We start from the raw sequence: 144,179 nt of genomic DNA on the forward strand, positions 1-144,179 counted from the left end.
TCACAGGAGAAAAGTAGGCTTGTAGAAAATGGGGATAGGACACTTTCACAAGACACCAAGGACCTTTCCACAGCCCACCCCTTCTGAGTCCCCTCTTTCGTTTTTTCTGGCTAAACATAATTAACATGTCTCAGAGTTGTTGGGGATTTTGGTTTGTTTATAAAGAACAGGCTTACTGGCACCCAGGGCCCAACAGAAAGGAACTTGCTCATTTGCCATATATATCTGAGTATCTGGGGCAAAAAATGTGAGTGTCAGCCCCCACCTTTGGCCCCCAGCTGAAAGGCTATCTAACAGTCGCCCGAAGCCTGTGGCACTTGTTCCCAGGGCTCCAAATGTGTTCTGTCTCCTCGCCACTGGGGAGCTGGGAGATGAGGACAGCTGGCCCGCCACACATACACCTCCTGGTGAGGTTGGGAAAATCTTAATTTTGTTTTATAGGTCACAGGTCAGCCCATCCATGCCGATTCTTGTAATTGGGCAAGACATGTTTTGTGTGGCCCCAGTTACATCTTTTCTTTCAGACCCAACGGGAGCCATCAATTAAGACCGTGCTGGTGCCTACAGCTAACTTGAACTGGGTGAAGACAGAGCGTCCATGAAACGCCCTGGACTCCTTTGTTCCCGAGGACCTTAATTACAAGGAGTCTTCATGGTAGAGAGATTAAATGGCTTCCTCCCCTTTAGGCCTGTAGCCCCTGGCCAGCCCTTCCTCACATGCTTGGTGTTCCCTTTCCACCTCAGTGTGACAATGCTCTGGAGGTTTTATGGCAAAGGAACAAAGGAACACTGAGGAGAGCATGTGCTTAGGAGCCGCTCACAAGCTGGGGACCTTTCCAGAAGTGCTTTCTCTCTGGCAAATCCTTTGCTGAACAGGTGGGAGGGCAAGGGCCCAACAGCGTTCTGAGCTTGCTTTATCTCCCCTCCTCCTGGTCCAACTCGACCTTGGACCCTCCTGGTCCAACGCGACCTTGGACGCAGTGTGACTCAGTTTCCCCAGCTGGAGAGGACGTAGCTGGGTGCTGGGCCTAACCCTGCAAGCACAATTTGAAATTGTTTCCAGAACTGCTGCTGAGTTCCCTGTAGGAGCCATTAGACAAGGTTGACCAGGACACTTTGCAGCGGATGCTCTTGGTCTTCGATGATCTCTCCTGTCAGTGCCTGATCAATGATAATCAGTATGTTAGTAAGGTTCCCTTCCTGGGGGAGGGGACCCAGGGCCCTTCTGGCATTTCACAGCTACCCCTCCCCAATAGCTTGCAGAGCCGGAGTTCTGGATAGAGGTGGTACATTTGCATAGGCGCCAAGGAGGCCCTTCTCTGGAAAGGGGTCAAGACCAGACCCTCTTCCCTTTTGTAGTTTGGTGAGGAACAGGCAGGGCACAGTGCTGACTTGGAGCTGTTGGCAGAGACAGGCACCATCGCTGCCAATGGAGAGCCGGCTCACCGTGAGAGAAATGCAGGGACAGTGTCCGTGGCCGTGTGGGATGATGGTTCGCTGCGGTGTGTGCTGGATGCAGTGGGGGGTGGGGGGCTCAGTAGGCATGATGGCCACTGGGGGGGATGAAACAAAGAAAGGTCTGATTCTTCAGTGTGTTAGTGGAGTGTTTTTGCAATCCCCCTACAGAATCTTCTTGTGGCTGTAACAGGCCAAAGCCTGTTAATAAGATAGACCTTCCTACAAGCACCCACTCTTGCCCCTGTGTTAGCCCAGTCATACTTGCTGTGTTTGTATGCTTGTGCCTGTGTGTGTGTTTCTGTGTGTAGTATGTGTGTGAACATATGTGTGTATGTGGTATGTGTGTATGTATATAGGTAGTATGTGTGTGTGCATGTATGTGTGTGTATGTAGTATGTTGTGCATGTGTGTGTATATATGTAGTATGTATGCGCTCGCATGTGTGAGTGTATGTGATGTATGTATGTATTATGTAGTATGTGTGTGTGCATGTGTGTATTTATGTGGGGTATGCATGTATGTAGTATGTATGTGTGCATGTGTGTATGCATGTGGGTATGTGTAGTATGAGTGTACATGTGTGTGTGTAGTATGTACATGCATGTGTGAGTGTATGTGGGGTGTGTATGTATGTAGTATGTGTGCACATGTGTGTATGTATGTGGGAGTATATGTAGTATGTGTGTGCATGCATGTGTGAGTGTATGTGGTATGTGCATGTATGTATGTAGTATGTGTGTGTGCATGAGTGTATGTATGTGTGTGTGCATGTATGTGTATATGTGTAGTATGTGTGTACATGCATGTGTGTGTATGTAGTCATTCACAGCCCAGCAGCTTCAGGAACCCTTTTCTTTACTGTTCTCTAACTGGCTCCTGAGCATTGGGGTGAAAAGCTGAGAAGATGCTCGTATCTGTATGGGAAGATGTGCCACTCCTGGTCTGAGAAAAGGTAGGTGATGAGAACCCAGCCATTCACATGTTTTGAGTACATATGTGGCCACAGGCCTGTTATACATGCTGGTTATTTGTAAGTCTCTGAGAGGCTAACACCACTTTCTCACACACAGTGGTGAAGGGAGCTGGTGTGGAACAAAGCGTCCCCAGTTTGCCTCTAGGGCAGGAAAGTGAACAGTAGAGCAGAGGGCTGTACTTTGGTTCAGTGTGCTGGTGAAACTCCCCCCCTCACTTCTGGGGCTTCAGAATGTGACCGGTTGGGTGTGGACAGTAGCACTATTGCATATGTGGCTAGTTAAGAGTAAGTCAAAGCAGTACTGAGTAGCTCTGTTCTGGGAGTGACTGTGTCCGTATCTAAGGAGAGACTTGGAGGCAAACATGTGACAGGAGAGTTCTGTGCCAGGCTGCAGATGGAGAGAGGCCTTCTGTCACCAGCCAAAGATGCCCAGAGATCGTGGGCAGGCAATGGAAGCCAGGAGAAGGGCCTGGCTATCCCTTCGGCCTCAGAAATCTGCTGTGCCATTCTTTGATCTCAGCTCTGGCTCCCAAAACACATGGCAGTGACTTGTGGGCCCCGCCTGTCTGTGGTGCTTTCTTTAGGCTTTCCCCGACACACCCTGAGCCCCAGCTGGACAATGGTGAGGTCACAGATGCTCCTTTCCAGGTGTCCTCATGTCCCATGCATGGCCAAGGCAAGTGGCTTCTCTGTTGACATCTCCTGATGCTAATGGTCCTCAGATAGTCACAGGCCAAAGCAGTGTCCTGTTCCCTTTTGCTTGCCTGGCCGCCTCTCACGGCCTCCTTCCGTGCCACCTCCTGAGCCAGAGGGATCTGGAAGCGCAATGTCCCTGTGGATGGTGGGTGGAGCCAGAACATTGTGAAAATCATCCAGCTCTAAGGAGCCTTGAAAACGTTTGTTTGGAGATCAGGGTGGTTCATTTTGATCCGAAACTTGACAGGCTCTAGAGCAGAGCTTCTCAACCTTCCTGAAGCTGTGACCCTTCAATACAGTTCTTTGTGTTGTGGTGACCCCCAATCATAAAATTATTTTTGTCACTACTCCATAACTGTAATCCTGCTACTGTTGTGGTTCATAATGTAAATATTTTTGGAGATAGAAGTTTGCCAAAGGGCTTGGAAACTGCTCATCTAGAATCATGGAGAAGACAAACTTCTGGGCATGTCTAGGAGGGGATTTGTAGATTACACGGAATGCTAAGACCCATTCTAACAAATCAGTGTGCAAGTCCCTGACTGAATTAAAGGGAGAGGATGAGCTGAACACAAGCAGTCTTCTCTCTCTGCTTCCTGACTGTGGGTGCCCGGTAAGCAGCTCCTTCAAGCTCCTGCCACCAACTTGCGACAATGAACTGTGAGCCAGAACAAGCCCATCCTTCTTTAAATCACTCACTCCAGTATTTTATCAAAGCATTGAGAAAGGTGGCTAACATGGGGATATTAGACTTTTTTCAAGAAATGTATCTCCTCCGGAACCAAACCAAAGGGAGTTACCCTTGGCCTCAGGCCTCCTGAACTCTCTGGAGACTCCCAGTGGGAGAAGGTGGCAGATGTTCTGGGAGTTGGCTCCCTAGGGCTCCTGAGGCCTGTGGGTTGGGCAGTACACAGGCTCTACATAGGTGACCCTTTTCAGTGCTGCTATCAGGTATGGCAGAGCCTACAGACCATGAAGGGGAGTATTTAGGAAATCAACTTGAGATCAAGCTTGCTGTCCAGGAAGGAGGATGCCATAGGTGACTGTGAAACTGAGATGGCCTTGAGGACTCTGTCTAGTTACTCATGACAACCTACCTCATGACAACCTACCTGCTCTGTGAATGTCTCAGTGTTTTGTGAAGTCAAGTGGGAAGCTTCCTGGCCAGCAATCTAGAATAACTTCATACTTTTCCTCCCTCCCATATCCTCAGAAATGCCTCATAAAGTGACCCCTGAGATCTTCTTCAGCTCCAGGAAGTCATGGAAGTACCTTCTAAAGAGGAAGGGGGTATTGTGACCTTTGGCCCGGACCTCTTTCACTCCCTGGTAACCTTAGTCTAAGCAGCAGACCCCTGGCAATGATGTGTGTGCATATGTGTGTGTGTACATGTATATGTGTGTATGTAGGTTCTTGATTTGTATGTGCATGTGTGTGTAGGTATGTAGGTATATGTATTCTCTGTATAGATGTGTACATGCATGTATGCATGTATCTGTCTGTGCAAATGTATGCATTTGTGTACATACTTCAGCATCATATGAAAAGATATTGGTCTCCATCTCCAATGGTTTATGGTGTGAAATTTGGAGAATTTATCCTGTAAGGTTTTTTTTTTTTGTTTTCTCTTTGACAGAGCATGTCAGGTTGGGTAAGGTGCTAAAAAATGCCAAGAGCGCCTGCACTGGTGAACTTCATCTCCAGTGGGGTACGCTGAACCTAGGATCAGCTTCTCGGGGTGATGTCAGATATGCTCTAAGTACATGATTATCAGTCCAATGCCACAATAACTGATGTGACCTCTGATGTGGGCTACGTTGGGTGATTTGACCTCTGAAGCCAGTGTCCCCACCCCTCTGTGGTTTGATTGCTATAATCACTAGCTTCTTACCATTGTGACAGGATGTCTGTCGGAACAACCTGTTGATCTGCATGGCAACCTCAGAGGGCTCAGTCCATCATGGAGGGGACAGCACGTCAGAACCCTTTATATCATGTTGGGCCATAAAAGGAAGGCCAGCATTTACTGGCTGTTTTTCTTTTATTTCTCTGGGCCCTCACATTTAGGGTAGGTGTCTCTCCTCAGGAAAAGCTATCACAAACATAGCCAGAAACATGCCTCTGTCTCCCATGTCATTCCACTTCCAGTCAAGCTGACAATGAAGGTTCCTGGCAATCAAAACTCCTTTTGCCCCAGACTGCCACACCAAAATGTGACACATTCCTGTGGGGCATGTCACATGCTCCTGGAATAGGTGACACACTCCTCAGACAGCTCTGAGTGTAGGGCCATGCAGTGACATTTTGTCTTTCCTTATCCTTCCTAATAGAATGGAAGACCACAGCCTGGCTTTCCACCTTCCTCACTTGAGTCCTGAAAGCCAATAGATAGTGAAGAGACAGGCATGGAACAAAGGCAGAGAGCTCTGGCCAAAGCCTGTTTTGGTGCCTGTGAATGAGTCCTGTCCAATCCACAGAGAGAATAGAACAATTTTCCAGTCTCATAAAGAAGGGGTTTGCAGTGGCCCTGTGCCACTCTGGGAATGGCATGGCCTGTCAGCACTGCAGACAAGCACATGAGTTAGGCATTTCTCAGCTACTTCCCTAACAACCACTCCGAGTCCACAGCCAGCCTTAGTGACATGCTGTCTCAGCCACTCAGTATAAAAGGACCAGAACTGTGGCCTTTGTCTCGTGGCAAGAAAGCTTCGGACAGGGTTTAGTGGCAGACCACGAGTGCCCTGAGTCACTGTGTGCTAAGGACTGTTTGATACTGGAGGGCATGGTAGGATGGGCTCTCTCTCTCTCTCTCTCTCTCTCTCTCTCTCTCTCTCTCTCTCTCTTCCCTAGCAAAAGTGTAATCTTGTGCCTTGACCTCCTGTCTCATCAGCTCCTTCACAGACTCTATGTCTTAAATGAAAGGCATGTGGATAGGCTCTGTTCATACAGGCAGGTAGGGTACAGAGGTCACTCTGACCATGCGCACAAGTTATTTTCTTCCGGAAGAGTGCTGCCCTCCTCTCATCTCTGTTTTAAAATACAAGGCCCATGCAGAATGTCCATGGGTTTGTGTGGCTTTCTGAATGTCCACAGACACCTTACCCAGCACTCATCGAGACTTGCACCCATCAAGTCTGACATTCTGCAGCTTCCTGTGCTCTCCTGCCCCCTGACTTCCCACCAAGGTAAGCCGCAAACTCCTCTTCAATGCAGCCCTGGTGTACATGCGCTTCCCTTTGGTGGAATTTCACCACAGGCCCACGCTCCTGTCTTGCCTCTCCTGTTCCAACACCCATGCGTGGGAGGTCTTCCCACATTCCTGCATGCTGATTTACAATTGTTCTCACGGCTACACTGCAGTCTGCTGTGTGCTGGGAGGGTGACTGATCTGGTCTACTGAACGAGAGCAGTTAATGGTTTCAAGCTTGGGTCCTGACAGTGATCCTGTGAATGTTCTAGCCGGTGAGACCTGTGGGATGTCTGTGAGAAACTGTGCCAGAGAGCACCTTGGAGAGAAACACAAAGGCAGGCGCTATTCAGCCTCAAGTGATCCAGCTGGAGGCACCACGTTTTCCCACCTTACCTCTAGGCTGTGAGCTGTGAGCTGACCAACGTCTGAGATTTTACCCTATATTTTTATTTTTTGATTTTTCTTCTTATCAAGAAATAAGGTCATTTGTTTTTGTAAAATTTACTATTATTGTTGTTATTATTAGTCTCTCTCTTCCTCTCCTCTCTCTCTCTCTCTCTCTCTCTCTCTCTCTCTCTCTCTCTCTGTGTGTGTGTGTGTGTGTGTGTGTGTGTGTTATGCGCACTATTGCACCTGTGTCACGGTGTGTGCATGAATGTCACAAGACAACTTTTGGGAATTTGTTCTCGCCTTCCACCTTGTTGAGGCAGGGGCTCTCTGGTTTCTACTATCGTGCTGTATTCCAGGCTAGCTGACCTGAGAGCTTCCAGATGATTCTACCCCTGCCTCCTGTCTTACCACAGGAGTGCTGGACTCATGGGTGCATATCACGGCATCTGGGTTTTTAATGTGGGTTCCAAGAATTGAATTCAGGTTTTCCGGAATACGCAGGAAGTGTCTTTACCTGCTGAGACATTGTTGGCCCTCGTTTGGATTTTGATCTATACAACAGTAGATCGGTGGAGACAGAGTTACCTCATAAATAGTATCATTGGACATGGATAAATATGCAAACACTGATTTCTAAGTTCTAGGCCTGTGGCTGCACAGTCCCTATAGGTTGAATGTATGTATGGGTTCCTCTCAAATACTCATGAAATGCTCATAAAAAGTATATTAGGAACCAAATCTCAGTAGAGTCACCAAATCAGAATGCTATTAAGGCAATTTCTCTTACTTTAAATGAGTAAGCTTATCTCAGAAACCAGTCAAAAAGAGCATTGGATCTGGGAGACAGAGATGTTTTGTTGGTCTTGGCGGAATCCCTAGAGTCTAGAAGAGTGGCCCGCACCAGTCCTTGACTAAATGCAGATTGTAGTGAGGCCCACAGAAGGCCTCCAGTGAGCACTTATTTAGTTCTTGAGCTCAGTGAGGATCGTGAGTGATCCCTTAGTATCTAGAGTGAGTTGCCAAGGTTTGCTTGACACCATCATGAGGCCTCAGCTCTCCCCCTCCTCAGCATCTGTCACTACCCTCACCTCCAAAGTGACTGTGACAATAGCAGGTAGAGGTCAGTGTTGTTTGGACTTCTACCATTGCAACTAATGAGATAAGCCAACCTCAGTGGAGGTAAGGTTGGCTCCAGTCATAATTTCAGGGATATCTGTTCATGGTCCTTTTGGTGCTGCATTGTTTTCTGGGCCTGTGGTTGCACAGAGTGCAGTGGGATTGTGATGGCACCATGGAGGGATTGCATGGTGGTGGTATGGGAGAGGTATTTGTATTTTGTATCCAGGAAGCAGGGAGAAAAACAGAATGGGGCCAAGATCCCAATATCTCCTTCACAAGCATCCTTACTGAGAGGCCTCACATATCACAGGCTCTACCATTTTCCAGTAAAACCATAGGCTGGGACAAAGCACTCAGCATGTGAGCCTTTGAGGGGTCATCAAGACCAAAACTAAAGGAGAATTTATTAACTAATTTATTTATTTATTGGTATTACTATTCTAAGGATACATTGTATCAGGCATTGTTCTAAGCCCTTTACACATTTCAATCACTACAGGCACTGTGACATGCTACTATTATCCCTTACTTGCATATAGGGAAACTGAGGCAGACAGCAAGTCAGTAACATATTCAGTGCTCTACACCTACTAATCGGCATGCTGGTACTAATGCTGGCACAGCCTGTCACCTCTACTGATCTTTGAAGATATAAGGTTCCTTCAGGTAATTCTCAATCCCAGCTAGAAAAAGAGTCTAGATACTGTTACATGACTATACTGGTCACAGGGAGGTTGGGAAAGTGAGGTGCGGGGGTTCTAGAATCACTTTGGACAAACCATGATCCAGGTCTTAAAGTCAGAGCTGAATCTGCATTCCAAAAGTGGGGAAACAGAGAGGGACATCACAGTCAGTGCTGAGAAACTACACGGTTGTCTCATTAGAAAGGAATCCATCCCTTTGCAAATTAAGAAGCTGTTTTCTATATTACTTGGATTCAAAGAAAATTAGCAACAATACAAAGATAACTTAGACCTCATAGACTAAAGTGTATCTCCAAAGAGGGAGATAAGCCTTAAAAATCTCAAAAAAAAAAAAGGAGGTCAGAGGGACCCACCCGGGCTAGATCAAGAAGCTCTGGAGCCATGACGTTCTTCTATGGCTAGAAAAGACAGTGTCAGGCTCTCCAATGAAGCTACCTTGACCCCGAGACTGAACCCCAGGAGGGTAAAGACACACACACACACACACAGAGATAGATCACCTTGCTTGGGAAAATAGGACAGAAGATCCCAACAAAAAAATGATTGCAAGTAAAATATCGTGGTCTACGAGAAAATCGTGTTTCCTAGAAGTAAAGGTTCAAGTTTGGGGAATCTGCTGAGAAAATTCTCCACACTGCCTGCTAACTGAGAAAGGTCCTATCACACATGCCGGATGCTGTGTCCATGCTCAGCCCTCTGCCATCCCCAGGTCTCTCCCGGACACTCCTGCAACAGGTTCGAACTTTCTGTCCACTCATGAGAGGAGCTCACTAGTTTGGTGACAGGTGTAGAAGGCTGGATGGAGCATCAAGTCCTCCTGAGTGGGGAGTTAACTGCCTGGCCCCTGGTGTCCCACTTCTTTGAGACTATAATGAGCATGTTTCCCTTGAAATTGTGTGACACAGACATCCCACCTAGGAGGCTCTGCGACAACAGTGGAGAGGCAAGTGGTCATCATCTGTTCAAAGGGAAGACCTCTGAACTCTTCTTCCTAGGGGACAAAGGAAGATGTGGAGAGAAGTTTTTCGTTCTTTTCAAAGTTTTAAAATGTATCCTCTCTCTGTATGTGTGTGTGTGTGTGTGTGTGTGTGTGTGTGTGTGTGTGTTCAGGTGTGTGGTACATGTGTGCCATGGCATGTATATAGACAAGGACTACCTCAATGGTCAGGTGTTATCTTCTACTTTGCTTAAGACAGTGTCTCTTGTTTACCTCTGCTTGAGATAGCTGATGTGGCCTGTGAATGCCCAAGGATTCTCCACTCCTCACCTTCCACCTTCCCACAGAGGTGCTCAGATTACAGATGTGCACTATATATCCAGCTGTTATGTGGCCTTTGGGGATTTGAACTTATGTCCTCACTCTTATGTACCAACATTTTGCTGCTGAAGCATCTCCCCAGTCTAGGACATCCTTTTCAAAGAATTCTAGTTCAGATACTGGAGTGTGTGTGTGTGTGTGTGTGTGTGTGTGTGTGTGTGTCTGTCTGTGGTGTGTAAAACAATCCTTGTATTGTTTTGTACCACAGTGGATATAATCTATACAGGCTCACTGGTGACATCTTTGAAGAGGAATTTCACTTGCCTAACGACATTAGTGACTGGCTGGAGCCCTTAGCTGTCATCGTTGCTCCTGGGTTAGCTCGCTGAAGCACAGAGACAGAGAGATAGCGGCTCCAACATTCTGCAGGGAATAGCAGGCACCATTGTTCACCAGTCTGGAGCATGTTTCTGACAAGCATTGCTCAGGTTGCTTATAAACAACGTCTAATTTAGTCTTCACTGTTTATTGATTTAGTCAATAAAATCTCAAGGAGGAACTGACATACAAAAATGCTGAGTTCAGTTAGGGGCACAAGTGTCCAAGAACCCAGACCCCAGCTGTGCCCTCCTAGAGAGCCAGTTGTTGAAGGATCAATGAGTTTATTTTTTCTTCTTAGCATCCAACGCCTCCCAGTTTGGGATTCCACAGCCGATGAGAGCTGAGGTGACACTCAACTCTGTTCCCTGTCCCTTTTCTTGGTCTGTTTTCTGTTACTGTGATAAACACTAGGTGGTTTGCAAAGAACAGGGCTTCATTCAGCTCATGGTGAAGGGCTCCATGCTACTTTGTTATGCACAGGCCAACAGGGTCAACTGACAAGACATAGCAAGCTGCCTTTGGATTTCCCTCCTTTTCTTTTTAATTAAGATATTATCATTTTGTACATAATACACGCAGGTATACAGGTATGTGGGGGGCACACATGTGCCACGGTTCACATGTAAAGGTCATAGGACAACTTTGTGGAGTTGATTCTCTCATTCTAAGCTCACATGGGTTCTGTGGGTTTGAACTTGGGTCATCAGGCTTGGTGGCAAGTGCTTTTAAGCTCTGAGCCATCTCAGTGACCTCATCAAGAATCTATATTACCTCCCATAGGTCCGACCCCAAATGTCATTAACTTATGGCTTTGAGGATGAAGTTCTCTGTTTGGGGGCCACATTTGTGTCATGCCAGCTCCTTCTTTTGCCCTTGTGAACAGTTATTCTGGCTGTAGGTTTGTCTCACAGAAACAACTGGAGGTAGCGTCAGCAGAATAATCTTTAGTCCCTGGCAGTAGAGAACTGTCTGCTAGATACCTCAGGTATGCAAAACATGTCATTCTTTGTGGTATGACAAACTTTTTTGGGGGGGAGGGGAGACATAATGCTTGCATCTACTCACCCCAGCTAGGGAGCCCATGACAGGGAGCCCATGACAGACGAAAGTAAGAATACCACCGAAGTCTAACTTGCTGAACCAACGAGTTTTATGAGGGTCACTTATAGGAGCAGAAATAATCTGAAGACAGCTACGTCACCAAAGCCCACCCCAGCATGAGTGACAGACAGATCACAAGGCTGGGAACCTGGGGCACACTGTACAGCTCAACAGGTTGGAGAGCACGCCCTTTCCAGGTGCCTCAGTTAGTCTAAATCTCTCCTAGGCAGCTTGGCTGGTTTTTGTTTCTTCTAGGCAGCTGGTTTGGTCTCGGAATCTTTTTGTGGCTTGTCATGTGTGAGAGAATTTTCTTTGCAGCTTAGCTTTCTTCTCTTATAGGGGAGACTCTCGGGTTTTATTTCTTATTCTGGCAGGGAGGGGCCTAGAGAATCTGGTCAGTTTCAGGGACTTCCTGTGGGTATTTAAAATTCTTTACTTTCCTGTTTAAAGAGTTTCCCTAAGGATAGAATATATCCATCTCGAAGAGAAACTGTCACACAATATTCGCAAACAGAAGAAAACCTGTGGTAGCCTTCACCACAGACAGGCTCCCACTGCTCTCTTTAACCTCTGTCAGCAAAAACTGTTCCTGCTGAGTCAAGGCAGCTTCTGACTTCACTTGTGCTGTTAGAATACAGCGTTTAACACCTCTGAGGCTCGGAAGTATGAGGTAGCCTAGACACACCAGCCTGAGGCTATACAACCAGTAGGTCACAGGGTCTGGTGGGAACTTGAATGTTCAAGCTTAACTCATCAGAGACTCTCCCCTACAGATGGTGCAAGTGCCAGCCCAGCCTACCTCACTTCTTTTCCGACAGATCCTTTTATCATCTGTAGGATTGATTCCAAACTATTGTAGTAGGTTGTACTTTTGGCTGCTTGCAAAACTTGACTCTCTTCTAAGACATTCCACGTGACAGGTACCCATGCAAACATAATTATCTCTACATTTTAGGAGCGAGGTTATTTTCTCACTAAAGGGACAATGTCCTTTTCCAGCCAACCACCTGCGATGTATACATTAAAGTGTTTTTTTTAAATGAACTTAATTGACATAGTTTGAAGAAGCTTAACAAATGTAACCTGTGCAGCCCACCACTATAATTACGGGGACGCATTTGTCTCTATACACTGTCTCCTACGCCCTAGGTCAACCCCTCTGCCCACAGACACAGCAGCCACAGGCTGGGGCTTTTGTGTGAGGGGAGAAACACATGCTTGTGTTCTGCCCAGCAGATTGGCAGGACCGGGTCCTGCTGCTCACCCACGTTGCTGTGATAGGACTTTGCTACGCAGCCAGTCTCTCATTCTGTATCCACTTGCCTGGCAGCGGGTGCTTGCTGAGCTCCACGGGGCTATATGAACATTTGTGTAAGTGCCGTGACCATGTGCTTTTCTATACGTAGGATCCGTGGCACAGAGGACAAGCATATGTTTAACTGTTAGGGAGTTATCAATTTCATCACTGGCTAAACCCTGTCACGCTTCAACCAGCAACCCTACACCGAGCCTTCTACACCCTACACTAGAACAGCTATGAGGCTGTGTACGTTCACTGGGGTGCAACACATGCTTTACACAGGCCTCTTTGCCATATGTTTATCTGTTTTATAACTATTTTTAAAATGAGGCTACTGTCTCTTTTTTTTTTTTTAAGCTAATGGAGGACATAGAGATAAGACCCAGTGTGGTCAGCCGACTTAAGCCACAGGTGCACCCAGGGATGCAGGATACAGAGAAGGAGCCACATACGAGGTGCATGGCCCTCACATATGTAGACTCACAGAATGCATGTTACAAGTTCAGACAACCTTCAAGTCCACGCAGCCATGTAGGGAAAGAACTTCCAGTTATATACCCTTTGTTGCTGGGAGAATGTCCCTCTCCTCCACCCCCGTTTCCCACAACCTGGATAGATGTGTGAAGGATAAAGAGATCCCACCATCTATACCTGCAAGCAAGGTTCCCCTCTGCTGCCACTGGATGATCAGAGAGAAGTAAGGAGACTAGACAGTCGTAGGAAGCATCAAGTCCAGCTCCTAACAGTTTGTGAAAGTGTCACCAAAGAACATCCTCTGCCCTGTGGTTTGTCATTGGGATATGGAAACCCCTGTGCAGTTGGAGAAGGGGGTGGCCAGGGAGGGAGTGGTAGAGAGCAGAGCCAGAAGAAGCTCAGTCCTGAGATCTGTCAGGGAGGAGGGAGTGAGGGAGGAGGGATGATGGATGAAGTGCGAGGGAGGAGGAATAAGGGAGAAGGGAGTTGGTGTCCTGAGAGAGCAGAAGCTTTGGTGGTGCAGAGCATAGCATGGACAGTGGTTTTCAGGCTGAGAGTTCCTTTTTATGGTCGACAGTGATGAGAATTCTGCTTTGCCCAGACATGTAGTACAAAATGGCAGCTGTGTGTTTAGGGCCATATCAAACACTTCTGGAGATTTCATCTTAATCCCAAGCCAGAATTCATTTAACTATTTTGATTTAAATAAAAAAAAAAAAAAATGAAACTCATCTCGGCAAACTCAAACAGTAATTTTAAAAATCAAACATTCTAACCCAGTCCAATCCAAAGACAGTCTAATTTGATTCACTCTGAGGAATGAGGGTAGGAAAATACTAGAAGGTCAGGTTTTCCAGCACTGAAATATTGTGTTCCTCAAATAGAAAAACCTCTGTGTGCACAGCGAAGACCTCACAGCCCATACAGACTATACCCTCAAGCAGGGGTTCTCAACTTCCTAATGCTGCGACCCTTTAATACAGCTCCTCCTGTTGTGGTGACCCCAACCATAAAATCATTTTCATTGCTACTTCATAACTGGGATTTAGCTACCATTAGAAATCATAATGTAAACATCTGTTTTCTGACAGCCTTATGTGACCTCAGTGAAAGGGCCATTTGACCCCACCCCATGCCCAAAGAATCATGACCCATAGGTTGAGAACCACTGGTTCAGAGTCTGAGCGGAGTTCTTTGACATGACTTTCGTTGGTGTGGGGTGGGGGCGGGGGGAGGTGTTAATGGTATGTCCTGTGCAAAATGCATCTGGTGTGTGTTCAGACCAAGCCTACAATGAAATCACAGCATGCAACACAGGTAGGCACTGCCAGGGTGACCTCAGATTTGTGTTTTGTGCACTTGATTTTGAATTGATTCTGGGTGTTTATTTTCCATAATTAACCCATGTGCTTCTGTAAGGGCAGAAAACCATATGAACAATGAAAACAGTGTGAGTCATCACGTGCAACACTGGAATCCAAGCCAGAGTGTGCCCCTGGCATTTAGTCAGCACTGTGGGGCGTGGTTATGCACAATGCAAAGTGTACAAGCTATGTGTTATGAAGAACCCATGGGCACAGGAAAAGACTTCAGATAGTGCAGGCATTAAGACCAATTGGAGCTTCAGGAAGTCACAGAGTTTCTGTACAGCAATTGATGGCACCACCATTTGAGCAAAGTGTCAGCCTACAAAAAGGAGAAAATCTTTAACAATTTTACATATATATATATATATATATATATATAATACATACATACACAGAGGGTTAGTATCTATCTATAATATACAAACAATGGCAACTTGACATTAGGAAAACAAATAACCCAGTTCAAAATGGGTTACAGAACTAAACAGAGAGTTCTCAAAAGATGAAGCACTTAAAAAAAATGTTCAGGGCTGGAGAGATGGCTCTGTGGTTAAGAGCACTGACTGCTCTTCCAGAGGTTCTGAGTTCAATTCCCAGCAACCACATGGTGGCTCACAACCATCTGTAATGGGGTCTGGCGCCCTCTTCTGGTGTGTCCGAAGAGAGCAATAGTGGTGTGTTCCTATGCATAATAAATAAATAGATAGAAATCTTTTAGAAAAGAAAAAATGTTCAACATCCTTAGCCATCCGGGGAAATGCAAATCAAAACTACTGTGAGATTTCCTTTGATCCCAGCCAGGTTGGCCAATATTAATAAAAAACAAATGACAGCTTGCAGTTTGGCAAGGGTATGGGGAAGGGGAGTACTCAGTCAGTTCTGGTAAGAGCTCAGCCACTATGGAAATCTGTGTGGAGTTTCTTCAGAAAGCTGAGAAAATCTACCACAAGACCCAGCTGTACCATTCTTTGGCATGGACCCACGGAGCTTCCTATCGCTCCAGAGATACCTGCTTGTCACTATTCACTGATGCTCTATTCATAAGAGCCAGAAATTTAAAACAGCCAACATGTCCATCAACTGACGAATGGATAATGAAAATATAATTCATGTACACAATGGGATATCATTCAGCTGTTAAGAAAAATGAAATTATAAACTCTTAAGATAAATGGTTGGAGCCAGGAAGAGCCATCCCTGCTGAGTCAACACAGCCTCAGAAAGGGAATGATCACGTTTTTCTCTTATAAGCGCGTATCATCTTTCAAGCCTTAGATACATATTTCATTTGATATGGCCATGCTATTTTTCTTCCTTGGTCTTTTGATGTGTTGGATTCCATGTATTGATCTTCAGATACCGAGCCATCCTTGTACTCTTGGGATGAGTCTGGGTTGCTCATGATGATAACTCTGTACAGGGTTGGGTTTTATTTGGCAGTATGTCCTTGGAGGCTTTTGATCCTGTGTTCATGGGGGACACGTTGGCTTGATGGTTTTCCTTTCTTGTATCTGTCTTTTGGGGTTTTAGTAGAATGCTTGCCTCGTAGCGTGCATCAGGGAGCACCTCCACTGCTCGGGTATCTGAGAGCGGTTGTAGCACGTTAGTGTCATATCGTCTCTGTTTGGAGGGACTTCTCAGTGAACTCTCTGGACCAGGTTCTTTACTTTGTTCCTTTGTTTTGCTTTCAGACTTCTTTAATGGGAGCACGCCTGCTGAGATGGATGACTTCCAGTGTAAGTTCTGTTACACCTGATTTCAACGAAGGCCATTTTCATCTATGTTATCCAGATGTGCAGCACAGCATAGCAAAGTCTAACGTTGTTTGAAGTATATTCCTTCATCTCCCATTTGTGCCCTAATGACACGGCAGTGTTAGTATTTCATTTCTGCTCTTAGTCCTCTGTCTCTATGAGAATCTAGACAAGTACATAGATATGAAATAGAAATTGAAGGGAGGGGGGCGCTCTGGGAAGAAGGGACTACTGGGAGTTAGAGACCAGGACAGAAGAGAGTAATGCATCTTAATCATATATGACAATGTCACAATGAAACCTACTACTTTTATAATAAACACAGACTAATAAAATTTTTAAAAATCAGATACTAGAGAAGTGGCTCAGTCAGTAAAATGTTTGCCTTGCAAACACAGAGATCTGAGCTTTATCTCCAGAACCTACATAAAACTGCTGCTCAGGGGGTGGGGGTGTGCCTCAGATCTTAGCACTGGGGAGGTAGAGACTGGAGGCTCCCTGAGGCTTGTGCCAGCCAGTCTAGCCTAACTGATGAGTTTCGAACCAATGGAAGATCTTGTCTTAAGGGAGATGGATGGTGTTCTGATGGCACCTTACGCTGCTCTTTGGCTAGTCTACTCTTTGTCTCTGTCTCTCTCTGTCTTTCTGTCTCTCTCTGTCTCTCTGTCTCTCTCTCTCTCTCTCTCTCTCTCTCTCACACACACACACACACATACACACACAAATAATAAGTATATTAATAAGTAAATATTTTCTATCTTTGAAGAAGAACAGAAAAAAAAAACCCTTTAACTGTAGCTGTGTTCAGATTTACAGTACACCTACTAATCTGCTGGCTCCACTCTCAAGTGACACCATGCTGTTACATGGAGCATGCTGGTCCTTTGTAAAAGCACACTCAGTTCCTCTCTGTTGTCCTGGCCACACAGACACCACTCATCCCGTGTACCGCTCAAGTTAATCACTAGAGATACTGCTCCAGCTGTTTTGAACCAACTATTATTTGTCAAATCACTGAAGAAATGAAAATATTTGAGATTGGAGAGATAGCTCTGTGGTTAAGAACATTGGCTGTTCTTCCAGAGGACTTGGGTTCAATTCCCAGTATGCATGTAGCAGCTCGCAAGTGTCTGTAACTCCAGCTCCAGGGGATCTGTTGCCCTCTTCTGGCCTCTTCAGGTACTGCATGGTTGTCATACATAGATGTAGGCAAACACTCATACACATAAAATAAAAAATACAAAGTTTCAGGCATTTTAAAGAAACACGAAAATACTGCATGTTATCATTTTGTATCTCTTCTCCAACATTCCTCCTGTGTATAGGTTTGAATCTTTCAACCTAATTGTTTTCCTTTCTCTGAAGAACTTTCCAGGCAAGTCTATTGATGGCAAATGTTTTCTTTCTTTCCTTTTTATTTGAGAAAAGATTTCCTCTTGGCTTTTGGATGATAACCTTCATGGATAAAAAAATTCTACACTGGTGGATTATTATTTTTCTCTTAACAGTTTGAAGATTCCAGTTTGCTGTCTTGTTGCTTTTATGGTTTCTCTGATCTTCTTAAAAAAAATTTTATTTAATTTTTTTCCGGTTTTGAGTATTGAACCCGGGGATCCCAAACACATCAGGCAAGTTACAGGGTGTTTTTTCCTGCTCATTCAGATGTGTGGCACCTTTTCACTGGATGCTGGATCTTACTCAGATTAGAATATCATCTTGTTTAGTTGGTTGTTTGTTTGTTTTTTTTTACCAAGTACTAAAGTTTATTTTAGCAGGCAGCTAAGTTTCTTTTTTAAGGTTAGGTGTTTTTCTGTCTTGTAAGCATGTTTAAATTTTCTGGTAGGGCATGGTAACATATATCTGTAATTCTAGCACTTAAGAAACTGAGGCAGGAGAGTCCTGAGTTTGAGGGCAGTCCGGGCTACATAAGAAAACCAAATCTCAAGAAGAAGTGGGAAGAAAGAAAGGAGGAAGAGGAAGAGGGGAAAGGGAGGAAGAGGAGGAAGGGAGGAAGAGGAGGAAGGGAGGAAGAGGAGGAAGGGAGGAAGGGAGGAAGGGAGGATGGGAGGAAGGAGGAAGGGAGGAAGGGAGGGAGGGAGGAAGGGAGGAAGAGGGAAAGAAGGGACATTGTTGTCTAAAGTTAGCTGAGCCTCACGTTCTGAGGATTCCTAAAAGTCCCAGGGTTCCTTAAGGTCCCTCTACTCTGACTGAAGTGAATTCAGCTTTATTCTATCCCTGAATGAGCCCTGGGAATTGTTTAGTTTGCAGCACTCCTGTGCTTTCTGCCCAGCTTTGTCACATCTGCCCCATGCATATGCAGCTGTGAGTGTTTAAAGGGAGTCCTGTGCTCATAGCTCCCTCCTTCCTTCCTGATACCCAGATCTGTAAGTACCAGCTACTTCAGCATCTCCCAACTTCAGCTGCTTCGTCAGTGGCAACCCCTGCTCCTCTCCTGTCCACTCCCCACAGTGCCTCTGTCAGGCAGCTGGACTCCTTGCTGCTCATTCTCCCAGAAATGGCCACCTCCTGTGCTCTGCCCCATTGTCCACTTGTTCCCCGAAAGAGCCAGTTCAGAACCAGTGGCTCCTTCAGAAGCAAAACACTCCAACATTCAGTGCACAGGGCAAATAGAACTGTTAGTTTTTATCTATTTACTTTAAATTTTAAGTTTATATGTATGTGTGTGTGCTTGCTTGTATGTATGTGCAACCACATGCATGAAGTTGACTGTGGATACCAGAAGAGGGGGTTAGAGACTAGAGTGACAGGCAGTTGTCGAGAGCCACAAGATGTGGGTTCAAAGGAATCAACTCTGGGTCTGATGTAAGAGCAGCAAGTGCTCTTAGCTATGGAGCCATCTTTCCGGCCCCAGCATTAGTTTTATTTAGAGAATCTAATAAATGAGAGGCTGGGGAAATGGTCTAGTTGGTAAAATGTTTGATGTGTAAGTATAAAGAAGTGAGTTCAGACAGAAACTGAAGGAGGGGCCATCTGCAGACTGTTCCACCTGGGTATCCATCCCATGTGCAGTCACCAAAGGTAGTCACTGATGTGAATATCAGGAAGTGCATGCTGACAGGAGCCTGATATAGCTGTCTGCTTAGAGGTCTGCCAGAGCCTGACATATACAGAGGTGGATGCTCACAGCTAACCATTGAACTGATCATGGGGTTCCCAATGGAGGAGTTAGAGAGAAGACTGAAGGAGCTGAAAGGGTTTGCGGCCCCATGAGGAGAGCAACAGTACCAACTAACCAGAGCTCCTCAGGGTCTAAATCATCATCCTGGGAGCACATGGGGAGGAACCCATGGCTCCAACTGTATATGTAGGGGAGGATGGCCTTGTTGAGCATAGGTGGATGAGGAGATCCTTGGTACCATGAAAGCTGGATGCCCCAGTGTGGGGGAATTCAAGGGTGGAGAGGTGGGAGTGGGGGATGGGTGTGGGCACATCCTCATAGATGCAGGAGGAGGGGGGCTAGGATAAGGGGGTTCCTGGGGGGAGGATGGGGTAAGGAGATAACATCTGAAATGTAAATAAAATATTCATTAAAAAAAAAAAAAAAAAACTGAGTTCAACCCCTGAAGCCACATGAAAAAGCCAGGCACAGTGTTCAAACCCATAATCCTGGAGAATTAGAGATGTGGAATTTGCAGGGCTCCCTGGCCAACCCCCCAACACCTAGCCTAATCAGCTAGTCCCAGGTTCTGTCTCAACAAACAAGGTGGGCATCTCCAATGACCTCCTCATACATATGTTGTACACACATGAACACGCACTCACCTGCTTGTGTGAACACATACTCTGAAGGTTGCTCCTTTCCCTACATAGGAAATACGCATTAGGCCATAGCATTGGGATGGTAGAAGCTTGTCGTGTCTGGACAACAGGAACAGGGTAGCTAACGAGGGAGGGAACCAGCTCAGAGAAACTGTCAGTGTCCAGAGCTTATGTCAGTACACAGAGAAGGAGCCAGCAGACCCTTTTCTGTCTAAAGTCACAGGGTCCCTATAGCAGACCCTGTGGTGCCTGTGACAATGGGAGACACAGTACTGTACCGCTATCTGAAGCTCCAGGGCTCTTTCCTGTGGAGCAGCAGTGGGGCTGAAAGATACTGACACCCGTGGAAAAGAATGCAGCAGAAGTCATCCTACAGCAGAGCGGACTTGGGTTTCCTCAGTAAAGATGGCAGGAAGCCTTAGTACATCCTTCTGATGAACACTGGCTTAAGAGGAAAGCAAGCACCAGGCTTCTCAAGTGGAGGGTCCTGTCAAAGTCCCTCAGCAATGGCTGTGCCTGTGCTCTCCTGACGCTCAGAGGGGACCATGAACAGCCGGGCTCAAGGATCACACAAAGTTTAAAGATTAAGTATGAACTGGTTTGTGTATTTGTCTTATCTTAAAGAATTTCCTTTTGTAAACGAGACTCTGAGGTGGTTTACAAGTGCCCTTTTCGGGTTTAGGGACGAGAGAGGTGGACTGGGAATCTGAAACCCAAAGGTCACCGAGGGTTTTGTTTTAGGGCTAGTTCTCTGTGGACGGTCTGCCCTGAGTGTGTCAGTAGTATCGAGGGGTTCCTGACTCTCGACCAATGAGACACGTAAATGAGGTCTCTGGGTAAGGGGCACTGCTCCCCGGAGACCTCAGTTTTCTCTGCTTCCCCCCTTGATAGAACTCTCACATCCTATGGTCTTTTCTTTTCTTTTCTTTTCTTTTCTTTTCTTTTCTTTTCTTTTCTTTTCTTTTCTTTTTAATTTATGACCCTTTGCAAACTTCTGTCTCACACAGCCCAACCCTTCAGGCCACATCTGGCCCGCAGGCTATCCCTCGCTAGCAGCAGAATAAGCAATTCACAGAGGAAAGTTAAAATTATCAGTGCACATAAGAAGAGTGCACAGCCGCCCTAATAATCAAATAAACACCATTTATGGCTCCTAGAAGTACATTTCACACCAATCTGATGCGTAAAAATTGAAAAGGCCCACGACATCGAGAGAGAAGGCGGGGGGGGGCGGGGGGAGCTACAGTTCACACCCGCTGCTGGTTAGGGTGTGTGAATTAATTCAGCCACTTTGGAAAGCAATTTGTCCATATCCAAAGCAGAATTGGAATTGGAAATGCGTGTTCACAGAGACTCCGTGATGCCACTTCCACGTCTATTATCCAGAGAGAATTGCTCGTAATTGCAGTATTGTTTGTAATAGGAAAGTAAATTGGAAACAACTTCCGTCTACAGGCACTCGCATGGGCATGGTTACATCTCGGGGAAAACATACTGTTGAGTGCAAAAGCAAGCCCTGGTGCAGGAGCATTTATGAAAATGTTTCACAACACACTGCTAACAACACTATGAATTATTCATGCCTACCTCTTTCTGTAGGTGTAAACATGCGAGAAGAAGAAGCTGGGGGGAAAGTAACCCCAATTTTAGAGGTGGGGGTGAATTAACATTTCCTGCAGTGACAAGAATGTCCTGGGGATGGGGACAGGATGGAAACCTCATCTTCCATCTTCTCTTTCTCTTAGGATATTAACACCTGTCACACATGGTGGCCGTATAAGGGGTCATGTCATGTCCTTCTCTTGTCTCTCAGAGTCCTATGAAAGAATGGTCTAGACAACACAGTGCCGCTTGCATCTGTAAGCATGTAGTTTAAGTAATTATTTTTTCCTTTTTAAGAGGGAGATGTGTCAGGAAAGTGGCCTTGCTACCCCAGTGCCCTTGGCTGTCTGATTATAGCCAGGAGGCTCCTTCTCTGGGGTTTGGCTTAGACAGCTGTGGAGTAACGGCCACAAAGTTTCAAAACACAGGTTCCTGTGGAGTGTCCCTGGCCTTTATTCAGTTTAATCCAGTGGAGGAGATTGGAAAACACAAGAGCGGGTCACCATGCAGGGGCCAGGTGCAGAGGGATGGCGGGCAACATTCCGCAGGTGTGTGACTTCTATTTGGGAGGACAGGGTTCTGGAGCCAGTGCAGATGCTTCAGAATGTGAGTGGGCGGAGTGAATTGACAGCCTGCTGAAAATCCGTGGTGACAGTAAATCCTCTGTTACATGCATTTTAGCCTAATTTTAAAAATGCATCTTGTTGAGGAAGACACCTCCCACTTCATCCTTTGTCACCTCGTGTTTAAGGTGCTGGGTGACACAGGGAACTATGGGATTACTTTGTGGTTGCATGGCTGTGGAGAGTTGAAGGCAGGCTCTCACAACTTTTGTCCTGATTACCTGACTTTTGTGTGTGTGTGTGTGTGTGTGTGTGTGTGTGTGCATGTGCATGTGCACACATGTGCATATATGTAGACTGACATTAGGTGTCCTCTTTAATCCCTGTCCACCTTGTTTTGTGAGACAGGGTCTGTCACTGAACCTGAAGCTTGCCTTTCTGGCTGGACTGGCTGACTGCCGAGGCCTGGGGGCCCTCCATACTCCCCTGCCGCAGTGCTGGTATTACAAGCATGTCGGATGCTTATATGGGTGCCGGGGATCCGAACTCAGGTCTTCAGGCTAGGATTCGGAACACTTTACATATGGAGTCATATCCCAACCAGTTTTAGCCTGCCCTCCAGTCACTGGGACCTGGACCTGCCAGGCTCTGGGTCCTGCTCAGGAAACCAGTAGGCCCTGGACCCTCTTTTCCTGAAGAGCCAGGTTCTGTTCTGGGCAGCAGCACCAGTGTTCAGCAAAGCCATTAGGCTACCAGGCTCTCAGCAGAGAAAGAGAGAAAAGGCAGCATACTATCCAATTTCAGTGGCACAGGCTGGGGGATGGTTGGCACCCTCTTGCCCCAGAAAGCAAAGATGCATTAATATAAATTAGAAGACTCTCTGGGGCAGAAGCGGAGGGGGTGGGAAGGCTCCCGGCAGGCTTCTCCATCTCAATTGCCACTTTGTCAGGGTCCATCAGAGAGAAAAATCAGCCCGGGGCTTTTAATGTGCAGTTTGGAGAATTAGTTTCAATTAGCAGAGGGACATTTTAAATCTCGGGAAATAGTCAGCCTTCATGGACTCCATTTAGCATGTAAAAGCCATTCTCAATATTAATAGAATCATAGCATGTAAAATGAGAAGGGACCTTAGAGATGACCCTGGGCCCGCCTCTATTGTGTACTGGGCACTGAGTGATTTTGTCTACATGCAGATCTGTTGAGAGGGAGGACAGGGACTCAGAAGTCAGCCACTGGGTCCTCATGCCTGGTCTTCTTTCCAGGCATGCTCCAGCCTTCTTTTTGTGCTGTGGGGTTGGGGTAGGGTGGCTCATATGTCTAGTTGTGTGTGTGATTGTGGATGTGTGTTTATCAGTGGCAGTGTAACAAAATGCAATGGGTTCATATACTGACGAAAAAAGAAAAAAAAAAAAAAAGAAAGAAAGAAAGAAAACATACAGCCAGGACACCAAAGTGCAGGAGGACAAAATACCTGCAGCAGGTAATGAGGACACAGGGGCCATTTTCACAACAATGTTCTTCTCAAACAAAGGATCATGGGACTGTGTGTGTGTGTGTGTGTGTGTGTGTGTATGTATGTGTGTATGAGTGTATATGTGAGTGTATGCATGTATATGTGTGTATGTATGTGTATGTGTGTATGTATGTATGTGTGTAATGTGTATGTATGTGTGTGTAAGTGTGTGAGTGTGTGTGTATGTATGTATGTGTGTATGTATGTATGTGTGTATGTGTGTGTATGTATGTGTGTATAAGTGTGTGAGTGTGTGTGTATGTGTGTGTGAGTGTGTGTGTATGTATGTGTGTATAAGTGTGTGTGTGTGTATGTGTATGTGAGTGTGAGTGTGTGTGTGAGTATGTGTGCATGTGTGTGTATGAGTGTATTGTGTGTATTGCATACACATGTGAGCATAAAATGTTTGTCTGTGTGTGTGTGTGCATGTAGAGGCCAGAGGTCAGCTTTAGGCACCTTCCTCTATGACCTTAATTTTTTGACACCTTAATTTTTGAGACAGAGTATTTCCCTAAACTTGGGGCTCCCTGTTTCACTGGATTGGCTGACTATGGAGACCTGCTCTATTTGTCCTCACCAGACCTGTCCTCAGCACCCAGGTTACAGGATGTGCCACCACACCCAACTTTTAAAAACAGGTCTGAGCGCAGATCCTGGTGTTTGGGTTGTACTGTCCCAGACACTGTTCACCCAGCCTGGGTGCACGAGTTCACTCTACTCCATAGCCCAGGAGCAAACCTGTGTGGACCCCTCTGGCCCTGTTCCAGGAGCTGTAAGACGGAGTTCACGCTACCACCTTGTGGGACATTTGTTCCAATGGGAAATTGGATAAACCGTCCACTTTTTTTGTAAGACGTCGACATCAAGGGCAGCTCAAGATGAGATGTGGTCCTGGCTTCCCCATGTTGCATCGTGTAGCACCTGGTCCTGCAGTAGAAAAGCTGGGGCTAGGAAGGTGGCTCCATCAGTAAAGTGCCTGCTGAGCAAGTAGGAGACCCAGAGTCCTGTCACCTTGTAGAGAGGATGGGCCCTGGTGGCACATGCTTGTCATCTAAAGCTGGAGGTGTGGGGACAGGACCAATCCCTGGTGCTCACTTAGCAGCCTGTGAGTTCCAGAGAGAGAGAGAGAGAGAGACAGAGAGAGATAGACAGAGAGAGAGAGAGAGACAGACAGAGAGAGAGAGAGACAGAGAGACAAAGACAGAGAGACAGAGAGAAAGACCCTACTTCATACAAGTTGGAGAGTAACTAAGGAAGACACCGAAGGCTAGAGTTTCCATGCATATGTACATATGCATTATACATTCATGTATACACACAGAGAGAGACCAGAGAGAAAGAAACAGAGAGACAGAGACAGGGACAGAGAGAGACAGAGACAGAGACAAAGAAATAGAGACAGGGACAGAGAGAGAGAGAGACGGAGGCAGAGAGACAAGAGACAGAGGCAGAGAGGGACAGAGACAAGGAAAGAGACAGAATCAGAGAGAGACAGAGACAGAGAGACAGAGAGGCAGTGAGACAGAGAGACGGAGACAGGGACAGAGAGAGACAGAGGCAAAGATAGAGACAGAGAGACAGAGACCAGGACAGAGACAGACAGAGAGAGAGAGAAGGCCCTGCATGCTCAGTCCCTCACACTGCCACCTCCTTTTGAGAAATGACCTCATAGTTTATCTTTTTCTCTGCTTAGAGGCAGGGACCCTTTGTCTTTAATCAACACAAGGTAATTTAGTACCCCCTCCTACCAGTCAGCCAGGAGAAACCGAGCCATTCATTTCTCGAAGGCGCCAAGGAAATGTTTTATTTGTTGTTCTACAGACATATTGAGAAGGCTGAACCAGGAAAAAAAACCCAACTATGCGCAACTATGCTAACTCCCTTGTTTACCACAGTGGCTTGGTAAAAATTAACTGCTGTGGTCAAGGTTATCTTTCCTTTGTGGCTCCACTGGTGAGCTGAGGTGTGATTGGTGGGAGAACAAAGTGCAAACATGTTTACCAGAGACATATCTGTCAGAGGATGTGTTTCAACTGTACGTTGATGGGGGTCAATTGTGCAACCAGAAGCCTGGGATCACATAGGTAAATAAAAAACAAGATTTGGTGGTGATTTGGGTTTTATTCTGCCTGTGGTTAGCTTCGGTACCCTTGTCCGAACTGCTGGGTGTGTATGTGCCTGTTCTTTAGTAGAATGATCTGGAAACAGGTGCCAATCATTCCTGTGATCTTTATTAAGCATCTATGCCCCTCCCTCCTTAAGGAAAGCATCCTGTGCATATCCCTGATTCCCATGACAACAGCTGTCCAGACTCTTTCCTTTAGAGGCATGCCAAGTGGCCCACGGTGGCCCACAGGTGGCCTGGAGCTGCTTTGTCACCAAGAATCACCAGTGCCAGAAGTTACCTTTGCTCCCTGGGAAGAACACCTGCCTTTTTGGAAAGTATATTTATTTTATAAGAAGAAAGAAGTGGGATGTCACTGTCCACTTCAGGTGGTGGCTGCTTGAATCTGGGAGTAGAGGGCACAAAAGTCCCAGGGAAGTTTGAGAGTCCTAAGCCTACCTTCTGCAGGAGTGATCTGGGGGCTGGACAGGAATTGGGTAATCACAGACACACTTTCCTGCCGCCGCCCGGGGTGACTTATCAGTTGGTAGTCATCAGCCAGCCATCCTCTGCCGGTTACTCTGGTCAGTGGGAGACCTGGGAAGGAGCAGGATCCAACAGCGAGTTGTTGTGCAGGTACTAGTGAACTTCGATCCCTATCAGTGGGGTCCTGGAGCACCCCACTGAGCACACTCAGGATAGAGGCTGCTCTGCTGCCTCCTGTTCACAGATCTGCAGCGATCTTTTAGAGGTGTGGGGCAGGGAGTGGTACTCTACCATCCTATTCGGGTAGTGGAAGCTGTAGTTGGGGCATTCTTCCAAGTCAGGTGCTCAGTAGTCATAGGAGACCCCTGAATTCTCCCACCAGTACTTCTGGGGTGGAGGTGCCATGTCCTCCACAGTGTTGAGAGAGGCCAGTGTGTAGAATCTCATTATTTTGCAATCCATTCCATTAGAGAAGTGAGCACAGGGCATGCATGCTGTTCATTAACTCATGGCTGAGGCTAATAGCATTGCAAGACCCCATTCCCACAGTATACACTGCAGGGTGTTGGCTCATTACAGGGCATGCTCCTGACACAGGCAACGGGACTCTGCAGACCTTCTGGGACCTCCTTTTGAGCTACCCGAAGAGACCTGAAGGTTGAGACTTAGATAATAGTCCTGGGGAAAATCAAGTCTACCTCAGGCATGCTCAGGAGACACTGGGAACAAGCAAGGCTTAGGGAAGGCTCTGCATAGCGGAACTGGGAATCGAAAGAAGCCGGTCACAAAGGGACAGTGTGTTAGGGAAAGAGGCCAAGAGACCAAGAGTTTGTCCATCAGGAAATTGATCAAGCAATCTCTTTGAAGACATTATTTTTGTTTAGAGGTGGTGGTGGTGGTTGTTATTGGTTCGGGGTTTATGAGTTGTTGCTTTGAGTAGTGTCTTAGATGGAATAGTGTCTTATGATGAAACACCATGACTAAAAGCAGCCTAGGGGGAGGGGGAAAGGTTTATTTGGCTTACAGATCCACCGTCACTGCTCATCATCAAAGGAAGTTGGGACAGGAATTCAGGGAAGGAACCGGAGGCAGGAGCTGATTCAGAGGCCGTGGAGGGGTGCTGCTAACTTTCTTCTAGAACCCAGAGATGGCACCTCTCACAATGGGCTGGGCCTTCCCCCCACCCCCACCCCCACCCCATCAATCACTCATCAAGAAAATGTCCCACAGGCTTGCCTACATCCTCATCTTATGAAAGCATTTTCTTAACTGAGATTCCTTCCTCTTTTCTGGGTCAACTTGACACAAAACTGCCCAGCACAGTTGTTTTGTTGTTGTTTATATGATTGGGGGTTTTGTTTGTTTGTTTGTTTGTTTTCGAGGCTGGGCCTCATACTCCTGGTTGACCTCCAACTGCTTATACACCCCTTTTCATCATCCTGTCTCTCCACCTTCAAGTGATGGGGTCTGACGTGCGGGATTGCAACCAGGAGGTTCATATCTGCCAAAAAGCACTCTATTAACTGAGCTATGGCCCTACTGGCCCTCCCCCACCCCATTGTGGGCATTATTTACTGATCCGATAGATTCATCCCCCATCATTAGGTACAATGTCCCCACTGTATGTGCTTGGTTCAGGTCTGGGAACACAGTGAGTGATCAGTCACCAGCCTTGACCTTGGCTAGTGGCCCCTTCTCCCATCCAGTGATGCTGGGCTCAGTCTCTTTTTCACTCCTACCTCAGTCTTTCCTGGTGAAGGGTCTCCGGATACTATAGAGACACGCCTCCTTATACCTCCCTTGCCGGGGCTGATCCAGAATAAGCTATGATAAGGCCAGCTGATGATTATGTCAACTTTGGGACACAGAAGCGGCGAATTGACAGATCCCAGAGATTCTGTAATGGACACTTTTAGAGCGGGTCATTAATCTCTCCACAGTGGCCTCCTCAGAACCCACACTTTCACCGAGTCTTGAAGGGCAGTCAGGATCTCTCTGGAATAGGGTGTCATCAGGGTATTCAGGCTTAACGAAACAGATCCTTTCAGCATCCCCTTGAAAGGGCAGGGAGACCGCTGCGGGTGGACTTGGAAATAAGGCTCCCTTTTGCAAAGAAGAGGAGACCTGGCTCCATCTGAAGAACGTCAGAGTGGAGGAAAGCAGTAACCAACCAGTTCCCACCATGCCTCAGAGTCAGGACAACACCAGTCAGAAGCATGACCCCAGGAAGGCTTTGTGGAGCAGGCTGCAGGAGCAAAGAGGACTCACGGCTGTCTTTGGGAGCAAGAGAGGATGCTGGGGGAAGCCTGCCAGACGTGGAACCGATGTGGACCTCGCACATAATAAAGCCGACAGGCCGGCCCAAAGGCACGCACTGTACTCTCAAGCCATCTTAAATTTTGCCAAAACCCCAGGGTTTGTGCCAGAAAGAAGACCTCGAGTCGGAGGTGGAGGCGGGGTGGGGTGAGGGCAGTGGGTATTGTTGTTTCATAACATGCTAAGCTAATTTATTTGTTTTGACTTGCGCCTTTTAAACAGGGTTTCATCATTTAATGTGTTTTCCATCTTATCCTGTTACACGGGCAGGAACCCTTGTATTTGTTTACTCGCGGAAGGCTTCCCAGTCCCAAAGTCCCATTTAGTGAGCCGGGCAGGGAGATGGTATTTTGATAGCATGTGCTTGCCCGTGCCTTGCTGCCTTCTCCATTTTCACTCCCCTTGGTGAGCGGGACCACCGCCATCACATTTCGGGTACTTCTGCCCTAGTGTGAATTCCAGGCAGGAGCATGGGCAGACCTTGTCGCTGCCGCTGCCACTCTAATGCATTGCCCTCTAGGTAGAACAGCTTCTCTGCGGGGGGAGGGGGGAGAGGGATGGAGGGGGGGTGTAGGATGGCCAGACCGGCTTTCTGCTCCTGCTGGACACTCCCAGCAAGATGCTAAACAGAGACGTGGGAGTGAATGAACTCAGCTAAGGAGATTTACTGTTGTCCAAGCCACCATCTTGGTATGGCCATGTCTTACCAAACTGAAAGCAAGCCTTCTGGCACAAACCCTGGGGTTTTGGCAAAATTTAAACAAGTAAAACTCCAAGTGATGCCTGTGTGATTCCAGGAAGGGGGATTGTGGGGGCTTTTGGACATGCTTAATCTTAAGTTTGTTAAGCACGACAGGACTGTCATCAAAACAAAAATAGTTTAACTTCTTTTTCTAAAGGTATATACAGTTTTACGTTTTATGTGTATGGCATTTTGCCCAGCTGCACAGCACTGTGTACATGCAGTGCCCGTTAAGGTCAAAAGAGGTGATTGGATCCCCTGAACTGGAGCTACAGAGGCTGAGAACTGACGTGAGATGCTGGGAAAGACCCAGGTCCTCTGCAAGAGCAGTCAGTGTTCCCAGTTCCCGGGTCTCCTCTCCAGCCCATGAGATGTGTAATGTTCAACCGGCTGAAAACAGCTCCCTTTCCTAATGGAGGCTTAAGAAAGAATAAAAACAAAAGTTAAAGAGAAAATAATGGCTCGGAACAGCTGAAGTAAATCTGATTGTAACAGCAATTACAAGGCATGTAAATTGGTTGAATCAATTAAAAGAAAGCCTTTCGCTTTAGATTAAAAAAGAAAAAGAGGACATTGCTAATAAATTGTTTCAGGAGAGGGGCTTAAAATAAAAGGATGAAAAACGCGGACATGTACAGCCAAAGTAAGTTTAAGGTACTGATCATTTGTGGGCCTATTGTTTTATTTTTTTACAGTACAATTACATTTTTTCACATTTCCCTTTCTTTCCTCAACCTCCCCAGTACCCCACAACCCCCAGTCCTTTCAAATTCATGACCTCTTTTTTAGTAGTTATTGTTTTACACACACACACACACACACACAGAGAGAGAGAGAGAGAGAGAGAGAGAGAGAGAGAAAGGAGAGACAGACAGACAGACAGACAGACACAGACACAAAGAGATACACAGAGACATACAGACAAACACACACACACAGAGACATACACACACAGATACACACATACCTACACACACACACACACACCTGCTGAGCCCCTTTGGTGTTGGATAACCAGTTAGGGAGCCCCTCCCTAGGGAAGACTAACCCTGCCCTCAGCATCCCTTAGTTGTCAGTAGTCATTTGTGTAGGAGTGGGGCCCTGCAAGATTCTCCCTCCTACAGTCTCATATCTATCCATGATGTCTTTGTTCAGGCCTGGTTTAGGCAGCTATATTGTTAAGTTACCCTGGGTGAAAAATTTCCACTATTTCTAGGACACACAGTCTCACAGCTGACTTCCTGGTCCTCTGTCCCTGACAAGCTTCCCGCTTCTGAGACGTTCCCTGAGCCTCAGGCATAGGAGTTATATCCGCCGAGGCTCGGCTCCCTGGGATCAGTTGCTCTCCCCGTTTTAATCAGTCTGTGTCTGCTGCAAAGAGAAGCTTCTTTAATGAGAGTAAGAGCTATACTTGTCGGTGACTAGAAGGACAAGTATTTAGAACACAGGAATTGCGCTGGCTTAGTGAAGTGCTGGTAGCAGATTCTCCTCTGGGATCCATGACCTCCTTACCCCTTAGTAGTAGGTTTCCAGTAGCTGGCTGTTGAGTGGGCCTTATATCCAATTAAACAGCTGCTGGTTACTGCCAAGATGTTCATACCACTATTACCCCTTTTAGTATATCTTGCTGGTCATTGTAGCCCATAGGCTTATCACAGCTGGGTATGGTTGTCCGTTGTTTGGCTGTCTTGGCAGCTTGCATAGTACTTTCTGGTACTGTGAAGGCTAGTCCTCAGGGAGGAGGCTTTCAGGTTAGAGCTGACTCAATCCATCTAAGTCCTGTGTCCAAAGTGCATGATGTCTTTAGCAATAACGACATTTCTCCAACTTCTGGAAGGCAACCAGGGGGAACAGCAATAACCCATATTGTTCTTGGGGTCTCTTGGAGTCCCCTGAACAACAGCTTATGAGGGGATTCCTCATGCTTGGTATTTGAGTTTCCTTAGATAGTAACTCTTAGGGGGAGCATTGTCAACCCAAGTATCATACATTTGTTTAATATGTGTTTGTGTGTGCTTGAACACATGTGCATATATGTGCACATGTGTGTACATATTCTATGTAATTTTAGGTAGATAAAAACAACACGATATTCCTTGTGATTTTTCAAATATCCTTAATGTTACTTGGTCCTCATCTCTCTTTCTGTCTCGATTGACCTCTGCCCTTTCTTCTCTCTCCCAACTAAAGCCATGCTCGCCTGTTTCCCTATTTCTTCTTCCTTTGTATCTATTGTATCTTGCCATCCCTTCCTCCAGACTCACTTCTTTCTCCATGGTTTCTTTTGACTCACCTGGTTTCTGCAGTTGCCCCAGGTTAGACACTCACCTTTGAAGATCTGGAGCTAGGAATCGCAGATGAGGGAGCATTTGTCTTTTCAGGTCTGAACTCTCTCGCTCAACGTAATTGTTTCTAGCTCCAATCATTTATCTGCAAGCCTTATTTTTTTTTCTTTGCAACTGAATAGTGTTGTTTTTGTGTATATGTACCACATTTTCGTTATTCATTTGTCTGTTGAAGGACATTTACTATATTATATTATAAATTTATATATTATAAATTATATATATATATATATATATATAATTTATATATTATAAAATAACAGGCTTTCGGGGCAGGAGAGACAGCTTAGCAGTAAAGAGCACTGACTGCTCTTCCAGAGGTTCTGAGTTCAATTCCTAGCAACCACATGTGGCTCACAACCATCTGTAATGGGATCCAATTGCCCTTTCTGGTGTGTCTGAAGAGACTGACAATGTACTCAGATACATAAAATAAATAAATCTTTTTTAAAAAATGTCTTTAAAGGTCTCCCAAAATAAACTTTAAAGTTGAAATGATACACTTTCTGGTAGTGAACAGAGACAGTCATACTGGAGAGTTAATTCTAGCCACGCACCCAAGGACAATGGCCTTCCTAACCAGCCTGGAACACGACCTGTGTGTTGTGTAGAACCAAGAAGAAAATCTACAGAGGGAAAAAAATGAAAGTGCCCCCACAACACCATACCCCCAAATCTAACTCTTTTCCAAGGAGTGTGTACCCCATTCCCACAGCACACATGGGGATATACTGCCAAAAAGAAAGCTAAACACTATTGGGCTGAAATTTTTAGTTGGAATTTAAGGCTACAAGAAGGTAGAAATTATTTTGTTGCCTATTTTGTGTCGTGTGTGTGTGTGTGTGTGTGTGTGTGTGTGTATACTCACAGAGGTCTTGTGTTATAATGGTGGAATTTTCCTCAATTGACCTTGGACCTTGTTCAGACATTGAATATGAGTCTCAATGAAATCCAGAGCTCTCAGATATGGGTAGTGTCTTTTTTTAGTTATATGCACCATGGAGGCCAGAGGTGATGGGTGCCCTGAAGGTGGAGTTATGGGTATTATAAGCTGCCTGCTTGTTTCCTGTCTTCTTCACCTTTGAGGCTGGGATTTCAAGTGGGCTGCATGACCACATGTGTTTCCCGGGCTCTGGGTATCTAGACTCAAGCTCCCATGTTGTCTAGACATGTGCTATAACCAAGGAGTGACCTCTCCAGTCCGAGCTGCCTCTCCACAGAACGACTGTGCTTGTGAAGAAGCTCCCTGTTTACAGAACTATCATCAGATGACTTTGGAAACATGTAAAGCCCTTTACAGTTCTGATAGAAGTTCACCGTTCATACCATCCACTCACTCCTACAGACAAGTCTATTCTAGAACGTCCTGGACCCTGGCCACTGGGCGGCTGCGTTTACTTGCATAGCTTTTGTAGAAATTCATGTGATTGGAATCATAAAGACTATGGTATTTTCTGTCTGGCTGCTTTCTCTTCACATACGGATTGTGAGCTTCACTGTTACATGCACTTAGGATGAGCTAAAAGATTAAAGAAAGCTGGGCAGTGGTGGCACACGTCTTTAATCCCAGCACTTGGGAGGCAGAGGCAGGCGAATTTCTGAGTTTGAGGCCAGCCTGGTCTACAGAGTGACTTCCAGGACAGCCAGGGCTACATAGAGAAACCCTGTCTCGAAAAACCAAAAAAAAAAAAAAAAAAAAAAAAAAAAGTTTAAAGAAGGCTGCTGGGAAGAGTCATATGACAGTCCTTGTGGGGACATAGATAAGAACCCAGGAGTGAGATCAATGGCACACAGTAAGTGTATATTTAACTGCCAGAACAGACCCACTTTCTGAACTGCCTCTGTGGCCTTGCACTGGATGGGGCCACACCTGCTCCCAAATGCCTTCACTGATGCTTAGTGTGGCCGATGTTTTGCATTGTCAAAAATGAAGCTATGGTTCTCTGGGGACTTGATCAGACCTTTCTAAGCAACAATGATGGTTAACAACTTGGCATATGCTTCCTGGCCACCTGTTCACCTTCTGGGATGTTTCTTTTCAAATGTTTAGTCTAGGGTTTTTGTTTTTCGGGGTTGTTGTTTAGTAGTTTCTTTGGTTTTGGTCAAGCAAGGAGATTGTCTTATAGTTGAACTATAACAATTGTTTATAAATTTTAGTTACAAGTCAATCTTTTTTCAAATATATGTTTTACAAGTAACTTTTCTCAGCCTATGGCTTCTGTTTTCATTTTCCACATGGTGATTCTCAATTTACCTTGTTCTTTATACATTTTTTGATAATGATAAAGAAATCTGTTTGAAGTAATTCTTTCTTTTTTATTTTAATACACTCTTCCTCAGTCTCAACACACACTGTTTTGTGTGTGTGTGTGTGTGTGTGTGTGTGTGTGTGTGTGTCCTGTTGAACAAATCAGTTTTTAACCTAAGGCTGTGGCAATCTACTTTCTTACTCATAGAACTTTTACAACATATACGTATGCACATATGTGTACATATGCAGTCAGTGTGGCACAGTTTGAAGTAACAAGGTATAGGTAAAAGTTAAGCATATCTTTCTTGCTGCATATAATTGTTATTTAAGCATTCATTAAAGATATTACCCCTGCCCCATGGAATTGCCATGGAAACTTCATTTAAAGTCAGTTGCCTGGTGAGATGGGTCAGTGGTTAAAAATACTTGCATTTGTAGAGGACCCAGATTCAATTCCCAGTACTCAAACTGGGCAGCCCATGACTGTCTACAACACTATAGGGGGTCTGATGCCCTCTTCTTGTTTCTGCGGGCATGTACAACCATGCAGTGCATAGACATATACTTAGGAGCACACACAAAATAAAATAAATAAGTCAATAAAATGTCAACTAGCCACATAAGCACAGATGTGTTTAATTCTTACCTTTGTCATACTGTTCCATCTGCCCACCTTCATGCCAATAGGATATGGTCTTGTTTATGTATCTCTACAATTACAGACTAATAAATTGGTGTATGTGTGTGTCTGTGTCTGTGTGTTTGTCTGTGTGTGTGTCTCTCTGTGTGTGTGCCTTTGTGTGTGTTTGTGCACATGAACGTGTATGCTTACAGAGGCAGAGTAGGATGCCAGACACCCTGAAGCTGTAGTTACAGGCAGTTGTGAGCCCCCAGTTTGGATTCTGGGTACCAGACCTAAGTCCTCTACAAAAGCAGGAAGTGCTTTTACCACTGAAGCATCTCTCTAGTTCTCATAACAACTGTTGGGATGAAATGCCACAGGTCAAAGAGTTTCTCCTTAGATATTACTTGAGCTATTTTCTAATAATGTTGTCAATTTCTACAAATAGAGCATTTTATATTTGCATCATGACTACACTGAATCTTCATGTCAACTGGGGAAGAGAAAAACATCTCTGTAACAGGGAGCCTTCTAATCCGCCAACACGACACATCATTCTGATGAGATCTGTTATAGTTGTTAGTGTGTGGATCTCAGAAACTTTGGCAAGTTCATCATTAGTTCTCCGAGCCTTTTGTGCTATTTTAAAAGATTTGTTCATTTTTATTTTATGTAGGTGAGTGTTTTGACTGCATGTATGTTTGTACACCAGTTGTAGGCGGTACCCACAGAGTCCAGAAGAGCATTGAATTCCCTGGAGTTATAGATGGTTGTGAGCCACCATGTGGATGCTGGGAACAAAACCTGGATCCTCTGCAAGAGCAGCCAGTGCTCTTAACTTTTTGAGCCATCTTTTCAGCTCCGGTATGTGCTATTTTAAGTAGTATTTTTGTTTTAATTAAAGAGGTCTTTTTAGCTCAGGTTGTTCTCCAACTTGCTATGTAGCTGATGTTGACTTTGGATCCTTCTTAATCTTCCTGTCTCCATATCCCTGGTGCTGAAAGTAAAGACCCACACCAGCACATTCATGATTTTAAACGGCATTTAAAATCTTAAGTTTTCCATTGTTGTTGCTGGTATGGACAGATACGTATAACTGATGTTGTAGCTTGTACCATCCATCCTGGATTTCTTATACTGGGGCTACTATAGTTTATAAAGTAGGCATGTTGAAACCCTCAGAGAAGAGAGGGAATTCTTGATTTAGTTCTGGGCTCCAGGGATAGCACTAGGTCGTGATGCAGTGTGACTCTAGCTGCTCTGAGGTAGTGATATCTCAGAGTGACTATGCTGGCTAGTTCCTCATTAGCTTGACACAGCTGGAGTCATGTGAGGAGAGGGAATCTCAACTGAGAAAATGCCCCCATCAGCGTGTGTGGGCATTTTCCATGGGGCATTTTCTTTGGTTCATGATTGATATAGGAGGGTTCATCTCTGTGTGTGATGCCACCCATAGGTGTGTGGTCATGGGCTGTATAAAAGAGGAGCTGGTGCGACTACAGAAGTGGCTCTGTGGTTAAGAGAACTGGATGCTCTTGCATAAACTTGATTCCCAGCACCCATTTGGCTGCTATGTGTAGTTCTAGTTCCAGGAGATCTGGCGCCCTCTTCTGGCCTGTATGAGAACCAGGCACACACATGGTGTGCAAACATAGACACAAGCAAAATGCCCAGCGTATAAAAGTTTAGAAGTTAAAAAAAACAATTTTTAAAGGAAGCTGAACAAGCCCTGGAGAAGAAGCCAGTAAGTAGCACTCCTCCGTGGTCTCTGCTTCACTTCCTGCCTCTAGGTAACTGCCTTGGCTTTCCTCACTGACGGACTGGGATCTGGAAGTGGAAGCCCAGTAAGTCCCTTTCTCCCTAAGATGCTTTTATTTGTTGTGTTTATCACAGCAACAGAAACAAAAAGTAGAACAGTTACTTTAACTGGATTTAAACGTAACGATCAGTGGTAAGGAGCATCTCCCATGTAACTAACCTTCCACATGCCTCCTAAGCACCTTCAAGTATGTAGTTACTTATTAAAAATTCTTTTTATAAGATTTACTCATCTATAAGGTATAGATACAAGTCCTATAGCAATTATATTATTTGCATAAGTAATTCATGGCGTTTTCCTTTAAAACGCATTATTTTATACTTTATACAATATTTTATGTTGTATGTGCGTGTGTGTATGTGTGCCTGTGTGCATGTGTGTTTGTGTATGTGTGTGTGCCAGTGTGTATGTGTGTGCATGCACGTGTGTGTGCACATGTGTGTATGTGTGTGCACGTGTGTGTGCCTGCTTGTGTGTGCATGTGTATAAGCACATGTATGTGTGTATGTGTGTGCATTCGTGTATATATATGTGTGTGCATGTGTATGTGTGTGTGCCTGTATGCATGTGTGCATGTATGTGTGAGTGTGCATGTGTGTGTGTGTTTGTGTGTACAACCTGCTCCATCTATTTAGTATTCTTCACGTATATATTTTTAGAGTTGACCACTGGTATTAGATAGCAATTAGGGAGTGCATCCCTGGGAAGACTAATTCTGACTCCCTGGGCAGTCATTAATTGCGTGTAGCTCTTCATGTAGGGGTGGGGTTCTATGAGACTTCCCCCATCCACACAGGGCTGTCAACTGGTGGCGTCATTGTTCACGTCTTGTTCAGGCATCATATTGTTGAGATTTCATGGATGCAGCTTCCTGTCATTTCCAGGAGACACAGTCTTACAACAGATTTGTTGGCCCTCTGGCTCCTGCAGTCTGTCTGCCCCTGTTCCGCAACGTTTCCCAGCCTTAGGCTTGCGTTGGACTGTAGATACACCAACTGGAGCCAGGCATCTGCTGTTCAGTTGCCCCCTGCATTTTGGCCACCATAGCTTTCTGCAATAGTCTCCAGCTACTGAAAAGAAAAAGCTTCTCTGATGAAGGGCGAGAGTTGTACTTCTCTGTGGGTAGAAAGGTAAGTATTTCGAATGCGGTTTGAGACTGCACTGGTTTAGGAATTTGACTGTATAAATTTCTCCTCCAGAACCTAGGACCTTACTAGCACCAGGTAGTCATCTAGGTTTATAGTGCCAAGCATGATCTTCCTCTTACTAAGTTGGCCTTATGTCCAATTAGACAGCTCTCTGTTACCTCCGAGATCAAAGGGACGCTGCTGCACCTTCAGGGCTATCTTGTCATGCTGGTCACTGTTGTGGTTCTCAGGGTCCACAGCTGGCAGGGCTATCGATCGCTTTCCTCCCTTGGCAGCTTGTATTGTAAAGCACTGTCTGGTACTGTGAAAGCACGGGGAGGAGACTTTCAGGTCAGATCTAGCTCAACTCATCTGAGTCCTAGGTCTGAAGGACATGGTGTTTTCAGCAGTAGAGACTTAACCTTCAACTTCTCTGTATTCTTCTTCTCAATTAATACACATATCAACAGATCAGAAGATTCTTTACCACTTCTAATTGGAGAGTAGGCATTTACATATTGAGTAAGTTGAATTTGTCAAGTTTTATTTTATACATTGTGGTCTGGGTAACATATTTAAGAAAGATTTTCTGCCTTCATATGACAGCACAGTTCTCTTATTATACCACCTTGGGACCCTTGTTAAACCAACTCGCCATTAGCATATAGGCAAACTTGTGGCTAATTCTTTTTGATGTGATTAAGACAATATCTAGCTGTTTGTCGTGGTAGATTGTGGTCTTTGTAATAAAACGATATGCTCTTGAATGAGGTTTGCGAGTATTTTGTTGAGAATTTTTGCCTCAAAGTTCATCAGGGAAACTGGTCTAAAATCTCCACTCCCATGGTTGGCTGTCTTTGTCTGCTTTTGATCAAGGCGGGTCTAACTTCGTACAAAGATTTTGGTGGTGTTTCTTTCTTTTTCTATTTTATGAAATAGTTTGTGAAGCATTGGTGTTAGTTCTTATAAATTCTGGCAAAATCCACCAGGGAACCGCTCTGGGCCTAGACTTTTTTGATTGGGAGTTGTTTTTTGTTGTTGTTGTTGTTTTTGTTTTTTTTTTTTTTTTTTACTTTTTATTGGTTCTTTTTGAGTTTCACATCCAACACTCCAATCCCACTCATCTCCCTCTTATCCATTCTCTGCCCTTGCAACTTCCCCCAGCAAAATACACACACACACACACACACACACAGAGAGAGAGAGAGAGAGAGAGAGAGAGAGAGAGAGAGAGAGAGAGAACAAACAAAAGCAAATTGAAGCATAGAAAACACCTCATTGTGGAAGCTGTAGAGTGTCACAGTGTGTCCACAGTATACCCCTCCGTCCACACATCGTCACCTGCAAATGCTCATTGCAATGAGTCATTGACTTGATTGGCGCTATCTGGCTTCTGTGGCATCATCAATATAGGATTCTCACCAGGACACCTACCAAGTATCTTGCTGTCCTGTGTCATGGAGATCCTGCAGATTTAGGTCGGCAAGACTGGCTCCTTCATACACCTTCCCCAACTGTTCACAGACACCGTAGGTTTTGAGATGGGCCAACTCAAAGCCCTGGATCTGGGCTTCAGTGGCAGCTGAGCTTCCCCTTACCAGTGTACCACCAGAGTGAGCTCTCCAGCACTGATCGGGCTAGGCCACCCAGTGCTGCCATCCACAAGAGACAGGGTCAGCTCTTCCACTGTCTTGCCCTAGGGGCCAGCACACTGGTACCCACGTCTCCAGAGGCAGCTCCACTGTGCTGCCCAGTCAACACACAAGGCCCACTACGTAGTTGGAAGATTTTTAAAGGGTTGCTTCAACCTCACTGCTTGTTAAATGTCTGCTTACGTTGCTTTTAAGTTTGGTAGGTCGTATGCGTCTAGACCTAGAACATGAACCCACGTCTCTAAGCTTTCCCAATAAGTAGAGTCTGTGTTCTCAAGTAAAACCCAATGGCTTCCTGAATGTCATCGGTGTCTGTTGTCATTTTCCCCTTATTTTGTTCTTTTGGGTCTTTTCTCTCTTTGATCATTTTCTTTGTTACATCAATCTCATTTATTTTTTCAACTTTCTATTTCATTGATTCTTTTGTAGGTTTTTGTTTGTTTGTTTATTTTGTTTGTTTCTTGGTCTCCACTTCATTAATTTTTGCCCGGATATTAATTATCATTCCATCTACTGATTTGGAATTTGGCTTTTCCCCCCACCCCAGAGTTTTAAGGTATATTGTTATTTATTTGAGAGCTCTCTGATTGTCTTTCTTTTTAATTGATAAATATTTTAATTAAAATCTGGGATTAGCCAGGCAGTGGTGGCGCAGGCCTTTAATCCCAGCACTTGAGAGGCAGAGGCAGGGGGATTTCTGAGTTCGAGGCCAGCCTGGTCTACAGAGTGAGTTCCAGGACAGCCAGGGCTACACAGAGAAACCTTGCCTCAAAAAAACCAAAGTAAATAAATAAATAAATAAATAAAATCTGGGACTAAAATTATTTTTAATTTTTTTATTTACATTTTACTTATTCACTTTACATCCCCTGCACTGCTGCTTCCCTCCCCCTCCCCCCATCACTCCCTCCCCTCCCACAGTCCTTTCCCCATTCCCCTCTTCTCTTCCCCAGAGCTCTCTGATTTATTTTTAAATGTAGACATTTAAGCTACAAACTTCCCTCTTAGGATGACAGCTTTCAGTGTATTTTGGTATGTTGTATTTTTATTTTCAATTGACTTAATAATTTTTTATTTCCTTCTTGATTTCTTCAAGGGCCCATTCTTCATTCCGCGGGCGTTGCCTGCTCTCTAAGAGTCTGCACGTGCTCTTGCTGTCGATCTGTTCCATTATGGTCAGATGGGAGGCAAGGGATTATTGCAGCTTTCTCGTATTTGTCGAGTCTTGTTGTGAGCCTTAACAAATGATCCATTTCATAGAGACTCTCATGGGCTGTTGAGACGAACGTGTGTTCTGCAGACCTCAAATGGAATGTTCTGTAAATGTCTGTTAAACACATTTAATCTATGGTGTTATTTGACTCACATATTTCTTTGATTTTTTTTTGTTATTGTTGAGAAGGCCTGCCAATTTCTGAGAATGGGGTATTGAAATCACCCACCATTGTGCTAGTGTTAATCTGTGACTGTACATAAAGTAGCATGTGTCTTATGAGGCTGGGCACGTGGGGATTTGGGGCATTTATGTTGACGAGCACAGTGCCCTCTTCATGAAGTGGGCTTCTTGAGTCCTGCTTTGTAAGTGCTACTCTTAGTGTGAAGTCTGTTGTGTCAGGCATTAGACACTGAATCCTGTCGGTTTCCCAGGCCCACTTGCTTTGAATGCCTCTCTCCGTCCTTGCACCCTGAGACAGTATCTGTCTCATGTGCTGAGGTGAATTTCTTGGAGGCAGCAAAGAGATGCCTTGCTTTGTGATCTAATCTGCTAGTTGCTACTTTTGACAGGGGAGCTGAGGGCGTTAATACTAACTTCCTGTTAAAATGCTCCTATCAATGGCTGCCTTTTGCTCCACTCTGTCTTATTTCTTCTTCATTCCTGCTTAACTATCACTCAGACACGGGCCTATTCTTTCCTGTGGCCTTGTGGACTCGTTTTTCTCTTTAGTCTGAAGGGTTCCTTCAAGTGTTTTCTGGAGAGCTGGCTGACGCTCATAAACTGCTTTTACCTTCTTTATCGTGGAAAGTTTTCAATTTTCCTTTGATTTTTTTTTCCTTTGATGATTATAGTACTCTGGGTTACCAATTGTTCTTGTTCAGAACTGGAAATACAGCTATCCAGACCCTACTGGCTTTTAAGGTTTCTATTGAACTATTTTCCGTTGTTCTTAAGGGCCTGCCTGTCTGTGTGACTCCTTATGTGTCTTGCTGTTTTCCCTGCATCTCCCTTGTTCTGTATGTCAGTGTTGAATTCAAGTCCTTTTCCAGTCTTGTCTGTGTGGTGTCCCAAATGCTTGCTCAGATCGGCCCCTCTCTTCCTAACTCTGGAAAGTTTTATATTTTATAGTCAGAACTTCACTGTTTTCTGCCTCTTACATTTAGCATAACAATTATTATGCTTGTGTTTGAGCAGTTGGCCAATCATATCTTATATTACCAGTGATAACATTGGTCTACTAAGTGGTGAGGTGGAACTGGGCCTGATGTTCAGATGACTCAAGATACTTACTGTTCTCCTTCTCCCTCCCTCCCTCCCTCCCTCCCTCCCTCCCTCCCTCCCTCCCTCCCTTCTGCTGTAAGCAATTTTCAACCCTGTCCCTTTTGCTCCTCTTATTTTTTTTCAACCAAATAATTTCTTGTGGTTGCTCAATAAACCACACTATTCACCAAATTCATCTTTAACGTATTGTCATTTCCTTCGCAACAACTCAATTCTTGTGAAGATATAACAGCTTGGGCAGGAGAGATGTCTCCATGCTTAAGAGCACAGGATGTTCTTCCAGAGGACCCGAGTTCAGTTCCCAGCACCCACACAGCTGTTCACATTCCTTTTTAACAGAAGCTCCAGGGGATCAAGTACCCTCTTCTGAGCTCTGCAGGCACAGGGCACACACATGGGGTACAGATATGCATGCAGGCCAAGTACTCATACACATAAAATAGAAATAAATACATCTTCCTTAAAAAATACCAGTCTTAATGAGTATAGCTCCATTTTTCATTTGTGCTATTATTTTCAAATACTATCTATCTATCTACAAATATGTATACATACGTGTGTGTGTGTGTGTGTGTGTGTGTACTAACAGAATATGGAATACCTGCCTAAGAGAGCTGCAAGCACCCAGTAAAAGCACCCCCAGAGAAAGGTCACACATGATGCAAGTGGTAGGTCTGTTGGGATGGACCTGTTCTGGCTCACTTTAGCTCACATGAGGCCACCATGTGCCCCACAGGTAATATCCATGTTATATTTTGGTCTTGCTTTGGTCCAGTCTTTCCTTAACTCCTTGTTCTCCCTTTGAAATGTAAATGCTTACTCCATGCCTTTGCATACTGGAATCATATAACTTAAAATTTGACTTTAGAGGGGTTCACAGTTAAAAGATACCCTCATTCTCAGGACTAACAAGAAACTGGACCCCAACCCTAACCCCTTTGAACAGAATTGGGAACTGTTAAGGCTATGGGGGCTTTTGAAGTTGCGCTAAGTTCATTTCGGATTATGAAATGGTCATGAACCTTCGTGGGCCAGATGTGGCTTGAATCTGCAATGTCCTCCCCAGGCTCCTGTTTAGAATGCTTGGTCTCACCACTGGGCTGCTCTTTTGAAGGCCGAGGAGCCTTTTGGAACCAGAGTGTGGTTGGCAGAAAGAGGAACACGGCGGTGAGCCTTTGGGGGTTATACGTTTCAGACAAGAACCTCTCTGCTGCTACCAAACACAGAAAAGAGACTGTAGCCCAGCTCCACCAGACGGGAGGCAGAGACTAGATGTCTATCCATGGGAGGCGGAGTCGTTACTTTTGTTACTTTGTAATCAAGTACTTAATTTAGCAACTCAAGGTTTCCTCACAGTGTCAGGATTTTCGGTTTCTCTGTGTTGGGCACAGCTCACATGTATACGTATGCCTAATTCTGGCTTCTGGCTTCTGGCTTCTGGCTTCTGCTCTCTGTTCCCGGATCTGCTGTCCTGTGAAGAACCACATGCTGCCACCACCAACACATGTGAGCTCACAACCATCTGTAATGGGATCTGATGCCCTCTTCTGGTGTGTGTCCAAAGATAGCAACAGTGTACTCACATACAATAAATAAAAATAAAAAATAAAACGGTCAGGTATCCTGAGGACACCCTGGCCTGCTGTGTGTGTGGAGGTGGGGGTGGGACCATGAGGAGTTATAGTGAAGACAGAGAGAGTCCCATAACAACCAATAAAAACCTTAAACAGTGAGAAGCTTATGTTGGGAGGGTGTGGTGGGTTGCTGCCTCACTCTGTGTGGGGAGCAGTAGGTCCTGACACCAGAGGCCCTGGATTGCTAAGCCTTCAGAGGTGCTTCATACTATGTGTTTTTCATACATACTGGGACTGCGAGCTCTGAACCCAGGTGTAGTAGAGTCCAGATCCCTCTATTTTCACAACCCCTCCCTCTTTCCAACCCAGCAGGTGGTAGGGTCCGAAGGCACCCATACCTGCTGGCAGGGTGATGATGGGTCATGTAAGTTTGTCCAGTGCTGAGTTCAGTGCCGCTTCTGCTTCTGCAATTCTCCAGAGATCCTCGGCTTAGAAATCTGCACCCCTGCTTGCAAATATTGTCGGGCATCTAAGGCAAGGGAGACACCGCGCAGCTTATAGGCTGCAAACCATATTGTCAATAGCAGCTCCTATTCTGCAAAGAGGGGAAGCTTCCAAACAGAGCTCAGACCTACGGTTCACAGCTGACCTTCGACCTGCTTGAGCCTCACTCATCCTGCTGAAGATTGATTTGTTTCTCTCTTATTGTTGCTGGAAACTGAGTCCTTAAGAAACAGCTGCTCGCTAAGAAGAGCCTTTAAGGAACCGGAAAAGATGACCAACCCAATAGCTGCAGAGCTCTTAGCTTAGAAAAACAAGAACATGAAAAAGCAGACAACATAGGACTCACCTAAGACGCCACATGGAGCCGGGCAGTGGTGCCGCAGGCCTTTAATCCCAGCACTTGGGAGGCAGAGGCAGGCGGATTTCTGAGTTCGAGGCCAGCCTGGTCTACAGGGTGAGTTCCAGGACAGCCAGGGCTATACAGAGAAACCCTGTCTTGAAAAACAAAACAAACAAACAAACAAAAAAAGATGAATGACTGAACAAAGACACTGGGCCGATTGAAATGCCTGAAGGAATGACAGAGATCTAGTTGTCAAAATGACCAGGGGTCTTGAAGAAGATTAATTACTTAGATGAATGGAGTAAAGAAGTCAATTTAGGATACGAACAAGGAATCCAGTGACTTGAACATGACATTCAACACCCTTCTGAAAACAGTAACAGCAAGACCATGGAAACGAAAGCAACGGCTTCCTTCAGAAATCCTGAAAATCCAATAAAAACTCAATAAAAATGATTACTAATGGACTAAATCAGGCAGAAGAATAACAGGGATTGAAGACAAGACTGAGGCATTACATGAAGATGATAGTAAAGCAAGCTACAACCGTAAGTATGGCGTTCAAGGTCTCCGGGTCATGGTCAAGAGACAGAACTGAGGCCAGAGAGATGGCTCAGTAGTTAAGACCACTTGCTGCTCTTGCAGAGAACCTGTGTTCGGTCCCCATATCAGGTGGTCCATAACTGCCTATAACTCTAGTCCCAGGAGCTCTGACTATTATTTCCAGCCTCCCTGGTGTACATGAACCCCACCACCACCACCCCCGCACATAATTTAAAATGAAATAAGTGTGCTTGGGTCTGTGTTGTAGACGATGGAAGAAAGACACAGACTAAAAGCAGAGAAACACCATCAGTGAAGCCAGAACAGAAAACTGCAAAATGCAAGAAGCACGCGTGCACCAAAGAGTTTGAGGCACTTGCATGTTTGAATAGGCATAGCCAAAAATGAACCTGTGAGCATCAGCAGTACAGCCGGGAGGTCAAGAACACAGAACAAAGACAGAGGCTTGAAAACTCTCAGAGACAAGTGCCAAGTTACTCACAAAGGCAAACCTATCAAAGAAACAGCAGGTCCTCTCAGCAGAAGCCCTTCAGGATGGGAAAGCATGGTCTGATGTGTTTCAAGCACTGAAACAAAAGCAAAAAGATTGCCGGGCAAGACTGATGCATCCAGCAGTGTTAGCTTCCAAAAATGGAAGGACAAATCAAGACTTTCCCTGAGAAATACAAACCAAAGCGATTTGTGACCATGAAGCTAGTGGTACAGAAGGCACTCAAGGGACAGCTACACAGGGAGGAGGGAGAAAGATACCCACAGGCTTGGCAGCTCAGAAAACAATGAATTTCACTGGGGGGACGAATAAACAAATGAGAAGTAGAAAAGAAAGAGTATTAACTCATCAGTCCAGCGAGTCTCTAACAGGCCAAGGTGGGCAGTTAGTGCAGATTTTTTTTTTTTTACTAAGAACTAGAAACAGTAGTGTCTGGACTTTTCAAGACACAAACAGGCTGAGTGGATTAAAAGAAAGACCTGGGTTCTTTTTCTGTCCACAGAAAATTTACTCCCCTGGCAAAGGCATACACAGACTGAAAGCAGAAATGTGGACAATGATATTCTAATCAAACAGAATAAAAAAGTAGAAGGAGCCCTACTTATCCACCATAAAACATTCATCAAGTCAAAACTTCCTAGAAGGGGTAAATGTCTCTCTACACTTTACACATTAATAAAGAGAATTAAGAATATATAAAAACTTTACACACACACACAGAGGCATACGTTCACACACATGAACTGAACATTGCTGTACCTAATTTTATAAACAAATATTATAGGGGTAAATATATTAATAAGCCTGTATAAAATAAACTAGGGGTAGCTCTTATCAACAGATTATCCAGAGAAAAATTCAAAGTTAAATTGCACCATAAGTCAAGAATGAACATAGATCTATAGTAGATTCTAAAACATGTCTCAGCAGCCAGCGAATTTTCTCCAAAATAGATCACATTTTAAGTTGCAGAGCAAGCCTTAACAAATATAAACAACTGAAATTATCTTTGATATACTCTCCAGATGAAATGGAAAAAGGTAGAGACAGCAAAGGAAACTACAAAGAAGTTACAAATGCACGGGCTTGGCTGGCACACCCGAATGAATAGTCGGGGCCACTTAGGAAATGGGCCCATTTAGAAATTTTCTAGAATCAAAGGGAAAAAAAATTCTGAGAGGTTTTGGGATTAAACAAAGGACGCTCTAAGAAATAAATTCAAAGTCACAGGTGACTGTGTTAGCAAGCCACCATACAGAATGCAATAACCAACCTAATGATGGGTCTGGAGGTATGAGAAAACCACAAGTAAGTCAGACCTCAGGTCAGTGGGAAGAAAGAAACTAAAGATCTGGGTGGAAAGGGATGGAGGGAAACTGAAGAACAATATATACAGATTCAATGAAACCAAGAGTTTGCTCTTAAAATATAAGCCAGATTTACAAAGTCCTAGTCACCCCCACCACACTTAGAGAAAGGTGGCCCATATTAATAGAAAGAAGGGTGAACAGACAGACATCACAGCAAATTGCAACTGAGAGCTGGAGCTCATTAGAAAATACTTAGAAAACTTAAATTCCAATAAATTAGAAAATCAAACAAAACAAAACAGACAAGTCTCTGGATACACATGACTTCCCAAAATGGAGCCAAAGGGGAAATTACTAACACAAATACATCTGTATAGAGGAGATGACCATTGTAACAAAGAAAGCCCGGGCAGAGCAAAGCCCAGTACCAGGTACAGTCACTGCTTACTCCCCTGAGTCTTAAAGGAGCATCCCAATGTTCCTCAAGCTACAGACAGGAATAGCAATGCTTCTAAACTGACTCAATCCTACCTCGAGGCCCAAAGCCTTGAGTGCCTGGAAGCCTCCTCACTAGGCAGCTGTGGAATCGGATGGAAAAGAAGCGTGGAAGTCTTAAACTGATGCTCCAGCAGCCTGGCTGTGTTGGGGATCCTGGAGCTGCAAGTCAGCATGTACTTTGGAACTGCCTTTGAGAGCCAGAAAGCATCCTCTGTGGGAGCGAGGCCAACGTGCACACCTGACCTGCTGAGACAAAGCTCAGTAACAGGGTTCCTGCAAGCTAGCCGCCATTTAACTCGGCAGTCTCCTGAGTAGTATGGAATCAAAAGTGTGTCTAAGGTTTCATCCATGATGTCTGCCACAAACTAAACAATCAAAAGCCATTTAAAATCCAAACTTTTGACTTAAAGTCAAGACAAAGAAAGAAAGAAAGAAAGAAAAAAAGAAAGAAAAAAGAGAAAGAAAGAAAAAGAAAAGAAAGAAAAAGAAAAGGTTTTGGCTTTACAGAGAGGAGTGCATCCCCCACCCAGACCTCTGAGTTAGCAGGGGAGGATTTTATAATGTTGATTATAATATGCTTCCATATTATATATGCTGTAACAGAGGAAGAAATAAAATTTGAATAAATATAGAAATTATAAAAAAGACTAACTGTAAACTACCTGGTATCAAAATTCATTAAATAGGATTAACTTTATATTGGATATATTGTAGAGAGACAATAATAGGTGAGAATGAAGATATGCCAGAGGAAATTTTCAAACTGAGGCAGGGGGAGAGAGAGAGAGAGAGAGAGAGAGAGAGAGAGAGAGAGAGAGAGAAGTGAACAGGGCCTCTATTAGTAACAGAATGCTAGTAAACACCCTAGTTGGGCCTGTGCAGGACTGTCATCCCAACTACTTAAAAGGCTGAAATAAAAGGGTGGCAAGTTCAAGGCCAGCCTGAGCTACATAAGAAGTTCAAGGCCAGCATGGGTAACTTAGACCCAGTTTCAAAATAAAAAATAAAAATAGGCTTAGGACATGGTGCAGTGGGGGAACATTTGGGCACATGTTGAGGCCCAGGACTCAGTTCCTACTACTCTCAATCCCAACCAAACAGTCTTAGGTACATGGAACCGCAGTTTCCGAAAGAAATGAGAATCAGTATGAAGAGAAATCATGGCCAGAAGTTTTCCACGTTTCTTTTTAAGCACCCCTTTTAAGAACCCTGTTTTTAATGATAGCTCAAAAAGAGCACAGCAAAGAGCAAGAGGGAGAAACATCCCACCTTTTAGATGGATGGAGCAGGTCCATCCATCTAAAGTGTCAGCAGAAATACGGCTGCCAGTCAGTGGATGCTGCCAGAGAAGCTAGAGAGACTCATCAGTGAGAATGACCACTCACTGCGCCTGCAGTGAACCCAGGCTCAGTTCTTGGCAACTGTAAGGCAGCTTAGCACTTCCTGTAACTCTAGCTCTAGGGAATCTGGTGCCCATTTCTGGCCTATGTAGGCACCTGCAACGAGTACTGTGTGCTGCCATACACTCAAGGCACACACATATAAGATAAATTAAACTTAAAAAAAAAAAAAAGACATAACTCATTTGCACTTTGTAGTAAAGCTTTAATGTATGAAGTGAAAGGAAAAAAAAAGTGTATCTAAAACTATAGGTGAAGACTGTCATCTTTGTTCTCCAGAAATTTCTAGAATGAGTAGACACCAACTCAGGAAGGCACAGAGCAAAGGTTTGAGCACTCTTTGTCTCGGTAACACTGTTGGTGTTTCCCAGACTGTTCTATGTAGCAATGTATAAGACACATAGTTTCTAAATGACTATAAAATGCCTTCAAAACTGAGTTTGCTCAGGTGTCCATAAAATGTGGCTATGCTTCAAAGGTGGAATGGGGGGTGGGGGGAAGACCGATTAGAATGAAGATAAATAGGGAATCTACACAAAAAAAAGGCAACTAGAAAATGTTAAACTTTGAGTACATAAAGTGTCTTCCACATAACCAATGGGCAGAGGAAGGAAGTCAGTCAATTTCAAAATGAAGGAGAATAAGATACAAAGTGTTCAAAAAAAAATGATACACAACCGAAAACAGGGCTCACTGACTAATCACTGCTTGCTCCTCCAGAAAACTCAAGTCCGGGTCCCAGCAGAACGCTGGCCAACTCACAACTGCCTATGACTTCAGTTTCATAGAATCTGACTCCCCATCCTGGCTTCCATGGGTACCAGCATACATGTGCACATGCAGATGCACACACATACACACATGCACACACACACACACACACACACACACACACACACATTTAAAAATATAAAACCTTACAAAAATAGGTGGAGCAGGAAACTACCCAAGCAGTATTGACAAAACTGTCAAGAGTTTGAAAGAAAGAAAGAAGTAGGAGAGCAGATCCGGAGGAAGCAGGGAGGGTCTATGTAATGTGTCCTGCATGGAATCCTGGCACAGAAAAATGGAATGATTTAAAACCTGTAAATCTAGATAACATATGGGCTTCACTTAATCATGGTGTGCCAGCATTGGCCCATTGCTTGTAACAAATATGCCACATACATAAATGGATAGTCAAGTTATACGCCAAGACATCAACCATGGAGAAAACTGGGTATGGCTCGCATGAGACCCCTGTAGTGTCTTTGTAATCTGTCTGTGAGTTTAGAGTTATTATTAAAATTATGTATATTTGTTTCACAAGAGATATGAGATTGTGTGGCAGCAATTTTGGAGAAAAATGGTAGCTTTGAATGTTTATACTGGAAACAAAAATTGAAGAAGATGAGGAGCGTGTGAGGTGGAGGGATCTAAAAGTGAGCTTCGGAATCCACCGGCTAGAAGGTGGTCAGAGACACGGGGAAAGCAACTTAGCTAAAAAGGTTGCTCTTTAAAAGCAGCAATGAAACTGACAAAAAAAAAAAAAAAAGTTAGTGAGAGTGGTTCGGAAAACAGGAAAAGCAAGTTACCGATATTAGGGATGAAGGAGGTAGTCTCACTCCTGTTTCAAAGACCGTCCAAGGATAAGAAGGGAAGATTAGGAACAAATTAATGCAAATACATTCAACTTACATGGAATAGAAAACTCTCTTGAAAAACTCAACTTACAAAACTGAGACAAGAAGAAACAGAAAATACGAAGATCCCTATATTTATCAATTATGGCACTTGAATTATAGTTTAAAGCCCACAGAGCGAACTACAGGCCCAGATGGCGGCTTCTTCTTCTTCTTCTTCTTCTTCTTTTTTTTTTTTTTTTATTTCGATCAAATGTTTAAGAGGGAAATAATACCAATGTTATACAAACCTTTTCAGGATATAGGAATTAAAATTTCCCAACTCATTTTATAAGGTTGGTAGAAAGCTGGTACCGACTCTTAAAAAGGCATTATACGGGAAGAAAAATTTTAGGCCAATGTTGCTCGGAAATGTAGATGAAAATTTTCTCAACCAACTTTGAGCAGATGAATTCTAATTGTATACAAGAATCACAAAATACAATGGCCTACTCGAGTTTCTTTCAGGAATAGGAGACTTAAAAGTCATTTTGGAAGCTGAAGAGATGGCTCAGTGGCTAGGGAGCCTTTGCTGCCCTTTCAGAGGACCTGAGTCTGGGTCCCAGAATTCACATCAGGTGAGCAACTAGGTCACAATTGTTTGTAACTCTACCTCCAGAAGATCTAGTGCCTTCTCCTGGCTTCCAAGTATACCAGTATGTGTGTGCGTGCGTGTGTGCGTGCGTGCGTGCGTGTATGTGTATGTGTGTTTGTGTATGCAAAACAATTAAAATAATTAAGCTAAAGCCGTTTATTGTTAATCATCGCATTAGGAAAAGAAGCATTTGTGATTGTCTTGAGAGATGTAATCAAAGCATTAACAACATTTGATGATTAGCTGTGATTAAAGAGAAATAGTCTTCAAGAATTAGAAATGTAGACAGAAAGCCTCAATCTACATACAGTCAATTAACGTAGAGAAATTCACCTTTCTTACCCTGAACTCGGAAACAAGGTATTGACTGTCACCTTCTCCATACTCTGTCCGCATTGTTCCAGCACCCACGAGAGCCGAGGCTGGGAAGAGGAGAAGATGGTCTCTCTGAGTGAGAATTTCCATACAACAAAACTCCAAAGACTCCATTTAAAAAGAATCAAAGCTTTTCCCAGCACTCAAGAGGCAGAAGCAGGTCGATCTCTGTGAGTTTGAGGCCAGCCTGGTCTACAGAGTGAGATTCAGGATGACTAAGGCTATGCAGAGAAACCCTGTCTTAAAAAAAAAGAAAGAAAGAAAGAGAAAAGAAAGGAAGAAAGAAAAAGAAAAGAAAAAAAATGAAAACTTACTACAAATAATAATTGAGGTTTCAGAAGACATGGCCACTTAAACTTAACAGAAATCAGTTTCCTTCCCACATTATAGCAAGAAATGGTTGAATATAAAATTTATTCACAATATTTCTTAGGAGAGCACAAAGTATTAAATTTCTAGGTAATTAAATGAAGTTAAAACTCAAAATATTGTAGTCTAAATGAAACAAAATCTATTTAAATGGAAGTTATACCATGCTCATGAATTGTGAGCACAGTTTTCCCTTCATATTCATATTCAACATACATATTCAACACAGTATCAAGCAATATTATAGAAACTAATAAAAAGATCCCAACGCACATGTGAAAAGTAGGCGTCTAACTTCACCCAAGAGAAAAGAGTTCAGATTTGTTCTTTGATTTGAAGGATATTTTCCTGAAAGACAAAACTCATAAAACACAGTGTTTCTCAAGACACCCAGCAAAGGACAACAGGTGGGAAGCAAGGTACGTGCTTCTGACTTACATCCTGGGGTGGGATAGAAAGGAGGGTTCCTGAGCTGAGTGGATTTCCTGGGCAGAGGGTCTCAAGGAAAGGGTGGAAGGCTATCACGGCAGCAAGACACCATAGGACAGAGCACCAGAGGAGAAGCAGCTAGAGGATGAAACCCTAACATCATCAGACCGCCTGAGCATCCAACAAGTGCTTGGTGCTTAGCACATCCACAAAGGCAAAGCACCAAGAGGCAAAAAACAAAAACAATGGCATTGGGCAAACAGCGCATGCGCGGCCCATCCCAGTGTCCTGTTTGTAAAGCCTCAGAATGCAGTGAGCTTTGGCTAAAGCTCCTGCAAAAATTTTCTCTTTGAAGGAAAAAAAATGATTCGTTCTAATTAGGACAAGGACAGAGTGAGGCAGAAGGGACCTTTCCTGCGCAGAATGGAAGATATCACTTATACTCACGTGACTCTAAGAACGTTTTTTTTTTTTTTTTTAAATTTTGTGCACCAGGCACTGGACTCTCCTTACATTAATAGCCATCTCAGCCCCGGATCAAACACTTCTCCAGGCTGGCTGAAGAAATTTGAATCCAAAAGATCAAACTACTTCACTGTATCTCAAAGCATAGGTTGGGGATGCAAAGGTCACCACGGAACAGAGTAAAACCATGATGTCTACTTTCTGATGAAAGATGACCAGGCAAGAAGCAGGCAGAAAAATCAGTCCCACAAAGAGGACTTGGGTTTGACTTACGCACCAGAATTCAAGTGCACGGTGAACCTCCCATTGTGACCGTTAGATAGTAAAGGCAAGCTTTGGAGAACACGGAAAACTAGCCCAGCATCTAGAGATGAGGAAATCCAGAGTACAGCATCTGACCACACCCAGTGTTGGCAAGCACACAGGGCTACTGAAACCCTGCCACGTGGATGGGAACTGGAGGAAAACACTTTGACAACTTCCCTAAGAAGTTAAATATATGCCTGCCATACATCTTAGATACTTCACCCTGCGACGCTTGCTCAAAAGAAATGTTTAGTTTGTCCAGGCTGGTGTCTTACAGACAGAAACAATGTTTTCCTCACAATTCTAAATGGAAGAGAGACCAGTATCAAAGCACCATCGGGTCCACCGACTGGTGCAAGCCTGTTCCTCAGAGATGGCGCCTTCGCTGTTCCCCCTGGTAGAAGGATGAATGGCACCACAGAATTATTTTTTAAAAAATGAAACTAACTCCATTCATAAAGCATCACCTTCCATCACCTATTGAAGTCCCATCTCTTTACACAAACCTCCCAGGGGGTTAGGAATCAAACATACAAATTTTGGAGAGTCACCATTCAGAACACAACAGAAAGTATATATTCTCCCAAATACCCATACAAGAGAGTCCATAGAGGTGTAATCTCTGATATCCCCAAATGGGAAGCGACCCCAGTGTTCACCAACAGGTGAGTAGATACACACATTTTAGACTATTCAGATGGTGGAACACAGTTCAGCAGTTGGAGGAGTGGATTATTGATAACCTCACCAACATATGTGGATCTCAAAATAAGTGAGCAAGAGATGTCAGATTAAAAAAAGGACAGGCAGTATGTTTCCATTTATATAAACTCTAGAAAATGTGAGCTCATATGGAGTGCAGATCAGTGGCTGCCCAGAGACGGGGAAACAGGAGGGAGACAGGGATTGCAAAGAGCAGAGGAAACTGGGGGATGATGGACGTCTCCACGGGTCTAATGAGGGGGATGGGCTCCCGGTTGCTTCTGCAGTGAGATCTCAGCAAGCTGGGTGCTCGAAAAAGGTGCGGGTCAGTTGCTACATTCCGGAGGATCTGCTTACAAGTTAGATGGGAATACAAGGTCCTGGAGTAGCTATCACAGGCTGGGGAGACGGTAGGACAAAGTGCCTACCAAACAAATGTGACAACCCCTTGGGATCCCTAGAACCTATGCAAAAGCCAAGAAGACTTGGTGACCACCAGGCAAAGATGGCGACACTTCTATATACATGTACACACACAGACACATACAGAGGCACACATGCAGACACATATATTCAAACACACAGTCTCACACACAGGCACACACACACAGACACACACACACATACACACACGTGCAAGTAGCCCCAATGCTGGCAGGGTGGCTCAGTGACAGGAGGATCAACAGCATTGGGACTTAACTACCAGATTAATTTGAAGAATTACCGAAACGGAGCAGTAATTGCTCACTGCAGTACTGACGTGGGGTTAGACAACTAGATCAATAGAACAAAATAAGGAGTCTAGAAACGGATTTATACGAAGCTGTGCAAGGAACTGATGTGCAATCAATGTGCAAGGAAATATTAGTGAATATCAACTGGGATGGTAACATCAGAGAATGAAGCCACAACGCCTGGATGCCCATAGGAAAGAATTCTGGGCCCCAGTATTATAGTCTACAAAATAATCCTATATATTATTTGTGTGTACATATATAGTATACGCTTGTATGTACATCCTGTGTGCAGCTGTGTAAGCCTGTGTGCATGCATGAAGGCCTATGGAGAGTGCTGGGTAGCCTCTGCTAGAGCTTGCTGCCTTTTTTTCATTGAGGCAGGGTCTCTGACTAAACCTAGAGCTTATCCTTTTTCTCCAAGGATAGTAGTGAGTGAGCTCCATTGTCACTGAGGCACCTCGTAGCACTGGGACTACCTACAAGTGTGTGGGCATGCCTGGATTTTCACATGGAAACCGGGGATCCAAACTCAGGTCCGCCTCTTTGCATAGCAAACACACGCTTACCCCATGGGGCAACCAACCCAGCCCATGAAGGTCATCTTGGTGTGGATTTATAGGCCAAAGATTACATTTTAAATCACTAGAAAATATTTTTGAGACCTTGGTATTAATATAAATTCTTAGAGAGAATCTTTTTTTTTTTTTTAAGAAATAAATGCAGGCTAGAGAGATGTCTCACTGCTTAAGAGTGCTTACTGCTGTTCCAGAGGACCCAAGTCTGGTTTTCAGCATCCACATCAGGTCTGGCAGCTGACGGTTGCCTGTAACCCTAGTTCCAAGGGATCCGATGCCCTCTTTTGGCCTTCACAGGCACTTGCTTACTTGAGCGTGCTCGCATCTGTGCAGGACACACATACAGAAAGTTAAAAATAAAATAAAAAAAATTAAAACGTTCAATAGAGTTTATAAGAAAGATAAAGATTTCTATCTTATAAAAGATTCTTTCAGTGAGCAATGGTGCAAGTGATAGCTAAGTGTTCCCAGCATGCACAGTTAGATGCTAGCTGCGGATGTGTGGAAGATGCAGAGGGTACAAACAGAACTTAAACTGATCCCTAACACAGTGGGCAATATATTTGCATGTTACTGTTTGCAAAAAGAAACACATGAAAAGGTACCTAGTAGTGTTAATCGCCAGGAAAATGTGATCTTATTGCACAATGTTTTATAGCTGTCCAATGTTAAAACCTGTTAACGTAGTGTTAGGGAGAGTATGGACCAGCTGGGAGTTTTGCCAATTTCTGTCAAAGTGTCAAACGGTACAACTTTATGGAGAAAGTCTTTAACAACCATTTTTACAGACTGGCTACACTTTGTGTATGTCTGTGAAACAGCATGTGACGCTTCAGACGAGCTAACGGAAGTAGGATATATTCCCACCTCATTGTTCAGCAAGTCCTCCTTTGGGTACCTGCCCAAGAGACCCAAAAATCCATAAACTGCTTGTAGAATGATCAGAGTGGGCTCCTTAGTCACAATAGTCTAGACAGGGAGTAGACAAAGTGTCTTGTTGTACCGTGGAGAACATGCGATGCTAAAGGGAAATGTCTGACTACAGACACAGCCGCGTGTCTAGCACTCTAAAGGCACTGAGGCGATTTGGCTTAACCTAGGTTCCATTTGCCTGGAGTTCTACAGCACCAGACAGGACTCTGGTATTGACGTTGGAGTGATATCAAAAATGGGACATCCAGTTAGGTTGACAAGCATAGTCCTTGACCTGATTTAAAGGCTGACTGGTTTTTTGTTTTTTTTTTTTTTTTTTTTTTTTTGTCAAAAATCTCCATGCCTCACACTTCTGGTCTATATATTCTAGTCTATGTAAGCTTTACCACCATTAAAATATGGAAAATAACAACCATAGGCACGTGCTCCCTGCAAATGTAACATTGAAATCCAGGCAGCTGCTACCAATGAAACTGGAAAAGAAGAGAGATAAGAATTAAAATTCTCATTAAAAATGTCTGTCTTGGGCCCGGAGAGATGGCTAAGAACCCTGGCTGCTTGTCCAGAGGTCCCAGGTTTGATTCTCAGCACCCACATTATAGCCCATGGCTGTCTGTAACTTCCGTTCCATGGATCTAACACCCTCTCTGATCTCCATGGGTAACAGGCACGCATGTAGTGCACAGATACGCAGGCAAAACAGTCATGTACATAAAGATAATAAAATAAAATAATTTAAAATTCTCTCTTAAGGCTAGGTGCTTGCTCAGCTGGTAGAGCACTTGCTAAGCATGCAAAAAGTCCCGGGCTCCAGCCCTGGCATAGTGTAAACCAGGCATGGTGGTATGTGCTTACAATCCTAGGAACTGGGAATCCAGGCAGGAGGATCCAAGTTTATGGTCATCCTTGGCTACCTAGGGATTTGATGACTGTCTTAAAAGAAAACTCTCTTTTAGAAACTAATAGGTTGGCATTATTTGTCCCTAAAATAAAAGAAAGCAAATAGAGAGAAAATTGTGTAATGTAATGACTTCATTCTCTTAAAAGTCAGAAATGGCTATTAGGTTAGCTTAACAGGAAGAGTGTCTGCTTCACTTTGACAGGGATATAGCTCTGGGTTCTATTTACTGTGCTGCAAAAAAGAAAAGGGGTTTTTAAAAAGGACAAAAAGAAGGTTTGGCGCACACACACACACACACACACACACACACACACACACACACCTATTTAGTGTATAAAATGGGTAGAAAATTCCATATAAACTTCTAGCTAGTTAACTATAAGGTGTATTTTGGAAACGATCTAGATGAATTTGTTCTAGTAGTGCAAGAACAGCTTAGCAGCAGAAATGGCACCAATGTCACCTGCCCTGTGATGGGAGTAGAGAGCTGAGGTCTGGCACCAAAGAGCAATTAAAAACCAAAAAACTTTTAAGAAACTCTCAGTTGATACAAAGATCTTAAATGTGGCAATGGCTTTGCAGGTTATAAAGTTTGAAGAAAAAAAAAAAAAAAGGAAAACCAAATCCCACCCCCCTGAGGATGGACTCAAGACTTGTGTTCTTGGATGCTGGGAGAAGAGTGTGGAGATACCATGGACGTCAATCTCCCAGACAGGCTCTGGCTGGGGCCCCATTGGGAAAGGAAAGAACAGGAAATGAAGAGGGAGGGGGGAAGACACAGCTGTCACCGTGCACAGTATATGACATCTACATAGAAACCCAACAGAATGAACTGAAAATTGATTGGGACTAATAATAGAGTCTTGCAAGAGCACTGAATACGAGATCAACTAAGTAAAATTAGTGGCGTTTCCCGACACCAGCATTAACCAATTAGAAATATAATAGAAGAAGATACACACTCATACGATGAACCCAAACGGTGAAGGATCTAGAAATTAAGCCAGAAATAACTGCAGAAAACCTTTAGATGAGGGGGAGGAGGGTAAAGTTTGAAAATATATAAAGGACACAGAAGAAGGCATGAGAAGAGAGGAGATAAAATTGACAACATGAACAAATGGAGCGGGCGACCATTTTATGGATGCTTTAAAGCCGCACAAATGTCAAATCTTCCCACATTAATCTATAAATTTCATGTAATTTTCTTCAAAATACCAGCTGGACTTTTTGAAGGACTTGACAAATTCGTTCTAAAATACATAGAAGCCATAATGTCCACAATTGCTGAGTTTATTTTGGAAAGAGAGCCCAGGGTGGAGGCAGGAGGAGGCCGACTCCTCCCACTTGGTCTGGAGGCTTCCAGGGAAGACAATGAATCTGCGCTTAGATACTTTGTAACAAATTAAGTGTGGCTTTAGGGAATGAGAGAAGTTTAGTATTTTACCCCACTTCCATCTCTGGTGGTTCTGAGGCCAGTGGCCAGTGCAGCCTGGCTCACTGATTGCTGCGGGTACATGATTGGTTCAGTTGGGTTCCCTGTGGCTGGGAGATAAAGACATCTCTCCTAACTGACTGACCAGGAGAGGCTGTTCCTGTGATCTCTGATCTCACCTTCAAAGCCAAATGGGGTTTCTCCCTGGCATCACATCCAATCTTGGACTTGATTCTCCATTCAGGAAGGACACAGGGCTGAGTTCTGCAGAGCTGCTCTTTGGTGTTTTGTTTTTGTTTTTGTTTTTGTTTTTGTTTTTGTTTTTGTTTTTGTTTTTGTTTTATGAACCCAGTTGCCTGGTTAGTGACCAAGTACCCAGAGTCACATTCCACTGAGGGCACAGGTGGTTTCAAAAGAGGAGATTCTACCCTCTGTACTACAGAGGGATTCTCAGGGCATCTTAGAATTCCACATACCATGTTGTAAGTGATGCACTTGGCTGCAAACTCTGCCCTCTGCAGAATGGAGGGTGGTACAGCCCCAGTCAAGGACTGGATCCCACAGACATTAAAACTCATAGGTGCTCAAGTCTTGTGTGTGACATGGTGTGGTGAGTGTATAGTATCAACGCCTGCTTTCTCCTGCCTTTTAAACCACCTCCAGGTAACTTATTTATAATTTTACTAACACAATGAAAAAAAAAACATTTGAGTAGTTATTTTTACCTCATCGTTTAGACTATAATGACTAGAAATGCAAAGTCCTCAAATCTTCACTACAGATACCACTGATTCCTTTCTTTTCTTTCTTTTTCTTAAGACAGGGTTGCTCACAATGTAGCCCAGGGTGGCCACAGGTTTGCACCAATCCTCCCTGCTCAGCCTCCTGAAAGCTGAGACTATAAACATGAATCATCACGCTGCACTAAAAATTATTTTTGGTCCAAGGTTGGTTGGATCTATGGATATATAACCCATGGATTCATTTGCCAAACACAGTAGCTAGAGGTAGACTCAGAAGCCAGAGGGGAAAGCATACATTATGCATGCAGAGGAAAGCAAGTCAGTGGGTATAAGAAGAATAGATGGCTTTTCTAACGTTCTTACCACATGCATGGTGAGTGTGGGCGGGCTGCGTAAAAATGGATTAAAAATATTACATATAATGGGTAAAACTATTGCATGCAAACTATGCAAAATGGGGGCTGGGAAGATGGCTCAGTAGCTAAAATGTTTTACCATGTAAGCATGAAAGTCTGAGGTCAGATTCCCAGCACCTATGTGAAAAGCAGGGTATGGCGCACACCCTGGGTGTGAGAAGAGAGGTGAATCTCCAGATCTCGAGAGGCAGCAGCCAGTCTAGCTGAGTCAGTGAGCCCCCCAGGTTCAGTGAGAGCACCTGTCTCAAAAAAAATCTAAGGTGGAAAGTGACAGAGGAAAGACGCTGGGTGTCATTTCCTGGCTTCTGTGTGCATGGGGACCCACACACACAAAGACATAGAAGTGTCAGAATCTGCTTGTGTCCTGTAGGTGGAGGTGGGACATCTTATATAAGGTCTTTTACAAGCCACAGGCCATTGGATGTGTTACCTTTGGATTTCACTACATCAGAGTTAAGGATACTGGTCAACGGAGAGGAGATCCCAACTGAACAGCAGAGGACAGATCATAACATGGCAATTACCATATTGACACCCTAAGGGATTACTTTCTAGGACAAGTTAGAGACTTGAAAATTCCCAATGATATGGGCTCCCGCAGGAGACAATGGACAATTAAAAATAGGAAGACCCGGACTGTTCCCAAGTGTGTGAGGCGGGTGTGCTGTTGTAACAGTCACATTTGGAAAGGCAAAAGGAGTAAGATTATTGGGGGTCACTTGGAGGATGCAGATGCTAGCAGAGACACAAGGCAGGTGACCCTGACACATTGCTGTTAGGAGCTCACAGGGTAGCCAGTACTGTGACTTTTTTTTTTTTTTTTTGGCTATTTTATTTACTTACATTTCAAATGTTTTCCCCTTTCCCCATTCCCCCCAGAAACTCCCTATCCCATCCCCCCTCTCCCTGCTTCTATGAGGGTGTGCCTCCACCCACCCACCCACTCCCACCTCTCCGCTCTCAAATTCCCCCACACTGGGGCATTCAGCCTTCACAGGACCAAGGGTCTCTTCTCCTGACAAGGCCGTCCTCTACTACGGATACAGGTGGCGCCGTGGGTCCTCCAGTACTGTGACTTTTAATCATTATTGTTGGTGCTGAGGCTGGAGCCCAGAGTCTCCAGAACACTGGACAAGTGCTTCCCCCACTGAGCTACAGCCCAGCCCCTGCAGCTGTGCTAGAAGGCTTCTCTTGGTTCTCTGTCTAAGGCTTATCTCCTTTGTCTTCCATTGGGTCTCTAGCCAGGCAGCAATTAAGGACTCTCTTCTACAAATGGAACTAATGATGCCCTTTTGAGATTCTCTACATAGCCCCATTGGAGGGGTACCCCAAGTGACATGCCCAGTGATCCCCCCAAGGCTTGAAGAAGCCAGATAGGCTCCCTCATTCCTTCCATTGTGGTTAAGATCACCTTCTCAGAATGGGAATAAGGAGCAGACTTAAGGAAGCGACCCCAAAAGCAGCCACTCCAGAATTAAGGTCCTCTAAGCCAGGAATAGCAGAAGGAGCCTCTGGTTTCTTACTTCCTAATGAGCAGCTCCATGAGAGGCTACATGAGAATGGGGCCCATAGCTCCCGTTCAGACACCGATCCCTCCTGGCAGATGGCTTTGGAACCGGACTCGTAAATTTTCACAGCCTACCCCCAGAGAAGGCTAGCTCATGTCCAGAACCCAGGGAGTACATAGAGAGATCTTCTTGTAACTGTTAATGGAAAGATAGCCTAAGTGTCCACCCAGGGTGACAGGATAGTGAGTGAGATACAGAGCAGAAGGCAAGACTCTGGGGAACTGTCACATGATGGAATGGGAAGTCTTCGAAGCAGCAAGCAGCAGGCAACATGGACAGATTTCTAAGGCATACTGTTAAATGAAAAAAAAATGCGGAAAAACAGGAGCTGCTAAGCACAGCAAGACATCCTTAGGCTGGAAGACACACACACACACACACACACACACACACACACACACGCACATGCACCCCTGACAGCTCCATGTCTATAAAGTGAAATACACACACGAGAACATGCGTGAAATCTGTGAATGAACACAATGGGGCAGTGAGTGTTGGGAAGAGATTCCAAATGGCTAACACAACCAAACACAAGCAGTTAGTTGATGTCTTGGGCCATAAAGTAAGAGGTACGGCAACTTGATTGTTACAAGCCAAGGTACGTGGCTCAAAAATATGTAAATAAGGGAACTATGACATTGCCCCAATGATGACGTGCCATTCAAAGTGGGAGTGGCAATGCCTACAAAACCGTCTCCGCCTCTACAGGTGATTGTTAATCTGGTCGTCAACTTAGTTGGATAGAGACAACTAAGAGACATGTTACCTCTGGGGGACATTTTCTTGAAGGATTAACTGAGGGGAAAGCCCTCCCTCAGGATGGGAGGAATATTCTGGCTGTAGATACAAGGCCCAGATACAAGAAAGTCCAAAAGAATAATAGATTATCTTTGCCTGCCTACTTTTGCCCCCGTGCTGATGAGTGCATCTGCATTTGTCTTCACTGCCCTCAGAACTCGTCTCCTTCAGCCTTCCGACATGGACTGAAGATTCATGGCTCTCTGAGAATCCCCTAGGCCTTAAGCACTAGATTGGGACTCATGAAACAGTCTTATGGGCTGAGTAGCCACTGACTCTCCCGTAGATGGCCATTGCTAGACAAATTGTATAAGCCACTCTACTAAGTCCCACTTGTAATATGTGTTTATTCCGTGAGTTCTATCCTGTGGAGACCCTGTCTTATAAATACACTACCCTCTCTGTATTCTAGGCTAGGCCACGACAGGCTGAACTTGGAACTATCATGAAGGGTTTGCAGAAGAGAACTGAAGAAGACAGGATGGTGGGTAAGCCTGCTCAGAGCAATACTGACCTGCCTCTTCATGCATCTCTGATGCAGGACCAATTCCCAACACTGTTGGTCTCAAGATAATAGAAAGCATGTGATTTTCATAGGGCAACTGTCTGTGCCCCTGGAGTTTCCCCCAGGGGCTGAGGGCCAACAGTGCTGGCGTGAGGTCTGTGCCAATGGTCAGGATCTGGGACATGGGCTACGAGGTCACAAAGCATGGACGTGTGGGGTGAATAAGAGACCGGAGGTGTGCTTGGAGGCCATTGCAGCCCAAGGCCACTGTCATCAGCAAGAATATTGCCTGAGCAGAGACCGGGCCTCAATGAGGGGGACAGAGTCCTTATCTGTTATCCTATTCTCTGTTATTTAGAACTTCTAAGACTTGGTGGTGAACTTTTTCCAGACCCTCACTGTCTGCTGGATGGGCCATTGTCACGACACACAGAAGGCTCATGTCCAGAGGGTGCAGGATATGACAGCCGCCCACAGGCTCTCAGGATGATGAGGCTGTCGAATCCCGAAGCTTCTGGGCATGACAAAGAGCCTCCCGGAGTGTCCATGGGGATGGAATCCATCACACTGAAGGACTAAGGAGCTGCTGAGGGCCCTCGAGCCTCCTGCGGAGGGCGGGAGATAATGAGGGCTGACTCACGGCCGCCCACCTGGGCTGCAATTATTCAATTTTCCTGGAAAATCAGCTTCATCATGATGAACACTTGGCTGATTTCAGAGCAGATTAATGCACTCGATATGAAGTGCGATCCCATCCATCAGCTTCTAAAACTTGCTAGAAGCTTGCGCTGATTAACCCATCTTCTCTGGCTATCTCGTCTGGTTGGTTCACCCTCAGCCTCCAGCCCTCTCTGACCCAAGAAAGTGGGAGAAAGTTTTTTTTTTTTTTTAAATAAGTGCTATATTCCATGGCCTTTTTCATTTTCAAATTCTTTGTGTGGTCCCCTGTGCGTGTATGCATGCATGGGCGTGTATATGTGCGTGCGCATGCAGATGTGGGGGGAGGCCATGCAGGTGGTGGCCAGAGAGGTGGGTAACCTTCCTTGGGAGCTGTCTGCCTTGTGTTTTTAAGATAGGGTCTCTCTCTGGAATGTGGGAAGCCCTCAGTTTGTCTAGATTGGATAGCCAACAAGGTTGTCTCTAACATCCCAAGATTGGAATTCCAAACATGCACAACGAAGCATAGTTTGTTTTACACGGGTCGTGGAGATCCAACTCGGGTTCTCATGCTTGCATGGAAAACACTTCACTGAGCGAGCCATCTCCTCAGCCCCTTTCACGTTCTGTACACAAACATTTCAGTCCCTGTTTCTGGCTGACTTGTTGAAGCTAAAGTACTGATTTCTTAGACGGTGACTGTGTATGGAGAGCGGGTAAGGGAAGATGAGGCTGCTCTGGAGGGTTGTGACCTGGAATGACTGTGGTCCTTACAAGAGGTCAGCGTAAACATGAAGACACCCATGTGAGGGCATTGCAAGGACTGCTACAGGCTAGGAAAGAGACCTCGGAAGGACCAGCCTGTGGACACCTTCACCTTGGGCTTCCAGCTGCATGTTAAAGATCCTGGCTGTGGTACTTTGTTAGGGCAGCATTAGTAATTAAACACCTCATTTATATGACATCACCCCCTGTCCTACCACTGGTGACTCATGCATGTGTGTGTGTGTGTGTGTGTGTGTGTGTGTGTGCGCGCGCGCGCGCATGCACGTGCACGTGCGCATGTTGCACACATGTATCTGTGTGTGGCTGGGTATACATATCAGGTGTCTTCCTCCAGCACTGCCCGCTTGAATGCTTTGAGATTGGGTCTCTCACTGAACTCTCTGGCTCTGCCCATATCTCCACCTCCCAAGTTGGGGTTACACAGCCATGTCCAGCTTTTTAATGTAAGTGCTGGAGATTATAACTCAGATCCTTACCCAGCCCCACGCTGCTGACCCTTGGGAGACAATTTTAAACACCAACGTTCACCATTCCTCCTCTTCTAGGTTAAATGCTAAAGGTCAGGCAGCTCCATCCACGGGTAGCTTGACCCTTCTGGCACACCGGTGACCTCTGATGGCCTATGTTAGCTTCCTGCTCTCTGCTGTTCTCGACTGTAGCACATCCAAGATTGAGAGAGTGGTACTTATAAGGACCAAGATTCACCCAAAATAAGTACGGAATATGAAAGGACAAGAGGTAGCGGAGTGGCCTGAGGTCATCACTGCTAGGTACATGCTTCCCCAGGCCTGGGGGCTTTGGGGCTGGCTCCAAGAGCCCCAGGAATCTCCCGAGTCTGGGGCTGCCTTGTGCCCAGCTCCAGAAGCTTGGGGGTGGACTCCTTAGCATCAAAACGGATAAAGCTGGGGTCAGAAGTTAATGTTCATGGGATTGGCAGCCTACTGTGGGGCATAGAAATGTGGGTGGACGTGACTTCTATGCTCTGTGATGCTGGACATCCAGAGGAAGGCAGTTCAGGACTGAGTGCCCAGCTGGCATGGACTCTGAGCACAGATGGCAAGCCAGATGGGACAATTGTTTCCTGGCACCCACTGGAGATAACTCAGTGGGCCGTTGCACAATACGCTACCATGCGGCGTGGACAATGGGAGCTGCCTGGAGGCGGTTTCCTCCTGGCCACACATCCCAGAAAGCGGGGTCCATAGTCTCCCCAAAGGGAGACAGCATGGATGCCACTAGCTGACCTCTCCCACCTTGCCACTTTGGGACTTTCCCAGATGACAAGGCTCCAGGATAATGGGGCCTTTCTCCAGTCTGGATTGAGTCAAGGTTTGACCTCCAGGAACCCAAGGGCATCCACTCCTAAGTAGAGCTTATTTTCATGTTTAGGGCTTTTACTTGGTCTGAGCTCCCAGATTTGGAGTGAGATGAACCAGAGGCTCTGAAGATGGGCTTTCCAGGCACTGAAAAACCTGTTTTTCCCTCTGTGGAGCCTGGTTGTAGGAGGGGCTCGCACAGAGAACAGCCTCTGAGAAGTTCTGGTCTTGTAGGCAGGTACATGGGAAGCAGTATGGGGAGGCCTCAGTACACATCCAGCTTCCTGTTCTGCCCACATGCCTCTTGGCACTGTTCTGTAGGATAGAACACTCTCTTCCAGGTGGGGGTCATGTCCTCAGCTCTGCCTGCTACTCTTCAAGGGGTCTGGGGGAGGGGGGTCACAGAGGCCACTATGATAGAAGAAACAGGCTGAGGTTGTGGAAAGTGCCTGGGTAGTGACCTCGGGGCAGGAGTGAGACTCAGATACTTCTTCATGCTCCAGCCTCACGATTTCTGGAAACCAGGGTGATTAATGTAGGGGGAGGGGGAGTCCTGAAGAGATTCTACCCCTAGCTTTGTTCAGAAGAAGAAATTAAGGCAACGGGCCAGAGAAAGAGACTCTGCCATACACAGTGTGATACAAACGGAGTTGGAGAGGGCACAGGTTCTGGGGCTCCCAGGCCTCTTCCCCTCCAAGAGAGCTGTCTGTTAACACAGCAAGGGTGTCTCCACAGAGAGACCAGTAAGACAACAAAGAGACAGGTCTCCTTTGATCTTCTCTGGAGGATCCCATCTCCCTTGTGGCACCCAGCAAATGTTTCTGATGAAGCCTTTTCCCTTTTCCCACGTTCCTGGACTTAGTGCATACATCTGCACCTCCTGGTGGACTAAGCTGATTCACGCCAGACTGGGCCTCTGTGTACAGAAGAGCATGATGGGAGCTGTAAGGCTGCTTTGTAGAGCTGTTTGCAAGTGACCACGTGGGCCATATTTGGAGCCGAGCTGGCAGGCCAGGGCATCTTAACACAGAACAGGGTGTGGCTTTTTCATAGCGTCTCTAGATTCTGAGACCAACCCCTCCCTCCACCAATGAGCCCTGCTCAACTTTGCCAACCTGCTGGGGTCTTCTCGCTACCTGGGTGTGGTGTGTGAAGCAGGAGAGATGCCACATATAGCCCTGGACTACCCACGGCACCAGATCTCAAACTGGGTTGCTTCAAGGTGACGTGTGGCCCTAGTCAGGGCTTAGACTATTAGAACTCAGGTCACAGATGAGGGCTGAGTGGAAAGGTGGAAGGGACAAATGTGGAGGCAAAAACAACCAACTGCTCCTTCGAAGTGCCTCTCTGGTCCCCTCCAGTGTGACTTCTCAGGGGCACAGCACCCGGGGCACAGTAGGTTGAGTCCTCATCCGCACCTTGCTGTGAAGACATGGCTCTGCATCCTTCCCTTTCTCCCTCCCACATTGTCAAAGTCCTTGGGCCTCTCCTGATGGACTGGCCACAGCCTCCTTGCTGCCTACACTTGGCCTCCTGTAAGTAGGCCATGTCATTGGACTTTGCCCTGCCTCTCTGTGTCTCTCTACTGGTATAGCCTGTCAGCAGATGTCAGTAGCATTTCTGTACTGGGGCTTTCTTGTTCAAACCCAATCGGGCCTATGAATCCATACATCTACCTTCCCCTGATAAACTCACTGCAGAGCTCCAGAACTTTCCAGCTGGTTCTAGTGCTAGTCTGAGGCCTGGGTATCCCAGGTGGTTCTGTTTCCTGATGCCACACCCATGCTTTGCAAGGCTTGTCTTCCGGATCCCCGAGAGCCATTGGCTGAGCAAGGTTTGCACCGGAGTCATCTGGTTCCTGAAACATTTGTCTCCCCATGGAACCATAGCCTGGCATTGCCAGAGGCATCGCCCCCAAATCTTGCCTTCACTGCTGTATACCAGAAATTCCTGGAAGACCTTTCTCTGACATACCCTCCCCAATTCCCAGGATTATCCTTTGAGCCTTTCTGTAAACTTGGCCCTTTACAGTTTTCTCAGGCCCCAGGCTGGATGTTGAACCTCCTTAAGTACCCCCGTGGTATCCTAGGCAAGCCACCATGCTCACACTTATGAGGAATGCATGCATCATGGGATCCCTCCAGCACCTAGTATAGAGTATATGCACACTGTAAGTACTCAGCAATTTTTGACTGGTTGTAGCCCCTGTCTGTCACACAGCTGTGCTCTGCAGAGAGAAGGCAAGGCAAGACTAGAACCAGTGAATGCCAAGGGGCCTAGAAATCAATCCCTCCATCCAGCTACCATTTGTCTTGGGAACCACAAGTATGGAGTCTCTGTATGAGCAACTAGCTCTGTTAAATGGCTTGGGGATGGGCAACGCTGATCCAGCCTTGCCACCTTGTTCTGTGGTTAAGCAAAGCCTTGCTTTAAAGGGAATTCGTTTTTTCCAAATTGCAGAACAAAGAACACAATGTTTAGGAAGAAAGCATGTCGCTTACATTTGAAAAAAAAATTTAGCAGTATTATGTAATGAAAGACACTTGAAAGTGCTGAGTCACCCCAGGCCGACTTACATCTCCCACTGGTTTGTGAGGCACTTGTAAACTGACATCCTGTTAATATAAGGCTCCTTATGATAATTTTCAGTTAGTTTATTTGCCTGGGAAACTTATTTGTGGCCTCCAGGGTGACAGTCAGGTTTAGTAGAAGAATGTGGTATCCTTGTTCAAAAGTCAGACAAGGAGAGGAAGGCAGAATCCCAGGTTAGGGTTGAGAGGACAATGCCAGGTCAGTACCCAGCATGACAGGCTCCTATTACTGTCCCCATCCTGTCTTCAGATCTGAGCCAGTGCCCAGCTGGCTCAGACCCACCTATTCCCAGCAGAAGGGCAAGACCTCTGGTCTGTTTTGCAGGTCAGACGGTGAGGTACTGAAGAGCAGACAGTAACAAATGCATGGCAATCATAGAAGGTTCCAGATGGTTCTACCGCTAATGCACCCTAAAATCTAAACATTACACATCCCAGGTCACAGTCGATTGAGGGAAGCCAAGGCGGGAACTCAAGGCAAAAACCTGGAGACAGTAACTGAAGCAGAGGCCGAGGAGGAGTGCTGCTTCCTGGATTGCACCCCCTCTGGCTTGCTCAGTCTGCTTTTTAATACACCCAGGCCCACATGCCCAAGGCTGGTACTGGGTGGGCTAGCCTTCCTTTATCAATCAGCTATTAAGGAAATACTTCACAGAGATGCCCATGGCCAGTCTGATGGAGGCAATTCCTTAGTCAAGGCTCCCACCTGTCCCTACTCCCACCCTAGGTTTGTGTCAAGATGGCAGCTGATGCTGACGGTAACATCCCCATCTTGTTCCTTATCCTTGATCCTGCGTGTTCCTGCCTATCTTTCTTTCAAGTAGCACAAAGTCCCTTAGGCCTTCTTCTGCACCAGGCAGAGAGCCATAAGACTCCAAGGCGTGATAGGATCTGGACCCAGTCCTTGTGAGTGGAAAAACCCAGGCCTGGGGAGGAAAGAGACCTGTCTGCATGGGAACAAAAGGTCTCAGAGGTAGTGATTCTGAAGTGTCTGCCATGGACTCAGTTGGATGGAGGTCAGAGGACTTGCTTCTTACTCAGCAGGTTCCCAGGCATCCCTCTGATAAGCATCTGTTTCGAGGAGGTAGTGGAGGTCCGAAACCACCGCAGGAAGCAAAGAGCCTTCTGAGGACCCGCTGAGGAGCGCTGCAGGCTGGTGGTTGAGAGTTTCGGATGGGAATGCGTGAAAGCTGGGGGATGGGAAGATGTGGTCAGAGATAGGGGTCTGAGGATGTGGGTTCAGAGAGGGCTATGTGGAGCGACAGGGTGTTGGACGGGGCTGGGTGACAGATATGTTTCTGGAGACACTCTAGGCATCGAGAGGCCAGAACAATGGGAGCTAAGACTCAAGAAAAGCGTAGAGCTGATCTCAGGGATGAAGAGAAGTGGAGGCCATTGATGGTCAATGGCAACCTGTTTCTTATAAAACGGGGATTGGAAGAAGCAACTGTTGATTAAGAGCACTAGCTGCTCTTCCAGAGGCCCTGGGTTCAGTTTCCGACCCACCCGGTGGCTCACAACCATCCATAACTTCAATTCCAGAAGATTTGATGCCCTCTTCTAGCCTCCATGGACATGGGGCATACATGTAATGTACAGACATACATGCAGACAAAGCACTCATACACACAAAATAAAGATTAAAAAATTAACAGGCTCATAGATAGTGAAATTGTTAAAGTTTTAGAGAAGAAATGTAGGAGAAAATTTGGGTACCTCAGGGCTGGGCAGGGGAGTTGTGAGGCAAGATTCCCAAAGCATAGGCTATTAAAAATAAAACAAAACAAATAAAAAGACAAATTACTAGGCTCCTCAGAAGTAATGACCTCTGCACCCTGTGGTACCGTGTCAGAGGGTAAAGCAACAAGCCATGGGCTTCAGAAATGTCTGCAGAGCACTGGTTGACTGGGAACTCCTACCTGGGGTGCTGATCACCACCAGGACAAATTACAGTCAGAAAAGAGAGGGTTGATCAGATCTTTGACCTAACCCTGAGAGCACACACACTGCAAGTAGACACGGGGAAATAAAACCCAAAACCTGTGCACACTGTTCTTAGCTATGGGGGACACAACACACTCAAATGAACATAACAGAATGGAACATGTACCAGACAACTCAAGAAATGTTGTAACTCAGAGAAAAACATTCAGTGTTCCCAAGTTGAGAGACGTTCACAATATAGCTGACAAGCACATCTCAAAGCAAAGATACTGTCCCAGTGAATGTCTGTGGGGTGCAGAGAAACTGGGCCTCTGTACACAGCCAGTGGGCAGTGGGTATAGCACTCATTCCTGAAAAGTTGGCTAGGTTCTTTAAAAACTAACCATGAGCAGGTGTGGTGGTCCATGCCTTTAATCTAAGCACTCAGGAAGCAGAAGCAGACAGATAGGAGTTTGAGGCCAGCCTGGTCTACAGAGTGAATTCCAGGCGAGCCAGGGCTACACAGAGAGACCCAGTGTCAAAACAAACCAATAATAAACTAAGCGTGTAGTCCAGGGACTCAGTCCAATTAGGAGAGTGTTCTCTGAGAACATGTGAGCACCTGGATTCTACCCTCCCCAAGAAACACACCCACATCAAAAGCCAGACATGGTGGTGCATGCTTTTAATCTCAGCACTGTGGTGGTGGGTCGCTGGGGTGCCTTGACCAGCTAGCCTCATCGCTGAGCCCCAGGCCATTAAACAAAGTCCTGGGTGAAATATAGCATTTGATGTGTATAGTATAAAGCTGGAAACCTAAATATCCTTGCTGGGTGCAGTGTTGGTCACCCAGTGAGAGGAGAATCAAGCTCTGGGTGCATGTAGCAACCCAGGGGGTGCTCAAGAGCTCTGTAGCTAATAAAACAAGCCTGTCTTGAAGAGCGCCACACCACAGTCTCAAGGAGGCAACATGACAGATATCAGGACTAGACAATGAGTCTCCAGGGGTTAAGGTTGAAGGGAGGAGTGAGACCCCACAATCTGAGATTAGCAAGGGAGATCCCTGTGTGCTAGAGCTGACCTATGTATTAATTATGCTGTCTTCCCTAATCCATCGGCTGATTAAATTTCATTTGAGTAAGTGAGCACACACACACACACACACACACACACACACACACACCCCGATTGTGCACTGACTATTGAATCCCTCCAGAGCCCATGCTGCCCCAACTCCAAAGCTGAGGGTATTTCCGAGTAAGTCATTTGGAAGAGTTAGGCTGTGGGATGGATTTCCTGTAAATTAGCTTGTTTAAAGAGATTCAGGACAGAGCATCCCTTTGTCATTGAGGACACAGCAAGAAGAGCTGAGCCGAGTCTGGCCAGATAGCATCTGGACCCTGGACCTCCCAGCTCCCAGAACCATTGGAAACAGAGTCTTCTCAAAAAACTATGGTCATAAAAAATTAAAACAAAACAAAACAAAAACATGGTCATGACACTTTGTTCAGAAGCCCCTATGACAACCTGTGTAACCAGGGAGACCAGAAATAGGGTAGCAACTGCTACTGAGGTTACTTCTTCATCTGATACTGTCATGTAGGATGCTACAGAAGAGGGGTGGGGTTAGGAGGGTCTGGGTGAAGGTGCTATGAGACCTCTATTATTTTAGCAACTTCCTGTGAATGTAAGATTATCACCCCAAAAGATACAAAGGAGGTGGAGGAAGAAGCAGGAGAAGGAGGAGGAAGGGCAAGAGGAAGAGGAGGAAGAGAAGGAGGAGAAGGAAGAGGATGAAGAAGAGGAGAAGGAGGAGAAAAAGGAGGAGGAGGGGGAGGAAGAAGAGGAGGAGATGAAAAGTCTTAGTCTGCACAGAGACCAGGAGCAGCAGAGATAGGCGCTGCAGAAACCTGTGAGGGGTAAGCTCCTTCCAACTGCGTTGTGCAGACCTACCAGGCCAGATGCCTGGTGGGGGACATTAACTCATGCCAGCAAAGAAAGAGTGACCCCCAAGGATGTTGCCTGCTGAGAACAGGACGAGACATCCGAGTCCTGAGCAGAGACTGACATGTGGGTGAGCTCCACCCTGCCCTGCTCTACTCACTTCTGTGCAGCTGTGGCTCTGAAAAGAGGGAAGCATGCTCCTGTCCTACCCACCCCAACTCTCAAACCCCAGTCTGTCTCCCCCTCAATGATCTCCAGTGTGGTAATTAGGGCATCACCCTGTGTGACGGCGCTTCAGCCAGGGAGGGTCCTCTGGGGCTCCTTGCAACCCCGGCCCCCAGCAGAGAGAAGTAGCTAAACAATCTTGCTTTGCACAGTAGGAGCTGTGTACATCCCACTCTTCCCAAGTTACATGAGGACACAATTTATCTTTAGCCCAAAGCCACCTGCTTGGTAATCTGCTTCTGTGTACCCGATTGATCCCACCCTCCTTACGTTGGCTGGAAACACGGCTGTTTTTATTTAAAGCAGCCAGCAGGCACAGGATACTGGACAGGGCGGCCCAGCGTGTGCCCATCTGGGTGGATGCTACCCATCTCCCAAAGATGAGTCGGTCCTTTCAGGTCCAAGTTGGTGGGGAGCCTGGTACCACCTGGATGTGATATCTGGAACCCAGTAAGAGGCATGCCAAATAGACTGTTGCTTGACTTATTTATTCAGTGCTGGCCACAGAGGCGAGTCTTCATTCTAGGACGTCGGACTCTCTTGCAGACCTGCGTTAAAAATCCTGAAAGGGTTTATGGACAATATCACCCAAGGTTGGGGGAATGTTGAGCTCAGTAGTGTCTTAATATATGGATATGTGTGGTAAGGAGAACATACTACCCTGTGTCCCTATGCTTGCTCAGTCACCCTGATCACTCTTCCATTTTACTGACACGTCACACCTACTCAAATCCACAGATATCTCTTTTCTCTCCTCTCTTTACTCGGGCCTGCCATGTACATGGGTGGAAACCCCCTCTAACTCTCTGTAGAGGTCAGAGTAGGCTGTCATACCTAGAGCCCTATAGGCCAAGTTCAAATGAGGAAGAGGCCAGCTACCACTGTGACCATGGCAGCTTCAGAAGGATGAGGACCCTGGTATCAGTGGCTAGCCTTTAGCAGGTACTCTCCCAGGCTTGGTGTATCTGTAGTCTGAGATGCAGATACCTGAGATCAGATTTCCACAGTATCTCTGGGTCTCTACTGCACAGCTAACCAAACACCTCCACTCAGGGGAGCACATGAACTGTACTGCCTGACTCAGTATCTATATGGTGGTTGAAGTGAACACTTGTCATTTAAACTCTGAACTACTAGGGAGCGAGCCTAGGGGTTCATGGATGCTGGACAAAGTGAGTTGTCTTTTGCTGAGCTGTGTCATAAGCCCATTTGATGTGTGTGTGTGTGTGTGTGTGTGTGTGTGTGTGTGTGTGTGTGCCTGTGTGTGCTGTATGCAGATATATGGAAAGATGAATATGTATTCAGAGGACAGAATAGAATGTCAAGGGTCTCCCTCTATCACTACCTATCTTATTCCCCTGAGACATGTCTCTCACTGAGCCTCAAGCTCTTCACTATGGTTAGGTTGTTCAGTAGTGAGCTCCCTAGTCCGTTCCCATCCTTGGTGCTGGGGTTGAGGATGTGGGGCCATGCCAAGCTTTTCAATTCGTGTGGGTTCAGGAGATTCCATCTCTGACCCTCAGGCTTGTATAGCAAGGACCTTACCCACTAAGCCATCTTCCCCGAGTTCCTTCATCTTCTTACTCTTTTTAAGACAGGCTCTCACTAAGTCACCCAGCCTGGGCTTGCACTCATCCTATTATACAGACTGTCCCGAAAGTTGGCATCCTCCTGTTTTGACCTCTCAAGTCACTGAGATTACAGTAGGGAATTTGTATGATTCCCATCGGGCCTGGCCCATTTAAGTCACTTTAAAGGGTAGAACTTGGTGGCAGGAATATCTTCACATTGTTGTGCAACCCTCCAGGCCATCCAACTCCAATGTTTTTCACCACAACAAAAAGCCTTTGAGTGGTCACTCTCCATTTCTCCCTGCCATCTGGCAACTGCCAGTCTTTACTCTGGCTCCGGGGACTTGCCTATTCTGGATACACCCGGCAGATGCAATGGTGCAACATTTGGTATTTGGGGTCTGGCTTCTCTGTTTAGGCACCATGAGGTTGAGATTTATCATTGTAACCGGTGCCAACACTTCATTACTATTTATGACTGAGTATTACTCCGATGTATGTCTAGGCAGAACTTTATTATTCCTTTTGCTGGGGCGTCCTGGAGCCTGGAGATGTCTTGAGCAGCTCTGCTTCTTCTTCAAGGGCCTTGAAAACATCAGTCACGTGCAGGAGGGAGGGACTTGGGGTGTCATTGATGGTCCTTCTTCTCAAGCCCACAACAGCTTGGGAAACATCACCGCTCAGTATCTACCTCCCGAATACTGAGTGAGCAAGTGAGTGTGACCACTAGACCAAAAGTATGCTCTTGGCCCCTAGAGGTACTTGGGGCCACAGCTGCTAGGCTCACAGACACCTTTTGGGAGAAAAACCCAAAAGCAACACACAGGAGGCAGAGAGTGGCCACGGTGTTGGTTGCAAGAACACATGGGTATGATTACACAGGAGCCTATTTCGGCTCTGATCACTGCTGTGACAAATTGCCAGACACCCAGTGGCTTAAAACAACACAAGTGAATTACTTCATAGTCTGGATGCCAGAAGCCTGACAGAGTGCCACTGGGCTGACGGAAAGCTGTCGACAGGAGCTGCATCCTCCTGGAAGCTCCAGTAGGCACGGTTACTTCTTTATTTTTCCAGCTTCTAGACGCTACCTGGGATGCTTGACTTGGGGCCTCCTCCTGCACCTCCACAATCAGTTGTGAGGTAGCGTCTCCCTGACACTCCTCCAGTCCCTCTCACTTTCTGGCCATGGCTGGGATGCTGGGGATGTTGGAGAACAGGTTGGGAGCTCTGGGGTCATTTAGCATCATCTTCCAGCACAAGGCACATGTGAGATACATAGATATACATGTAGGGAAAAAATCACATATACAAAATCAATAAACCAATCTCGGGAAAAAAAGTTTTAAAAGACAAGACATACTTTGGGCTCAAGACACCCAGCTTTGACCTCTGCCTTCTACATACATAACCACAAGTTGTAAAGTCCCTGATGCCAAGGAAAGGGGCAGTGGCCGGTTCTTGGAATGGGGGCATGTACATCTTTGATGGGGCAGTCATTCTGAAACCATTCCCTTGGCTTCCCACAGAGCAGACAATCCTATAAGTCCTTCCTAACTCTTGGAGTGGGAAGACTAAAGCAGAAAGCACTGACCCCTGACGTCACATCTGGAGCGTAAGTCCCCACTGGAGAGGCTTCCTTTAGATCACTCCCACTCTTTCTCTTCCTCTTCTTCCCACAACTGAGAAGCTGAGGGACAATCTCCAGAAGATGGAGCTTGGAAGTGGGACTCTGGAATCCTTGTGACTGTATACCTCTGGAGTTCATAGAGCCTCTGGTATGGCCAGAGGATCTAGAAAATGCATTTTAGGTACAATAATCAATCAATAAAAATCAATCAATCAATCAATCAATCAATAAATCAATCTATCAATGTGTGTGTGTTTGTGTGAATTGAGAGTGAGCATGGCACATTTGGGCTGTCTTGGCTTTCTACCTTATTGAAGGGGGTCTCTCTTGTTGAGGGGGTCTCTCTTGTTGAGGAGTCTCTCTTACTATGGGGGGTCTCTGTTGAGGTAGGCTCTTTCTTGTGGCTGCTGTGCTGTGTACTGTAGGCTAGCCAGCCTCTGAGCTTACAGGCAACGCTTCTATCTCCATCTCCCATCTTGCTGTAGGACTTCTGGAACTACATGTGTGTGCCACCACATCTGGCTTTTTACTTGGGCTCTGGAGGTCAAATTTGAGTCCTGAGGCTTGTTCAGTTTGCCCTTTTACCCACCGAGCCATCTCACACACTTTGAAATTCCAATGAGCCCTGAAGCTGGGACTTGCCATAACTTAGTGATGAATTTGAAAGTTTTTGAAATGGACTTTATTATTTAAAAAAAAAAAAACAGACATAGGAGATGTGGGGGACTACACAGGTGTGATTGTATGTGCTGGTGGTGATGGGTACATTGGGGATGTGACTAGGTATAAGGTCTTTGTCCTCCATGTCTATATGGTCAGGTACTGCCTTCCTTATGTCCTTTCTCAAACGAGCTGAGTCTAGGAAAGAGAAACTGAGATGGTGCGTTGTAACACTCGAGTGCCACCAAGGTGCAATATGTATCTATCCTCCATGTGCTGCAGATACATGCACAACAGGTACCCTAGATGCCCACCAGAAGCTGAGAGGACAGTGTTGCTTCACCTAGCTCCAGACAGGGCTGGGGCACTCTTCCAGATCAGTGAGCCTTAGCCACTTGCATCAAGACGCAACTTTTCCATCTTTGCTGAGACCTTCTCTCCTTGGGGTTCTGTTAGGGAATCTCAACAATCAGCCCAAAAGACTTGAGGCACCATGAAAGGAAGATGGGAGCAGAAAAAAATGCCACTTGGTAATCTGGCTTTTGGGGTTCCAATGGCATCCTTTAGGAACTGGGTTCTCAGAGCATAAGACATGCCATATGCCAATAGCTGTGGCCTCAGCTGCCTGGGTACAGCCACAGTGGGAGCTCAACACACTGGCACCTGGGGCACAAAATACTAGCTCCAAGCCTGGAAGAGAGGGCCAGATAGAAGAGGCAGAGCCTTAGGTATACTTTTGCCTGCTAAACTCTTAGGAAGCTTGGGGGAAGAATGTGCATCAGATCCAGGCAAGCTCCTTTGGCAAGGTCTCAGCAGGCTGGATTGGTAAGGACCCTTCCAGTTCCTGGGATCTGCATCACAGAAAGGATAGAACACAGCTGTCTATAGGAAAACACTCATTTTTTTCCTTCACCCAAGAAATGTGTTTTGTACTGGGGGAGAATCTTCAGCATTCGGAGGGTCCTAGGTTTGATCCCAGATATCAAAAAGAAGAGAAGAGACAAGAAAAAGTATATAGTGAACATTAAGCATCGTGCTAGTCTTAAGGGATGAAAAATAACACCTTGTCCCCTGCAGTCATACATCTTATGGTCTTAAGGAAACAGGCAGGTGGGCACAGTGTAGCCCAAGATAAGTTTTTTTCCCCCTGTTGATTTCTTCATTTGTTCATCAAGTGTCTCTTGTGAGCTACTTACGCCTCAGAAACCAACTAGAATTCTACCTGAAGCCCCTGACATACAAGCCACAGTCTGGAGTGGCTAGTGAACACAAATCTCTGAATAGCTGGGAAAACAGTTAGGCTGTTGAAAAGAGATGATCCCCTTTGACCCAAGTGGTTTATTGGAAACTTTGTATTTAGAAGACAGTGCTGGATACAGTCAGCTAGTAGCAGATATAATGTGTTTGTCTTGTATCCATCCTCTTCTCAACTGTGTGTGGATGGGGGACCAAAGGTTGGCCTCCCTGGAAGCCATAACATGACCTCTGGCTGCAGAAAACTCATAGCTAGTTGGGAAAAAGAAGAAAACATTCCATAGCTCACTCAAACCCCCTCATCCCCAAAGTAAATGTTCCGAGTTCCTGTGCATTCTCTGGGCATCTCCACCAACTACCTGCTAATTGAATGACTCCTTGTGACCTTCCCTTTTCTTTGTCTGACAGTGACAGAGTTGGAGAGGTCTTTGCTTTCTATACAGGTGAAGAATAACCCAGAGAAGAAGAGCAGGCAGAACTGGGTTACAGGGGACACCCTGGAAGAGCCTGTTTACTGGCTGGCACTGTCAAAAAAGAAGTGGCCCACTCTTACACTGGTCACCATCATAATCTTTTCAGAGCACTGTTGCATTTGGCTCCTGAAGTGAAAGCACAGCCTTCTCCATTAAATAGCTTGGTCCTTTCAGGATGCTGGACCACTAGGGCAATTAATTCATTCTTTACTTAAAAGTTTTCAGTATAGATTTTCTTCATTTATAGGGTAGAGGTGGGAATGCTTGGTGGTATACATCTTTAATCTCAGATACTTGGGAGGCTGATCAAGGAGGATCATGAGTTCAAGGTTAGCTTGGGATATATAGGGAGACCCTGTCTAGAACTAAAATCGAAGACTGAGGATTTTGCCTGCTGGTAGGTCTGCCTAGAATGGTGCAAAGACATGGATTTGAGCCATGGCACTACAAAATGAAGAGGAGGTGTAGGGGAGGGAGGAAGGACATGGAAAGTTAGAGGTGGGGATGGGACGGTTCCATTATTCCTCCAAGGTAAGGAAGACTAGGAGCTGTGTTGTGTGCTCCAGGGGTGCCAGACGACACGTTCATCTGAAAACTGGACTCAGTTATTGTGACTCATTCAAGAGCAGGACTTGCCATAGTCTCTGTGTCCCTGAGTCTTGACCCAGTTTCTCAGTGCTCATTGGTCATCCTGAGCTCCCCAACTTACCAGGTCCACAAGGAAGCACATCTAACCTCTAAGCTCACTCTTCCTCGTGTCCCCATCCTTCTTTCTTGACCCCTCCACTGTGGCCTGGGTTCCCTCAGCAACTTCTTGTCGGGGCCTGGTCATCCTTAGCCACAGCCCAAAGTGTAAACTTGGGACCCAACTTTTCCCTCTTTCTAATGGGGTCAAGATGTCACCCATTCCTTTCCAGAAATTCACTTCATCTCTTTTCTGTTTAGACTGCAGCTAGACTTAGTGGGTGACTGTCCACGCAATCAGTGCTAAGGGTTGTAGTTGAGTAACAATGAGGTACACGGGAGCTCACAGCTTGGATGTATGCTTCCCAAGGGTGTATGTGGGGTCCCAGCATGTGCCACAATGTCCCCTGTGTCCTGGGCTGCTGGCCTAGGAGGAATAATAACAATAATAATTAGTGATAATCCTAAGACACAGATGGTTCATCTTCACATCTACCTACTTGTCCCCAAAATGTTCTCCAGTATTTATTTTCATATCTATCTCTCCCTCCTTCCCTCTCCCCTTCTTCTCTCCCTCTGTCCCTCTCTTCCTTCCTTTCCTCCCTCCCTTTCCATCCTTCGCCCTGTCTCTGTGTGTCTGTCTCTGTCTGTGTGTTTGTGTGCATGTGTGCACACACATGTGGAAGGTATGTGTGTTCATGTGCATGTGTAAGTGTGTGCATGCACATTTGTGAACACAAGTGTGGGAGGCCAGACATCAACCTTGGATATTGTTCTCAGGCAGCATTCATGTTGGTTTTGAACATGGAGACCACTGATTTAGTCAGGCTGGTGGTTGGCAAGCCCTAGGGCTTTACCCCACTTCTGCAGGGGAAGGCATTACCGGGCTGTTTGCCATCGGAGTTGTACTTTTCACATAGGTTCTGGGGATGGAACGCAGGTTTGCCTTCATGCATGGATGTAATCGCTTCTTCAATGCGACTGAAATTGGCAGTGAGCAGTGATGAAGACCACAAGGCCCTCTGTGCCTACACACCTGGACTTTCTGGCCTGCTCCACACGCCACAAGCCTCACGGTGACCCTGGGGTTCTTTTGACTGCTTTACTCTCCCCTTTACCTCTTCTCCTCCTGATCCCTGAGTCTGATGAAGTCAGAGCCACAGAGTCTTACTTATTCTGCCTTTCCCTGGGTTTAGAAGCTGCTGTTTGTGGGGACAAAGCCCACTGTCCAAGGCCTGCCTCAGGGAATTGTGAACCACCTGCTTCTATCTTACAGAAGCAGCCCTGACTTGGCAATGCCCTGTTAGACTTGGAACTCTGTGTGGAGGCCACGGTGGAGTTAGGAGACAGAGAGGGCATCGGGGTGTGTCTCAGGTCCTACAGGGTCCTGTGAGCAGATCAGTAGACAAGGGAGATGGGTGTCTCCTCCATCCCACTTGCTCCACACCTCTGTACCCAGGAAAGGCTATCCTTCAGACTCTCAGCAGGACAGGCTTCTTCCATCCATTCTCTTTCCACTGGAGTAGCTGGTTGCATGCAAGTGCATAGGCTTGCCAACTCCAGGTCCACAGCCTTGGACTCACGCAGCTGCCCTAGGATTTAACCACCAGGTGGACTTCTTTTCTGTTGGCTTGGAGGGACCCATAGATAAGGAGTTACGTGAAGGACCTGGAGCAAAACCCAGGAGGTAAGATCTAAGATTCACGAAGGAGGCAGGGACCCTGGAATGCTCTCTAAGCCTTCCCTATCTGGTCCTAGTAAAAGGGAATACCCACACTGAACACTTGAGGCGCCAGCTCCTTACACACCACAGGTAGCCAGGGTCTGAGCTGGCACTCCCTCTCACTTAGATGACCTTGCAGGCTGAGGTCATCTGCAGGGTCCAGACCATGGGCTCTGCAAACCCTTTAGTCTCAACAACTTGAGAAGGGAGTTTTGCCCAGGATGGCCTTAGGTGGCATTGAGCAGAGCCACGCCCTACAACAGGGGACGATAAGCTTCAGATTACTGTCAGATCTAACAGATAACAATGCAGATCACCAGTCAGTGTGGGTTCTAGTGCTTAGTGCTAGTACGTTCCACACATGACTGCTTATCAGAAAGTTGCATATAACTGGACGCCTCACTCACCACTCAGGAATCAGCAAGGGAGGCTGGGTTGTGACCAGTCATTGAAGAACTCTCCCTAACCTGCTGACCCCATCCACTGTTGCATCTCTGGCCACAAGGAGCCCTCCGCTCCCCACTGACAAGTCCTTTGCTCCCAAGGCTCTCTCCTTCCCAAACAGTCACCCTGACCATGTGTCCCATTGAGTGGGAATTGGCCTTTAGCCCCCATTGCTACATGGTGGGTTCCTGCCTCTCTGCCATGTCCCTCCACCAAGTAGGAAAGCCGGGAGGCTTCAGCTCAGCTTCCCCCCTCTGCTTCACCTCAGTACTACAGGAGGCCTGAGGGTGTCCGTCCATGGGGGAATTCTGAGAGCTCACTTGAGACAGCTCCTAGGCCCTCCTCATCAGACCCTAAAGTCCTAAACTCACAAGATGTGGCTTGCCAAGGATCCTTAGCTCCGACAGCCCTCAGGAAATGACTGAGAAGTATTTCCAGGGCATGACCTAGCAGAGGCCTCCAAGAGCTGGTGGCAGAGCAGAAGTGTCTTTAGGTGGTGTCTTTGGGGTGCCAGCCATTCTCTCTGAGCTCCTGCTGGTATGGTAAGGGACGTGACTCCTCTCTCCCCTAGGCAGGGTTGAGTATCTGCTTGCAAGCTGACCAATACCGTGTTGATGGGTCGGTCTGGAGGGCTCAGGCTAGAAACATTCCCATTTTTCAAGAGGGTTGGTTCCATGGGCTCTTGCCTGGTTGGTAACTGGAGCCCTGTGATTGGTTTACCATCTACCCTCGCCCCAGGCCCTTGGGCACTGAGGATGGCCACTGGGGGGCAGTGCTAGCCAGGAGACCTGGCAGGGATCCACCCTCCTCCCGCCAGAGGCCCTGCGGCAGGGAGCTGTGTGTACCAGACCCTTACTCACAGTGTGAGGATCAAGGCAGTGCTGGACACTGGGATTTTTCCCAACGTCCAGAGCTACACTCATCTGGACTCCCCACTCCATCTTTTTCTCAAAACACACACACACACACACACACACACACACACACACACACACACACACAGAGAGAGAGAGAGAGAGCACCACACAGCACCACACAGCACCACACAGCACCACACAGCACACACACACACACACACACACACAGAGAGAGAGAGAGAGAGAGAGCACCACACAGCACCACACAGCACCACACAGCACCACACAGCACCACACAGCACCACACAGCACCACACAGCACCACACAGCACCACACAGCACCACACAGCATGTGTGAGAATCAAGGTAGTCCTGGACACTGGGCTTTTTCCTAATGTCCAGAGCTGCTATACCTGTCTGGACTCCCCCCTCCATCTCTTTCTCTCTCAGAACACAGACATACACAGAGAGAGAGAGAGAGAGAGAGAGAGAGAGAGAGAGAGAGAGAGAGAGAGAGAGGAGAGGAGAGGAGAGGAGAGGAGAGGAGAGGAGAGAGAATACCCTCCATACAGGCTCAGATTTCAGACCCCTATTGCCTTCCAAGGGTGTAATGTAGGAGACTGTGAACCTTCTTTTTGCTTTACTTCTGGCAGGGAGCCTGGCAGAAATCTAGGTACAATTTCAAGATAGATGGAGGAAGGTGCCAGGGTGAAGGCCCCAGTCTATGGTCACCTTTCTTGGTAGCCTTTCTCCAACTTGGCTCCTGTGACACACACCCCCCCCCCCCGCCCATCCCAGCCTGACAGTACTTCTCCATCTCCAGTGCTGAGGCCAGTGTCCACTGCCGCCTTGAGGGTACTCCGCATTCCAGCTGGTTGCTCAGCCTCAGCTTTGGCCCTGGAATGGGTTATATTGTCCCCTCGCTAGACTGCAGTGCCAGGAAGTGTCCTTCCATCCTAGCTGCTAGCCATCGCCAGTACCCATTTTACAAATGGCAAAACCGAGCCACTGAGACAGATAGCTACTTACCCAGGGACACACAGCAAATTAGAAAATGTCTCCCTGTTCTGTCTCTATGCCCCTTCTGCGTATACACATGGTGGCATTCATATCTCAGGGACCTTAGGCAGCTCAACCCTGCATCGATGTCCCCCATGTCCTTCCTCTGTCAATTTCAGACTTCCTAAGGCTAATGTCTAACACTCTCCTGTGTCTTGAACTTAGTTCTGGCTCACCACAGCATCCATACCCAGAAGAGGGCCACAGTGGGCCTCACTGCAGGCTGGGGTTCAGGGAGCTGCTGCTTCCCACAGTCTTCTCCTCTGCAGAACAGGGCATGTCTGCACCCTCAAGAGTCTGTAGGGATAGAATTTATACAGATTCTTAGAGAGCCCCAGGTATTTAGGCATGAGGACCCAGCAGCCATCTATATGCATTCAGCGTCTCCCCATCCTGTCCCAAGGTCCCCAGTGCTAGCCCACTGGTGTTCCCATTCTACGTGCCCGGCTCCCCAGCCTGATACAGTGGATCCACCTGGCAGGAGGCTCCTCTGGGTTCTGAGATACTGCCCCTAGTCTTCTTCATCAGTATTCAGTCCCAGGCTGGATGGGCTCAGGAAGAAGAGGTGCTCTATGGCTCAGCACACTCAGAAGGGACAGGGTGGGACATGTGGGTGGCCTGTGGCTTTCCTTAGTAAGTGCCCACCTGTCTGCTGTTGCAAACAATCTCCCTCCCTTAGCCCCACAAACACAAGAACAAGCCATGTGAGGGAAGGCAACAGCAAAAAGGGGTGTTGGGGGAGGCACTCTTGGGGAGGGTTTTTTTTTTCCCCCCAGAGGTCCTGCACTCATCACCCATCGGCAGCTGGGTTTTCATTTTGTTTTTGTTTTTTGTTTTTTGTTTTTTGTTTGCTTCCCCTGAGAGCTCCTCTGCACTTCTCCTGAGCTCTGCCAGCGACCTTGAAGCTGCCAAGGTTTTCTGACATCAAGGCTCAACTTTCCCTCAGCTTCTAGGCTGAGAGAGCTGTTTCCCATGAGGCTCAGCGCAAGCCAGGGGCAACAGCAACAGTAACAGCAACAGCATGAACCGTCCAAGGCCACCATCCCGGACCCCTTATGCCACCTGTACAGCTGCCTCCTACCCACTCCTGGGTGCGTGTGTGTGTGTGTGTGTGTGTGTGTGTGTGTGTGTTCATTCGCGCACATATGTGTGTGTGTGTGTGTGTGTGTGTGTGTGTGTGTGTGTGTGTAGGCCAGAGGTTAGTGTTGAATGTTTTCTCAATCACTTTCCTACCTTATTTTTTGAGGTAAGGATCTCTCATTGGCCTGGGGTTCCCAGGTCAGCTAGACTGGCTGGCTATTAAGCCCCAGGGATCTTCTTGTTTCGTCAGCCAAGGGCTGGGATGGCAGGTCCACACTGCCCGGCTTTTTACAGCATTGGGATCCTCAAGCTTGTGTGGCCTGCACTTTAGCAATTCAGCCACCCCCAGACCCCAAGCCTTGTTTTGAACAGCTCATTTCAAAGCCTCCTCACAAGCCGGCTTCCTCTGTGTGCTTCGTGGCTTCCGCCCAGAAGTCTGGCCACAGTGTTTACTGCCGTGTGGGGTGGCCTGGAGGGCTGGCGTAGGGTGCTGTTTCCCCCCGCATTGCTGAGGAGTTTGGTGGGCAAAACACCCAGCTGCCCACAGTTTCCATCTTAGTCCCCCGGCCTCAGCCAGGACAGCAGACACACAGTCAATGGCGATAACTCAACCCGTGTTTACCTGGAATCTTCCACGTGGGAGGCGATGACCTCGCTTGGAACCTAGGATGGATTCTCTGTGGAGGTTTCTGGGCTGGAAGAATAAAGAGCGCCACCTTTGAGCAGGCCAGACCACCATCGTGCTACATGACCAACGATCTGCTCTCTGTCTTCCCTTGGCTTCCAAATCACTCCCAAGAAAATGTCAGGGCCAGGTGCCACTTAGGATGTGAAATCCCACCATCTGAGTCAGAAGTTCCCTCCTGGAAAGGAGGTCCCTGTGTGTCCCTAGCAGGACAGTGTTGTCCTAAGACCTTCAGGGTCAGGAAGATTGTGGGGGTGTGAACCTGGAAGAGAATGAAGGTCATGGAAGCTGTAGGCTTTGCTTCTTGGACTGGCAGTCTGTCCACATGGGGCCGAGGGACGGTGGCTGCATCTGTTTCATAACTGGTATATGTTAGTCTTTACTCAAGGCCAGCATCACTCTGAGAAGGTCTGCCTTGGTCTCCAGGGGAGATGCAACAGAAATGAGCTAACTACAGACAATGTTCCAATGTTCCCACAGAGCAAATGTGTGGGAGAAGAAGAAGTCCTGAGTGACAAGAAGAAGCACAAAGATTCAGGCCAGTGGCTTTGATTGGCATTTTTAATTTGTCTCTGAGATTCCTGACCACCAAAGCGAAAGTGGAAAAGCCATCAGCACCTACAGTCGCCTTGGCTATTCCTTGCATGCTGTTCCTGTCAGGGCACTCAGGGAATGTGTGGTACTCCTGGGGAAAGCGTACAGGATGCCTGCGCTCTCCGTCCTGGAGACAACTGCCCCATGTCTGAGTAGGCCAGCATCTCTGCACAGCTTCCTTAGGGGATGGCTCTGTCAGAGAAAGTGGTCGTCTGGTGCTCTAGAGAGCACAAAACCTTCCCAGCCTGGGCTGTGGGAGATGAGTTTCCCATCAGGTCCCTCGAAATGGAAAACTGAAATGGACGACATCTTCAATAGTGGCTGGAGAGCAAGATAAGTCTCGAGAAATGGCTTCTCAGAAGAGTCCTCAGTGTGAGCCAAGGGCACCCTTTTCAATCCACAGAACCACCCTTATGAAGACAGAGGGTTTCACACTGCCCAATTTGGAGGGGGGGTGGCTAGTTATATTGCCTGCAAGGTACGGTGGGCACTGGAGCCAGGCCCTGGCAGAAGGTTTAAACTCAAGGTCCAGCTCATCTTCCCATGCTGTCTCCCTGAGCCCCATGCATAGGCCAGGCTTTGAGCCCTCCCCAAATGGCAAAAGCAGAACCCAGAGGACAGTACTGTCCTCTGTGGCTACCCAGAAATCTCAAGGGATGAACCAGCCTGTCTCCATCTCGTTCTTAAAAGCCATCCTACAGTTAAAAAAAAAAGTTAGGCTCATTTCTGTTCATGATTAAAGCTCTGTTTCTCAAGAATTGGGCTATGCCCCACCTGGAACCTTAGCAACAAATGGTTCTGAACTGTCTGTCTCAGGAAATGACAGCCTCGTCTTTGTTTCTAAAGGTTGTTATGAACCACCTGTTGTTATGACTACCGTGTTCTCATCACCTTGCTATGTTCTGCTCCTGTAATCCTGCAGACTTTGCCCACCAGATCCCCTATTTGGAAACCCCCTACCCCTGAGCTATAAAACCCCTGTCTTCCCTATGCCCAGTGCTGATCTCTTGAACCCAGCCTTTAGGGGGAGACAACCTGTGTACATGAATTTTAAAAGCTTGCTTTAATTGCTTGCTTGCTTTAATTAATTTGGCTGTGATGATTTCGGTTGGTGATGTTTCTCCTCAAAGCTTTGAGACTAACACAGGTCTTGTGGCCCTGATCTTGCAGGTTAGGCTGTGGCTCTTGGCCCTTGAACAACAGATGACAACAGCGCTGTGTGCCAGCTGCCCAGAGGTAGGTGCCTATGTGGCTTAGCTGAGTTGGGATTCAGTGAGAAGGACCTCAAGTCAGTGACCTGCAACCAGGACCAGTGGCAGCCCTCCCTGTCATCTAGGTGAGACTTTCAGGGGTGACTGTAAAGTAACAAAGTCCACTGTCACTCAGGGAAGAGACTCATGTGCACATATCCCCACACAGGCAGAATTCCCCTATCCTTGCCAAACCCTTCCTGCATATGAGTATTCCTCATCTTGACACCCACACCTCTGCCCAGGCAGCATTACCCATAGGTGGCAGCAGGAAAGTAGAGGAAGGTGACCCAGGTCAGGCAACAGTAGGAGGCCTTAGGCAGCTTGGGGCTCATTGACATACCAAATATGATGAGAGAGTCACCCCAGTGTGCTCCTTCCTTGTCATCCATCAAGAATTAGTCTCAGGGGACTCCCCTGAGAACACCATCCTGACAAGAAATGGTCAGCATTTGTGATAGGTTTTTGTAGATACCCTCCCTTACTTGAATTCTCTAGGTTCCTGAGGTTGAATCTACTGAGGCCCAGTGTGTGAATGGCGCCAGAATGGCCAGCAAACTCCATCACATAGGACAGGAAGATAAGAAAAAAAAAGTCTGCACATATGAAATTTTAAAAAATGGCAGCTGACATATAAAACTTTTTAAAAATGGCAGCTGGGGGGTGGCAGCTGCAGTGCACACCTTTAATCTCAGTGCTAGGGAGGCAGAGGCAGGTAGATCTCTGAGTTTGAGACCAACCTGGTCTACATAGTGAGTTCCAGGACAGCCAGGGCTACACAGAGAAACCCTGTCTGGAAGAACAAAAACAAACAAATGTTCTACCTGTAGTTGGTTCAAAGTTTTTTTGTTTGGTTGATTTTTTTGGTTTTTTTTTTTTTTTTTTTTGTAGGCACGGAGGAGATGGCTCAGCGTTTGAAAACACTTGTTTATGTAGAAGACCCAAGTTCAGTTCCTAACACCATATGGTGGCTCACAGCTGTCTGTAACTCCAGTTCCAGGGAATCTAGCGCCCCCTTCTGGTCTTCATAGGCACCTGCAATGTGTGGTGAAAAAAAGAAAAAAAGAAAAAAAAGCCATGCAGGCACACATATAAATAAATATCTTTTAAAGTTAAAGACTATGTAGACATGAAGGGTCAGCTGCACACTAGAAGAAAGTAAGCAACTGTCTAGAGAAGGTTCCCTCATGGCCAGAGAGACATAGGAGAGGATAACACAGGTGGACCATCCAGTGAGGAAAAGATTATTTTAAAAGAAAAGAGACTGAACCCAAAGACCAGGGGCTGAGCTGCGGTACATACATCTTGGGGGTCTAGAGTGCAAAGAGTAGCAGCAGGAAGAATGAGGGACAGAAGGAGAGGCTGAAGGGGACCCTGGGCCTCAGGGGTCTGCATCTGGGGTCTGCAGCCATATCCTCAGAGACCTAGGCATCTCTGAGAGAGCCTGCAGTCCTCACAGCAAACCAGCAGCTGACGACTCAGCAGCCTGGAACCTGAGTGGGATTTAATTTTGTTTACGAGAAGCTCTCTGTGGGTTTTTCTTTCTTTCTTTCTTTCATTTAAATTATTTTTTTGATAGAACAAACAAAACAGGCAGAATAGATGTCGGGCTGGGCCCCGCTGGGTCTGTCTGCAGCAGCTGGGGAAGCTGAGGTGTGACAGGCCCCTGAGGTAGGGAGTATTCCAAGGTCTGGCCAAGCCACCTCTGTGGAGGTAAGGGGCTGTACTTGGGACCCCTGCTGAGAAGGTGGAAGGTGGCTGGAAGGGGACAAAAGGATAAAGCAATGGGGATTGCCAGGGGATTGTCAGGGAAGGCCCAGAAGTCCAGTGGAGAAGACCAGCAAGTAGGAGGCAGAAGGCCCTGTGTGATTATCCAGGCCTGGCACACAGACGCTTACCACCCACATGCTCATGGAGGGTGTCCAAGGTTCTGGTCTCCCCACACTGTGGCCTCTGGAGAATGCCATCCTTATCACCTTTCTCAGAGCCCACCCTGAAGAGATACTTAGGGCTCTCAGACTCCAAACATCGACTGTGCTCTGGAGAGGCCCTCTTGGCTGTGAACTCCCCGCAGGCCTCATCCCTATCTGAGTCCAGCAAGGCAAACAGGTGGATCTCAGCTGACTCTATTTCTGCTCCCAACACTTCTTCCCCTAGGCCCAGCTTCCCCACCTCCACAGGGTTGGCTCTGGTGGCAGGCTGCATGGCAGAGGCTGCTGGCTCCTTAGACCCATTTCACAACCTTTTTTTGGAAGCAGGTCTCAGCGCCTGCGACTGTCCTTATTTCTTCTTGCTTTTCCTATAGTTGGAGAAGGGAGCTCAGGGTGGCAGCTGTGGAAGGTGAGGACCCCTCCTGTCCTACACACACACACACACACACACACACACACACACACACACACGTAGGCCCTGGGATGTCAGGGCCAGAGATAGTCTCCTAGCAGCTAGGGATAGGCTGAGTGTCACTTACTTGCCGTATCTCTGCATGCACACGAGCGTGTGTGCCAGGATCAGCCCAAGTGCTTACACACCCACAACCTCTGTTTGTGTGCACATGCGTCTCCCAGTGGTGTTTCTTCATCCGTGTGTCCCTGGGTGTGCTTGTCTGTGCGTCTGCCTAGAGTGGCCTCACTGGGCTTGGACTCTATAGTAATTTCTCTTTCGACAGAGATTACTAGAAAGTCACACCCCATGCTGACAGGTTCCCTGCACTCCGAGCTGTGAGTTCTGAGCATAGGTTCTGAGCCAAAACCATCTCTCCACCCTTGCTGTGTACTCTGAGGCTTGCAGCTGCTCCCCAGAGCAGGGAGGAGGTTGGAGTCCAGCCTAAGACCCCTCTACTCAGCAGGGTATGCAGCAGCTGTATGCACTCTGAGGTTCTGGTCCTCAGCTCCCACGCCCTCTCGGCAAATCTCGGGCCTCTAACTATCCCAGTTTGAGCTGTGGTCTGCCTGCAACCACCTCTCTAGGTCAGGCTAGGCTTGGCCTTCCCCTATAACCTCCTTCAGGCACAATGCCCAAGCCCAGGCATCCCCACGGTGCATTGATATCTTCCTTTACGGTCTCTCAGATTCCCAATTTGACCTTCACAGCGACTCTTCCATGACCCCTAATGACCTCCAGCCTCAGGTCTCCAGAGGCCCCAGGCTTTCTTCTGTTGTCCCAGCTGTGGGCCTTCCTGCCCTGAGGCCCTCACACACAAAGCCATCACCACTTCGTTGGCTCTCTCCTGCAGGCACCAGGCAGCCTTTTGCACAGAGCTCACAATCTGCTTTAACACCAGGGTGGCAGCTAGCACACCCGGTGCCCTGCGCACCTGGCACCTCACACACAGGTGACTCATGATGGGCATGACATCTTCCCTCTAAACTGAGATGAAGCCAGTACCAAGATCAGCCCAAGTGCTTACTTGACCAGCAGGAGGCGCTTGGGACGTGGCTGGGGTGGGAACTGAGTTTAGTAACAGGAGCCCTATCCCATGGTCACGCCCCTACCCCCCAAATTCAGGCTAGAGGTGTGCTGAGAACAGACTGGCAGAGCTTGGAGAGTATCCACTGCTGCCCAACAGCAGAGGCCACTCTCTGTACATACCTGTACACATACCTGGAGGAAGCACACAGCCCCTCCGGAGCTGCCCACCCCAAGTTCACCCCCTCCAGTTCCTAGAAGGCCAGTTCCAGGAAGCAGCAGGAACTGTTCTGGCCTGCATATGCTGTTTCCTGGAAAACAAGCTCACAGCCCCCAAGGGGGCCTCACAGGGGAGGCTCATATCCAGAGACTGCCGACAGCCTGGAGCCACAGGGTGGCCTAGCACTAGCTAGGAGCATAGATACAGCTTGTAGGGGTGAGGTTAGCAGGGACAGAACACCATGGTGAGTTGCCAGAGGAAGAACTGTCTTGACGGGGGACTCCAGTGCCACCTGGAAGCCCCTGTCCTTTGTAAGTTCCCGTTGGACATTGGACAACAAGGAGGCAGGAAGCTGGCATAGTCCAGTTCTCACAGACACTGAGGGTGCTGGCATGGGAGCCCCACAGAGGGAAGTCTCAGCTCCTTCCCTCAACCCCAACTGCATCCTGCTGAGGGTGTCTTATTTAACCCCAAAAGCTCCTGGCAGAACCTCCTCAATACACTGGATGTATATGTCCCCGGGGCTCTCTGTCTAAAGCCCGGGTGGCACAAAGAGACACACAAAATCTTGTCTTCTTCCCAGTATAGGTGGAGTAGGAGGCCTGATGGATGCTTAGAGAATGGAGGTCTGTCCTGGTGTTGGGGGTTTGAGGTGGGTGCTCTTCGGACCACCACTTGTGCATAGCCCTGATACACCTTTGAAATCACCCAGACCCTGGACATTGGGTACAGAAGGTCAAAGGTCAACCACTGTGCCAGGAGAGCAGTAAGGAGGGAACAGGCTCTTCCAGCAGTACCCTTCACTTGGCAGGCTGGTGGAAGGTGGGAGCAGAGATTAACAGGCCCTGGCTTGTTCACTTTCCCTGAGCACAGAGGCCCCACGGGGCCGCTCTAATTGGTTCATGTCTGACTGTAGCAAAAGAACAAATTGATTTCCCTCCAGCTGTTTCTGAAACCACAGGTCCTCATGCAGGCACAGGCAGATGGCTGTGGCACTCTGCTTCTTTGGCAGCATTGGGGCAAAGTCGGGGGTGAAAGGCAAAGAGGTCTTGTGGCAAAGAAGGAATCCAGCCTCAGTGTCCCAGAGTATGCACACACTCAAGCACTCACTTTGACGGAGGAAGAAGCCGGGAGGCATCCCGGACTCCAGTACTCCTTGCAGTAGCTGTCAGAGCCAAGTTTCGAACAAGATCCTATGGTAAAAACCAGTTTTTCCTCTACATGGGGCTTGATACACAATGGCTCAGCCATATTGTAGTCTTTACCCACAGGACACACATTTTCTTGCCCCGGGGCCTTTGCACGTGCTAAGAATGTTTGCTCCATTTCCCTTCCTGCGTATTTCTTTGCCAATGGACAATATATTCTTGCCCCGTGGACTCTGCAGGCAGGTCCTCACTTGGACAGCTTCTCCTGGGAAGGGGCCTTGGCCCTCTCTGCACTCAGCCCCTTGCTTAACTCACTTTGTGTGGAAAGTCTAGCTTCCCATGACAGGTCTAGCTTTTCTTCCCAAGGAGCAAATACAGTCCCTGTCCTCATAGCCACCATTCTGTATGCACAAGCAGCCTCAGTGCCTGAGGAACCACAGATGCTACCTGGGAGGAGATAGGAGACTGGGTGTGGGGCAGGGAACCCCATGGGCTGAACTTACTGGCAGAGCAACCGGAAACCAAGGAAAGAACTGGAACCCCACCTTTCATAAGGCTGAGCCCAGCAAGGCTTCCCACAACACACCTGGCCTCCTGCTTAGAAGCCTGTAGTGAGCCCCCCATCCCCGCCTCCCCAACCCCACCTCTCTCTCACTTGGGATTCTTTGTGGTGGAGTAGATGCCGCCCCCAGACTTCGTTTTCCTGTCTGCGTTCTCCGCCTTTTATCCATATTTCTCCACACCAAAGCAGAGCCCTGGAGTTCATCCAGCCATGTGAGCTGTGTTGTCCGTCCCCCACCCCACTTCTCTTTCACCTCCCACCCCCAATCGGCCACCCAGGCCTCTCTGCCCCTGCAGACCCTCTTTGTGTCCTTCCTCCCAAATCTGCATCATAAAAAGCACCAGGCCCAGATGGTTAAGGAAAGCCTTCCTTGGGGTGGGGAGAAGGGGCCAGGCTGTACTGGCAAGGTCAAAATTCTTTTTATTTCCCTGCGACAGGGGCCATTCACATGGTAATAAGTCACACTCCCATCAGACGTCTAGGCAGCCTTTCTGAAAACTGCATTTTTAACCCAGCACAATTGCTCTGTGAACAAGTCTACAGATAAAGATCCTGAGGTGTGGGGTGCCAGGGGCAGATGCAAAGCCACCCAAAGTGCAGAGGGCTAAGGAAAGGGACTGTTCACCGACCTCCTGGCTAAAAAAAAATCACTAAGTCCTTCCATCCCAGAGTGAAGGGTGGACCGAACTTGTGACTCACCACCAAGACTTGCTGACAGACAGATGAACATTTGCGGGGCTGGAGGGGACTTTCTGGGGCCTTGGTCACTTAAGCAGGTAGTATGCAATCCTCAGTATCCCAGGACTTAGGTCTCCCTGTTGTGTCTCAGTAGGCCGCCTCCCCTCTGACTCCCAGATCCCTGAAGCCCCAGGACGCTGGCAGGTTGTAGAGAGTCAAGCTTCAGGTGTGGCCGGTTCTGGGGTACAGACCTAGTCCTTGCCTGAAGCTGATCGACTCCACCAAAGGCCCGATTTTCAACCAGGAAGTCTGTTGCTGTTGTCCTAGGGGTTTGTTGTTGTTGTTTGGGGTTTTTGTGTTTATTTTTTAGTTTTGTTTTTGGCCTGCTTTTTGCACCCTTTGGGGTTTGTGCCTGAATGAAATGAGAAGGCCACAGTTTTTCTTCTTTTTTTTCTTCTGGTTTTCCTTTTAAAGTTTTAGAAAAGTTGTACAAAAGTTTTAAGACGTTGTTCTTGTGCAACTGAAAAGCTGCAAGATTTGGCAGTCATCCATGAGCTGGGGTCAAATTCCCAAATGAAAACCAGGTTTGGGGGCTGAGAGATGGCTCAGGGGTTAAGAGCACTGGCTGCTCTTCCAGAAGCCCAGTGCTTTTTTCCTGTCATGCACATGGTGGCTCACAACCATCTGTAACTCCGGTTCCAGGCGCTCTGATGCCTTCTTCTGGCCTTCTCAGGCACACATGCAATATACATAAAAGCAGAACACGAGCATGCAGAAAATAAAAATAAATAAATCTTTTAAAATAAAGTTTGCTTGCTTCCCACCTAACTATTTTCTTGTCAGGGACCCCAAACTTCACATACACCCAGAAGATTTTAGGGGACATCCTGATTTCTGGTGGCTGAGATAGACCCAGAGCTGGACGCTGTGGTGAATCTCTGACAACAGGAAACAAGAACAGACAGTGGGCAGAGCCTGTAAGAGTTCTCTGTAGATTTTCTGTGCTCCAGAGGACTCAGTGAATGTTAGGTCATTCATGTCTCCTAGCCTACCTTTTACAGGACCCAAGAGTGCTTCCCAGGAAGGCGCACAAGCTGGAGGTGGAGGTTCTAAGTCAATGGCGGCTGCAAGCATCACGGCCTGAAGGGTGGGCTGTAGTGCCAGATGAGAGTGGGTGGGGCTAAAGAGGAATAAGTGGGGCTGAGGAGAGGGGGCATTGAAGAATGAGGGGCGGGGCTAAGGGAAAGTGGGTGGGGCTGAGGAGGGGGCATTGAGGGATGAGGTTAGGGCTAAGGGAAAGTGGGTGGGGCTGAGGAGAGAGCACGTGGGGATGAGGGGCGGGGCTAAGGGAAAGTGGGTGGGACTGAGGAGAGGGGGCATTGAATGCTGAGGGCAGAACTAAGGGGAAATGAGTAAGGCTGAGGAAAGGCTAAAGCGAGGATAGACAGGGCTGAGGGAGACCGAAGATCAATACCAGTGGCCATAGCCAATATCCATGGCCAGGAGGTCCCATAAGCATCAGGCATTTGCTTCCCCCAAGTTCTGACAACTGGAAGTTGAAGGTTGAGCTAGCAAGTGGGGTCCTAGTTGGGACCTTCTTTATGATATAGCCCTGTCTCTCTGAGTCCTCACTGGACGGAAAGAGGTTAAGAGTCTCCAGCCCTTGTCATAGGGCACTATTCCCACTATGAGGGCTGCACTTCAGGACCTAGTCACTGCACAGAGGCTACTTAGGTGACACCGTCCCGGAGGGGCTAGGCCGTTCTTCTGTGAATGTGGATGGGGTGGAACTCAAGCCCTCAGTTCAGGGAAACAAGTGAGTGTTGGGAATGGAACCGAGTATCTCTGAGGCTAGGAGGAAACAACGGCCGGAGGATGGAGGTCCCACAGGTCACAAGAGCAGGGCTCTGGATTCATGACGCCCCCATCCCCACCCCCTCAGAGGGCAGAAGCAGCTTGTCTAGGGTAGGCCAGCTGCAATGGGTCCGGATGTGGGTGGGGCCTTCCTCAGGACCCACTGTGGAAACTCTGAGCTTTTAGGAAGTCGTGCTGCGACCAGGGTGTGCTGTCCAGCAAGCCGCCCTGTCACAAGAGGCCTCATCAGACCAGATGCTCACCAGGAAAAATGCACTTTCTTGTTGGATCCAAGATCCAGATTTTTGTAGAATAAACACTTGTCAACTCGGAGAACATGTATACCAATTAATTACCGCTGCACTAGGCTTGCACTGGGCTGCGGACTGTGAGAACAAGTCTGCCCAGGGCCATTCTTTCTTTTCTGTTTCCCCAAGGATGCCAGCATCACATGAAATGTCTTGAAGACTCTTTCAAGAGCCCAGGGTTTGGAGGCCTCTTCAGGGAAGTGGGTCTGGTTTCCCTGAGACACTTCTAATAGCACAGAGTAGGAGACTATAAATGGTAGGGGGACAAGGAAAGAGAGGTATCTCACGCACCAGGTGAGATGCTCTCAACTCTCTTATTAAAGCATAGCTGGACATCTTTTTTCTTATGGTGGTCACTACCTCCAGACATATTATACAAGACTTATAGACGTCTTAAACTTTCTTTTTCGTTTTTCCAATCCAGACCAGTCCCTCTTCCCTTCCGTAGTAGACCCAGAGAGAAGAGAGAGAGAGCTTTGTCCAGAGCATCCTGGTACCTAGGTGGAGTCTGCCTGGTGTTCAGTGACCACTGGCACTCAGTCTTTGTTTGACATGCAATAAACATGTGATAAACTTTTACCTCCGGCCAAAATAACGTAAGAGAGACCAGATTTAGCCTCTCCTCTGCAACAGCTAAGAATGTGGACAGAACACATGGAATAACAACAACTGTCAGACATGAACTGTCAGACAGTTCAAGACAGTAATCCTAAGATGGGGGAGTAAGCCATGTGAGCCATCTCATGGCTCCAGGCAGCAGCCAGGAGAGTATCCAGGCATGCCACAGGGAGGGGAACCCAGACAGAGCCTGGGGTCTTTCTCATGGAACTGGGGGTTTTGTGGAGGCTGACACAGCTACAGTCCCAGAGCGGAGGAAGGGAGGGAAAGTGTGTGAGAGATGTACTTGCAGATGGTCCCTCTTTGGGAGTTCAGAGTTCAGCAGAGCGTGGTCAGCTCAGGTGTGACAGTAGTGGGCTCACACAGGGCTAGTGGCAATGCTGGTTCCCATCAGCTCTGAAGACAACAGCAAGTGCTTCTCAGTACATCCCCAGGGTCTGGGAAGGGTATCGAGTAGATGCTGTCCCCGTGTGGATGTGGATCCTACCTGTTAGAGCTCCTCAGGTTGCATCTAATCCACAATCTGTGGGTCACATGCACCTGAGAACCCTGCTACATATACGGCACAACACAAAATTTTAAACTCACCTAAGAGATTATGAACGAAGACTTGTTTGTGATTTTTTTTTTTTAATCTAGCTTAAAAAGTTCTCAAGCATGAACTTCATGGATGACAGCTTGTGTCTCGATGTCAAAAGGTTGGGCCCGTCTGGAAGCTATGGGTAAATGAAACTGTTTCCAAGTACCTTAACTATGTCTGAGAACAGAGATTAATACCATTTATAGGAATATAAACATCTGTTCCCTAACAGAGTAAATACAATGTTGGGAACCAGGTAAAAAAATAGATAGCCCGTGCATGCAAATGAGCAGAGGCATGTGCCTAAGAAGGAGGAGGAAGCGGGGTTGGAGATATGCTCAGATGGTAGAGTGCTTGCTTAGTGTTCTTGAGGCCCTGGGTTCCTCAAGCACTGCGTACACTGACCTCGGTGGAGCATATTTATAACCTCAGTACTCAGTTTAAGGTCATCCCAGCTACATAGTGAATTTGAAGCCAGCTTGGGTTACAGGAGGCCTCATCAACTAAGATAAGATAAGATGGAATTGCATAAGAACGCAATGAATCCAGATTAACTCTGAAATACCATAGGAGATGGAATTAGTGGGTAGGATCCAAAAACAGTTCTATAACTCTGTCCTCTGTGCTCAGGAAGCAAAAAGAAACACAGGGCACACTAAACAGACAAAGGCAATAAAAGGAGGTCTGAGCCATATGTAAAGACGTGAGGAACAACATTTGAGAGTAAAAATACATCTCATGAAATTACCAGAAGATGAAGTGCTCAGAGGGGAAGAGGAATCGACCCGAAGATGTGGTAATGGGAACAATCTAAAATGAAACATGGAAGACAGAAGAATACAGAACATCAGGGAGCCATAGATAGCTTCCAAAGGCCCAGTGTTTATGAAAAGTAGTATGGGAGATGAGAAGATGAAAAATGTATCAGGAAAAAAAATAGCAATAGAAACTCTTACAAATGTGGTGAAAACTATGACCATGGAGGTCCAAGAAGGGCAGTGAACCCTAGGCATGTGAAACACGAAGAGGAGCATGTGGGGAATACCCTGGCTGAACTGGATAAAACCAGTCATGGTAAAAAGGGTTGACAAGTAGCCAGAGAAAAACCAGTCACTGTATCAGAGGAGTGGAATACATAGATCTTACCAACAGTGCTGAGTGAGAAGGATGCTAGGTAATCACTTTAAGTACAGACAGCCTTTATACCCAGCAAAACTACCTTTCACACTGATTTTCTCTATACCCCGAAAAAAAAAAAATTTGGGTGGCTCACACTTGCAGTTGGACTATTGGAGTCAGAAAGATGACCAGGGTTCATGGAACATCTTTGGCTATTCGAATTCAGAGACCAAACAGGTCTCAGGAAAGAAAATAAAAAAGAATTCTAGGCACATAACTCTGAAAGATGCTGTGATTGCAGATATTGGTAATAGAAGCACTAAGGAAATCCTTCCATCAGAAGAATGGAAGCCACAAACCACTACAAGAATCATCGTCATGGGACTAAAGACACTGGAACCATGCTAGGTAGACAGATATAGTTTCTTCTCCATATTTAAAGGATCCTCCTAAGAGATAATTCTGAGCTACTTTGGTGTTAGGAAGTAAGAGGTGAGGAACCTTTTAATGTCTGGTAGACAGACATTAAAGAATGACGTGGCCAAGCATGGCTGTATACACAAGAGGTGACAGCAGACATCATATATTTGAAGAGGTGCTGTTGGGCTTTGTTGGCCTCTTGTGCCACTCCTAGGCCTTCTGAGAACAAAGTAGCACCTAAAAGATTTAAAGCACACTGTGTTGAATCTGTGCATCCTTTTCGCTCATGACTCTGAGGCCCTGGGTTTGGCTGCAGCTGCATGAGCAGACAAGACTAACCCTGAATTTCATCTGGAAGTCATAGCTGTACACAAAACTCCTTCTTCACAGGAAAGAGGGAAGAGACTTATATCCAGTAAAGATCACAAGTAATATGGTCATCTCTGGATGAATGTTACCAGCTATTATAGCAATACAGGAAAAGACCTTTCCCTTTTAGGAGAGGACCCAGCTACACACCACCACATTCTTGGGCTGTCTTCAAGTGTGATGCAGTTGTTTGTGGGGCAAGAGGCCTATGACTTTTCCTAATAAAACTGCAGGCCACACCTATAAAATCTTTAAGGAGGAGCCTGGGAGCGAGGGCTGGGTGTGAGGCTGCTCCTCTGTCGTCTTTATTAAACTTCCTACTATGCAACAAAACTAAGTCTACAGTTTGTCAACTCAAAGTGGGGTCAAATGACCTTGCTGCTATTGAAGGGTTGACCTCAGACCATGGAAGGACTGACCTCTGCCACCTAATAGAGACCTAGGGCTAAAGCAATAGGGATTCTTCAATCAATTTGACCTAGGAGAGTGTATAGAGTCATCCCTGTCTGCATCCGTGCCTTAACAACAGGATTCTCCCATGTCCTGCCTCATCTGTATCTGGTCTTGTCTCACATGCAGCAACTATCAGCCCCCCCTCCTACCTTTAATTAGAAGGACTACATGTTGGGTAAATGTGACGTCTTCCAATGTCCCCTGGGTGAGTGTGGGCTGCCAGTACGTAGGATACGGCCAGCTGTGATTGCCACTGGTGGAGTTTCATAGATTTCAGTTCGTCTTGGAAAGCTAGACTCCCATTGAGATCATGGAGCCTTCGACTGAGGTCTGCTGTTGTCAATTAAAAAGAAATTAAAAGAAAAAAAAAGAATGCTATGATTTCTAAGTGTCAAGAAGCTGAAGCAATTACTGGGATGTTTTTGTAATAATTTTGATTTTACTTGGATTGTGGTTTTGGTCCAAGAGATGTTGATCTGAAAGTAGGGGGACCCTGATTATCCCTGAGTGACAACCAGGGTAGTTCAGGCCACCATGACAGGCCCTCCTGTCTGTGCTTGGGGGAGGGCAAGGATGGGCTCTCCACAGTAACCTCCATTCTTCCTCATAGATGTGCTGACGTTCGCAGGCATGTGACAGACAAAGAAAGAGTTTCGTTAATAAAAAGGAGTGTTTCCCACAGGTAACCAATTCTGGGGACCAGACCAGGGGAAGTCTTCTTTACCATGTGTCTTCCATAGCCATCACAGTGGTGGCTTTGATGAATGGTTCAAGGGACACTTCAGTGTGTATTCCAGGTACCTGGGGTGTTTCTGGGAGACTTGAGACTGGGCATGCTATACCTGGCAGCTGGAGCTACTGTGACAAAGATCATAGAAAGGTTGTCACAGACAACAGAAATGCCCTATGGTTCTGGAGGCTGGAAGTTAACCATCAAGGTGCCAATGTAGTGATTCCTGGCTTCTGGGTAACCATGCTAGAAAGACGTAAGCGACTGAAACTGACGGGAGGAAAAAGAAAAAGAGAAATCTGAATATACCCTATAAACAATAATTCACGTTGGCAAGATGGCCCAGAAAGGTAAAGATGTTGAACAAGCTCTATCAGCTTGGGCCATTTCCCCAGAACCCACGAGAAGGTGTTAAGGAGGCCAACTCCACAGTGTTATCCTCTAACCTTTACACGTGCACAGTAGTTCTTAAGCATCCTCACAGCGATCATTTTTAAAGGTAATACATCATTGGCAATGATAACAATATGCTTCTCCCAAGGAAAGGACCAGGAAGCCGAGATAGTGGCTTCACTTGTGACCTCTAGCTTAAAGGAGAATGAGACACATAGTCTTGGTGTGTTCTCACACAATAGTGAAGCGTGTGCCAGAAGAGGGTAGGTAAAGAGATAGGTTTCCTTAGGAAGGCATCACTCCACCCATGAGAGGGCCCCACCCTTGTGGTCAATCACTTCCTAACACTCCAGTCTTCTAAAACCTTCATGCCACCTGTTAGGATCTTAATGCTCAAACTGAAGAGGCAGGCCAGTTCTGTCCATATCAAGAAAGACTTGCTTGTCAAAAACACCCATACGAAAGAGTCTTTTTATTTGCTCTGACAGGGGCCCCTGCTTAGAGCCCCAGGGGACACCAGGAAGCCATGTTCCCAATGTTCCAGTATCTAGTCTCTCTAGGTCCCCGAACCAGCATTGTCCCTAATGTCCAGATTCTGGTCCCCAATTCTGAGCCCCAGCGTGAGTTTAGGCGTCCATGTGCCCAGCTCCTCTCTGCGGCTTTTCACTGTGTGTAGAAATTGAAGACAACGACACTCAGTGGGTTCCTGAGCCATTTTAGTAGCCTGTGAGCAGCAAGCAACTTATCGACTTTTCATTTTATTTTGAATTATTCTATTATGTGTGTAGATGTTTTGCCTGTGTGTGTATCTGTGTATCATGCAGTTCCTGCAGAGGCCAAAGGAGGGCTTTAACTCTCCTGGAACTGGAGTTACAAACAGCTGTAAGTTGAACCCAGGTCCTCTATAAAAACAGCTCGTGGTGTGCTCTTAACTGCCAAGCCCCCTTCTTACTTACAGGATTGTGGAGTGGGATGCGGGAAGGGTGTGTAGAACAGGCTCAGAGGACCAGAGAGTGTCCTTGCTGCAGCTGTGGCTTGTTGGAATCCTCAGCCTGCATGTAGTACATTTGAATACATGTGTCTACCTAGGTTCCTTGGCATGTTTTCTTATTTCTACCTGGGCTGTGGGAAAGAAGTTTGAAAGTTGTTGCTTTAGGGGATGCTGAGAACACAAAGATTTGCTGTTTTCCAGATGCCTCTAGGCAAGGCACAGAGCCAGGGTATTTGAGGCCAGAAAGCCCTTGGAGACCATCTCTGTGGAACATCTCTTTTTACTGCTGGAGAAAAAGAAACCGACAGGAATCTATGAAGTTGCCTCAGGTCATCCAGTGGGCTGTGCCTCTGGCCTGCCCAGGGTCTCCTCCTGAGACTAGGAAGGAGCTGTCAGAGGCAGCATAGTAATGTCAGAGCTGGCAAAACAAGGACCTCTCAGACTTCTCTCCAAGAACACGGATAACAATTACCAGGATAGGGTCCAGTCTTCGGTAGGTAAACTGCTTGTCTTGTAGTACAAGGATCCAAGTTCAGATCCCTAACCCCTACACAAAAGCTAGTCTTAGTAGTGTGGCCTGATATCCCGACACTGGGAGGCAGAGACAAGAGAATCCTGGGAGTCTGCTAGCAGGCCAGTGTAGCTGAATCAGTGAGCTGCAGGGTCAGTGAGAGACTCTGTCTCAAAGAATAAAGTGGAGGACGATTGGGGCAGACACCTGTTGTCTACCTCTGGCCTCCACATAGGTGTGTGTGTGTGTGTGTGTGTGTGTGTGTGTGTGTACCTGTACATACATGCACACACAATATGACTATGTATAAACACATATACCACACCCTTCAAAAATTAGCAGTGTCAGCAGCTTTAGATTTCTAGAAATTAACTAAAACTTTGTTATCTACTCTAAAAGATTTTATTCAAGAAAATGACTGATTCTTGATAACAAGCTAAAAAATAAACCTTTATCATTCATGTATATAATTTTTAATCAAATCCATACTCATTCTCTCCCTTTCAATTTCTCCCCATCTGTCTGCCATTTTCTCCTTCTGATTCTCTCTTTCTCTCTCCCTCTCCCTCTGCCCCCACCTCATCCAGTTAGTCTGTTGAGTGTTGCTATGTGTACATGGACATAGACCTGGGGCATGGGCGCCCTCTCAAGGACCACATTCTTGAGGAAAAGGATTTTCCCTCCCCTGGCTGCCAACAGTTGCTGATAGTGCCTCAGACAGAGGTGAGGGTGAGAGTTTGCAGTGTTTTAACCTATCTTATTCCCATATCCCTTCCTCCCATTCCCACTTGAAAACCAACGTCCCATGTCCATGGAGAATGGCAGCTGGCAGGGAGTGACTGGAGGGAATGGGTGGAGTCTCTTCAAACCCTCATTATGAAAGACCCCACCCATCACACTGACATTTACAGAAGAAGATCCATTTGCCTTGGTGTGACCCAACCTAAGGCTGTCTTGGTTCAAAACAACATTTTTCCTGGAATATTTCTTGAAAATATTCGTAGCCACATTTAGCTTCACAACACGCCTGAAGAGTTGGTAACAAACAAAGAGATAGACAAAGGCTTAAAGGAAACATTGGAGAATCACACGCCCATAGGAACTTTGAAAAGCTCTGACATAATTCTGAAAACAGCTTTTGTTTGTTTGTTTGGCATGTGTGTGTATGCGTGTTTACAGACATCGATATTTACATGTATTTGAAAATGCATATGTGTGTGCACACATGCATGTGGAGAGGCTCTATTCTGGCTTTGTACACATGTGTGCACATGTACACACACATAAAATAACATGTTTTATAGAGTTTTCTTGTTGGAAGAATGCAATATACACCTGCATGCCAAAAGTTTAGAAATACAAAAGACATATGGGAGATGTGAGAAAACTGTAAGCTACCGACCGAAACTGACTAGAGAAGAAATAGAAAATCTGAATAGACCTATTAAAAACAAAGGACCATATTGTTAATATTAGTAATTTTTAACAATATGATGCTCCTAAAAAAATTCTTAGGAACCAGAGACAGCTTTTCTGGTAACTGCTACAAAATTACTTAGAGAAGGTTTAATGCCCCTCAGTCACAATATCTCCTGAGGAGGAGGAGGAGAAGGAGTAGGGGAAGACAAGGAGGTAGAAACAGCTTCCAACTTATTTTCTGTGTTACCATGATACCAAAGCCAAAGACATCATGACAGAATAGAATTGTAGCTAAAAGTCCTCGGCAAACACCAGTAAATCAATCCAACAGTGTACAAAGGCTCATCAGTTAAGACAAAGGGAGATTTAGCCACCGAACGCAATTTGTTTTGAAATCCAAAAGTTGATCACTGTAATCACTGTAATACATCCTGTTAATAGAAAAAAAAAAAAGGCTTAAGCACACAGTCCCCACCAGAGACACAACACAGAGCGGGATGCAGTCAAACGCTCACTCGGAATCTTCTCCTAGCGCTTCATTCAGCAGACTTGAGACAGAAGACTATTTCTCAAGCTGATAAATTGCCATGAAAAAACCCATGGCTTATATCATGATGAAAGAGCCTTCCTGCTATGGCCACAAAGGAGGCCATTATGATTACTCTTCCCACACCCTACAGTAGCCACAGAAATCAAGCAAGGAACAGGTGAAAGGGCACTCAACCACATTCCTACTCACAGATTACTTGGTCCTATATGTTAAAGATCCCAATTACATCCATCCATGCATGTTCTCTACCCCCGCCCCCGTGTGTGTGTGTGTGTGTGTGTGTGAACTGTCACATAAAGACCTAATAAATGCATTCAGCAAGATGGCAGGATAAAAGATCAATATAAAAATTAATTTCCTTTATATACAGTAATGTGGAACACACTGAAAATTCAGCAAACATTTCCATCTGTGGTAGAACCCAAAAGGATACACTGTATATGAATAAATTTAAGCAGAGAAGTTTAGGGTTTGCTCCCTGGAAACTACAAAACACAGTTGAAACAAACTAGGGAAGTTTCCCCGACACAGGTAGAGTTAGGAGTTCTAGTTAAGATGGCAACACTCCCCGCCTGACACAGGTGGAGGCAGTGCTCTGTCATGGTCTCAGATGTGGTCAGGGTGTTTTATCACAGAATCAGACGTGAAATGAGAACAGAGGTGTCAGATCACCTGGATGTATTCAGTAAACATCGAGGATCGAAAGGGATCAACGGACAGTGCCTGATAACCACAGAAGGCTTTATCATCCCGTTTCCACAATGGGTCCAGATAGAAAGCCAACAGAGAAATGGCAGACTCAGCCAACATTATAGACCAGATGGACCTATCAGGGAGGTCCCAAGCCTCCATCAGTAAGAGTTCCCATTCTTCTCGGCCATGTGGGACAAGCTCCACATTACGTCACACTCTGGGTCACCAAAAAAGTCTGAACAAACCCAATACAGTGGAAAACGGCCCAAGTTTTTTTTCTTTTCTTTTCTTTTTCCTAACCGCAATGGAATGAAGTCAGAATCCGCGACAACGGGAACATGAAAACAATCACAAATACGTTGAAGCTAAACAGCACACTCTTGAATAACAATGAGGCCAAAAAAAAAAAAAATTGAAATGGAAATTAGAAAACTGTCTGAAAACACAATATCACAGGAGCTACAAGCTGCAGCAGAAAGCCGTGATGAGCCGGGGGCTGGGAGGTGGGGAGGGGTTACAGTGATGGATGCATGCATTTCAAGGGAGAAAAAGGAGCTCAAATAACCTGACTTCATACCTGGAGGAATGAGGGAACAAACTAAATACAGAGCTAACGGAAAATGACAGATTACAGCAGAAATAAAAGAAGAGGGAAATAACAGAGGGGGCGAAGATGCTAAAAGCTAGATTTTTGAAATCAGAAAGCTGTCAGACCATTAGCTAGATTGAGAGAAAAAAGGGGGGGCCTGGAGAAGGGGCAGATGAAGGAAATCAGAAGTGGGAATGGGAGGAAGACACGGGGTACTGAGGTCACTGACAGAGCATACGGGATTCTTAGAGGCCACTATATGCTAATAAACCCTGTAATCTGGACAGGAATAGAATCCCAGGAATATACAATCTGATAAAATGGAGTCAAGAGAAAACATAAAGCCTGAAGAGACAGATAAGGAATTTAAATTAGTAAGTAATATCCCCGAGACACACACACACACACACACACACACACAAACACACAAGAGAACCCAGGACCAGAGGGTGTCTCAAGTGAATTTCTTATAAGCAACATTTAAAGGTTAGTTTAGACTCTTTTCAAAAAGCAGACCAGAGGACACTTACAAAGTCATTTTAGGAGACCAGTGTCACCCTGACCCCAAAGCCTAAGATTATAGGCCAGAATGCCTGAGGAACACACATGCAGAAGTCTCCAACAAAGTCTTAGCAAACAGAGTGCAATAGGACATTAAGGGGCTTACACACCAGGACAAGGTGGGATTACCCTGGGTGGATCACATGAGAGTATATCTGCCAATCAATCAACACGACAAGCAAGCAAACTGAATGAAGACCGAGTTACACAATCATCTCAACAGGCTTTGTGACCAGAATCGTCAGTGTGTTAGGTGTGGGAAGGGCTTGGCTTATTTCAGCACCATAAACACCACATACAAAAATCTCTCTGCTGATGTTCAACAGTGAGAAACTGGAGCTTTTTCCTCTAAGATCTGGAAGTAGGCAAAGGGCACCCACACACATCCCTTCATCCAGGTACTAGGAATTCAGACCAGAAAGAAGAAGGCAGGGCTAAAGGGCTGAGATCCCAGGGGCCAGGGCAGTGGCACACCTAAGCCAAAGGCTGGAGGATCTAATGTTCTAACTATGAGTAGGATGGCCCAGCTTCAGAAGAGACAGACTCAGCCTCTGTAACTGGGGAACTGGTTTCTCAAATCAGTCTCCTCTCATGAAGCTCCTGTCTGGTCCTTTAATTCTATCTGTTGCTTCGTCGTTATTGTTCTGCCTCTGTCTTCTTTCACTCCACCCTACCCACTAGGCTTACCCATGTTGACCACTTTGTTCTATTCTGGCTCCCAGTCAATTAGATGCTACTGCCCAGTTGGAGAGGTGCTGTCATTTAGCCTACTGACCCACCGTGGATCCTTACACACACACACCCTTCCAGGTCACCCTCCCTGCATGCCAAGCCACCAGAAATTCCCTTCTAGCAGAAGAGGGGTATGCTTGGAAGCCCGATGAAACACTGAGAATAATGAACACAATCTCCAGCCATCTGGGCATCTCTAATGCATTCTAGGCTCTGCCCCTAAGTCACCTGCAACGCCATCCATAAAATGAGTGTAACGTGTGATGCGCAGGGAAGCACAGAAAGCATTAGTCAGATGGCAAAGCAAGGTGAGTCTGTCCTAGAAAATGGTGCCTACCATTCACACTAAGACAGTAGCTTATGTTGTGTTTGCATCACCCATGTCCACACACAAATGGTAATAAGGACAGGGGAACCTTCCAGGGGGGAGTGACATCCTTACTACGTAGACTGTGGTGGGACTTTCCTAAGTGCATAGTTTTCCAAGCTCATCAAGTTGTGGACACTACGTGCTTTTGAATGTCAATCCTGTCTTAAGAAATTGATTAAAAAAGAAGAAGTAGTGGTAGAGGAGAGGAGGAGGATAGAAGGAGGAGGAGAGAGGAGGAGGACAAGGAAGAAAAAAGAAGAAGAAGAAAGAAGAAGGAGAAAAGGAAGAAGAAAAAAGTCAATGACCATGATGACAGTAATAACTAGGGCCATAACAAGATGTCTCTGTTGTTGAAGCGCATGCCATACAAGCATGAGGACTTGGAATCAGATCCCCGGCACCCACATGAAAGGTGTAGGTGAACACACACACACCACATATACCACATACACCACAAACATACACACCACATACACACACCACACACACCACACATACTACACACCACACACAACACACACACACAACACACACACAACACACACATACACTCTCACACTCACACATACACCACACACACATACATAACACATACACACCACATACATACATAACACATACACACCACATACACACCACACACACATACACCACATATACACACCACACACACACAACTCACACACACATATACCACATATATATACACCACACACACATACACCACACACACCACACATACACACCACACACACATACACCACACATACACGCTACACACACATGCACTCTCACATTCACACACGCACCACACACACACACACATACCACTCCCACACACATACACACCACATACATACACACAGCACACATATACACACTCTCATACTCACACCCCCAGCCCACACATACATATACACCACACACACACACACACACACACTTGCAACTTTAGTGCTGGTAGGGAGGCTGAGACAGGGGAATTCCTTAAGTCAGTTTAACTAACGGGTAGTCCTCGGGCCCAGAGTGAGATCATGTCTCCAAATGTAATGTGGACCACACACATGTTCATCTGAACACTCATACCACACACACACAAAAGATAACTCAAGGCAGAAGTTTCACCTGGAAGATGTGAGGAGATAGATGTGTGGTATCTGAACCCAAGTAACCAACCTTGTGGCAAAATGTAGGTTAAAATAAATGGGTTATTTTACATTATGATCTCATCAGAGAAGAGCCTAGCTAGATGGCCAAGGTATTTGTAAATATGAAAGGATAACTCAATTAAAAAGAGTGCAAATAGAAGTCTGCATAGGCTTTTCTCCAAAGTAGCTATTTCACACAGCTGGGCGGTGTGCATGGAAAGGCATTCTGTCACATGCATTGCTTAAGGAGGTGCGAGTCACAGCTCAATGGGGAAGCATTTCTCGCCCTTCAGGGCAGCTGTAAATGCAAGGCAGAAAAATAACTGCGTGAAACAGCTAGTTTTGGTGAGCATGTGGAGACATTAGAATCCCAGTGGAAGACTGCTAAGAAAATAAAAAGGTGCAGCTTTGGGCCAGCAAGATGGTTCAACGTGTGTAAGTGCTTGCTGCCAGACTTAAAGACCTCAGTTCAATTCCCAGCATGCGCATGCAGGAAGGACAGAAGTGCGTGCACTGTGCCATGCACACCCCACCTCATATAAATACATAGATAAGCATAGTCAACTTTTAAAGGCACAGGGTTATATGTGTTTGAAAGTAGCCTGGCCAGTCAGTCTGCAAAGATTTAGACATTGAGTCGGCCCAGCAATCAATAATTTTATAGAAATATACTCAAAGCCATGAACACGTTCACCCTAAAACTCCAGCTCTGGTGTTCTTAGCAGAGCTACTGTGAATGCACAATAGCCAAAAGGTAGAACAGTCTAAATGTCCCTCAGTGAAGAAAACAGCACGACCGCACAATGGAATCTTACTCAGCCGTTAAAAGGAGGGACGGTGGTTCTCTGACTAAGGCGGAAGCATGGACTGATCGTGGTGATGCTGAGGAAGGGCAAACGCACTGAACAAAGTTGCCTCTGTGAAATGTCCAGGGAAGGAAGTTTCCCAGAGATAAAGAATGAAGAGTGGGGGCTGGCAGGAGGTGGTGACGAGTGACTGACAGCAAGGGGGGACATCAGGAGGTGAAGAAAGCCTCGGGAGTTAGACCACAACGAGAGTTACACACTGCCATGAATATGAGAAGCCGCCGATATACTTGCTTCTAAAAGATAAACTTATAGAATGAGAATTGTTTATCAATAAAAAACAGGTGGAATGGGAAATCTTAATGGAGACTGTGAAATTAGCTTCATGGGGACAACCTTGCCAGGGGGGCCCTGAAACCACCCTATGCACTGTAGCGGTTTCAGGTTCCCCAAATAAGGGTCCTAATTTGGGAGACTGGGAGCCCTAGGAGGTGGGGCTTGGTAGGCATTTGTCATTAGGGGCTGGTTCTTGAAGGCTATAGTCAGCCTATGTTTTCTCCCTTCTAACCCATCTTTCTCTTGCCTCTGACCCACACTTCTGCTGTCTTGACTAAGACACTCTGCCACACACTTTGAAGTTTTGAGCCAAAATCTCTTTCCTCAAGTTCTTTCCAGCAGGTTTTTGAGGCACTATGGTACCAACAGTATTACTGGGCACATGACGATGAGCCACTTTAGGCATGTCCCATTCCCACTATGTGGCAACCCTCTTCTGTCTGTCTCATCCAGTCAGTCCCTGTAAAGGCTCTGTGTGGCAGGCATATCTGACCCCATTATACAGATGAGGAAATTGAGGCTCAGGAGGCAGGGGCTGAGAAACTTGCCCACAGTCTAACATATGAGGAACTCTGCAAACGACTGATGGCAGGTCTCATTGTCACTTGAGCCTACATACTTAGTACTTGTTGCGTTAACTTTTCCTGGGGAGACATGAACAAGCATCTATTCAGTCCAGATAGGACACCAATGACAAACCATTCCACTGAGATTCAGCTTGGGAACTGGTGAGTCTGTTGGGGTTATTTAAAGAGCATGGGTGACCCCCTCCCCCAAATCACCACAAAGTCCCACCCTGTCATGGATGACAGCCTGGGAGAAGTTAAGGCTGCAACCCTAGGTGACTGTCGGTATTGTGAGCTTCCCGTCCCTCTTTCTTCTTGGCCCTGTCGATAGCTTCAACATCATTAACGTAGATCTAATTACTTCTGTATTGTTCTGGATAGTTGGTTGCCATGGCTACTGGGCGAAAGTAATCTCTCCAAAATTATAGTTAGGTAAGCGTGTTGAGGGGGAACAGGCAGCGGCACCATGGCACCAACCATCTGGGTAGACATGGATAGTGGGAAAAGTACGTGTCCTTTGGCGGAGAAGCATGAGGCAGGGAGGGCCAGGTGGCTGCCAGCAGCTCAGTCGACACTGAAGTAGTAAGGGCTTAGACACGAGCTCAGACATTAGCAGAAATAGACTATTTGGGAAGAGGTGTCATTTTGATCGAAGTTGTGATCAAATATAGGCCAGAAGCAGCTCAAAAGAGGGCTTTAATCCCAGCACTTGGGAGGCAGAGACAGGCAGATTTCTGAGTTCGAGGTCAGCCTGGTCTACAGAGTGAGTTCCAGGACAGCCAGGGCTACACAGAGAAACCCTGTCTCAAAAAGCAAGCAAACAAACAAAAGACAAACCCCACAGGCTGAAGAAATAGGGCCACACAAACCTCTAGCTTCTCACCTTGAGAGAGAGAGAGCTTTAAGAAGCCTTGTCCTGTGGTCTAACAGCAGCCACTAGTTTATAGTCCTAACCAGTGCTTCGTTCCTCTGTGCTCTTTGTCATGTATGCCATGCTGAACTAAATCATGTGGCGTGAAACTTCCCCACTGGCTCCCCCAAAACTTATCATGGTGTTCTGAATGAGAATATCCCTCGCAGGATCAGTACCTAGGTGTTTGGTTTCCGTTGGTGAACTGTGTAGGTAGGGTTGGGAGATTAGGAGGTATGTCCTTGTTGAGAAAGTGTGTCCCTGGGGGTGGGCTTTAAGGTTTCAAAAGCCTGTGTCAGGCCAGGTGTCATTTTCTCTCTGCCTCCTCCCTGAGGATCTGGACATAAAGCTCTCAGCCATGGCTCCAGCGCCATGCCTGGCTGCTCCCTGCCATGGTGATCACGGACCCACCCTCGGAAACTGTAAGCAAGCCTCAATGAAATGCTTTCTCTTATAAATTGCCTTGGTCATGGTGTCTCTTCACAGCAATAGAACAGTGACTAAGACACTCATAAATAAACTACATATTTCCCTCCCTCCATGCGATTTCTCTGAAGGGTCTTCTGGTCTTTTCTCCGCCTGCCCCATTACCTTGTCCATGATGCTTGACTCTCGCTCGCCCTTTCTTTACCCCATTTCTTAAAAAGAGATTTCTTTGTATTTTAAAAACAACTATGTGTGCATGGGGGTTGTGTGCATGGGGGTTGTGTGCATGGGGGGTTGTGGGCATATGCATATAGATGCCCCCAGAGTTCTGAAGAGAGTGGCTGATCGCCTGGAGCTGGAGTTACAGGTGGTTATGAGCCAGCCATACTAGTGCCGTGAGAAACATTAAGTACTTGTCTTTTCTATAAGACATGGGAAAACTTGTGCTTATGACAAAGATTTAAATCTTTATATTTTCCATCTTGTAAGACTTACACAAATGTTTTAATATCTTCATACAACCTGGTAAAACTTTTGTTTACACAAAAGCACCACTGTATTCTAAGTACTTAGGTGACTAAATGGGCTGACCTCTTCTTCCTCCTTCCTCCCCTTTCCTCCTCCCTCCTCCTTCCTCTTCCTCTCTATTCTTCTTCCCTCTTCCTTCTCTCTCCCCTCCCTCTTCTTCCCTCTTCCTCCCTACTCCCCCCTCTCCCTCCTGCCTCCTTCCTCTTCCTCATCTCTCTTCTTCCCTCTTCCTACTCCCTCCTTCTCCTCCCTCTCCCTCCTGCCTCCTTCCTCTTCCTCATCTCTCTTCCTTCCTCTTACTCCTCCCTCCTCCCTCTCCCTCTTGCCTCCTCCCTCTTCCTCATCTCTTTTCCTCCCTCCTTCTCCTTTTTCCTACAATTCTTGAAAAGACTGTGAGGTTGGACCCCAGCCAATGTGGAAAAGACAATGTCATCCATCACCTGCCTTAGAATGAAGATAAAGTTCTCTTCCTGTCAGTGTGTTCCCTCTTGTGAGCACACCGTCCTGAGCAAGAGAGTAAGGTTTGCCTTGTCCAGACACTTCAGTTGGAGCGGCTGGTGGTCTCTTCTGTGCAATCCTGAACATATTTCTAACAGTGCTGGGAACTGAACTATGGTCCTTCGCAAGATCAGTGCTGTGGCACGGCGTGCCAGAAACATAAACAAACACACTGTCTTTCCAGTGTCAGAAAGTACAGAATAACAATAAATGCATAAGGTTTAGTGCTTCCAAGGACAGCAATTTTTCATAAAACTCACCTACCTTGGTAAGCTGGTTGAGGTGAATGCAGCTTCTTTATTCGGGTCTTAATTCCCAATGTTAACTCTCATGGCACAGCACACAGTACATGCATTCACATACCTACACGTGTATATGGGCCATAGAATGTCTACAAGGTACAGAGGCTACAGCTGTGTGCAAGAAACTACAAAAGCAGCTGAGAAAATGTCTCAATAGATAAGCTAACGAAACAGAGCGGTGTAGGAGGGGGCTGCTGGAGCCGGGAATCTGCAGTGCTGCTAAGAAGGTCTGGAGCAGGAAGCGGCGACCAGGTCCAGGTCCAGTTGGGGGAACAGGTGGCTGGGCAGGCATCCAAGGAGGACCAAGCCAAGTGGGGGAGTCCTCACTCCTTCAAGCACACACCAGACGATAGGTTGTATGAGACCAGGCAGTCTCGGTGTCAGCTGGTCATTGCTTTCCTGGCTTTAGGTGAGGGGTGACACCTGTTCCTTAGTCTGGTATGGATGATAAATTCTTAGTCCTCTCCTACCATATATAATTTTCATCTTCCACGTGTCCCTACACTTTCAAGTCTTCCCAATATTCAGATAGGCGGGCTCCCTTTCTATTCCCAAGATAGAGTCATTTATTAGTCTGGGTTTGAAGGGCGGTACCTGATGGTTGAGATAGTTTTTGGTTCTATCCAATGGCCAGTTATCCTTCTCCCTCAAAATGGAGTCAAGTTGCCTGTAAAATGACATGCCTTGGGGCAATGTGCAGCCTGGAAAACCACCATTTATACAACAGGGAGTAACTTGGAGTAGGGTTTACTCCGCTCGAAGCAAGCAGTGTGAGCCGAGTCCCGTAAGTTACCAATGTCTCTAATGACGCTCCCATCCAGGTGTTAAAAGGAAGCATCTCCTTCCCTGTGAGGTTCATGGTACCATGTCTTTCTAATACTCTCCCACCTCAAAGCCCTATCATGGTCTTGAGGCTGCCTCTCCTATTAAACCTCACTCTTAAAAGGGTAAAGTCAGCCCCTGGCCCAAACCAGCCATTGCCACTTAGAGCTAAGCTGCAGGTGATTTCTTCAGTCTAGTCACTTGACCCCAGGTATCTGGGCAGAGCAGCATGGCAATGGAAAGTGTGTAGGTGAGATGTGTGTGGTGTGTGTGGTGTGTGTGGTGTGTGTGGTGTGTGTGGTGTGTGTGGTGTGTGTGTGTGTGTGATGTGTGGTGTGTGTGTGGTGTGTGTGTGTTTGTGTGGTGTGTGTGGTGTGTGGTATGTGTGTGTGGTGTGTATGTGGTGTCTGGTGTTTGTGTGTGTGGTGTGTGTTTGTGTGGTATGTGGTGTTTGTGTGTGGTGTGTGTGGTGTGTGTGTGGTATGTGTGTGGTGTATGTGGTGTGTGTGGGGTGTGTGTGTGTGGTATGTGTGTGTGGTGTTTGTGTGTGTGGTGTGTGTTTGTGTGTGATGTGTGTGGTATGTGTGTGTGTATGAGAGAGAAAGAGAGAGAGAGAGAGATTGAGAGAGAGAGAGAGAGAGAGAGAGAGATTGAGAGAGAGAGATTGAGAGAGAGATTGAGAGAGACATGAGAGACATCCAGGGGAAAGATACCCAGAAGAACCCACTCTCCCTGACATTTGCTCCCCGGATAGGCTCTTTCTGCCCAAAGTGTTCAGAATCTCCCAAAATAACACCTCCAGCTATGGACAAAGCCCTGAACATATTAGTCATCTTGAGAGAGATTTCACATTCAAACCATTGCATTCAATGCCATTAGCCTGTGGTATTTAGATGCTAAGGAGAGTGACTCAGATGACTGTATCCTGCCTGAGGGCTGGAATGTAAAGGCTGTTCCCATCTGAGTCCACGAGGTGCGCATGGAACATGGAATGTACATCCTGCCCCTGTTTTCTGTCCTCAGTGGTCACCATCATGGCAGGAACTGGAGACTCTCATTCCCTTTGCTCCAGGACACACAGTTCCTATTCACCTCTGGACAGAGCTGGGCCTGCTTGCTCTTAGATTTATCAAAAACAAAATGGTGGAGGGAGGGAGGAGGGCTCACAGACCCCAAGAACCTCTTACAACACAGCATCACCTGAGAGCACCGGGGAAGAGATGTGACCCCATGGTCTCCGTGCTGGGAGCACTGACCACGGCCGTATCACTGCAGAGGTCTGTGAACACGATCCAGTCCTATGGATTCAGTTAGCTCAGTCATCTTATGCTGGACCACTGCATGATCTAAGGAGCATGACAGGCCCACCTGGCCAACCCAGGGTTCAGCCAGCCTCAGGATCACACTACATCAACAGAACTGAGCCAGGACATCCAGGAGCAAGACCTTGAAGGCTCCTGGGAACAGGAAGAGATGGACAGGACATCTGTAGAAGCACACTGAATGGGGGCTGGGGGTAGAGCAAGGCAACAGCTGGGACAAACCACCAATGGCAGGGGACTTGATGCTCTTGGGAACACTTGTAGGACGCAAAAGGGAACTGTATTAAACATGCCAGTGGTCAACAAGAGAAGAAGTGGACATTCTCATAAGTTTACAATACGTGCATGGATATTGGGTAGCCAGAGTTTGGGAGTCTGGTCCAGCCCATGGCCAGCTGATGTTCTACATATAAGATGCCAGGTCAGAGATGAGCTGAAGGTGTCAGAGCCAGAAGTTGCAGACCTGGTTTATTTAATATCATAAATGGGAATCAGAGAAAAAAAAAAGAAAGCACCACAGGGCTGCAGTCCATGTGCCAAGGCAGATGGTGATGCTGAGGGTGCCAGACTCTGGAGTTCCCGGCAAATGCCAACCATCACTGCTGGGATCAGCTGGACTGTCTCAAGTCAGAGACAGGGCACTGACCAGTACACACACCAGATTCAGGCCCTGACTTGTCTCTATCCTCTGGGTTCCCCCTTTCCCTGGAGGCTTCTCCTGGCTTCCAGGACTTGGAAAAGACCCACAGCCTAGCAAGGACTCCCTTGCATGCTCCTAGGATGTCTTCTCTAAATTCCTCAAAGTCTCCAGGCTTCTTGAGACAGTGCCCAGGGAGTCTAGGTTGTGATCCTAAAACTGTTCAGGGCTCATCTCTCAGATCCTGGTGCACACTTCCACTAGGCATTGGGCCTTCCCTGGCAGAGGTCTAGTTCAGGATCTTTTAGATGAAGCCTGGGTTGTGTGGTGGCTCAGTGTAACTCTGTGGATCCTCAGAATATGAAGGAAGGTGGTCAGGATCAGGGTCAGAGCCATGCCAGAAGAGGACTTGGCAAATCACTGCTGGCTTTGAGGATGCCAAGGAATGAGTGGCCTCAAGAGGCCAAGATAAACCAGAAAGACTCTCCTCCGAGTGTTCAGAATGAACAAAGCCCTTGATTTCTCAATACTAGCCAGTGAAAGGTAGCTTAGTCATTGTCTCCCACACTGTGAGGTGATACATCTGTAGAGTCATAGACATTGTATGTGACAGCTTGTGACTGCAGGAGAGAACTAGTCACACACCAAAACAGGAAGCAATGACTCCAACCTGTCTAAGCCCCCTGGAGGATCCCAGTGGTGGGCTGAGGGGTCCATCATCCTAGTCACTGAGGCAGGGGCTAAGATGAGCACAGATCTTGGGCAGCTCACAGCTTGCTTCTCTGAGCCCATGTGTGCTAAGGGGCTGGGGGCAGCAGGACACTGGGGCTCAGCACTGGCTCCTCCCCTCCTCCCCTCTACCTGGACCTCCTTTTCATGGGAAGCAGGGAATCTCTCCTGCTGAGGTTTGGAGAGCTCAGAGACTATGGCAACCCTTTAGGAGAGGGTTGCTGTGGGCAGGAGCCATAGAGTAAAATGCAGGGAGACAGCACAGAAAAGGCGCTGCCAATTCAGAGCGGTGTGCTCTTCTGATGCCCCTACTGGGTTTTATTAGGCATCTGAAGAGATGATCTGTGTTCCTGGGTGGAGAGGTTAGTGTGGCCAAAGTAGCACCACGAAGAAAGGTTTGGTGGGTGACACACTGGGTGGCCGGTTGGAATGAATGGAGAGCTGGAGAGATGGTTCTAGTGTCTCCTTGGCCATGGTGCTAAGAACACTCCAGGCACAGGGACAGCTGAGCGAAGGTCACAGGTGGACGTGAGTGGGAGGGAAGTATTGTGACCAGAGGCTGAGCTAGGGAGCTAAGAGCCAAGGCTAGACCCGAGGTTGGAAGACTGGAAGTGCAGCTTGGGACTCAGGGCTTCCCTCAGCATGTTAGGAAGCCATATTTGTTCTACAAGACTGCACAGATGAAGAGTTAGGGAAGGCAAAGACTGGAAACTGAGGCCAGGGAGGAACGTTAGTCCTACTCATCCTGGAAATAATGGCAGGGCCAGTGGATGGGAACAACATGGTCCAGATTTCTGGGCAGAAGTACTAGGAACAGGAAGGAGTATTGGGCTATCTTTCCCATCGAGGAGAACTGAGAGAAATCCTACGAAGAAGGATCTGGAACCAAGCTCCTAACTATACCATGCATCCCCAGAGCTTGACCCGGGCCTGACTTTTCCTGTGCCCCTGAATGGGCAGAGACCCTGGGCCTCAGCCCCACACGGTCTCCACAGCCCTGGCTTCCTGGGACACTTTCCTCTGAGGAAGGAAACGCCTGCCTGTACATTGGTCCCCTGAGGGAGCCGCACTTCTCCTGCCCTGGACTTGTTGATTTCATTACCTCTAATGAGCCCATCGGAGGCTGGGCAAAGGCAATTACCAGCGCCAGGCCTTCTGGTAACCACTCTCTGAGCCAGGCAGGCATGCAGCCCCATTGCGTACCACCTACTGCCTCACCGCCTCATAATGAGAGGGTGAGGTCCGGGAACTAATGAGGACGGGAAAATTAATCACAGGTTTGCTGGGCTCTCCCTACCCGAGGAGGCCTTCTACAGGTTTGGGGCCTCAGACCTGCTCCAGATCTAGGGGTGGGGAGGGGCAGAATGGGTGGTAAGCTTGCCATGAACACAGCTTTCCTTCCCCATCCTGTCCTGGGGGGTGGGGGTGGGGGACGAGGCCTCAGGAGCACGGCTAGGAAGAGCTGGAACTCCAGGAAGGAAGGGAGACTGAGTTCTGGGCTACCCTGAGTTCTGGGCTACCTGCTGTGTAGCTTGAGGTGGGCGGGGCAGGGTGGAAGCTCTCTGAGCTCCAGAGTCCTTCACCCCTGAAGGGAAGAGAGTAGTAGCCTTGTCGGGTCAGCTTAGTGATGGAATGTCTGAGTTTCACTCAACCCCCAGCAGACGGACAGAAAAATGTCCACCCCTGTTTATTTCCTGTTTTAGTAGCCTACATAGCCTCTGTCAGCTGTGTCCTGAGAAAGGAGGGTGTTGGGGGGCTTCCAAACAGGTGGGCTTAGGAATAGGGAATGGAAACAAACTCCTGTAACCCAGTACTCAGGGGAGGAGACGGGAAGGTCTGGCACTCAGGGCCATCCCTCAGCTACATGCCCAGTTCCTGGCTGGCCTGTGTGACATGAGACCCTGCTTCAAAATAAACAAAACCAAAGAGGTTTCCTCCTGACAGCTCTGGAGGTCAAGGGGCCTCCCCTGAAAAGAGCCTTAGAGTATAAGAAGCCTAGTCCCTTGTTAACGAACCTCCTCCTGAGGTAAAGACCAGCGTCTACCTATGTGTGCAGAGCTCTTGGGACCCAGGCACTTCTTCTTAGACCCCGACCCATTTCCCATCATTGTCATAGGGGCGGGGCTATGAAGCTTGTCGTCTGTGAACAGTGCCTGTCCAGCTTGTCCCACTGCTTATATGGTGTGGGTGGTAGGGGAGATAGGAGGATGGGGGGGGGGCGGAGACAGACATGGGACACACACTTGAGGAGTCTGGTTGGGACCCAAGAGGGTAAACCTTCGTATCCTCATGCATTTGGGAGCCATCTGGCCTGCTCTCCTGATCCCCAGGTCCGGTCTTTCCCAGCCCATGGTCAACCCTGGGTTTCGTAGTGGAAAGACTAGAAAGTCTATGTGGGGATACCACACAAAGATCGTAACAAGTGATGTGTGTGTGCGTGCATGTGTGTGTGTGTGTATATACATGTGTGTATGTGTGTGTGGAAAATACTGCAATAAGAAAAAGTAAGTTTCCATGAAAGGAATTTGGCTTTCCTAGCCTCCTTTGCCACTGAGTGTGTCCCAGGAGATGAGAAGGACATGACTTTCTCTGAGCACAAGTGTGCAAAGCGTGTGCAAATGCCCACAGATGCACAGGTAGATTCGGGGAACTCGGCTTGCAGAGGGCCTGAGGGAGGTGCCGTGGGAGTGGGCTTAAAGGAAATGAGGTGCCGATCAAAGGTCCTGAAAGGATCCCTAGGACTGAGCCACCGTGTGGAGACAATCTAGGGTCCTCCCTGGGGACGATGACACTGGGATAGGCACTGAGAGGAAAAAGGAGGCCATCCTGGGTGCCTAGGATGCCAGTGAAGGGCCAGCTGAGCCTCCATGTATGCAGCTCCACCACCATGGCCTGGGGAATCCCAGTCAACCTGTGTCTGAGACACAGAGGGACTGGCTGTCCCTCTGCATACCCAAGCTGGACATGCAGAAATGCTTCCACAGTCAGCGGATAGTCTGGTCATCTCAGGCATCTTCTCTGGAGACAGCCCTCAAGGACTTTGGGACGCCCACGTGTGAGCTAACAACCCCGCAGGTTTCTATCCTTAGGAAGCCACATGGGTGGGTCTCAGCACTGCCCTGCCTGCAGTGACTTTACCCATTCACTGTTCTTCTCATCTCTCTTACGCCTTGGAACAGCTGGACTCTGCCAGGCCAGGAGGTCAGCCTGCTTTTTTTTTTTTTTTTTTTTTTTTTAACCTTGCAGCCCTGAAAGGAAGTCCAGGGGGTGATGAAAAGCAGGCAGGGAGGTTTGGGGCAGCTCTGGGGTTGGGGGAGCAACTATGGATGGATGAAGAAAGCTCCACCATACATAACCCTGGGAAGGGGGATTTGACCCTGCAACTGTTAGGTTTCTTTCTATTGCTGTGACACCCACTATGACCAAAAGCGACTTAGGAAGGAGAGAGTATATTTCAGCTTGCACCTTACAGTCCAAGGCAGGAACTCAAGTTGAGCAGGAACCTATAGACAGGAACTGAAGCAGAGAGCCTGGAGGGACACTTCTTGCAGGTTGCTCTCCATCTGTTGCCCTCCTTTCTTGTACTACCTAGGACCCCCTGGACAAGGGTGGCATCACCCACAGTGGGCTACACCCACTCACACCATTCATTAAGGAAATGTTCCAAAGGCTTGCTTGCCTACAGGTCAGCTGATAGAGGTATTTTCTTAACTGAAGTTCTGTCTTCAGATGACTGTAGCTTGTGTCAAGTTGACAAGAAAACCATCCAATACAATTAACATCTGGGCAACATGACATGTCAACACACCAGTGTTAAGCCATACCCTAGTTTTCCATGTGATTCCCCCAAGGTATCATGTTAAGGGGTGTGTCAAGGGCTCCAAGCACTGATAAAGGGGCAGAACACTGGTTACAAGCTGGAGCCTTAGCATCCAGAAGGTTCTGGGAAAATCTCATCTCCACTCCACTATGAAGAACTACCACCATAATACCCCATCCTTCTTCCTGATGGCATTCCCTGAGACTCCACCGCAGTCACCTCACCGTTATGGTGCCCAACCCTCCAGAGCCACAGAGATATCCTATTGCTCTCTTCCAAGCCCTAGGCACCCACCGCAAAAGCAGAACAGGGTGGAACGGCCGGTAAGGACACGTGACCTGAGAGTCTTGCCCTCAAGCCTAGATTGCCCTTGCCCAGAAGCTGCCCCTCTAGCAGGGTGAGCAGTCAGCGCTGTCTGGGTCCGTGTGCATGCTAATTGTAAGCCCGTCGGCTGTGCCTCTGAATAGATTTTCCTGGTCGCTTTAATAATGAAATGTTTTACGACATCAAATATTTCTCCTTATTAGCTGAGAAAGGTCAGGAACCGCGCTGTGTCTTTTTTTGTTGCCTGGGCAATTGGGTCTGACCTTTAATTATGACAGAAGCCTGCTGCTGTCTCCAGCAGCTGGACAGTGGGGCCCTTTGTTGCCTGGGCCCCTCCGCCACAGCTTGCGGCTCCTTGATTGCCTAGAATTGTCTAGCCTCAGTTTCCCTGTCTTGGCTAAGTGTTAAATGAGACTCTGGCTGGATTGAGGGCACCTTGGTTCACATCCTGGGAATTAGGCTCAGTGTATAGGGTGGAAGGGACATGTCTCTTGGTAAAGAGTGGGCATGGGGTTGTCCCTTTCCCCTCTGATGCTCCTCTGACCTGGAAGTGCTGGTTTTAGTTGAGGCTCTGGAGCTGGGTAGCAGAGGACCCTTACCTCATCCTGAAAGTGGCTGTAGCTTGCGCCTGACCATGCTGGGTCTCAGTTGTTTGTCCCTAAGGAGTTGATAACTCGCCCTTGCCCCCAGATCAGCTCACACAGTGTTCCTGGTCCATGAGGCGGGGAGATACAATAGCCTTGGTGCATGGAAATGCCTGCTTCAGCAGAGTGGCAAGCAGCAGATCCAGGCCTGGAGGAAACTCAACTTCATTCCAAAAGCATCAGGTGTTTCTGCCTCTGGAACTTTCTGAGGGTATTGTGGGGATGGTACAACTGAGGCTCTGTGGGGTCAAACAGCTTGAGATGCCCATGTTGCATAAAGACCCAGAAACTACAAACCACAGTCTGGAAACTTCATCCGTGTCTCAGCCTGTGCCCCTCCTCTTGGACAAAATCCTAAGTGCCAAGTGTGGCTTGGTGGTACCACTGCCAGTCAAGAGGACTCTCCCCTGAGCTTTACTGGCCCCACAGGCTCCGAGCTGAGTAGGACCCTCACATTCCCTCCCCTTTTTACTTGTAGTGGGGAGAGGGGAATTTTGACTTACATCCTAAAGGTATGTCCTCACTGGATGCTATGGGAAGGACTGGAATTAAAATAGCCAGGGAAGGCAGTGGCAATGACATGCCAAGGTAGCAGCCATGGGAAGAAGCAGGCCCCACCTGCAGAAGGATGCCAGGCACAGTAAACAGCCAGGGTAGAGAGCTGGGTGGGGTCCCCGCCCTTCCCATCCGTGATAAATGGGGTGACTCGTGGGCACCGTCAACACACACTACCGAAACCCAAGGAGCCTGGGATTGCCCTCTGCACAACAAACCCTGTGGCAAAACCAACTGGAAACGGAGGGCTGCCAGTGTCTTGGCTGCCTGGCTCTGCCCAGAGCTCTGTGGCCAGTAACAACCACCCAGGAGCAGCTCTGGAGCCATCCTGCCCTGCAAAAAAGGTACTTGGGAAGGACAGAAGGAGGAGAAAAACACAGAACTTTCTCTGACGGGATCCATGTGCCTCTTGCCAGGTTTATACTTTGAAATGAAAAGCAAATGTGGAGAAAACATGTCAGACATCCCAGGTTCTAAAATCAGCTAGCAGTTTGGAGGAAGAAGAGGGGGTGGCAACAGCTTGTGTGGGGCCCAAGAGGCTCCATCAGGGGGAGAGTCCTCCTGACTGTCAGTAATACCCCAAACCACACCTGGTTCCTGGAATCTTGTCCAAAGGAAGGGCACAGCCTGTGACATGAATAGAGTTTCCAAGTTGGAGCCTGGAGGCAGACAGACTGGGGTGCTAGACTGGGAGACATGTATGAGAGAGTCATCTCATGTCTGCACAGTTTCCATAGGTAGAATGTTGCTCAGGGAATCAGAAGATGCCCCTCTTTTTTCATCACTGCATGCCAGGAGTCAAATGGTCCTTCCCTACACCTTGAAAACTCTGGAGACAAGTCCGAGGCCTGACCCTCCTGGCCATCTGCACTCTGGGGGCTCTCAGATTTGCGGGGAGGAGAGTGAGGGCAGACTCCTGGAGACCTGAGGCTTGCCCCTTCTTATGGGGATGCTCTGTGGGTTTTGCGTTTTCTCCTGTCCTTATATAACTACTAAGCTGACTGTCCCTGGGAGAGTCCTCCTCTGGGGCTACACAGGGATCTTACTTGACCAGCTGAGATGGGAGTGTGCCCCCTGCCCCTGGTGGACCCTCATCTTCAAGGAAGTGGGAAGAAAGCTTCAGGCAGAGGGAGGCCAAGCAGAATACAGAAGCTCAGGCTGGGAAGCAGCAAATCTGTCTAGGTTGCATGGCTCTGCCATTTAACCTGACTCCATGAGGAGCCTCGGAATCTCCATGACTTGAGAGGTCAGAGGGGTTCCACCTCTCACTGAGAGTTTTTGAGGAAGGGGTGACCACCATCTATAAGCAACATCACCCTGGCTCTGGGTGGCTATGTGCAAGGTGAGGGTTGTGGGGCTCTTAGGGGCTCTTAGCTAGGGAATCTCTCTTGGTAGTGGCGCCTGGTCCCTAGTCCATTCCGTGTCATGTCTGCTGACCTACTGATGGGTGATGTGGACACTTCTGCTGGGATGGAAACTTGATGGCCATTGCGCACAGCGGAGGCACAGCACTTGGTACAGAGGAGAAAGCATTTATGGAACTGATTCCCAGGCCATCCCTGAGAAACCATTGCCATCCTGAGGAATCTCTGGGCTTCCACAGAGATGGACAAAAACCACCTTCCTAAGATAATCCAGATATGCCCAAGTAAACGTTCCCTGGACCAGAATCTCAAGAGAAAGGGGTCTTCCTGGAATGACCTGAGCAGCCAGCCCAGGGGTAGTGCTGTAGACCTCTCTGAACTTGTTTTCTTCTCCACAGGACAGTTAATGAGCCTGGCTTACTGTTGCTGTGAGAATTGAGAAACCAAGGGACGGGTGCTCTGCAGACTTGGACATGGTCCTGGAGCATCCTGGATGAGGTTGTTTGCACTACAGAGGTTCTATACGTGTCCAGCTCCCCCGGATGCTGGCAATGAGAGTGCAGCTCCAAGAGCATGGTGGGTACTCTGCCTTCTAGAAGCTCCATTCAGTCCCCTGGGAGTGTGATGGTCAGGGTGTCCGGAAAGCAACATGCTGTTGGAGACCGCAGGCCTTCAGATGCTCTCTGAGGAGGGTCAGGGCTGGGCCAAGACCCACACACTTGCGTGCTATAGGCAACTGTCGGCTCCACCTCCGAGACCTGAGTGGCAGTGTTGGGTGAAGGGACAGAGTTGATGGCCATCCAGACCACTCATATTTACCACCGTCATAGAAGGCACGATCTCCCATCCCTCGTCCCTGGAGGGGCTTCAGTACCGCATGGAGTCTACCTGTGGGGTCCAGGCTTGTTCCAAAAACTAGTAAGGGACAGACAGTATTACTGCTCTGCATAGAAACAATGACCTCACATCCTCAGGCCGCAGGAAGCTGGGTGTCCCAGGGTCCTGCTTGTGAAGTTCACTGTGGGAGGACAAGGCTACTCCTTCCTGGGCATTCTAGTGGGGGGGGGGGGGAGAAGCATACATACTGCAGGGGAAGTGAAGGGACCTCCTAGCTCTACTGCAAGTACGGGAGTCTCTGGGATGGGTCAGGTGTATCAAGGCAGTAAGAAACAAGATTGTACTTCCCAATTGGACTCCTTCAGGTCCCAGGAGGTCCACAGGGTGAGCCTCAAACAAATTCTAGAAGTATAGTAACCACATGTCTGACAGATCTGGGCCTGGAAATCCTGGTCCAGAGACATACTCTGGCTCCCCAAGGGTCATACTTAATCTCTTCAGGAATGAGACTCCTCACTTGGTACTGGGAGGTAAGAAAACAGATTATCTCTGGCTTTTGGTGCCATTGAGCTGACTTTGGGCCTTGGAGAAGCCATGGGAGGAAGATGGAGAAAGAAGATTTTTTTTTTCTTCTAAATTACAGAGAAATTGTGCCTGAGGACTTGACTCTGGGTGAAGCCACTCCCCTTCCTCAGTTAGCTAGGGAAGATTAAACCTAGAGCCAGGAGAGAGATATTTCACTTGCCTCCAGACTGCAGGTGAGAATGGAGCATGGAGCAGGACACTCAGCCGGTGCTCAGTCTACATCTTGATTGACTGAGCTAAAAACAGTACCCTGACGGTGAACCAATCACCAAGCCAGACGAGGTACAGAGAAGATTGGGACCAAACAAACAACCCTAATTCTTTCTGCCCACGTCCTTTTGCCAGGTGTCTTGCTATGACCTGAGTCCAGGGGTGACATTTCTAGATGCTGCCACCCAAAGGCCACCCTGCTCTCAAGAGTCGAGTCCCATCCTATTTAGTTGCTTGGGACGGCTTCACCTTGCATTGAGTAATCTTTAATAAGGTCATTAAAGAACAGATGGTAATGGCCATGGGTTGCCAGAGACTAAACCATCTCTGCCAGCGTTTTCAGGACCCCAGCAGGGGCCCTGATGCTTTTATGGGTCTTTGATTGACACCATTCCAGACTGATTGGTGACTTGGTTAGTTTTCCAAAGTTGGGTTCCTCCATTCCCTGCCTCAGATGCTGCCAGGGTCCAGAGGGTCCATCTGGGGTGTCTGGGCCTGGCTGTGCTTAGGTCTGGACCCTGGAGGATAAGGCGGGGGAATAAAGGCCAACTGTGAACATTGTGAGCATCCCGGGCTGAACCATTAGTAGATCCTTCCTCGTGATAAGTCGAACTCAGTGATTCTCACAGTGGCACCAGGGACAGGCAGTGTCAACCAACAGTACTGTAGGGAACAGACACAAGGCCAAGGACAAAAGATGTCTTCCCAGGGCAGACTGGAAGAGAAATGTGGAAAACGGCTGAAGCCTTTCAGCCTTTACCCTGTACATTCTGTTGCCCTTTGGGGGCTTTCTGGATTGCCTGCTGTGCTCAGAAGGAAACCCAAGACAAAGGTTGCCACTTCTGGGGGCAAATTTTATGTTCCTTCTCCATGCCCTGAGTTCTTAGATCCCACTGAAGGCTTCCCTTGGCACCCAGCACCCAGGACTATTCCCAGAGTCCCCAGATGATCTTATCCACTCTACCCAGGATGCAGTGTCCCAGAACCTTCTTCCCAGTAACTTCTACTGATTCTCCTTAAAGCATGTTCTCTCCCCGTGTTCTTTGACATGGGAACGTAAGTCTCAGGGGGTGGGATTCTTATGATAAGGGCCAAGAAAACCTGGTAGTTACAGAACATCCCACTAACCCATAAGAGGTTAGATCCATAAGAGGTAGATCCATCCATTTTCCAATCTTTGCATCCATCTTTTCCCCATCCTTCTGTCTGTTCCTTGGTCCTAAATGGTGTCACTATGATCTTCCTACCTCCTCCAGCAGTCTCGCTAAAGCAAACTTACCTTCACTAAGTACCTTGTCTATGAACCCTGAAAGGTCCTCTCCACTGCTCGCTGGCAAGACCCTCCACGGAAAGCTTCATGATAAGCTCCCACTGACAGTTCTCTCCCTTTCTGTCCCCTCTATCCCTCTCCCATGGCACATGCCCACTTTCCAGAGCAGGCTGCACTGTGGAGCTGAGGGACGTTGACAAAGGGGCTATCTCATGACACAGAAGTACCCTGCAAGGGAAAACTTGCCTAGAGAATCCAATGCCATTCAGCCCTACCTATATGCTTGGGAGGTCTGGGGTATTGGGCCTCAGGTGTCAATCACGTGGCATCAACTGTCAGCACAAAATAACATGCAATATAAGAAACAATATTTCTTTTACAATTCTTTTGTGTTTAAAAGGTATTCAGGCCTGAAGTTCTTTTCAATATGTCAGGCTTTTTTTTTTTTTAAGAAAAAAAGATTAAAATGTATCAGATTATTAAATAGAGCCACTTCAGACTTAATTTAGCAAACTGTAACATTTTTATCATTTTTACAAAGCCCTTTTTAATGAAAACCATCTGCACGGAGACCAAATATCCAGACCAAAAATCATGCTTTCACTGTATATTTGTTATCCCTGAAGATGTTATTTCCAGATTTTACAGAAATAATAAATTTCGTTTAGAAGCCCGGGCCTCTGAGGTGGTGCCACACATCTCTGAATTTTCCAATTTGCCGTTCAAGAAGCTAATCCCGCCGTAATTCTTCAGACTTGGCAATTCCCGGCCGCAATTTCATACCTCCAGCCTTGCCTCTTTGTAAATGCAGGGCTTGTAGCAACATTCGACCCAATATGTTTATTTTACATGAGCCTAAAAATGCTGTTCCAATAAGCATAAGCATATTTTCTCAGTGACAAGATGTTTTCTTCCTGCGGCTCCCGATTTCACAGGTCACCGCCTGTGGCTGTTTCCCACGAATACTCTCCTGGGCCTACTGGTGCCAAATGGGAGGCGTCAGAGTCAGACAGTGGAGAAGCTGTCTTAGAGCTGTATCAGCCGTCCAGGTCGGTCCTGGATACCCCTCCATGACACCTCATTACTGAAGGTGTGACTTCCCCCCGGGAATTATGGCCACTATAACAACTGCCTCGAAAGTGACTTCTCAGGTCCCAGCCTGTGGCCTGTCCTGGTAGCTACCCTATGGCCTTGTGCCATTCGGGCAGCAGAGAAAGAAAGCTTAGGATCCCTGTGAGGTAGGTGAGACCCTGTGGCCCTTGCCCGCGAGGTCATGACTGGCATATGTCCATTGGGTGCAAAGCCGAGCAGCAGAGCCAGGAGCGGGGGTATTTACCTGGCTTGGCCTCTGTGGCCTGCAGAAGTCAGGTGGGGTCATGTGGTCAGGTAGTCTCTCTTTGGCTCTTAGTGGAGTACATAATATTACCTCAGGGACCTCTGGTGACCAGAAGGGAATTTGTTGTGGATGAGGGTACCCACAATCCAGAAAGGACAGCAGTCCAGATGAGCCACCAAAACAAACTCCCCAGCCAAGGGCAATCAGAGGCCATGGGAGTTTTACATGCATGAATCTGAGTTCAGAGGGCACCTCAGAGATTTTAAGGTGTTTATATGCAGAGACAATGAATGGGACAGGGACACATGGATAAGGATGGAGATGGGCTGGAGATCAGGTAAGGTCTGGGACACCATGACCCTTCACAGGCCATTTACACAGTCTTTGCCTTGTCACATATCTGAATAGCACATGCTTCTTTCAGGCTTTCTCTGTGTCCCACATGTCCCCTATGTGAGTGGTTTCCATTCTTTCAATTAAAGATACCATGGCTTCTCTCATGGTATCTTTGATGGCTTTCTGTACCTCACTCCCCTGTCATGGTTCCTCTCCACCTGTCCACCACTCCGTTCTGATTAGATTCTCAGAAAAACTTCCAGAGTATCCTCTCAGGCTATCTAAGAAGGTACACTGTGAGCAAGCCAGTGGCGAGCCCTGTGTGTGGGGTGACCCAACCTCTGAGTGCTGCTGGCCAATCTTATACCCAGTTTCAACTTCACTTTGAGAACTGTTTATTGAACCCTAGAGAGGAGGAATAATGGGCTCAACTTGTCTAGGATTGAAGGCTTTTCTGGGATGTGGGGACTCTCCCAACTAAAACCAGGGAAGTTTCTGGCAAATAAGGATGCAGGCTCAGCTGATGTCTCTGTTACTGGAAGCTGTTTTCTGTTGGGGGCTGGCTCATGTTGTGGATCATGTGATGCCAGAGTGTTTCCTGTGTAACACTGTTAATGTCCCCCCTCAGTTGCTTCTGTGTATCAGGACATAACTCTCCTTAACTCCTCTCCCAGACCACTGTGTCGCACACCCACTCGCAGTGGTCATCACAGCTGGGGAAATTGTACCCAGGGTCTTGATTGGGTAAGTAATTTGCCTTCCTAAGAAGCCAGTCCTTAAACAGTGGACCTGGGAAAATTCAGGTTGAAATGAGGGTAAAACTTGCCTGAGAGCTCCCTGTGAGAGAGGTGCCATCACGGTTGCTAGCTGGACCCCGGGTCTCTTGTCTCCCGTCCCAGGGTTTTTACCACAGGGCACTGTGCCCAGGTGCAGCCTGGGCAAACTCCACAACCTTCTCCCAAGACGTTGTACCAATTTTCAGTTCAGCTGAGGTCACTGAGAACTCCATGGGACTTTATGTCACATCTAGACTCACAGTCCTCATCAGAGCACAGGCCCCCAACTGGCTCTGCTTGCCAAACTGGGAATGTTCTGAACCCCGTGCTGCGAAGAACAAAGGTCCAATTCAGCCTCCCGGGGGGCAAGGGATCTCATTAAGGCCCTGGCAGCCGGCGTGGGGTCGGGTATTGTTTTTAATGGAAAAAACAAGAATTTGCTGTTGTGTTAGATTAAAGGCTTTGTCCAAGGGAATTAATCAGATTGCTACTGGCCCTCAGTCACATAACCTTTGACTTCCCATCCTTAGAGAAGTCATGGACCAGGGCTGCAAGAGTGTTTCATTTCTCTCTTTGTTGGTTAATGAAGGCCCCATAGCAGGGTTTCCAGGAAGGGTTGAATCACTGTCCCCCACCCCCTAAGCTTGAGCTCTGAGCAGTCAGTGGCCTCCATCTCCATCCATCCATCCATCCATCCATCCATCCATCCATCCAACCATCCATCCATCTAACCATCCATGTGTCCATCCATCCATCCATCCATCCATCCATCCATCCATGCATCCATCCATGCATCCATCCATGCATCCATCCATCCATGCATCCATCCAAATATCCAAGCATCCATGCATCCATCCATGCATCCATCCATCCATCCATGCATCCATCCATGCATCCATCCATGCATCCATCCATACATACATCCATACATGCATCCATACATCCATTCATGCATCCATCCATCCACTCACTCACCTATCCATGCATGCATGCATGCATGCATCCATTCATCCATCATGTGCTTCATATTGTCACCCAGCTCTTGCCACCAGTCTATCTTGCAGCTGATAGACTGGTGAGAGATCATGATACCTCTAACATCATGTCCAGTACTCCTGTCCCCTAGCCCACAGCTACCCAGACTTCAACTCCCCCATTGGAGGAGAGCACCTATGTGGGGAAGACAGGAATAATGGTGTACACTGAATCGCCATCACATGTACTGCCTCCAGAGCCTGGAATAAGGAACAGCACCTGGCTCATGTCCCAGTCCTCCCCATCCTTTGCTTTGGACAGCAGCCCCACCTCAGGGCTGCCCATCACTCTTTCACAGCAGACAGGATCTTACACAACCAAGGCTTGCCTCTACCTCTAAGTCCTCCTGCTTGGAGCCTCTTGACTGTTGGATTACAGGAGTCTACTACCATGCCTCATTTTATACTTTTTAAAACTGAGATTTTGCACTTAGAATTTGTTTTTACTGTGCATGCAGGCTGTGTGCACAGGTGAGCATTTGTATGAACAGGCGTGTTTGTGTTTGTGCATGTGTGTGTATGAACATGAGTGATGTGGAGGCTGGTGTCAACCACAGGCACAGGCTTCCTCAGGAGTTAGTCTCTAAGACAAGGGTTCTCCCTGGGACCTAGGACTCACTGTCCAGGCTTGGCTGGTTTCTCAGAGAGCCCCACAGGCCCTCCTGTCTCTATCTTCCATGGTCCTGGGCTATCTCCATCCCCCAGTGCTAGGATTACACATGTGTGCCACCATGGAGCCTTTTATGCAGGTTCTGGGGAATGAACTCAAGCTGTTACACCTGTGTGGCAAGCACCTTACCAACTGAGCCATCGCCACAACCCCTGTGGTTGGAACCTTATGTTTGACTCTTGCTTCAAAAGAAGAAAACACGAGAAAAGCTCTTCAGACCCTTGGAAGTTCCAAACTAGCCAGTTTCCTGTGTGTTCCACACTGTCCCTGGATTCCTAGAGAGAATCACAGATTCTCTTCCTTCTCTCATAGCTATGTGACACTGTGGACAGCATGGGAGCACTGTACAAGGAGTGTTCATCTTCTTCTAACTTTGTACCGAAAGATGTCTGGCCCAGTAGAAGAAAAAGCCACGGTGCCTCCTTCCTGATGTTCCCAGAACCTCTGCCCTAGAGGTCTGCATAGTGTCATGAGTCGGGGACACTTTGAATTGCTCAAAGTTGCTAAGAGTTCTAAAATCCATCTTAGTATCCATGCAGGGTCTGGCTGCCAGCCAGATACAGTGGGAGCTGGGGAGACCAACTTTTGCAAAACATTGTCACTGAAGGATCAGTCACCAAGATATCTTAAGTTCCCTTGTCCACTCGGCAAGACACACTAAATTTGGTCCTCCAGACCTTCGTCATTCTAGCTGGATTAAAGATGTGGGGGACACACAGCTAGGGCATTAGCAGACAGAGATGTACTCTGAGTGTGGGGAAACTGGAGGTCACCCAGAGATTAGAATACAAAGGTGACTGGGAGGCTGGAGGAGACACTCCAAGAGCTTCTCTTCTGATTGGCGAAGGAATGAGACTCTCACCAACCAGACCTGTTAAAAACCAATGGAAATAGCACTGTGTGGAAAAACAGACAGATCTGAACAGGCCATTCCTGGAGGAACAGGAAGAGTAGTAACTGAGGGGCCTCTGGGTCAGGGGATTTGTAACAGAATGAAACCATGAGACACAGAGTTCTTTGGGCCTGTGACATGGCCCAAAAGTTCTCCTTCGACAGCATCCAGGGCTATCAAGTGTGTGAGCCGTAGGGACCTGTGGGCACAGCTAGAATGATTGATGAGTAATATCTGTCCCAGTGGGTCTGGCATGACAGGGGATGTCTTGTTCCCACTACCACATGTCTCAGGCCAACTCATAGGTCTCGCCTGAGATCCTGCAAAATGGCATCCCCTTGATAATGGGAGGAGTTAAGGGCAAAGGGAACATAGGTGGGACTCCTACCCACCATGTCCTCTCTGAAGAACCACCGTCCTGAGGTCCCCACCTGTACCCTCAGGGTTCAAGTCTTCCTTCTGCACAGGGTGTGCAGTCATATTCTCTGATATTCTCTGTCTCTATCTCTGTCTTTCTGTCTCTGTCTCTGTCTCTGTCTCTGTCTCTGTCTCTGTCTCTGTCTCTCTCTCTCTCTCTCTCTCTCTCTCTCTCTCTCTCTCTCTCTCTCTCAGCAGCCCTGTGGGGAGAACCCAGTGACTACCTGATCATAGTCTGCCAAGGGTACAGGAATGGACTTGCTCCAGGGATCCTTCGAGTGACACTGTGGCTCTGGTGAAGGTGGCCCAGGAGCTGCGGATCTGGCCGCTCCACACTCCTTATTCAGCACCTGTAAAGCTAATCCTGTCTGTTGACTTCAGATGCTAAATTTGGAGTGGTTTGTTACACAGTGGTGGGTAACTAATCTAAGAAAGGGGAGGGCTCTGCCTCTATGGGAGGGTGGACCCTGGTCTGGCCACTGTCTGACCTTGTTTTAACCTGAGAGTTACTGGCAGAGAAACTGAGTTCAAGGCAAGATGGGCTTGCCTCAGGCTCCTACTGCTTTGTTTGGGATTGGGAGGGGTAGCTGCAGTCATTGTTGTTGTTGTTGTTATTTTGGTAAGCCCATCATCTTTTGGGTCTGTGAAGGAGTTCAGCCAGCTTGTTCATCTGGCCGGCACAGCCTCATGGGAGGTGGTCCACTGAATTGTGTAAGGGGTAGGCCAAAGTGTATGAGGACCAATGGGATAGTCTTTGTCTAGGTTGCCTGCCCTGTCCCTCCTCCCCTAGTCACTGGCTTCATTGTTACTTTTAAAGAAAGCAGGCAGGGCAGGAAGGGTGGGGCCCAGAGGGGAAGAAAAGTGGTTCAAGACCGAGGCAGATGTCGTCAGAGTGACCATCAAGACCTGTCTCCAGGGCAGCCCAACTACCAACCATTCAACAACCTCTCCTTAGGCTCAGAGGCCAGGGCTGCCCTGGAGATTCCTGCCCTCCCCACTAAAGAAGGGCGAGGGAATGGGGGAAGGTCTGTCCCTGTGGGCTGGGGTCATTCAATCTTTGGGCTCCAGTTCTGGGCCTGTGAGGTTAGACAGGAAACCTGACTAACTCTAGAGATCATAAAACTAGACAGTTTTTTTTCCTCATGTAAACACACCCCCACAGTAGTAGGAACATCCCTGAATTAAAGGTTGATCTGAAATTCCAGCTAGGCAGGGAAGCCCTTCTTATTTGTTCGCCTTTCAATGCTGTGGCAAAGGCAGGTGACACAGTGCATGGAGATGGTGACAGCCTTTGGCTTTTGCTTGCCATGTCTTTCCTTTCTTGGGTCTGACAGTCAGGACCTCATCTGAGAACTGGAGTCTACGTACTAAACAACTTTTCTGGGGCAGTGATCACCGGAACCTGTACTTCTGCAGGGATGCTGACCCACAGTCCTCTAATGTGGAGGTGGACTGGGGGGTCTGGATAGGTAATGAGCTCTCTCTGTCGTGGGAGATATGCCAACCCCTGCATTCAGCAAGAGCATTGGGAGAGACGAAGAGCCTGACCATAGGAAGAGAAAAGCGGGTAAGTTCCCAGCTTACCAATGGGACCAATAAGAAGTCTCTAGGGACGGCTGGAGCAGAACCTGAGGGCTGAGCAGTTAGCCATAGGTTAGAGAGGTACAGGCAGAGAGGGAGTTCGGGCTGGGAGGTGCACAGGCCAGGCAGTGGTGACAGATAGCCCGAATGAAGCTCCTGTGCCTGCTCTGACAACTTCAAACCATAATGGGACCTCTCAGTTCTCAGTGTTTGACACCTGCTACGGGGATGGTGGAGTTGGAGTCAAGATATCCACAGTGCTGGGATCTTCCTGGGGAAGTCCAGGAAGGTCTGTGTACCTTCTGGCTTCTAGGAGACATCCTGTTCCTTGGCTTGTGGCTACTTTGCTGATTTCCTTCTCTTATGTCATCCCCTTCTCTGGCCTACTTCTTCCTTTTAAGGACCCCAGGAGGACCTGGCATAGTTCGGAGCCATTCAGGACTATGTCCCCCATCTTGAGGTCCTTATGAACATCTGTGAGTCCCTATGCATGGTTACATGGTTACTCCATCATCAGGACTCATTGTTTTCTGATGTTCTCAAAGGCTTCAAGAGACTCATTGGAGATGGCCCTGAAACCCAGCTACAGGAGCTTAGAACTTTCTGTGAATGCTGGGGGTCTAGACAGAGGTGAAGCCCAGTGCCTCTGACTCAGGCCCTGGTTGAAGGGGCAGCCTTGGCCTCGCAGTCCTGGTGCTAGCCAATATCTTTGAGCTGGGACAGAGCCTATGAACTATAGCTGGGGCCCAGCCAGAGCCTTTCTGGCCTCCTCTCTGCTCTGCTGGCTGGTCACACATGCTTTACATTAAGGCCAAAGAGTATGTTTCCGTGCAGTCTGGCACAGGGGGGGAACACTGGCTGTTCAGGGTCCTGGTGGGATGCCAAAGCTAGAGAGAGGCCCAGAAACTGAAGAGAAGAAAGGAGGTGCAGGGTGATAGTGAGATCAGAGACCAGATTTGCTTTCCAATGGTCCATGAGGAGTACAAGGGTAGTGACTTCAGGGTTCTAACAATGTCCCCAGAATGACAAGCCAAGATCACTAGCATGGTGGATGGAGGGAGGTCTCAGAGTTCCATTTGCTTGGCCTGGTCCTGTGATTTAAGAAGTCTCTGGCCCTTTCCTGTCTTTAGGGTTGACTATCTTTGGTGGACACCTACACACCAAGACTTGACTGGTACTGGAACGTGTTCTGGTTCTTCACATCTGTGGAGAATTCACTGAAGTTCCAACATCATCCCCAGGATGCTGGCCCCTGGGCGTGAGGCTCCCATCCCCATCCCTGCATCAAGCATCTTGACCTTCAGACCTGTTTTTTCCAGCCAATACATCCTCAATCCAATCTTCTTTTTACTGCTTTCTACCCTGGAGACTTTGCCTTCTACCTATAAAGTTTCACCTTCAACTCCAACCTCAGTGTCCTGTCTAGAACCCATTCTCCAGAGGTGGCAGTAAGATGTTGGGGTGGGGGGTCTCCTTTTTCCCCACTTTACACCCCACTCAGTGGGCTGAATTCACAGGAGCTGTTGTGTCTATTGCTACATACCAGGTCACTTTGGATGTGACCTCCAACTTGAACAATGTTACTGCTGCCCCTGTCCTCATGGCTCTGGCACCTGGTGTATTTCTGTGCACTTACTGGCAGCTAGGATAAGTCAAAGCTACGATACTGAGACTCTGCTGGGCTACAGGGTGTCTCTAGGATTGTGAGTGTTTAGTGAGGAAAGCTCTCGCGGAAGGGCATATTTTGAGCCTGGTTATGAAGGAGTCTGTGTCTGGAGAATTTGGTGCTTGGAAGAACACATTCATCTCTGTGGATCTTGGAGAAGTAAATCACAGCCTAGTGCCAAAATTCTACCTGAGGCCTATTTTGTATATCCTGGGAACCAAAGATAATTTGACGTTTCTGAAGGCTTATGCTTTAAAAAGTAAAGACGAATCTACAGCCAGAGCCTTTACTGAGTCTAGCAGGGCCATTTCTGCCAGGAACAACTTGTACACAGAGGAGATGCTACATCAGGCTCTGGTCTCACAGAGCTGGGGGCTGCAGCTGTTCTGAGGATGGGGAGAGAGCCTCAGAACTCCAGCTTATGAACGCTACGGCGTGACCCCCAACCCCGCTCCCAAGAAGGTAGGATGAACTCGTTGTTGTTGTCCCTGGACTGAGCAGACCCACCTCTTCCAGCCAGATCCGTGACCCCTGGGCCTGGGAGGGAGAGGACTCCCACACTCATTTGTGAATTAGGCGTATTTTCCACCGGCTGGCTGGGTCTGCAGGGACCCAGAAAGAAGACATTCCAAGCTTTGTAATGTTTCAGCTCTAATGAGCTGGAATTCTGGTGGTTACTTCTAATCCCACTGTGTTTACCCCAATCAGTGATCGAACATTGGCCTCCGGGATAGCTGTCATTCCTTCTGCGATTAGTACTCTGGCAGGCCAGCCTGTTTTCCAGGAAAGGCCCCTCATCCTCATCTCTGCATGGACTCCAGGCATCAAGGCATCCTCTGAGGCTGAGACCTGAGGCACCGGGTGGAGATGCAGGGCACAGCGGTAGACACGGCGATGGGCACTGCTGCTCTGGAAATTCAGAAGCTTGGCACCCACTTATCTAACAGGGCCTGTAAGAGTGACCGGAGACTTCCCAAAGCTTCAGCCTTTTCTTGGCTTTGTTCTAGGTTCCCAGAAGCAAGGCTGGAGACCAGGTTTGAAGAAGCAATTGTTTGGAAGATGACCCCAGTAAACACAAGGGGCAGTGTGAATTTCCAAAGAAGTCACCTGGGCAGGGAGGAGGAGCACCTCAGGTACAATCTCTGGGGGAACTAAAGAAGTCACTGTGATGTTTGAGAGGCCCAAGCCACCTTACACAGTGTAGGAATGGAGTGCCAACCATAGGCATACCATGATGGTTAGGGGGAGTAACTACTCACAGAGTTAATGAAAGTTCTCTTTGTGTTTAAGTCAAGAGGTATAGCCACCTATATGTGAAGGTTGGCATGGTCTAAAGGGCTAGGGCCAGAACCTGTGCCATGCAGGGCTCTGCCTGGTCCTGTTAACCTCCTCTTCCTCCCAGAGCCTTGACTACTGCTACCACAGAGCTGTTCTTCTGAGGGTCAAGCTGAATTGCTCATGTTTAAAAAACCAGAGTGGCCCAGGTTCATGAGCAGATGTAATTCCAACGCTGTCACCCGTGCAGACTTCCTGACTGCTTGTTCCATGACTGACCCAGGCAAGGTGAGAAGATTCTTGTAGGCCTGTTGACACCTGTTGGTATGGCTTCTCCTCTGGGCTCAGTGCTGAGTCACACATGTGAAGTTTGGGTTGGTTCTTTTGTCCTGGATCGGCCTTGTCAAATTATTCACTGTCTTTGAGCCAGGGTCAACGCTGTGCTGGCTCCCCTGCCACTCACCAGCTTCAGTGCCCACCTGGCTACAGCAACCAGACCCTTGACTTCCTGAATAACAGGGCCAGTGGCAGGACATGGACTTTCAATGTGCTTCTCCAAAGTCTGCTGCCCCATAGCCCTAGATGGTAGTCTAGGTGGAAGTCTGCTTGGGGATGGCTGTCTAGAGCAGTGGAAATAAAGAGGTGTGTGTGTGTGTGTGTGTGTGTGTGTGTGTGTGTGTGTGTGTGTGTCTGTGTCTGTGTGTGTCTGTGTGTGTCTGTGTGTGTGTGTGTGTCTGTGTGTGTGTTTCTGCTACTCTGCGTGAGAGGCCAGGATGTGGCAGAGTGCAGGGACCTGGGTGGAAGTATAGTTGGTTCACAGGATAGGAGGTCAGGAAAGCCCTGGGCTACCCTCTGCACTATGGCATGGCTCCATGCACAGTTCTTGGAACCCTTGGGAGCTAAGTCCATGTGGGACGCTGGCACTGGGAGCTACTCAACCCTGGCCACAGGCTCACAGTTCAGAGCTTACACATCTGCTTGGGAAGCATTTCCTTTTTATGAGTGAGTTCCAACTTGTTAAATTTTACAGCAGCAGGAAACTTGTAGCCTCACGTAGGAGTTACAAGGGCCTGGGGTGAACACACACTGTAAAGCCCAGTGGCCTGTGGGAATCTGCTTTAGAGATGAGCCCAGGCCCAGGATGAAGATGCCTTGGGCACCCAGAGATTTCATCAGAACGGCCAGCGTGGTGCCAGGACCCCACATGGAGCCTGTGTTGGCCCCCCCGCTGCCCCCATCTCTTGAACCATTTCTGTCTTTCCTGGAACCTGAAAAAGGCTAAACCCTCCATTCTGAGCCAGAGCTAGGTGTGGTCAGTAGGAGAATGACTCTCAAACGTGTCAACGTCCCAAACACCCAGACTCTGTGCTCACCATCCTCCGAGGAAAGGTCCTCTGTATAAGGATAAATTGAACAATGGTGGGTAAGTGAGGCAGGATGGTGACTGGATTATATGTTGGTTCTAATGTGAAGACAAGGGTCCTTATAAGGCAGTGGGCTCAGTGGGTCATGATCCCTTTGAGGGTTGACAGGAGTTGTGTAAGACCATCCTGCATATCAGATGTTTACATTATGATTCATAATGGTAGCAAAGTTGCAAGGGATAGGCCTATAACCCAAGAAAAGTGGGCAACCTGGCAGCGGGAGAAGGTACCTTCCTTCCGTGGAGCCTTCTGGGGGAAAATACCCACAGGCATCTTTGCTCTGGCCTCAGGTGAACATTTTAGTATAAAAGAATATAGACAGAGAGTAATGCTGTCACAAACACATTGGCAGTAAGCTCACACTAGTCCATCCCCATTTTCAGAGGAAACTGACCCACGAGAACACGACACCAAATGTGCATGTCTCACTGGCAGTCAGTACTGAGACTAGGACAGTGTGAGCAAGCAGGAAGAGCAGGGAAAGTGACTAGTCCACAGGGTGGAGCTTTCTTGTGAAAGAGACTCCAGAATGTCTGTTCCCTTCTTCTGTCACATGAGGAGGTGGCTGGGAGCCAGGAAATAAACCCTCACCAGACACAGAAAGGCCCATTGCCTTGATCTTGAACTTGCCCACACTGTAACTGTAATGAATAATTACTGTTGTTTACAAACCATGGTCTGTGGCATTTCGGTAACAGCAGACAGACTGAATCAGCTGGTCCAGGATTTGACCCAGACAAAGGTTGCTGCCATAACACGGGTTAAGAATGTGGCAGCCAGCAAGGAGCAGAGAACAGGGGTGGGGGGATTTAGGAGCTAAACACCACCTTGTTTGTCATGCTTGTAGGTGACTGGTTGGAGACTCAGGGATGGGGGGGGGAGAGAGAGAGAAAGAGAGAGAGAGAGCCTCTGTCTGCGGAGGGCTTGGGCTGCCTGAAAGGGTGTTTGTGAGGATGACCATTCTGCTCTCTCAGACCGTTGTTACACAGTGTGGAAGAACTTGGCTTAGCTGGGATTGTGTTCCGTTCACTATAGAAGAATGACCTGTCAGGTCACTTAGCTCATTCTCAAAGTACTGAAGGTAAAATTTGGTTCCTCCAGACAGCATACTGGAAGGCAGCGGAGGTGAGAAAGGACTCCAAACAGAATTGCTAAGCAGCAAGACACTGGAAGCTAAGAGCTGAAATATTTTTTTTAATAACTTGGGGTATATGTATATGTGTGGATGGATGTGGGGGGTCAAAGGTCAACTCCAGGTTTCTTTCTCCCTGGGTACCAGCTGCCTTTGTTATTTTGAGACACCACAGCCCTACACCGTATTTAAGTAAACCGCTGAACCTCCCTGTGTTCGTGTGAATGTTCCTCCGTTATTACCAATTAAAACACATAGACCCAGAGAGGTCAGAAAACTGCCCCAGGGTAGCTCAGATGGTGAGCAGCAGAGCCTGTGTTTGAACCCAGGTCTTTGCTGCCCATTTGCCACAGTGAGAAGAGCTAGGGATCAGGAACAAGAAGCAGAAGGCGCTTTGGCTCTGGGATGACGACAGCTGGCTGGAGCTGGCAAGGGACAGGAGCCAGTGTTCACATGTAGCTCCTTAACCTGAACTGAGATCCTTAGAGCCAAGCACAGAGCTGAGGACGTCTGGGAATTCTGAGGGTATTTTTAACATGTTTTCCTTTTAATAACTGCCTAAAAATATTTTACCAGTTATAAAGGAAAGGCTGCTCCGCTGTGGCGCTGTGGCTCCTCAAGCCCCTTCCACACAGGGATTACGGTCCCAATGAGGACATGAATCTATTTTGGGGAGTCTCAAGAAGCTTGCTTTTACAAAAGTGTGGTGGGGAAGAAACAGCTAAAGTAGAAACTTCTGATTACAGCCAGGACTAAATGTTCTCCTCCCGCACAGCCTGTTTTACAATAGAAAAGCCCTTACCTGGGAACGCCCTGGAAGCCAGGATGCCCAGGGCCCTCAGAGGCAGAGCCCTAAGCGAAAAGAGTCACAAAGCTTCCTCTTTGTCTTCTGAACACGCTGTGCTGGGGGGGCCAAGACTCTGCCTTCCTATATCTCGACAGGCACACATGGACACTAAACCTTCCCCAGCATCAGGCACAGAAAGACAGACTCCATTGCTGTGCTGATCTCCCGCAATGATGCTGGCCCAGTGGGACCGAGCTGCTGTCTGAATATCTCATACCTTGGACCAGAGAAGTAGAGAGAAGCACCTGAGGCAGACTGGCTGGAGTTCTGCCTCACTGGTGCCACAGGGGACTTTTGGGGCCTGACTTGGAGTTGGTTACACTTTCCCCAGCAGGAAACAGGTCATGCAAGTTAGAACTCTGCTTTCAACAGGGTTGGGGGGTGGGAGGGGGCTACCCCTCTGTTTTATCCCTTAACTGAGTCAGGGAGTGGTTTTAACTGGAGTGATACTAAAAGAGAAAGTGGGGATCTGCAAGCCCACCCCAACCCCAGCCTGCACACTGCACCTTAGGCAGTTAAATGCAGTTAAATGGCAAGATTAAATAGGATACAGATATCCATTACCAAATCCCTCAAATATCCCAGATACAATAAAAACTCACTCATCAGCCCAAGAGCCAGGCAATCACAGGCTGCTGAGAAACAAAGGTCGGTGTGGATGCCAGCACGGGGTAAATTAGATGTTGGAATAATCTAACAGGGATTAGAAAACGGTCATCACAAAAGCTTCCACGGCAGTTATGAACATGCTCGAAACAAGAAGAAGAAGAAGAAGAAGAAAAAAAAAACACCAACCAGAAAACCTCAGCAAAGAAATGGTGGGCATTTAGGAAAATGCCAAAGGGACATCTCAGAGCTAAAATAATACAATAACTGAAATTTGAAAACCTTGCTCTGTGGGCTCAGTGGAAGAGTGGAGACAGTTGCAGAGAGAACGATAAACTCAAAACGGGTCAATGGTGTTCAGATTCAGACCAATCTGCAGAGGCAGCGCATACGGAAGGAGTGCGGAGACGCAGAAATCGGGGAGATGATGATGACACAGGGTCAAACTCGGATGTTCTTGGAGTCACTGAAGAGGAGAATGAACTGACTGGAGGAGATTCTGAAGGAATAATAACTGAAAATCTCCTGAATTCATGAAAAAAAAACCAAACCCATAAACCTACAGTTCCAAGAAGCTGACAGAAACCCAACAAAATAAAGTCAAAGAAACATGATGGGGAGTCACCAAACACCTGAGATCTGGACTCTAGGGCACTTCTTCCTTAGGGGATGAGTGACCTTGAGAAGGGGTCAGGCTGGCCTCAAATTCATGATGGTGCACCTGTTTAGGCTGGGCAGATGCTGTAAGAGTTGGTGAGAGCTACCTCATCTGGCTCCAAGGGACATTTCTGAAAGCAGTCCATGGTGGAGGGGAAAAGCATTGCATGTTGGGGTATACCAACTAGAGAATAGCACGTTCTCTTTCTGAAGCCGGGTCCCATTCTAAAATGATGGGATTGGGGAGAGATAGAAGTAGCTCTTAACTCTCAAGTTTGAATCTGAAAAAAAAAGTACTCTTTAGGAGTAAGGGGTGGAGAATACATTGTAATTATAAATCAGTCTCTCTAAGGGGCCAGGGAGAATCCTCAGGAAGGACATGTACTCACACACGGCACAAGCCTGACATCCTGGGACCTACGCAGAAAGCTGCAAGCAAAGAGGGCATCTCTGATCCCAGCATTCCTACAGTGAAAGGGGAGGTGGAGGCAGGAGAATGGCCTGGAAGCTCACTGGTCAGATAACTGAGAGTAGATAAACCATGGCAGAACACAGGGAGAGCCTGCTTCGTCTGACAAGGTAGAAGGAAAAAAAACCAAAGCAGTCTTTACACACTCACAACTAATTAATCACTCAGAAACTTAAAGACCTTGCTAAAGGAAGTCATACTTTGTGTTCATGGGGAGGAGGAAGGTTTGTATCGCTCGTCTGCATAGTGAGCGCCGTCTCAACCACATTACCACAGAAGAATTTTGTTGATCTCTACAGACTTTTGGGTTTAAAAGGAAAAGCCAACAATGTAGAACGGGAAACCCAATACCAAAAGAAGGTAACCAGAGGATGAACTCACGCTATCCAATTTCAAGATGTGCAGAGACCGCCACATAGTGTGGTCTTGGCAGAGAACAGACACACAGGTCCAAGGGATGAAGCAGAGAAGGGCTGGGTCCCACAGATGGGCTCAGAGGCCTCTTACAGCAGAGCAAGGCAACCAAACTGTCCTGAAAGAACTGAACATCCACACGCAAGCACAAAAGGATGGTTCTAGACACCAGCTTTGTGCCTTTCACAAAGATTAACTCAAAATGGACCAAAACCTTAAAGAGAAATGTGAGATCCTCTGAAACATCCTGAAGAAAAAGCCAGAAAAGAATTCTTGATTTTAGATTTGCCATTGAGTTTTACTAAATAACCCACACATGAATGATCCAGGAAAGGGGATACACACATGATATTGATATTAAAATCTTCTGGGGCTGGGGAGATGGCTCAGTAGGTAAAATGCCTGCTGTACAAGCCTGAGGACCTGAGGTCGATCCCCAGCAACTACACAAAGAAGCCGAGAGTGTTCACTTGTAACCCCAGTGCTGGGGAGGTGGGGACAGAAAGATCTCAGAGACTCACTGGCACCCAGCTAGCCTGATCAGTGACTTCTGCACCCAACAAGAGACCCTGTGGATAGTTCCTGTGGAAACTCTGTCTCCTATAAGCATGTGCACATATACTTATGAGTATCTGCTTGTGCTCACGCATGTACACACACACACACACACACACACACACACAACCAGAAAAGAACTGTTAAAAATTTAAATCTGTTCTTTCAAAGACTTTCTTAGGAGAACAAAAGTGGGCATAAATATCCATGTGACACATGTGAGCTAATCAACTAGTATCCATGTGACCCTTGTATACTAATCAGCTTGGATCCAAAACAAACAAAGAATTCTCATAACTCAACAAAAGGAACATAAGCCACCTGAAAAAAAAAAAAAACAAAACACCTTAGGCAAAGAGCTAAACAAATCTCTTATCAAAGAAGACATCAGTATAGCAAAAAAGTATCCAGAAGGTGGACTGAGTCATTTGGGTCACCAGGGACTTACAAACCAAAACACCATTGAGACAGAGATGTGTATCAATGAGGCTGGCTAGAGGCCAGTGCCAGGTGCTGGCAGGGATGGGCCGACAGGAACTCTCGTTTGTGGCTGGTCATAATGCAAACTGGCACAGCCTCTGTGGAAGACAGTCTGGCAGTTTCTTACAAAGCTAAATATAATCTTACCATATGATCCATCAGTCATGCTCCTCACTGTTTACCCAACTGAGTTGAAAACTTATGGCCACCCAGAAAACCTGCATATGAATGTTTATAGCAGCTCTGCTCATAATTGTATAAAATCGGGGCAAGCAAGATGCCCTTGTAGGAAACGAGAGGAGAAAGGAGTGGCAGTCCGTCCACTCGGTGGAATAGTATTCAGCAATCAAAAGAAGTGGTTCACCGAGTCACAGAAAAGACACGGGTGAACAGCAGATACCCATGGCTAGAATGGAAGAAGAGATCCTGAGAGCACAGTGCTAAGAGAAAGAAGCCATGTGGGAGAAGCCACATGCTGTACGGTTCTAACCGAATTCTGGGGCGGCTAAACGACCTGATGTCATTAGGAAGCTGGACAGACATTTGTATAGATGAAGCACAGAGGAAATTTAGACCTAGAAGGTATTTTGTATTATATTCTAATGATCGGTCTGCGGCACAAACCCATACATACATGTGGTGAAACCATGGAACTTCATGGCCCCAATTTAGTATTCATACCCAGGATGCAAGGCAGTGACAGTGGACAATGGGACATTAGTGAATCACAGATGCAGACAATCTCCCACAGAGACAGCAATCTCTCTGGTAAGGAAGAGGGTTGAACAGGTGGACTCTAAGTGGAGACCTTCTCAGGTTGGAACTGCATGTGAGCACTGGGTTGTAGCTGATAGTGTTGTTTCCCGGGGGTGATGCAGCTTGGCAGGTATGAAGCCCCTCCACGGGCTGGAGACAGTAGTACATGTCTGTAATCCCAGTGTTCTTATGGCAAGATGGGAAATAGAAGTAAGAGTCCCTGGAAGGTCACACGCCAGCTAGCCCGATGCACACAGTAATAAACAGTAACAGAACCTTCCTCAAACAAAGTAGCAGGTGAGGACTGACCCCCCCCCCCAGGTTGTCCTTTGATCTCTCTATGTATTCTGCGGACTGTGTGAGTCCATGTGTGAATATATACCATCCTATTACCCTCTACAAGCAGATGGAGGCAAACAGGCAAACTTGACAAGGACCAATTGTTTTAGATGCAAGAAGAGCATCTAAAACAATTCAGGTGGGGCTGGAGAGATGGTGCAGGAGTTAAGAACACTGGCTGCACTTCCAGGGGACATGGGTTCAATTCCCAGCATCCATGTGTAGCTCAGAACCATCTGTAACTCCTGTTCCAGGGTTCCAACATCCTCTTCTGACATCCATGAACACAAGAAACACAAGTGGTATATAGACATACGTGCAGGCAAATCACCCACACACATAAAATTGTGTGTGTGTGTCTGTCTCTGTGTGTCTGTGTGTATTTTAAAAACTCAACCCATACCAGACCTGGCCTATAGGCAAATATGTGGGATATATTCTTAATCAGTGACTGACTTGGAAAGGCCCAGACCACTGTGCATGGTACCACCACTGGGCAAGTGGTCCCTCCTGGGTGCTGTAAGAAAGCAGGCTGAGCAAGCCACGGGGAGCAAGCCAGCAGGTAGCACTCTCCTCCATGGACCCTGGTTCATATCCTGCCCTGTTTGCCTTCATGTCCTGACTTCCTTTGATGATAGACTGTGATGTGGAAATGGAAGCAAAATAAACCCTCCGCTGTGCATCTTGCTTTTGGTGACACTGCATCATCACAGTAATCAAGACCCCGACTCAGACAGCCCCTGAATGGGGAGGTAAGGCGTAAAGGCATGTACTGGTAGTGAGTGGTTAGCAAAGTTGTCAAGAAGCAAAGAGCTTAGGAAGACAACAGGGGGCAGGTACCTTCACAGACACTCCCCTAGTGACCTCTCTCCTCCAAAAAATGCCCCATTTCCCATCTGTAGCTTGACCATGAACACATCCTGCATCTGTCTCTTGATGCAGTGACAGTCCCATGATCTAGTTGCCTGTCAATCACACCTTCATTTGGGGACCAAGCTTTCAATATGGGAGTCTTTTGGGAGGGGACATTTTGTATTTGCGCAGTAACCGCAGGGTTGACATGAGCAGAAGGGGTCCTAGAAGTATGGACATCCTGGAAGCAATGGACATGTCTTGCACCCAGGTGTCGACTTCCAACATTGAGTGCAAGAGGTGGAAAGGCTCTGTCTTAGGTTCATTTCTATTGTCATGACAGAACATCATGACCAAGGCAACTTGTAAAAGAAAGCACTAAATTTCGTTCTAGAGGGTTAACTCATGACCACCATGATGGGGAGGATGGCAGCAGGACCGGCGTAGTTTTGGAGGAGTAGCTGAGAGCTACATCCCGATCCATAGGCACGTGGCAGAGAGAGCTAAATGGGAATGACTAGGCTTTTGAAACCTCAAATCCCACTCTGAGGTCACACACCTTCAACAAGGCCATACCTCCTAATCCTCCCCAAACAGCTGCACTAACAGAGGACCAAGTATGCAAAGGTTAGCCTATGGGGATCATTCTCATTCGAACCACTGACTTCTATTCCCTGCCCCAACGGGCTTGTGGCCACGTCATAATACAGAATATATTCAGTCCAACTTCAAGTCCTCAGAGTCCTTCACTGCCTCAGCACTGTTTAAAGTCCAAAGTCTCTTCTGAGACTCGGAGCAATCGCTTAACTGTAACCCCCTGAGACATCAAAGATAAAAGGCAAATTACATATTTCCAACACACACTGGAACGGAATGGACATTGCCATTCCGAACAGGAAGAAAGGGCGTATACTGAGGCAACACTGGACCAAAGTAAGACTGGAAACCAAGCCAGGCAAACACCAAATCCTGAAACTCCATTTTTAGTGTCAAAGAGCTTAGCCAGTTTCAACCTTCCAGCTTTGTTGACAAGCACACACTTCTCTCTCTTGGGCTGGTACCACTCCGTGTTTACAACTTTCTTTGGCACTGGCTCTAGCATCTCCAAAGTCTTGGGGTCTCCGACCCAATCCAGACTTCACCTTCATAGCTTCACACAATGGCCTTTCTGGACCTCCAAGCAGTGACTCCCTTGCCACAGCAGCATTCCTTAACCACAGAGGAAGATTCCACAATCCATTTACTCCTGAAGCTTTGATCGCTCTAAGGCCAGAACCACCAGGCCTACGTTGCCAAGTGCTGTTGCCTGTGTGGTAGGAAACCTGGCTGTCTCCTTGAATTACATTTGCATAATTGCATAAGCATTGATTTGTTCTTTGCTCTTTAAGAACAGGTGATTCCTTAGGCCTTTTCTCTCTACAAGTTGCAGGATTAGCTACCTGGGGACTTGCCCTGGGGGCACCATGTCTTTTATTCCATTTCATCTCAAACCAAGGTTCCAACATTCAATTTCACAATGTTCTTTTTCTCCAACAAAGTACGGGCTGCACACCCGCAACCATTGCTCTTCCTCATTGTAGACTTTGAAAAGAGTGATCACTAATAGCTACTTGACACAGTCAATACTAGGTTGTCTTGAAATCTCCTCTGCTGACAACATCAGTCTGAGAAATCTGCAGATTCTTAAAACAAGGGCGCAGAGCAGTCACAGTGCTTGCGGAAAGATCACAACAATGGCCTCTAGCAAGCACAGTTGTTAATATTGTTCTCCCCTGAAACCTTTTGAGCTGGGCCTCCATAGTCCACATGGCTCTCAGCACGACCTTCTTCCAAGCCCCTATTACGATGGCCCATTACGCTCCACTTACAGGATTCAACTGGTTTTCTAGTCCAAAGTTCCAAAGTCTTCTACATTTCTACACAAAAACCCCACAGCATGGTCAGGGCCATTACAACAATAACCTACTACTTCCTGGCACCAATTTCTGTCTTTGTTACTTTTCTATTGTCCTGAAAAAAAAACCCAGCCCTTGCCAGTTAGTGTTTTCTACTTTGGGCTTGTGGACGAGGTGTTCAGGCTATGAGCTACTGCTCCAGTGCCGTGCCCAGCTACCCGGCGCCATGCTCCTGGCTATGATGGTTGTGGGCTTTAACTCTCTGGAACCGTGAGACCCATATTAGGTGCTTTCTTTTTTTATAAGTTGCTTTGGTCATAGTGTTTGGTCATGTCAGTAGGAAAATAACAGAGACAGGCTCCTTAGGAAAACGACCATGCCGGGAACACATGGTATGAGCCTGGAGCACAAAATGGTGGGAAGTGAGAAGGTGTCTAAAAAGCCAGACTTGATTGATTTAAAAAAAAAAAATCCCAATAAAGTGAAGTGTCAGAATGAGAAGAACCCAAAGGAGATTGCAGTCAACCAGGGCATGTCACATGGGATACTGCCCAACGTCTCCATACTAGGTGTCTGTGCATTACGTGGGCAGACACGACAATGAAGAACAAAGGAGTGAGCTTTTCTACAGAAAATTCCCAGACAGTGACAAGCACTCTCTGTCTT

General features: G+C 47.2%; 2 long non-coding RNA genes across 4 annotated transcripts; one reads left to right on the top strand and one right to left on the bottom strand.

Moving 5' to 3' along the window:
* Nucleotides 1-14,473: 14,473 nt before the first annotated feature.
* On the bottom strand, nt 14,474-25,459 carry LOC143436612 (uncharacterized). The gene is made up of 4 exons (XR_013106510.1): nt 25,372-25,459; nt 24,362-24,550; nt 19,949-19,988; nt 14,474-14,730 (listed from the first exon to the last, which is right to left on the bottom strand). It is a non-coding gene; the product is annotated as an uncharacterized LOC143436612 (long non-coding RNA).
* Nucleotides 25,460-26,243: 784 nt separating this feature from the next.
* Nucleotides 26,244-86,306, top strand: LOC143436773 (uncharacterized). 3 transcript variants are annotated; one of them, XR_013106571.1, is made up of 4 exons: nt 26,244-26,363; nt 61,691-61,762; nt 85,110-85,175; nt 86,081-86,306. It is a non-coding gene; the product is annotated as an uncharacterized LOC143436773 (long non-coding RNA). The 3 variants fall into 3 exon arrangements; XR_013106573.1 differs by lacking the exons at nt 85,110-85,175; nt 86,081-86,306 and adding an exon at nt 62,142-63,381 and having other exon boundaries at nt 61,691-61,766; XR_013106572.1 differs by lacking the exons at nt 85,110-85,175; nt 86,081-86,306 and adding an exon at nt 62,142-63,381.
* Nucleotides 86,307-144,179: the final 57,873 nt, after the last annotated feature.

Source organism: Arvicanthis niloticus, chromosome 23 (genome assembly GCF_011762505.2).
Source record: "Arvicanthis niloticus isolate mArvNil1 chromosome 23, mArvNil1.pat.X, whole genome shotgun sequence".
Lineage (NCBI taxonomy): Eukaryota > Metazoa > Chordata > Mammalia > Rodentia > Muridae > Arvicanthis > Arvicanthis niloticus.